This window comes from Chiloscyllium plagiosum, chromosome 20 (assembly GCF_004010195.1).
Source record: "Chiloscyllium plagiosum isolate BGI_BamShark_2017 chromosome 20, ASM401019v2, whole genome shotgun sequence".
NCBI classification, from domain to species: domain Eukaryota; kingdom Metazoa; phylum Chordata; class Chondrichthyes; order Orectolobiformes; family Hemiscylliidae; genus Chiloscyllium; species Chiloscyllium plagiosum.
In genome coordinates, this window is record NC_057729.1 from 27046341 (window position 1) to 27190519 (window position 144179).

A 144179-nucleotide genomic window follows, 5' to 3' on the forward strand; every position below is an offset into this window, starting at 1 on the left:
ATATTTCATCAGGTAAAGCAAGCAATTGCTCCCCAGTCGAGCTTCATTTATTTACAGCTCTCGCCTGCTAAAATGGAGAAATTAGAGATATTAGAAGACAGTGAGGTCTGCAAATGCTGGAGGTTAGAGTTGAGGGTGTGTTGCTGGAAAAACACAGCAGGTCAGGCAACATCCGAAGAGCAGGAAAATCGATGTTTCGGGCCGGAGCCCGCCATCAGGAATAATACAGATATTAGCTGCCAGGCTGATGACACCAAAATTAGAGATATAGTGGACAGTGAAGAAGGTTATCAAAGGTTACATAGGGATATTGTTCAATTGGGATAATAAGCCAAGGAGTGGCAGATGGAGCTTAATTTGGATAAGTCGAGGTGCTACATTTCAGTAAGACAAATAAGGGCAAAACTTACATAATTAATTGTAGGGCCCTGGAAAGTGTTATCAAACAGAGGGACTTAGGAATTCAGGTGAATACAGGGTGGTAAAGAAGGCATTGGTCACGCTTGCCCTCATTGCTCAAATCATTGTCATGTTCTGGTTGTGAGGCCATTTTTGGCGTACTGTGTCGATTTCTGGTCATCTTGCTATAGAAAAGATATTATTAAATTGGAGAAGTTGCAGAAAAGATTTACAAGGATATTACCAGAACTGGAGGGTTTGAGTTAAAAGGAGAAGCTGGATAGGCTTTATCCCTTTATCCCTCTATGGTCCCAGATTATCCTAGCTCCCATCCTACCTCGGACTCCCGCTCCATTCCAGATTCTAGATCCCATCCCTGCAATTTTTTTAGATTAGATTTTTTAATTTGATTAGATTAGCTACAGTGTGGGAACAAGCCCTTCGACCCAACAAGTCCGTACCAACACTCTGAAGAGAAACCCAGCCAGACCCAATTCTGACAAGTGCACCTAACACTCTGGGAAATTTAACATGGCCAATTCACCTGACCAGCACACCTTTGGACTGTGGGAGGAAACCGGAGCACCCGGAGGAAACCCACGCAGACACGGGGAGAATGTGCAAACTCCACACAGACAGTCACCCAAGGCTGGAATCAAACCTGGGTCCCTGGTGCTGTGAGGCAGCGGTGCTAATCACTCCCAGACCTCCCCCTCACTGTCGATGATCATTTAGTCCTCAGTAAAGGCCTCACCTTTATCCCTCTACGATCCTAGTTTACATCCGTTTTCCCACCAAGGACCCCTCTCCCAACTCCAATACACCCCATCCACCTGGACACTCCGTGCTGGCCTGTTACCTGCTGTTGACCCCTTCATTTGAAACTGCCTCAACCTGTCCAACTGCCTCACCCACTCCAACCTCTCGTTGTCACAATGTGCAGCCCTCCACTCCCTCCGCTCCAATCCCAACCTCTCCATTAAACCTGCGGATAAAGGGAGTGCAGTGGTAGTTTGGCGCACTGACCTCTACACCGCTGAAGCCAGGTGTCAACTCGAAGACACCTCTTCCTACTGCCTCATCCACCATGACCCCACCCCCATCACCAAACCATCATTTCCCAGACCATAAACAACCTCATCACCTCAGGGGATCTCCCACCCACAGCTTCCAACCTCATAGTTCGGGAACCCCGCACCACCTGATTTTACCACTTACCCAAGATCCACAAGCCTGACTACCCCAGCCGACCCATCTTCTCAGCCTGTGCCTGCCCCACTGAACTCATCTCACTTACCTCAACACTGTCCTATCCTCCCAGTTCAGGAACTCCTCACATAAATTCGAGACACCACCCACGTCCTCCACCTCCTCCAAGACTTCTGTTTCCTCAGCCACCAATGCCTCATCTTCACCATGGATATCCAATCTTTCTACACCTCCATCCACCATGGCCAGGGCCTCCAAGCCCTCTGTTTCTTCCTCTCCTGACGTTCCCATCAGTACCCTTCCACTGACACTCTTATTGGTTTGGCTGAACTGGTCCTCACCCTCAACAATTTCACCTTCCAATCCTCCCACTTCCTCCAAATGAAAGGGGTAGCCACGGGCACCTGTATGGGCCCCAGCTATGCCTGTCTCGTTGTTGGCTACATAGAACAGTCCACGTTCCGGAGTTACACCGGCACCACTCTCCACCTCTTCCTTCAGTACATTGATGACTGCTTTGGCACTACCTTGTGCTCCCAGGAGGAGGTTGAAAAGTTCATCAACTTCACCAACACATTCCACCCTGAACTTAAATACACCTGGACCATCTCTGACACCTCCCTCCCCTGTCCAGGAGAACTGAATCAACACTGACATTTTTTACAAAGCCACCAACTCCCACAGCTACCTGGATTACACCTCCGTCCACCCCACATACTACAAACATGCTGTCCCGTATTGCCAATTCCTCTGCCTCCACTGCATCTGTTCCCAGGAGGACCAGTTCCACCACAGAACACACCAGATGGCCTCCTTCTTTAAAGACCAAAATTTCCCCTTCCACGTGGTTGAAGATGTCCTCCAACGCATCTCATCCATGTCCTGCACCTCCGCCCTCGAATCTCACCCCTCCAACTGCAACAAGGATAGAACATCCCAGTCCTCACCTACCACCCCATCAACCTCCGCATAAATTGCATAATCCGCCGACATTTTTGCCAGCTACAAATGAACCTCACCATCAGGGATATATTTCCCTCCCCACGCCTATCGCTTTCCGCAAAGACCGTTCCCTCCACGACTACCTGGTCAGGTGCACGCCCCTAACAAACCTCCTTCCCCTCCTGCAACCTTCCCCTGCCACCGCAGGAATTGCAAAACCTGTGCCCACACCTCCTCCCTCACCTCCGTCCAAGGCCCCAAAGGAGCCTTCGACATCCATCAAAGTTTCACCCGCACTCCCACACGTCATTTATTTTATCTGTTGCTCCCGATGCGGTCTCCACTACATTGGGGAGACTGGACGCCTTCTTGCAGAGCACTTTAGAGAACATCTCTGGGACACTCACACCAATCAACTGCCCCGAGGCCGAACATTTTAACTTCCCCTCCCACTCTGCCGAGGACGTGCAGATCCTGGGCCTCCTTCATCGCCACTCTCTCACTACTCGATGCCTGGAGGAAGAACGCCTCATCTTCCACCTTGGGACCCTTCAACTCCAGGGCATCAATGTGGACTTCACCAGTTTCCTCATTTCCCCTCCTGCACCATACCCCGGTTCCAACCTTGTAGCTTAGCTCAGCACCGCCCTCATGATCTGTCCTACCTGACAATCTTCCTTCCCAACTATCTGCTCCGCCCTCCTCTCTGACCTATTACCTTTACCCCCACCTCCATCTCCTATTGCACTTTCAGCTACCTTCTCCCCAGCCCCATCACCTCCCAGTTATCTCTCAACCCCCAAGGCTCCCAGCCTAATTTCTGATGAAGGGCTCTGGCCCGAAACGTCGATTTTCCTGCTCCTCAGATACTGCCTGACCTGCTGTGCTTTTCCAGCAACACGGTCTCAACTCTGATCTCCAGCATCTGCGGACCTCATTGGCTTGTACTACATTTTTTACATTTGAGCTTAGGGGGTTGAGGGGTGACCTTATAGAGGTTTACAAAATCATGAGGGGCATATATAAGGTGAATAGCAAAGGTCTTTTCTCTTGAGTAGGAGAGTTCAAAAAAGGAGGGCATAATTTTAAGTTGAGAGGAGAAAGATTTAAAATGGACCTGAGGGGCAACGTTTTCATACAGAGGGTGGTTTGTGTGTGGAATGAACAACCAGAAGAAGTGGTAAATGCAGGTATAGTTACAACATTTGAAAGACATTTGGATAAGTACATGAATAAGAAATATTTAGAAGGATATGGACCAAATGCAGTCAAATGGAACCAGTCTAGTTTGCAAAACTAGGTCAGCATAGATGAGTTGGACTGAAGGGTCTGTGTCCGTGCTGCAAGACTCTATAACTCTATCTACCGCCACTGTGGAAAGACAGACATCTGTTCCGAAGGTGGGTCATTGAACCTAAAATGTTAGCCTTGCTATCACTCCACAGATGGGTTTTCCAGCAATTTCTGTTTTTGTTTATGATTTCTAGTATATGCAGTTCTTTTTTTTAAATTATACAACAGAACAAACCAAGCTACTCACATATAACACAATTTGAAAAATTTCAAAACATCCAGTAAGATAAAATCCAATCTATCTCAATAAATACCAAATATTTTGTTCTCCATTACACCTATAGGTTGACTTGACTGTTTGTTTTAATTCCTGGTCTTCAGTGTTTGAAAGTCTTTTCTTTAATTAATAATGCAACAGAGCTTAGCTTAGCTTTAAATCATCGTTTTAGGTTTGTTTTCATGCAATACAGCTCTATGACTCTATGGTTAGAAATTTCAAGCACATGGGAAAGGAGGTAATGTACTGGCATGGATTCATAATTGGCTAACAAACCAAAACATAGAGTAGGAATAAATGGGCCATTCTCATGTTGGCAGGCTATAATATTTCCAAATTTGCAGATGATACATAACTAGGTGGGATTGTGTGTTGTGAAGAAGATGTAAAGTGGCTTCTGGAGAACGAGCATGATCATAACAGATGGAATGTAATGTGGGATAATGTGTGGTTGATTTTAACATTTCCACCATGACAGCCATCAAGCTAACTTGTTTCTCACCAAGGTTGTTACTGTAAATATGGTTCTTCCAGTTTATATGTACAGTAAAACCACTAATGGTTATGTATTTATTGATAATTGAAGAGGCTAGTATAATGAACATGGACATATGGACTTCCAGAAGGTGTTTGATAAGTCATTGTTTAATAGATTTGTTCACAAAATTGAAGGCCATGGCATTAAAGTGTTTTTAGTACAAAATTTATTAAGGACCAAAATGCACAAAATAACAATTTGCAGTTGTTTTCAGAATGAAGGGAGTGTAAAGCCCAGAGGTCTGTGTTAGAACCACAACTGTTTCTGAGATAAATTTATGACCTCTACTTGGTTACATAGAAAATAAATTCAGAATTTATAGAAGTCACAAAAGTTGGAAAACACTTAAATGTTAGTAACAAGTTTCAGTAGAAGATAAACAGGTTGCTGAAATGACCAAAAAGATGTCAGATTAAATTTAAATTAGAGAAATGAGAAGTCAAACATTTTGGGAGAAACAATGAAAACAAGAAATAATGAAATATTAGGATGTATAATGTTAAAGGGATGCAGGAACAGAGAGAGCTACTAATGTATAGATACAAATCTTTAAGGTGGAGGACAAGTTGAGAAGGTCTACTGAAAAATCTGGGATCCTTGACTTTATTAGTAGAGACATAGAACGTAAAAGCAATGAAACTATGCTTTTAAACCTTTACAAAACACTGATTACACAGATCAGTCTCTAATTGGATTATTTTATTCATTTCTGGGATTAAATAAAATGTCAAAGCCTTAAAGAGAGTGGACAAAAGCTTTACAGTTTTACCATGCTGAGGCACTTCAGCTATGTGGAGAGACCAAAGAATACAATTCTTTTCCTTACACTAGAGAAGATTGAGAAGAAATTTGACCAAAGTGTTGACAATCTTAAATTGTTTTGATAAGAGAATGACAAATTGGTTCCAGAGGCTGAGGGTCTATATTCAAAGGACATAAACTGGCATAAGAATAAGAGGCAATATAAGGATTGAAGATTGATATAATGAATTGTTATGATGTGAAAGGCATTACCTGAAAGGGTGATGGAAGCCTCTGAATAGCAATCTTCAAAAGGCATTGGATAAATCCTTGAAGGGAAAAACATGTAGCACTTTGGGAAAAGAGTAGCAGTGTGGACCTAATTCTACAGCTCTTACAAAAGGTCAGCAGAAACACAATAGACAGAATGGCTCACATCATTGTATAATTTTAATAAATGATTCCAGGTATCTCTACTAGCTATCATATTAATGCACAAAACTATTTGCAGGAATGTATAAGGAGTTAGTGTAGTCTTAAAGAAATGCCAATCTTAACTCTACACTTAAACTCAGTTCCTTAAGCAGTATTGTTTGTTATTTGATATAAGTATCTACACGTTGGATTCAATGGCTTAATTTCAAGCAGTAAATATTTAAAGTACAGCCAGTACATTATCATCTATTCTGTTTATCAATAGTGATGAAGTCATGTTTATACAGACACCAGTGTTATTTCATATTAATTTTCAATGGCAGATTTTTAAATAAAGTTGCTATAAAACTCTGTTAGTGACCATGTGGAAGTAAGTTTATAGCCATGGAAACAAATTTTCAGCCTAGCTAAGAAGCAAATGTTTTTAGCCTAGCTAAGTTTAAAGTCTAAAAAATGGCTTCCAGGGCTACAAAATTATTTCCACAGACCACTTCCATAATGTCAGCTTAATCATAAACTTCACAAGGTCCCAAGGTTCCTTTTAACCTCTTCTTGGATACTCCATAGGAATCAGGTGGCATCATTCTTGCAAGCTAAATAGGTTTGAACAATAATTGACTTTGTGCAGGATGTGATTGCAACCCAAAGTCTTCGTCTTTGTCCTATGACATTCATGCCTATTTTATCATATTTCTGATTGACTGACGATTTTTGCATTCATACATCAATAGTTGTGGAATTACAATAATTAGAAAATATTTTAATCTGAACATTTGGTGAAGTCAGATGTGTAGTATATTCACAGATGATCACACCATATACATTATGGTATTTGCCATCTTTACCAATTTATGGTTAACGGTTGTTGAAGGACAGAAGTTGATATTTTACCTCATCCTAATTTATGAAAACAAAATATAACTGCACTCTATCTCTAAACTTAGTTTAATAGTTTGTATGAAGCCAACATATTTTTGTCAGTTCAGGAACTGTACTCTGTTATTTTTAGCACATGTATATTCTTGTAACAGTATGTGGGTTTTAATATAATTATGTAGGAATTTAGTATGCACTTTATATTAAATTGTGCTGTGTCATTTTTTTTTTCTCCCAGATACAGCAGAGTAACCTCCAAATCTCCAGCCAGTTTTCCTTGTGCACAGTCAGATTGACAAGGTTTGCAGTATATAGGACAGCAGAGTGGGAGGTAATGGCTTGTTCTTTACAGCAACATCTCTTTATATTGATAAGGTCACATTATATGTGCCGATGTTACTACTATCAATATATTTCAGTTAAAATAATCTGAATTTTATTCGTGAAATTACACGTTAATACACTGACTCATTTTTCTAGATGTTAACTTAATATAATCCATAAATGATTTACTAAATTTGAGTAGAATTATTTACTAATTAGTAAATCTCAAAGAAAGTAAACTAATTGCTTGTAACTGCTTCATTTACATCACGACATTGCAATGTTTGTTGCTTTTTTGAGCTTGATTGTATTTGCTGCGTTACGTGGGATAATTTGTTCCCACTGGAACCTTTGTGCGTGGGATTGTGGGTGGGCGGACAGTCCGGCGGTGACACGGGAAGATGGAGGTGCCGGAGGAAGAAGCTATTCGTGAGTTCGTAACAGTCACAGGAGTCGAGGAAGAGCGGGCTCGCTTTTACCTGGAGTCTGCGGACTGGGACCTTCAGGTAAAGCCGCGATTTGGGGAGAAGGGAGCGTGGCTTCTCCGCTCTGTCAGAGTCGGCCTCAAGTTTGGGCCTGTGGCAGTGTCCGGGTAAATGGCGCCGGGTTAACGCGGTTGCCCCCTTTTTAAATGTGATCCTGCTCCGGGGCCCGCAAAATGCCGGCTTGGTGCCGCTCCCTCCCTCCCTCTCTCTGTGTGTGTGTCGGGCCGGGGTTGTTGAGTGGTGATTCAGCAAGTTGTAGCCGCAGTGCGGGAGCCTGAGGGAGGGGTAGATCCGGCCTCAGTGGCTCAGGGTTAGTTCACATGAGATGGTCTCAGATGTTTTTTTTAAAAAAAGTCTATGATTTGTGCCCCATGAGCTGTTTGCCCAGTATCATCTAATAAGTGTTTTTTTTACAGCTGAGGAACTCGGACCACGTACGAGGTTCCTGACCGGGCTGATAGTTTCGATTTAAACTGGGATACCGTTTGGGGGGAAAAGGGTACCTCTTGCAGGGAGTATAGTTTTCAGTCTGCTGTGAGCCCAGATATTATTTTGAATCAGCCCTATCTATGAATGTGCCAGACAGCATTATCGTTATTAGGGAGTAGGTCACCTGAAAGTCTGGTATGTGGTATTACATTTAAAAGTTTAGAACAGCAATGTGATCGGCATACCGCCAACCTGCTTTCAAAGACAGGCATTTTTTAATGTTAATTCATGAGAAACTGAGGCTTGGGATGCCAATTATCACCAAGACATCTCACCAATCTTCAGGTATGGGAATATTGTATGTTGGTGCTAAATTTAACTGATCACAGTTTATGAATGTGGTGACTATTTATTCATTACATAGTGTTGCTCACCATCCTATTTAGGGAAGAAGATAAGTTCATGGAAATCAATGAAAAGCAAGGGCTGAAACTGTTATTGTCTCGCCGTGGACCTCTTTCATGGAGATATCAACCTACCTAGTGATGACCAGCCTCAAGATGAGATGTAGTGTGAAGATTAGCACAAATTTATCCTTAATGGCTACTTTCCCAGATGTAATTTTCGTTTTATAGAATCCCTGCAGTGTGGAAGCAGGCCATTCAGCCCATCAAGTCCACACCAACCCTGTAACCAGCATGCCACCCAGATCCATCCCCTCCCACTATCTGTGTAATCCTACATTTTCCACATCTATTCCACATAGCCTGCATATCCCTGTAAAAATAACCGTACTGAAGATGTTGTAAATCTGAAATAAAAACCAAGTGTTAGAGAAATGAAACTTGTCTTGGAGCATCTGTGGAGAAACATTCTTCACGGGGTCATACTGGACTCAATGTTGGGTCTTTCTTTCTCCACAGTTGCTGCTAGATCTGCTGAGTTTCTCCACCACTTCCTGTTTTTGTGTGTGATATTTAAACCAGAACAGATTGCCAAATTACAAACCACAATACATTAATCACCTAATTGATTCATTCATTTGAAGAGAATAATCTAACATTTGTTTTAGGTTTTGTCTCTCCTCAAAACCTCAAAGTAAATGTCTTGATAAATAGGTTAGGTCTAAGAGTCAAACAGTTCAAAGTATGTTCATTATGTTTTAAGTGTAGTTAAACTCTAATACCTTTTCCCTGTGCTAATTTTGTATGCTTGATTATTACTAACTTTTGCCAATATTCTGAGTTTAAGTAAGATATGGCTTTTGGGAAGGTTAAATTCAATAATTAAAAGGACATGGATTTCTCAGTCATTTACTTTGGAGATTTTTCTTATGTTTAAAAAATCTGCTAGGGGAAAGTGAGGACTGCAGGTGCTGGTGATCAAAGTCGAGTGTGTGAGATGAAGTGCTTTTGCCCAAAATGTTGATTCTCCTGGTCCTCTGATCCCCTCTGACCGTTGTGCTTTTCCAGTACCACACTATTGACTTTAAAAAATCTGCTGGAATTGTCCTTAAATAAAAAGAATTGAAGGTGAAACAAAGTTAACTTTTCGAGAAAAGCACTATAAACCAGATGATAAAGTTTAAACAGTAAAATTGTAAGAAAGATTATTTGGTCTAAAGAAAATATATAGAGTAATGGATTTAGTTCATTAACCATGACACTTTTCTAGGACTGTAAAGAGATTGTAAAAATTTTTAGATTATTCTCCAGATTTTTAGACTTGTATATAGTTTCCTGATAATGTAATTATTGAAGACACCTTAATGACTGGGGTGGAGATCCAGAGAAATAGCTTTTTGGTGTTTTCATTGTTCATATTTAGTAAATGTACGATTGAAAGTTTGTCATTCATTTTTACATAGTTTGTGAACTAAATACATTTAAAAGCAAAACAGTACTTTAGATATCCAAGAGGCAGTTTTGCTACTGTTTCATTGAGTGAATGGCACTTGATGTCAGTTTTATTGGGCTTTAATCCTGACCCACAAAGAGTGTTGACTGAAAGTTCATGGGCATCTTCAACAAAAATGACTGTTAACCTAAAATGTTAATAACAGTTGGGTATTTGACAATGAGATATCACTAATGAACTGTCTCTTGTAACCCAATGTAACATTTTCTAGCAAGAAAATTATTGGATGATGGTAAGGCCAGTTGTAGCATTTCTCTTATTCACCATTGACTGCGATCAGCTAATTGCACAGTGTAAATGATTCAGTGACCTTCTGGTCTGTGTGCCCACTGACTTACTAGTTGAAGCTTTGCAGATGAGTCATCAAACCTTTATAACCATGTTAGATTTTAATCCTTTTTTGACAGGAGTGTAATTTGGGTTGGACAATTCAAATGTTGAATTCACAAGTTTAATACATGCTGTTTTGGGCCAGATAAAATTTAGTAGTAGATTGCTAACAATTGGAAATAGTTATGCTATACTTAACATCAGTTGCTTCAAGTTCCTGTTCCATGCTTTTAAACATTGAACAAGGTGTTCAGCTATGGAAATCAAGCAAGCGCACTAAATAATCTAATTATTTTGTCTTCATTTAAGACATCTCAAATATTTTATGCGGGGCAATATGGTCTAAAGGAATTCTGTTTTGACTGCTGTAATTTTTACATTAAAAATTAAACTGAAAGCTTGTGTGCAACCATGATTAAATTTAATTTGACACTTGAGAAAGGTCTTCAGTATTGTATGTTTGGTTGCAGCTCGCCCTGGGCAGCTTTTATGAAGAAGGTGGTGACGATGATGTGATAACTCTTCCACAACCTGAACCCAGTACAGGTTCGAGAACAGTAGCACAAAGGTGAGGGTCTTTTGCTTCTGTTCCATCCTCTCCGATTGTTACAGAAATAGAAGTTGCTGGAAAACCTCAGCAGGCCTGGTAGCATCTGTGAAGAGTAATCCATGTTAATGTTTTGGGTCAGGTGACCCTGCCTCCGAACAGATGGTAGCTAAGAAAATGTCAGCTAATTTGCAGAAGATAGTTTGGGGGGAGGAGATAAGGAGTAAACAATAAGTGGGGATAGAGTTTGATATTCACCTTCACTGCGAGAGGTTTCAAGTACAAGAGTGGGGATGTGTTGTTGCAGTTGTGAGGCCACACCTAGAATATTGTGTGCAGTTTTAGTCTCCTTTTCTGAGAAAGGATGCTCTTGCTCTCAAGGGAGTGCAGCAAAGGTTTACCAGGCTGATTCTGGGGGTGGCAGGACTGATGTATGAGGAGAGATTGTCTAGGTTAGGATTGTTTTTGCTGGAGTTCAGGCGAGTGAGGGGGAATCTCAGAGACGTATAAAATTCTAACAGGAATAAAGCTAAAAATCTCACAACACCATGTTATAGTCCAACAGGCTTATTTGGAAACACTAGCTTTCGGAGCGCTGCTCCTTCATCAGGTGGTTGTGGAGCAGTGCTCCGAAAGGTAGTGCTTCCACGTAAACCTGTTGGACTATAACCTGGTGTTGTGTAATTTTTAACTTTGTACACCCCAGTCCAACACCGGAATCTCCAAATCATAACAGGAATAGACAGGGTAGATGCAAGGAGGATGTTCCCAATGGTGGGTGTGCCCAGAACCAAGGGTCACACTCTGAGGATTCGGGTGGACCATTTAGGACAGAGATGAAGAGACATTCCTTCACCCAAAGAGTGGTGGGCCTGTGAAATTCATTACCGCAGGAAGTAGTTGATGCCAAAACATTTAACATATATAGGAGGCAGCTAGTTATAGCTCTTAGGGCAAATGGGATCAAAGGTTATTGGGAGGTTGCAGGATTAGGCTATTGAGTTGGATAGTCATGCCATGATTGTGATGAATGGTGGAGCAGGCTCGAACGGCCAAATGGCTTCCTCCTGTTCCTTTCTTCTATGTTTCTAATTATTTTTGGCCCTGAACTCTCCCATATCCTAGCCCCCTACCCCAGACACCAGGCCTTGTTATCACATAGTCTGCCATTACACACTACATATTGTTAACCACTAACAGTCTCCATTAACAGCTATTCACCCTCGTAGCCAGGTCATTATCCATTCCTTTGTCTATTCAACTGCTCTTCTCTCTTTTTGGGCTGTGTCCCCACCTATCATTTATTCCTTACCTCTCTCCTCTCCCCTAGATTCTGCAGATCACCCAACACTTTCCTAGCTACCATGAGTTCCAAGGAAAGGTCACCAGATTAAAAATGTTAACTCTGATTTCTCTTCACAGATACTGCCAGACCTGCTGAGATTTTCCAACAATTTGTGTTTTTGTTTCTGATTTACAGCATCTGCACTTCTTTCAATTCTTATTCTCTGTTGTTTGTGTTTTCCAACTTCACTATTTCTCTTGAGCTTTTGATACTCTACTAGATTTTATTTCACTGTTATATCTGGTTTTTGACCCAAGTGCCTAATTCATGTATGAACCCCCAGTGAGAGTTAGCAGTTTAACTTTAATGTCCTTATGTATTAATATCTAATACTGGTGGACTGATGACTGAATGTTTTATCCCTGCACTATGACTTAAAATTGCTTTTAATTAAGAATGTCCTACTGGTGTAGCAAGGAAAGCTGGAAATTAAAATCTGCGATTTGAGGTAGGAAGTGGATCAGTCCTTTAACTATTGCTGACAAAGGTGTACTCTTTACTAACAGCAGACATCAAATATTGACAAAAATTAAACCTTTTTTGTTTCACCACATATCTTATAATGAAAACAATAAAATAAAACATAAATTCAGATTTTGTGCTCTATCCCTTGAAGTTACATTTCACAGCTGTATGTACACACTGCTGCTTAAATTTAAAATCTTTTCCAGTGTTACATGGCTTTTGAATTTATTTTCACGTTAAGTTGTGGTCAGCCTTGTGTTTATTAACATTCTTGAGGCTGGAAGTAATGATGGAGCTACCAGGTTTAACCGTTTGCAGTGCAAAATTTGATTTTCGTGGCCAAGAGCACAAATGCTAATTGTAATATAATCGGTTGTGTGTTTCCAAACAATAGCTGGTTACTGCAGGTGTGCAGATCCTGTGCAAAACAAAGTGATGTTTTAAAAAAAAAACCCTGATTTGAGCAGTTTGTATGTAAGCATATGGGATAGCTTAGAATGTGGTTGATTATTTGTCTTTGTATCTGTTTTCTTTATATATAAATATTTGTTGCTTCAGTCTTTTTCTTGCTGGATTTTACTTTCGGCTACTGTTGTAATTGTCCTTTTTGCTGTCATCTGCCTTAGTTAACTGCTATATCCAGAAATGGCTTTTGTTTGTGTATGGTGTGTAGGCCATGACACTGCACTTTCTTTAAAAATCTTATCACAGGGGAATTGTCAGTTGCTGTGTTGAGTAAGTGCCTCTGGGAAACTGGAACAGTTGTTTAACCAATTTTTTTTTTAACAAGGAAAACAAGTAATCCATATCTGACCAAGGCAGTTAGGTTATGTATGAGACTAAATGCTTTAATAGTTTATCTTGTGAGGGATCTAAAGGGATTTTTAAAAAAGGCATAATCTTGGGGTAGATTGTGTTTACAACTGGGTGGTATTGGGTGGGGGTTGGACTTGAGCAAGGAATCTCCAATGTAACTACAGATGTTATGAAACAGCAACAAGACAAACTGCGCCTTTAAGGCACCACTGCAATCATCAAATGTATTTTATTAAGTAGCATATAATTTAACAGCCCTCCACTGTTATATTTTGTTGCTTCTCTATGTCAAAAACTGTTTAATGACTCGTTCTTTAATTTTTGTCTGGCCCCTGCTCTGCTTCAAATACACAGTTGGATTGATTTTTGTTGTGGTGTACAACCATGTTTAATGTCCTAGCTATCTTTACTTCCTCCTTGGAGGAAAGTAAGAATAAATCAGCTTTTCTTTGGTTAATTAAGGATACTTATGGTATTATACCATATTTGTTTGACAATAGAAAGCAAATAATCAGTTAAAGTGTTCTTCAATGATAATAATCTATCTCCTATATTTAAATTATAGTGATGCCAGAGTAACCTCATTCAGAGATTTGTGGCATGAAGAGAAAGATGACGAAGATGACGAGGGCCAGAGGTTTGCAGACCAATGCATTTCTCAACAAGAATCTTGCCTTTCTGTTAATACATTTTTCCATATTGAACCACACCAACCTATATTTTCTTATGATTTATACAACTTGCATAGTATTGTGTGTAAATGGATAGCTCCATCAAAGAACAAACTTGGACACAATGGCCCAAATGGCTTTCTGCCATTCTATGATTTGAAGTGTTTATGGTACAAATATATTGTTGACACAGTTGTTCTAAGTTCCAACTGAGTTTGATACATAATGAGCACTAATGTATCCAGTAATGGTACAACAGAATGTCTTGGTAAGCTGTTCTAATTTACTACTGACTGATTTTAATTGTATTAAAGTATTTTTGTAACATTCTGCTACTTGAATCCCTTCATCTTTGGGATGGTTGTCACAGGTGGAAAGGTACCCCTTACTAACTGAGCCTCTTGCCTTTTGGTAGAACATACAGTCGGACAGCAAAAACAAATTATGTGCTACACCTTGTGCATTTAACTGCCCCACTTTGAAAAGATGTAACAAAATGCAGGCCTTTATTTCTATTGGATTAGAGTACCAGGTGGGGAGACAGCCACTGTTCCAATGCCCCTGCCACCTCCTCAAAAGAAGAAATCAGGAAGACCTTCTGTATTCTCAGACACTGGAGGTGCTGTGCTGGCAGCAATCACTATCTCCTCCATGGTGGTGTTGAACCTATTTTACCAGCCTTTGGTTGACAGGCTAAGGGAGAAGTCTGACTCAGCCCCTTCCTTTTAGGAGGAGGCACTGCTTAGTATGTGATTCATTGTGCCTTCCCTAGAGGAGGCAGCACCAGTCTCTTTGGCCATATAGCATGCTGCTGAGCCCTTCTCTCCCTCTTTCTCTCTCTCTCTCTCACACACACACTCACACTCCAACAAGATGTTGTCCTTACTGAACCTTCCACTCTAAACTGTGCAGTTCTGAATATTATTTAATCCTGAAATTTGATGCTTACTTGATACTCACACAAATGTAATTTGAGGTATTTAATTCATTGGTTAATCTTGTTTAGTAAAAGTAACAATTACATAATGCCCCATTGTTAGAAATGAGGTGAGTATCACATCTGAAATCTAAAGAATGCAACTGAACAATTTGTACTGAAAGGAAAAAGAATGTTGGATATTTTTATACAGTTGAAAGGCTGTATTCGTCAATACAGTACTGAGAAAATGAAGCTGATTGAATGTTCCCTCCAGTCTATACAGGGCAGCACGGTGGCTCAGTGGTTAGCATTGCTGCCTCACAGCACCAGGGACCCGGGTTCAAACCCAGCCGTGGCCAACTGTCTGTGTGGAGTTTGCGTGTTATCCCCGTGTCTGCGTGGGTTTCCTCCGGGTGCTCCACTTTCCTTCCACAGTCAAAAGATGTGCAGGTCGGGTGAATTGGCCATGCTGAATTGCCCATAGTGTTAGTTGCATTAGTCAGGAGTAAATGTAGGGGAGTGGGTCTGAGTGAGTTACTCTTCGAAGGGTCGGTATGGACTTGTTGGGCCGAAGGGCCTGTTTCCACACTGTAGGGAATCTAATCTATGCATGCATGGTGATTATGTGTGTCTTATTAATTTCAAAGGTTTTATGCTGGTGGTTCTGAAAGAAGTGGACAGCAAATTGTTGGTCCTCCAAAAAAGAAGAATTCCAATGAATTAGTAGAAGACCTGTTTAAAGGAGCAAAGGAGCATGGTGCAGTTGCTGTTGAACGAGCTGGCAAGAGTCCTGGAGAATCCAGCAAGTCTAAAGTATGTATGGTATTAAAAGCTACCAGGCAGAGTTTTGGACTGGTTTGGAGGCCTGCTACTCCCTAGCCCCTCATCACAGTAACTGGGCTGGTAGTAAAACTATGTTAATTACATATTCATAATCAGTTGTAACACAATGCTAAGTTATTTATAATCCAAAATAAAGTGCTCGTCACTTTACCCTCACCCTGTTTTTTTCCCTTCCCTCCAGCTCATTCCTAAGTTTTTCCCATTCTAATTATAGGAGCAAATAGTCTAGTGAACATTTTAAAAAAAAAAAATTGAGGGCATATTTTAAAATTGTTCACGTAGATCCACAGTGTACAAATATGCCGCAGACATTGTACTGTAGGTGTCAGGGGCGAAAGTGAGGACTGCAGATGCTGGAGATTAGAGTCAAGACTTAGAGTGGTGCTGGAAAAGCACAGCAGGTCAGGGAGCATCCGAGGAGCAGGGAAATCAGCGTTTTGGACAGGAGCCCTTCATCATAATTCCTGATGAAGGGCCCTTGCCCGAAACATCGATTTTCCTGCTCCTCAGATGCTGCCTGACCTGCTGTGCTTTTCCAGCACCACTCTAATCTTGACTTTAGGTGTCAGAGACCCTAGACGTAAATGCTTACTAGGATGTTTGAGTTAAACTGGTATTCATTTTTGAAGCATGTTTGGATATACAGCCTTTTCTGAATGTTTTCCTCACTACCTTTTTTAAAAAAAAGACTTTCAATGGTGCTATGCTCCTAAGATCTCAAATTCATCCAAAACTCTGCTGCCTGCATCATGTTCCACATTAACTCGTTCCCAATCACCATTGTCCTTACATATTTTCATTAGATATAGTAGTAGTCATAGCACTGCACAATATATTTATAACAGCTCTTCAACCCAGCAGGTCCATGCATGTGTTCTTGCTCCTCACAAGCCTCCTACCACTATCTCTCAACCCTCCCAACATTGGCCCAATATTACTGAAGATAATGGTATCCACTGCTACCTGCAACACTGCTAGACTGGAGTTAAACAATGCTGTTCTAGGTGGTAACACTGTAAATTCTCTATGTACATCACCTTAAATCACAAGGAAACAAATATATTAATAATATGCCGTGTGTTCTACTAATGTCATGTGATCACTAAAGATGACCTCTGGCTGCTTGCACGTGTATAGATGGCATTGTTGATATCATGTTATGGTGACAGATTCTTCCAATTGATCCTTGGTTGCTGCAAATTGTCCCCTGCCTCACCTCATTGATGGCAGATTTCTTTGCTGCATAGCTTTCTACTTGTACAGTCATTAGGTAATGGGTGCGGTGATGGGTGAGGCACCAAGAGCTCTTTCTGTCCATGTTTCTGGATCAACAGATTTCGAATGTGTTTTGGAGGCACCTCTTGCAAGGCTGCTTTAGTGCAGCAGATTTCATAAAACACTCACTGATCAGTCAGTTCTGCCATTCCGTAATGTTTGTTGATTTCAGTGAGCAGATGCTCAGGAGTTTAAACTGCTAAGCTGCAATTCTGTGTGCTGTAGGCAGTCACTGCACACTTAATTGGAGTTGGCAATAAACACAGCCTTGTTACTATGTTAACTTTCAGTGAAGTATTGTGGATGATGAGAATCTTAACATTATTTTTAGTGTGGATGTTGTACATTAGTGATTTTAAGTTTTTGACTTTAACACTATGTGACAGACCACATAGTAAGTTAAAATAAAGTTTTTATTTGATCAAGCTGTGAAGCTTTTTTTTCTCTTAAAGCCATTTGGCGGTGGTGGATATCGTTTAGGAGCAACTGAAGGAGAACAATCTGCATATGTTACAGGAGAAAGGAGACCAGAGACCGCACAAGATGTGAGTTTTCAAAGATGCAGCATTCTGGCTTTAGTATAACTTAAGTTTATATATAATCGGGTTGGAAAAGTTTCTCATGAGTTCGTGGAAGTTATGTAATTGTTTTCAGCTTAAAGAAGTCAGGAATATAATGTGGTTTTAGTAATTGTGATATATGTGGAAATAGTAGAAACAAATCATTAAATTGCTAACATGGCGTGTTTTTTTAATAATGACCGAATTAGGCTGTGGATTACCCTGTGAATTTCCTTTGAAACTCTTTGAACAGTTCAAATATTTGCAAAATTATTCTCCATTTCTTCTCCTAATGTCATAATAATAGATTAATTCTGCAGCAGTGTAAAACATATTCCAATTATGTAAAAATGCCTCTGAGCAGATTCCTAGCCAGCTTTAAGCCAAGGGTTCTTTTTTTTTTGCAATTTTAGAATTGGCAGGTAACATACTCATTCTCTCAAGCTGTGACAAGGCAGAATTTGTTACACATTCCTTATTGTCCTGAAGGCATTTATATCAATCACATAGTTTGTCTTTGTGTTAGATATAGACCAGATTAGATAAGTATGGAGGGCCTTCCCTAAAGGAGTAGTTCAATGTGTTTTTGGCTAACCCAAATATTCTCAGTTAAAAACATAGTTTCAATCTGGTCTAATAAGCACACAATTACTGTACCTCTGTAAAAAGAAAAAAAAACAACAAATTGAATTCAGTTCTTCAGAGTGATGATTGTTTGATATTGAAGTGAGCACTACGTTAAACTTGGAGTCTTGCTTTGTTTTATTTCCAGTTATTGCTTTCATTGTTCAATTTAAGTCCAATATTATCAGAATTATTACTGAGATTCAAGCCATGACATTATGGGTATAGGATGATGATGTAACCCTTATAGAACCTTGAAACTATTATGTGAAATTTTTACACTTGTAAATGCTGGCAGTTAATCAAGGAATCAATTTACCCCTCAGTCATAACTGAATGATTTAGATTGTACTGCACTCGATTCCAGCTAATTCTGAATGTTGTTCAACAGGTTCATGTTATACTGAAACTCTGGAAAAGTGGTTTTAGTGTTGATGATGGAGAGCTGAGAAATTACACTGACCCTGCCAATGCCCAGTTCCTGGAAGCTATTAGGCGAGGGTAAGTGAAATATTTCACAAGTTTGGTTATGAATGGCTCCATTGTTCTCCAGTTGTGTATACTTTACTCTTGGTGCATCTATATTTGCAAGCAGACAAACTTCGTTATTGATAAATTCTGGTGATGAGACCAAATGTATTTATCTGACCAATGTATTCATTAAACATGTGGAAAAGGTTGCGATGAATACCATGGTAATTTGTTACAAAAGGTACAACTTTCTGTAAATGAGGCAGTTGGTGAAATCCACATTGATGCCCTGGGGTTGAATGTTCCGAGGCAGAAGGTGAGGCGTTCTTCCTCCAGGCGTCGGGTGGTGAGGGAGCGGCGGTGAAGGAGGCCCAGGACCTGCATGTCCTCAGCAGAATGGGAAGGGGAGTTGAAATGTTGGGCCACAGGGTGGTGGGGTTGATTGGTGCAGGTGTCCCGGAGATGTTCCCTAAAGCGTTCTGCTAGGAGACGTCCAGTCTCCCCAATGGAGCGGAGACCATAATTGGGAGCAGCGGATACAATAAATGATATTGGTGGATATGCAGGTGAAACTTTGGATGTGGAAGGCTTCTTTGGGGCCTTGGATGGAGGTGAGGGAGGAGGTGTGGGCGCAGGTTTTGTAATTTCTGCGGTGGCAGGGGAGGGTGCCAGGCCGGGAGGGTGGGTTGTTGGGGCGCGTGGACCTGACCAGGTGTCACGGAGGGAACGGTCTTTGCGGAAAGCGGAAATGGGTGAGAAGGGAAATATATCCCTGGTGGTGGGGTCCGTTTGGAGGTGGCGGAAATGTCATCGGATAATGTGGTTTACGCGAAGGTTGGTAGGGTGGAAGGTGAGCGCCGGGGTGGGGGTTCTGTCCTTGTTACGGTTGGAGGGGTGGGGTTTGAGGGCGGGGGAGGCATGTGGATGAATGCGTTGGAGGGCATCTTCAACCACATGGGAAGGGAAATTGCGTTGGAGGGCATCTTCAACCACATGGGAAGGGAAATTGTGGTCTCTAAAGAAGGAGGCCATCTGATTTTGTAAGGTTGTGTCCCCTTCTCCGAGACTCTTTCACCAGTAGAAATATTTCTCTCTACACTTGAAATTCTCATCAAAATCCTAAAAAGCTCAATCACATAACTCTTAATCTTCTATAGTCAAGTACAGTCTAATTTAGATAATCTCTCAAATCAAAACTTTTGAATTTTTTTTCAATTAAGTGTATGAAAAATGCTGTTTGTGTTCCTTTTCAGAATAGTGCAGTAGTCTGTTTTGTCTGGTACTTAATGATTCTCCTGCAGAGAGAAAATATTTTAAAAGTAAAAAAATCTGGCAAGATTTTTCTATTCACTTTTTAGTAATCGCGTTTATTTTGATTTGTGATATGCACAACTTTCTTGCTCGGGTATTGATATTTTAAAGCAGCTTGTGAATAAAGTCTTCAGCATCTCCTGGTATAGATAGAGAATTGTTGAAGCAGTGTTATCTATCAGGTCAGTTAGCTTAGTTGGTTGGGTGGCCAATTTGTGATGCAGAGCGATGCCAACACAATGAGAGTGCAGCCCTATGGCGTGTTAAGACAATGGCGAATTTACCTTGTCATATTCAGTACTTTTGATACGAGTTATTACTAGTCTGTCAGTCTAGAAAAACTATAATTCTTTTCATAGAATCATGTAATTCCTACAGATTGGACACAAGTCATTTGGCACAGAGTCCACACTGCCCCTCCAAAGAACATCCCACCCAGACTCACCCTTACACTAACCCTGTAGCACCGCATTTCCCATGGCTAACCCACCTAGCCTATGTACCCCTGAACACTAGACAATTTAGCATGACCAATCCACCTAACCTGCACATCTTTAGACTGTGGGAGGAAATTGGAGCACCCAGAGGAAACTCATGCAGACACATGCAAACTCCACACAGACAGTCATCTGAGGGTGGAATCAAACCTAGGGCCCTGGTGCTGTGAGGCAACAGTGCTAACCACTCTGTCATCTGTAATTAAAAAAAATAAATGAATCCTACTTCTAAAAACTGTAACATTGTTCTGTCCTGTTGCACGTCGTTTCACAAATGACTCAGACCTCTCACAGTTAATTTCAGGATTTAAGATTCTCATTACCATTAGTTGGATTGTGGGACTTTTAATTTAAATGTTGATTTAATGTATTCTGTAATGTTTGAGAGACTGTTGTGAATAAACTGACTACAAAAACTAAAACTTGGTCCGCCAAAACTAACACTCATTCTAACAAAACTACTCATGAACAAAGTATACACAATGGCCTCTTGGGGTATTAGCTGTACTAGTTATCATATACTTTTTGGACATATTATTTTATCCAAAGTGAATGCATGTTAGTTGTACTTTAAACCAACCTCACATTTAACATTGAGAATTCTAACCTGATTTTTTAGTAATGTTGTAGTGCAGCTGATTTGAATTCTTGAGGAACAGAAGATGGCTTATTCAGGCCAATTCTAAATTTCTTTGCAGAAATTAATTTGCTGTATTTCATATAAAATATTAAGTAAAATAGTACTTTTCTGTTCCTAGTGTTGCTTTTAATTGTATATTGAGTGTCCATCATTCTACTATTTGCAGTGAGATTCCACTGGAACTGCGACGATTGGCCCGAGGCGGGCAGGTAAACCTGGACATGGAAGACCACAGAGATCAAGAGTTTGTAAAATCAAAGGCTGCATTTAAGGCATTTGGTGGAGAAGGACAGAAGTTAGGGAGGTAAATGCAGAAACTTGCACAAGTTCTTTTTGGCAATAACTTGAACTGTTTGTATACTCTGTAGGACCTCATTTCAATTCCGTTCACCATACATTGCTGTAGTTAGCATATGCAAAGCAGCAGTATTTGGGAAAGGAAAATGTTATTGGATTCCAGATATATTAATTCAGTGTTCTTTTTGGGAATTTGTCAAATTGAGGTGAAAGTTATTCTGATTTAGCTCAGTAGTTGAGTTGAAACCACTGAGAATTCATTGCAGTGAATTACTCAAAATTTAAAATAAGCTGCATTGATTGATGTTATAGAGAAGGTGAGAATTGATACATCACTGTTTGATTGAATTCAGTTAATTGTGTAATCAATTTGCTTTCAACTTTCAAATGTATGACCCCTTTGTCATGGATCAGCCTAATAATGTCACCCGGATGCTGCTGTTTGCAATAAGACCACATCATCTTTTAATGAAGGAAAATGTTGAAGGATAACAAGAGTAATTGAAAATTATGCATTAATTGTACAAACTTTTGAAGGTGAGAAATGCCAAATGAATCTCTCAAAAATTAAACCTGCAAAGACCAGACCTTTAAGAGCAGGGAGCGAAAGCCCGTACTTCCAGAACTTACTGATAAGTCTAGGGGTGGTGGGATGAAGTTAGAGTTATTCACTACTTTCTCTGTTGGCAAGCTGTGCAATTGATGCTTTCTGAGGAGAGGCAGATGTATTGAATTTTTGTAGGCTGTCTATGGTTTGTAGGCTTCTGACAAAAATTCATCAATGCATTGAGTGTCATAGAAAAGATGCAAGCGATTTTCTTTATTTTATTCTTGTGGTGGTGATCCGCTTCAGTCCACCTGGTAAACCTACACTGCTGTTTGGAACGAAGTTCTAGTGACAGTAGAAGCAGCTATTATAGTTCCAGTTTCAGTATGCAGTGGCTTGGAGGTGGTGCTCCCATGTGTTTGCTGCCCTTGTTCTTCTAGGGTGTAGAGGCTGTCTGCTTGGCAGACACTGTGAGAGAGGTCTTGCTGAGTTGCTGCAGTGCATTTTGTAGATCTACACATTGCTACCATTGTCTGTCAGTGGTGGAGAGTGTGGATGTTGGAAGTGGTGGATGGGATGCTAAATAAGTGGGCTGCTTTGTCCTGGATGATATTAATCTTCCTGAGTATTATTGGAACCAGGAAAGTGGAAGATGTTTTGTCACACTCCAGATATATGCCATTTAATGGAGTTACTGTCGTTAGCGAACCAGGAATAACTAGTTCAGAAATAAGAGAACAAGTAAAGGAACAATGTAAAACTATTCATTCCTTGGTGTATAAAAAGGATAGATTAATTAAAATGAAAGACTGGTGAAAAGAGCTCCAGGTTACAAACTTTATGTGTAATGCCTTGCACTATTTTGGAAATGTAACCACAATGATTCAGTGAGTAATGAAAATCTACAGTATAATATTTAACATGACTGTAGTGCCATTGTGCCATCTTTTGAGAATTGTAAAGTCTGCTGCAACGTCAGCACATCCTGTTTCCATCAATTGCTCGAAGTGCAATGAGAACGTAACTATATTTGACCAGAAGAAGAAAAATATCTTTGTGTAGGAAACATTGTTGCCTAAAACCTGTTTACTCTGCACAACCAACTTGTTGCATTGTACAAAGCTTTACGACTGATCTGAGGCTCTGTATGTGCAGATCTTGAAGTGTTTCTTGTGTGTGGCTCTTTTCATCCTGAGTGCAAAGTTCCTGATTGTTATGTCTTTTCACAACTGCACAGCTTAAAGGGAACGTTACAAACCCATTTGATTGGTACTTGCAGCATGTTGCAGTAGCAATTTTCATATTGTAATATAATCCAAAACTGTTCTCCAAAACCAATTTCTCAGCTGCATTCAGGGAGTGTGCGGCTTTGCGTGTTTGCATCATTATTTCATTTAAAAAAAAATACAAATTAGTCGGAGGTGAAAAATCTATTTAATCTAAGGTGTCCCCATTTGGACCCCATTTGGCACCACGGGGTCATTAGAGCACATCTTGACACCACACTACAGGATGGATATATTTGACTTTGAGAGGTAATTTACATTGTAAGTTTACAAGAATAATCCCTGGACTTCAGGGTTAAAGTTGTGAGGAAAAGTTTTCCCCAGAATTTTGACGGTAAAGGGGTGATCTAATCAAAGCTTTCAAGATGTTAACAATAAAAAGCAGAGTACATAACTATTTCCATTGGTTGGGGATTCTGGAACCGGGGGGGCAGAACCTGAGAGTAAAGGGCAGATTGCTCAGGAGTGATGTTAGGAAGAACCTAAGATGGTGGATGTTTGGAACTCTTCCACAAATAGCAGTGGGCACAGGATCAGTTGCTAATTTTAAATGAGTTGTTTTTGATAAGCAAAGGTATTAAAGGATATGAGCCAAAGGCGTGTATGTGAAGGTAGGCCATATCAGCCATGATCTCATTGAACAGGCTCAAGGAGCTTAATTCAACTAGGAGAAAGTGACGACTGCAGATGCTGGAGCTCAGAGTTGAGCACAGCAGGTCAGGCAGCATCCGAGGAGCAGGAGAGTCGATGTTTCGGGCACAAGCCCTTCATCAGTTTCCTTCGGGCACGAGTCCTTCATCGTTGATTCTTCTGCTCCTCTGATGCTGCCTGACCTGCTGTGCTTTTCCAGCACCACCCTCTTGACTCAAGGGGCTGACTGGCCTATTCCTGTTCCTAACTTCCCAGTGTCAGGCTATTACATTTTAAGATTTTCTCCAGTTTAACTTTTATTAGTGGAATAGCTTGTGTACAAAAGGCACTGACAATCTGCAGTACTTTATTACTTGTAAAACTGTTTTTGCAATTTTTTTGGTGTTCTGTGCAGCCAATTTTGTATAAGTGTAGGTAAATTAGAACTAATTATGATTTGAGAAATATTCACAAAAATACTTTCAGAAGTTAGTACAGGTATCCGTCTTATTTTTTCATCCTCACCCTTGAAAGCAAGTTTCTGATTACAAGAATTTAATCAGTTTTTAGGCTGGACTAGTTGCAACTTTGATCAACTTGTTATTGGAAAAACCAAAGTCAACATTTTTGACTCCTCACAAACCATATTCCCTGTCTTGGTTCTCACAGTTTCCAAACTCCTTATCCTGACTATGTTTTCAACCTGAACCTCTACTACTGCTTATGAGTTACAGTCTTGATCAAACATGAGCTAAACTCTGAAATCCATATTTTTTTCCTCACCAATACCAGTTGCTTTTCTGTATCATCACCCACTTCTGCCTTTACCTCCAGCTCGACATTATTACAAACTTGTCTCCTCAAGACATAACTATTTGAGTGCTCTGATTTCCTGTCCTCTCGTCTTTAAATACAAAACCCCAGCCCCTGCTTTGCTGCTTCATTTTATCTACGCACTCAGACCTACATTGGTTTGTTATCCCTCAATTATTTTAACCATTGTTTTCATAATATTTACTTAATTTATTCACACCCTCTACTCTCTTTTTGCAATTTCCTCTGGGATTGTATCCTTTTTGGAACATCCCATTGTTATTCTGGACTACTGCTTTTATCCCAATGTCAGTTGTAAAGCCTTGAACTGTTTCTTAATCTAGAGCTTCTTCCCTGAATCTCTCTACTTTTCATCTATCCTCTTTAAATCTTCTCCAAGATCTCTGCTAAGCTTCTTATCATCCCTTCTAAAGCTCCCATGCTGGTCTGCCAGCTATTTGTTTTCATCTATTTTTGACACACCAAATTGATGCCTTTGCTTTCCTCTCTTTGTCACTTCCTGCCCAAACACGTTGTTTCCACACAGATCTGGAGGAAGTGCAGTCAATCTGTGTCTGCATTGTTAACTCAGTAAAACGGCTCCAGCAATAACAGCTGATCTTCCTTTGGAGAGTCTTTGGATTCCAGTTGCAGCATTTGTGTTAATAGTATCCCTTCCATTATGCTCAGTTCATGTATTTTGAAACATATTCCTGTTCTATGTCATTTCTTCACACTCTTACTTCTTGCCCGCTTTTCCTCGTTGGACATTTTCCTGCATTAGTGTCTGGTTGAAGAAATTATCTATTCTGTCATAGTTACAACACTGTCATCTTATGCAAAACTAAAGCCAATTAGCAGGGAGGATCGAATGTAAAACATTAATGGTATACTATCTAATGAGTTGTCTCAGCCTCAGGATCCAGCTGCGGGAGTAGTAGTGAGAACCACAGTAGGAGAGAATAGACTTTTTTTTTGTTATATCCACTTATCTGTGTTCTAGAAGTCTCTGGTCTCCAACTGCAGATAAGGAAGCCATTTGAGTTGTCTCTGTTGGAATTTAATCTTTTTCAGTTCTGTTCTGTCTGCACTTGCATTCCAACCCAAAGAGGAGGGGTTTTGGAATCTAGCTTGCTGTTAAATGATTGGAGTGTTTGCCTCCAGTACACTACCTACAGATCATTCCAGTAATTACTTAAACTATATGTAAGGAATGCTTCCTCATAAATTGTACATTGCTTTTAACAAGCTTGTATTTGTTTCTTTTTGACCTGCAGTTGTTAAATGACTTGAATTATTGCCTTTGATTTAACCTTTTTTATGCTACCTAGTTTCAAATGTATATAATTTCTTTACATTTATCCAATTTCAAGATGGTGGAGAAATCAGTTGTTCTAAACTTCTTTTGTAATTAATCTTTCGAATTTGCCCCCGGCCCTTTTCTGTGACTGTATATAGAGATTGTCCATAGATTGGTTACTTCACTTGTGCTTCAGTCATTTCAGAATAGAATAGTCCATCTCGATGGGATGTGGAGGTCTGTACAGCTTGAGCATTTTGGCCTCAGATTTGCACTCTGCCGACCTTGCAATAAACTCATTGTTTGCTTACTTAGTCATTTGATGTTCTCCAAGACTATAACTGCGTCTGCCACTCCAGTTTGTTTGATGTCAGTTGTTGAGTGTATTTCCTCTTTTTTTATTTTTTATATATATATGCTGTGCCAATATTTTGCATACTTTCCCCACCCCTGTAAAATTACCCAGGTCAGAATTGTCTAAGAGAAATTACTGACTACTGAAATTACATGGACTCAGAAATGTTTTATGTGTAACAGATAAATTTCAAACACTATATTATTAGATAAAAGTACCAATCCTGGACTCCCAGAGAAAGGTTGTGTGGGACATTCCATTTACTGAATGAGATTCTAATTTCTGGGAACTCTCAGTTTATATTAAGTTGGTAAAAATCCCCTGTTAGCGTGGACTTTCTGTTTGAACATACTTATCTCTTTTATTTTGTTTTAATAATTTTGTAGCAAATCTAGAACTTTTTTGTCTTACCATATTTCATAACTTTCCCTCCATATATGCCTACACCTCTCATTTGGAGCTTTCTTAATATTGCAGTTGGATTTTTTTTGAGCATAGATTATTCATAGAATTTGAGACTGTTATCATGACTTAGCTCCACTGGCACAGAGCCTTGAGATCAACCATGTTATTAAAAATGTACCTGACATCTATGTATTTGCTTGAAGAGATTATGCCTACATTTAAACATGCTTTTCTTTGCTTTATTTTTCAGTAACTTTCCATTTGTTTTTAATAGTAGAGGACCATGATCAGACTTCAAGATTAAACAATTTTAAAGCAGTATAAATTTATTTTGCACTAACTATACCACATTAATTTACAGCTGATTATTGTCAATTCCATTGACTTCTGCCTTTTCTATTTACTAACTATGTTATAACTGTTAAAAGACTTTGAGTACAATTTAGGCAAACCAACCTATTTTTTTTTGTCCACAGTGCCACACCTCAGTTAGTCACTACAACTTCTCCAGCACAACAAGCAGAAAATGAAGCAAAGGCAAGTTCATCTGTTCATGTAAATGAATTACAACCGACCACTAGTATCCAGATACGGCTTGCAGATGGAGGGCGTCTTGTTCAGAAGTTCAATCACACGCATAGGTAAGATAATAGCAACAAGAATCATTTTACAACTTATTTCTATTTTCAAAAAGAAGTTAACATTACTAATTGTCATAACGCAGCCGGTGTATGAAATGGATTCTGACAGTCCCATGTCCCTGCAATTGCTATTGCATTATACTGTGTATGTGTCAAAAATATTTACACTGACCTGACTTCCCAATTTCACAGAAATTCTTTTAATGATATCAGCATAGGAGAGAAAATGTCATTCCTGTCTTGCCTTTCTCTCAAAAAAACTGACTCTTACTTAAGTTCAATATACCATTTTCCCAAAAGCACTTTATTCTAGGCACATTATTTAAGTGTGCACCTCAGCATGAGTATTGCATTATTTGATCATGGATATGATTTGATCATTCTGTGAACTGATGCCCATTCCGAACACATTACAACATGTGTTATGCTCTGTTGTTTGAGTGCTAAGATCACTTATAGTACTCCTAATGTCATCTGAGTTGCTGAGCTAAATAGTACAGCCTGGGAAGAAAATTGTATCTGGGACCACTTTGACGTGTGTGACTCAGTCCAAGCATTTTTCAAACTTCAGAAAAGCATCATAATTCATTGATACAGATACAGAAATCGCTGGAGAAAGAGCAGAGTTAACATTTTGTGTAGTGACCCTTCTTCAGAACAGAATTACATAATTATTTGCCCTGTTATTGGAACTGGACACTCAGTAACTGCCCATTCCCTTTTTTGTAAATATCATTTGGGAATTGGAAGGGTATTTGTCTGAAGCTAATTGTAAAATGTTATACAAAGTATTCTCCAGAGAGTTTGTTTTCATGTTTCATTTCTAATGGAAGAACTAGGAATAACTGGGTTTCTAAACTTGACAGCTTGTACTATTATGGAACTTTGTCAAAGCATTGGTTTTACTTTTAAAATCCTAACTTAAATATCACTTTAGTTTTTAAATCCTTCCATGTATTGGCCCACTAATCTCCAGTCCTACAATCCTCTCCTAACTGTGCACCTCATATTCAGAATCTCACTCCTTCATGATTGGCAACCAAAGGTGTGGTCACCTGTGTTCAATCCTCTGAAATTCCAGCCCTTAACCTTATTTGTTTCTCTACTCCACTTACCTCCTTTGAAACATTCCTTAAAACCAGCTTCTTTAACCAACTGTTTGGTCATCTGCTCTGATATCTCATCTCATTGAGGCTTGGTGCCATATTTTATTATGCTTTTGTGCAGCCCTCTAAATATTTTATTGCATTATTGGAGCTATGTAAAGCTAACTTGTTTTGAAATGTAGTGACCCTTTCATGACAGTCCATTTAGTCCACCAACATCTCTCAATTTCAATGAGGTAATTGGTGAGCAACAATTGTATTAAGAATGTTATCTGAGAAAAGCCAAATGGCTAGGGCACTGAAAGTAGTACCTTCAAGTAATACAATGTAAGTTTCAGCATTTAAACTTTTTGAGTAGCCTAACAATTTTACCTCAACCAAAAATATTATCTTGATCAACTTCGCACACTTGCAGTGTGCTAAGCAGTGTGTTGGAGAGTTAGCTTGGATTGTCTGATTACAACTGATTTGATTTCCAATATCTCCCCAGTTGACATTTCTGTCTTGTGCCTTAGATATTGAGCATATGTATGATAATCAGCCATGCTACAATGTTATTTGGACTCAACTCTATCAGCATCCTGATCCAAAAACCATACATCTTCACTTTTCAAGCAATAGTCACTGGAAAACCACCTGGACAGATCTCTGATCTGAATTTCTTTTAATTTCTTTCACTCTCTGTTTAGCTGGGTTGTGAAGTAAACTTTTTATCACTCTCGTTAAGGTCAACAAGCTTAGAATAAACCCTGATTTTTGTCTAAATACTTCAATCACTCATATTGGATTAACTTCATTCAGCCATCAAATCAGCAAATCAAGTGCTTGATTTAGATCAAAACTTGAATTTATACACAATATAACATTATTATCAAGAACAGATTGATTGTGTTGGTGTCCTTTCTTTAGAAATTCACAGTAGCTCAGTCTGTACAGAAAACTTGTTTTTTTTTTGTAATTAGGGAAAAATAACCTTGTTTTTCTTTATCCACAGTGTTCAGGATATTCGACATTTCATAATTGATGCCCGTCCGGCTTTGGCATATACCCCTTTTGTGCTGATGACCACCTTCCCTAGCAAAGAGCTGACAAATGAGAATGAGACCCTGAAAGATGCCAATTTGCTGAATGCTGTAATAGTACAGAGGCTGAAATGAATGCACTTCTCCATCAAACCTCATGTTTGTGGAGTATTTGAACTGTTCGGACTTTGTTAGTTTAACTCACTGGTTGTGATAAATTGGAAAAAATGCTTTTAAATGAAACTGTTTACCCTTAGGGTTATTGAAGTAATAACATGTGAGCATTCAGTTACACAGCTTTAAGCGTGACTTTGTGATATAAACCTTAATTGTGTATTTTGATTTGTAACATTTTTTTCAATTTTTAAGTGAAAACATTATACATTAAAAGTTCAAATCCACAAATATAAGTTGATGCGATCCTACTAACATCTACTTTCCTGTGACTGCTGTTGTATTGGAGATAGGGTTGCAACTTGACTAAAAATTGCATTCTAACATTTTTTCAAATTTAAAACATTATATGTTGTGAAATGGGTCATGTATCCAGCATTGTTCATTTTGTACATTATTGCATCAAATGAATAATCTGAGCAGAACGTTATTGTGAGTTTTATTTTTAGCCTGGATAATGACTTTGCTTACGGTAGGATGGAACGGTTCGCTAAAAGAGGTTTTTCTAAGCATATTGTGGGTTAAAATTTGAGATGAAGCAAATCCTGTCATTTACCAAAATTCCTAAAAGTTTACCAACAGTAATAGTGAGCTTGCCCCTTTTCTCTTCTACCTGTAATTACTTCATTCTACAGAAACAGGCTATTTGTTTCATTGGGCCTTGAAATGATATTTTTTTCTTCATGTGTAATCCCACTTTATTTTTGATCCTCAGTACCATTGTCTTTTTTGAAGATTACTTTAAAAATTACTTTTGAGGTGATTTGTACAAATAATTTTATTCTAATTGCACTGTAAAGAATTTTCTTTCCAACTGTTTGCCCTTTCTCTAGCCAGTGACATCCATGTAATAACCACGTAACTCTTCATAATCTTAAACTTTGTAAATTGGGCACAGAATTGGAGACAAAGCATCTATTTCTACTTCCTAAACCTCTTTAACAGAACCGTGATTATGGAGGTTGAGTGTTACATGTCTGCATGTTCTACAGTTTGGTGTTATTGCTTTGTTGTTGAAAAGTGCCTTGATCTCTTAAGCATGTATGGCAATCTTTGCTGCATCTGTTCATTTCTGTCACGAGAGAACAAAAACAATGTACTATGGTCTGTTGTGTTGAGCAGTGTGTGCTGGCTAAAGGAGTTTTCCTTTATTTTGATGCAAATCACAATCTTAATTTACATCAGTTTTTTTTAAACAGCAGAGCAAAATCCAAGATACTTACAGACTATCACAAAGCAGAATTGCATAGAATGGAGTTATACCTTTTCGAACTTTAAATTAATTCTCAAAGAATTAGTGATGCTGAGGTATTAGAAGTTTTAACAGTACTGTTTCATTTTGGCAAATTTAATGGGATAAAGATACGAATGTTACCAATGCAAAATAGGTCAAGTTATAACATTCTGGTGAATTTTAATCTTCAGCATTGAGTTTCTGTGGTGTTCAGTGCTAATTTATGTCTTTGTGTAAATGGGCCCTTCCAATCAAATTAGTTAAAGCCCCAGGTTAAATTTTCCACTGAACATCCATTTATTAGCTCTCTAAGGATGATCTTCAAAACTGGTCTCAAAGGCAAAGGGCACGAGTATTCGTGTTTTAAAGATTGTTTAGATCTTTTCTGTAAAAATACTAAAATTGAGGAGTGAAGCTATTGAAAAGGAATTCAGTATTTTTAAAAGGTAATTTGGAGTGGTTCAAAATCAAGTTACAGTTGGAGGTCAGTGTAAAAATAATTCTTTTTCTGCGTTAAAACTTCATTTTTTAGCTGTGTTTTTAGAAGAAAAAAACAGCTGGTTACATTTTGAGTATATCAATGGATGGCTGTAAATACCAAGAAAATAATATGAAACATTTTGTTTTTACTGCACATAATCATGGAAGGGTTTGTTTGTGAATATGTAAATGTGTTTGGGCAAAACTTGAACTATTTTGCTTGAGGAAAGAGTTTAATTGCAAATATGCCCTAGTTTCCCAGTTGCATCCAAAGCTGAAACTCCAGTTCTTATTGCATTCTGGAATTAGGAAAGCTTATAGCTGTGTCCAATTTTTGTTACAAAACCCTGAATGTTATCCTTAAAATCAGGCACTATATATAGTTTTTTAATCAAGAAATCCCAAACCACTTTACATTTTTAGAAGTATTTGATTAGATTTAATCATTCCTTTGTGGATAAACTTGACAGACAATTTGAGAACTTTAAGCTCTCTTGGTAGCAAAGCTGAAGTTTGGTGAAATGTTTGGTAATGCTTGTCAGGTTTCTAAATGTTAACATTATTAAACCCTGTTGAACCTGCTGCTACTCTACCTCAACTACACTTGTATTTTATGGATTTTGTTCAATTTACTTAATCTGAGGGATAGTGTTGCATAAAGTAGTATTTAATTCCCCAAAGCTAATGAAGCAGAGATCAAATTTACAATATTTACCATTATTCGCCCTTGACCCTGGTTTGGGCCCACCATGGATACCCTGTATTCGCAATTATCGAAAAAGCAACAAAAGTATGTTCAGAGTTCTTCCAGTTCTACACTTGATATTATACTCAGTTTATTGTCACCAATTGATCTGAATAGCTGATCTCACGTCATTTATTTGCCAAGACCGACAGGGATTTAGCGAGAGTCAAGAATGGGGTGCTGGAAAAGCAGAGGAGGTCAGGCAGCATCCAAGGAGCAGGAGAATCAACGTTTCGAGCAAGAGCCCTTCATCAGGAATCAGGCTAGGAGTGTGATTGATAGACTGAGGTGGGGATAATGGTGATAGGTCAGAGAGGAGGGTGGGAAGGAAGATGGATAGGTCATGAGGGTGGTGTCGAGTTGGAAGGTTGGAGCTGGGATAAGGTGGGTCGAGGAGGAATGAGGAAACTGGTGAAGTCCATGTTGAGGCTGTGGGGTTGGAAGGTCCCAAGGTGGAAGGTGTGTTCTTCCTCCAGGTGGTTAGGCTGTGGCGATGAATGAGGCCCAGGACCTGCATGTCCTTGGGAGAGAGGGAGGGGAGAGTTAAAGTGTTCGGCCACAGGGAGGTGGGTCAGTTGGTGTGGGTGTCCTGGAGACGTTCTCTGAAGTGCTCTGGGGAGACAGGATGCCCAATAACAATATAGAGGAGACCGCATCGGGCCTCCTGCATCGCCACTCCCTAACCACCTGATGTCTGGAGGAAGAATGCCTCATCTTCTGCCTTGGGACCCTCCAACCACATGGCATTGATGTAGATTTCACCAGTTTCCTCATTTTCCCCACTACCACCTTATACCATCTTACTTCCCACCTATCTGCTCCACCCTCCTCTCTGATCTATCACCATTAACCCCATCTCTATCTACCCATCATACACTCAGCTACCTTCATTCCCCCCATCCCCTCCACTCTAACCCCTCTGCTCACAAGACTCATTCATGATGAAGGACTCTTGCCTGAAATGTTGATTTTCCTGCTCCTGGGATGTTACCTGACCGGCTGTGCTTTCCCAGCACCCCACTCTTGATTCTGATTTTTGGCATCTTTCTCCTAGGAATTTGGCCAGCACATAGTACACCCATTCATTGGAGTGTGCACTTGGCTTTGACTGAATGTTCATGCTATTAGGACAAGATTCATATCTAGAAATTAAATCATTCTTAAATCTTTCATCGGATAACATGTTGGGATTCATGTGAGATATAAGTAGCAGCATTGGAGAAAAGAGCTATGGTTCCAACAGCTTTCCACTACAGCCTACCGAGGCCAGCATTTATCATTCGTGCTGCAAATGAGAAGGTGGTGGTGAGCTGCGCCCTTCCATTGCTTTGTTGTATACATATGGACCTTGTTAGTAAGGGGTATCTAGCATTTTGGATAAGTTCTGCCATATTATTGGTGTAGTTGAAACTTACCTCACTCTACGATCAAGGGGGAAAGCTAATAGAGGGGGCTGAGCAAATACAATGAGGAGCCTTGGCCCATTCCACATGAAGTTAAAACGCCTGAGTTCACTCCGCGTTTTGGGGGAAAAAATACAGCAGCCGTGGAGAGGGGGAAAAAAGGTTGTTTCGAGCCCAGTGACCCTGAGATGCTGTCAGACCTGCTGAATTTCTCCACGTTTTCATTTTTGATTGAGTTTTTCCAGCATCTGCGGTTTGGTTTTATTGCACGTGTGAAGTTGATGCCTTCCAATTTATTTCCTTATAAATTCCTTTGCAAGATGTGGCTATCACCAACTAAGCTAATATGTATTACCCATTTCTAATTGCTCACGGGAAAATAGTGGTGAGCTGTTGCCGTGGACTACTGCTACTATCTTGTATACTCCAAATAAAATCTTGTGTAGTTTGTTGGGGAAATTGCATGTAGTACTGGTCCTGTCCATTTAAATGGTGGAGATCGAGGCTTTGGAAGTTGAATTTGGTGACTTAGTGCTGTGCATCTCGCCGCTTCCTAGCTGAGATCTTAGCATCTCGCTAATTTAGGAAGGAGTGCTGGTGAAAGGAAAGGGGCAATTCGAGATTGCTGGGGTTGTAATAATTGAAGTAGTCGAGCGGAGGCGCAACATTACTGTGCAATGGTAAAATTGCAAAATGTTGTAATCTCACTTCAATCGTTAATGGCAAAATTCAAACGAAAAGAGCGGAACGCAAGTTCCACAGTATATTTCACTATACGTGTGTGTGTGTTTTCCCCCTTATGTTTGCGTATTCAATTAACAGAATAAAGCAATTTAAAACAAGGACGTCCCAGAGGCTGGCAGGAACCCGGAAAGTTGAACCTGAAATTGCAGCCCGTACAGAATCTGGAGTAACCGGCTGCTCAGCTTCATCTCTGAGGAAGGCAATAGGAAGTCCCGGACTGGAATCCAGGAGCTGAGCCGATCCAAACCACGAACTGGATCTGGCTCGCCAGCAGCAGGAGCCTGTTGCTGTCGGCGGCTCGGTGACGCTGCACTGTCCGCCGCTCGATCACAATCCCCAGGGGTGTGACGAGGAGCGGCTCTGCTGCTGTGAGAGGGAGCCGAGTGAGTCCTGCTCGCTGCCCGCCCGATGGGGTCTGAAGAGCAGAGCCTGGGTGAGAAGTTACTGGAAGAGGAGGAAACCTACCCCCATCCCGGGGGCTCCGTGCGGGTCCTGCAGGTGAGAAGCAGAGAATTAAAACACAGCAGATTCTGGATTTTCTTTTTTGGGTGAAAAAAGGGACCATAAAAGTTGAAATTAGAACAGAAGACATACACATTAGTGGTCAACATCACAGAGGTGTGTGGCCTGAGTTAACGCAGCAAAAGGATAAAAACAAAATGCTGGAGAAACTGAGCAGGTCCGAGTGATACAATAACTTTCCAATTCTTTGCTTTAATCACAACCTGTGGATTCTATTCGTGGGGTTAGCCGTAACAATTTAACTCCCAACAGTAGTAATAATTGGAAACAGTCAAATTAATTTCAGGGAATTATTAAAGTAGCAGCTGAAACATTTGAAACAAATTACGTCTGTTTAAAATTTAACTGGAGAAGCCCTTAAACACTCAATTACAGGAGTAGCAATAGCTGGAACAGCAGGTGTTTCAGTTACTGCAGTATTTCCTCTGGGATGGTGTGCATTGAATCTAACCTGGCTGTGAAACATTACATAATGGGGGAAAAATGCCCTGTGATTTTCATACTATTACTTGTAGGACCCCTTTTCAAAATAATTAATAGTCATCAACTCCCACATCCCATCAAAGTTACATTCTTAATAATGTGTGGAACACGTGAAAATATTGCTTAGTTTCAGAAACATACTCTTGGAGTCAAAGTATTTTAAAAAAAACTTAACTCTTTTAAACAAAGCTGAACTCAGCTGGTCCCTTGGTACTCTCGGATGCTGCCTGAACTGCTGTGCTTTTCCAGCACCACTAATCGAGAATTTGGTTTCCAGCATCTGCATTCATTGTTTTTACCCTTTGTAACTGTAAGTGTACATGGAAATATTATTCTCGTCGCTTGCAGTTTAGCTCCACCCCAAAAAATCTGATAAGGTAGTCTGCCCACTCTATGCTCGTGACACGAACCCAAGTTTCAGGATGCCATTTGTCCATTTAACCTTTACTGCAGTGACTCTCTAACCGTACTGTGCTAGCTTATCACCTGCAGCACGCAGTTGTAGGGTCAGCCCTGCTTAATCAGCATTTCACATGATTTTGAGTACATCTGGATAGTTACCAGACCTTGAAGAATCTGTGGACCACAGTTTGAGAACTACTAAGCTAACTAACTAAATTGTTTTTTTTCCTAAGATGTACAAACCAAGTAAAACTTTTTGGGTGAGATGCAACCATGTTAATCATTGTGGACTGTTAGACCTTCATAAGATTTGGTAAACTTGGTAGAACAGAAAGTAAAGCATTATGCCTGAAGTAAGCTGATCTTTATGCTGACCCTACTGTCGTTCTTCACAGTCCTTTGACTGTTTTGTCCTTTGTCTACAGAAGGGCAATGGACGAGCACTGCCATTCTGCCGGAAGATCTGCTTTGCTGTTGGAGGTGCACCATATCAAATGACAGGAAATGCTATTGGTTTCTTCCTCCAAATATTTCTGCTGGATGTTGTTCAGGTATACAAAACTTTCCTGTCTATTTTCAAGACTGTAATTATCATTCCAGTGAAGCAGTTTTGCCATAGTATGGTACAAAACTAGTATGCTAGACATCATGAATTCAGATTCTTCTGTGACAACTTGGGAAATAAAATTCAATAAATTTGTTTAAATCTGCCAGATTATAGTTCTAATCCTAACTAATCCACTGTTAATGTCATTCGAAAAAGGGAACCCCAGCATCCTTAACTAGTCTAGGAGAAAGTGAGAACTGCAGATGCTGGAGATCAGAGTCGAGTGTGTGGTGCTGGAAAAGGTCAGGCAGCATCCGAGAAGCAGGGGAATTGATGCTTTGGACGTGAGCCCTTCATCAGGAGTGGTCTGAATAAATACAGACCTTCCTGATGAAGGGCTGATGCCCAAAACGTGGATTCTCCTGCTCCTCGGATGATTCTTTACCTGCTGTACTTTTCAAGCTCCACACTCTTGATCCCTAACTGGACTGGTCTATTTGTGACTGCAATGGAACAATATATGGTGTGATTTAAGTTTTGCCATTATTTATGTATTTTGTTTTTAATTTATTTTAGTTTGGAGTCTGTAGTTGGATCTTGTGGCAAGTAGATTTTGGACTGTGTGCATGAATGGGTTTAACTATTAACTTCTCAGTATTTATGGAACAATGCTTTTCTTTAAAGTAAGCGTGCGAGTGAGTGATTGAGTTTCTGGGGTGCAAATGGGAACATGATTTCATTGGAAGAGTTTTGTGAGCAGACAGGATAAACATTGAGGAGTATTAGGCTGATTTCAGCTATAAGAATCAGAATTTGTTTTTGCAAAGGGGGAATGCCCAAAGCTTGGAAACCGTTTGGCTTCAGTTTACAGGCATCCTAGTTGGATTTGGAAAGATGAAACAGTTCTCCTCGATCAAGGAATTCATTTAGAAAAGATAGAGATTAGTTACTTCCATGTAAAACATCTTTAGTTTGAAAGTCTCAGATCTGAAATGTTTGTTTAGAACCTTGAAAGGGTTATTTAAAGCTACGAAAGTCTAAGCTCAGTTGTGCATATTCAAGGAAGAGGCCATCAAATTCTTTAAGACTGGGAATTGAAAACACAGTTAAGTCAAATCTGATTCTCTTGCCGTTTGAATATTGTAAAGGGGTACTACTGGAATAGATAACAGATTGTGTTTTACCGTGTTTCAAAATCTTTCATTGTGTTATGTAAATAGCTTGGTTTATTCTATTTTATCATCTTTTTGTTTGCTTAATAAGCATCTGTTTTGCTGTTTTAAATCAGATTTGCAGTATTGTGTGTTTCTGTTTGAGTGAAAGATCTCTGTTTAAATAAAACAAAACAAAATATGTTCTGTTGAGCTAGATTTCAGGCTGGGATCTGATTTGTTTAGTGATAACATCAGCTGGAATCATAACATTAATTAACTTTTATTACCTTCAGAAATCACTTAAACCAGAGAGTTATGATTTCCCGTACTACATCCCTATGTGTGCACCCTTCATTCTCAAACCCATCAGTAGGAGATGGTGAAGGGAAAGTAGGATGATCCCATGGCTCACATCTTAACATCTGCACCTGTGACTATGAGAAATAAGAGCAGGAGGAGGCCACAAGCTCCTTGAGCTTACTCCACCAGTCAATGGGATCTTGACTTCATCTCCACTTCTTTCTGCCTGATATCCATCAATTTGCTTCATGTTCAAAATTCTATTGTTCTTGCTGTTAAGTATCCTGAACAGCTGAGTGTCCACAACCCTCTAGGATCGAGAATTCAGAGATTCATAACTGAGTAAACAAATTTCTCATTGTTTCAATCCAATAGGGGCCTATGCCCCCTATTTCTAGATTTTCCCAGGCAAGAAAAACAGACTCTTTGTATTTGCCTTTTTAAGCCCCCTTAAAATCTTATGTTTCAATGAAATCGACTCCCAATTATCTAACCTGCAGAAAGTAAACCTGCATTCTGTTACTGTTTACTATTCCCACTCTGTATCTGTTGTATGTACAAGTTTAAATCAATAGTACTTTTCTAAACGAAATATTGCAAATAGTCAATGTTATAGTTTAACATTTGTAAATTTACATAACATGCACAGTAGGAGAGAATTTTTTTCAGTTAAATATTTTCGTCTGCATCTACCCTGTCCTATGGTTGATTCTTGATTCCCATTTCCTCTGTTTATTAATTAAATACCATGCTTTCAGCCCCTTAAACTGTTTCCCTTTAGAAATGAACTCGTGTAACTTCCACCGTAATGTTTCCTGTTTCTCAGAATTTTCATCGCAGTCCTTCGAATTATATTTAATTTAAGTCACTGGCCGTATTTCTTGTACTTTCCCTTTTACCCTTCTGGATGAATGTTCACTGATTTTCCTCTTCTTCGCATATCCCGTTTGATTGGTATTTTTGTGTGGGGAGGTCTGTAGTAATAACCTTGGCAGTAGGAATTGCTTACATTACTGTTCCAGTATTGTCCTACCTTTGTACTTTCTCTGATTGGCTTGACCTTCCCTATTTCTCAAGCTCTTCTGTTCCTATAGCCTTCTGAGATCTCTACACTCCTCAAATTCTGGTGTGCCATAAAGTTTGATTTTCTGTATTGCATGATTTAACACTGCCTTCCGCAACCTGGGACCTGCTGTGGAATCCCATTTCTAAACCTATCCATCTCTCTGTCTTCCTTCAAGATTCTCATTCAAAGCTATCTTTATTATATTGAAACAGCACGTCTTTAAATACAGGATTTATAAAGAAAACAGAATCATAATTTCTTGCATTGGAAAATGTTGCGTTAATCTGTCAATGTACAAAAACAGGCCGAGGAATGTAAATATCAGTTTTGTGAAAATCTGGCTTTTGATCTGTTTATAGTCAGAAGATGCAAGTCTAATTGGACTGAAAACTATTCGAGAAATAAGTACTTTATTTCCTTGAAATCTGCTATTTTTAATTTCAGCATCTATCAGTAAAGAAGATTGCTTCCTAACTACATGTCTTACTCCATGAAAATGTCCTTGTTTAGGATTCAAATTTCATAGTAGCATTTTAATTTCTATCTTGAGGCTAGGTTTGTGTGGAGGCTGTCCAGTAAAAATTCTGTATAGAAACAATAGCTGATATATTTTCATTCATCTGACAACTCTTTTTTTTAATCTTCAAATCTTGTATATCTTTTTTAACATTAAGCATTGGTTTAGAATAGTTTACATGAAATAATTGTCCCCACTGTTTGCCACACTTAACCAATTTTATCAATTCATGTATACTTTTTTGTATCATCCCCAACCCAATGCCAATTCATCTTTTCCTTGCCATCCATCTCATCTCATCCACATTCTGTTCCCTCCATTTCATCACCATTCTCTTTTTTGCCATTTAGCATCCTTCCCATCAGCCCCATGCCTCAGAAATAAACTCTTCAACCAGGGTCAATTTGTTGTTGGGTCCCCTTTAACTTTCACTTTTATTTCTCTCCTGCAGCTTCACTACCCAACTGCTGCAGCTAACAACTGTTGGCAGCTGTGAGTGCACCGCACACTTCAGTCTTCTGCATGCCTCCAAGATACCTCTGCATTGGTCAGATATCTCCCATTTCAATGAACCCACCATCAGCTATGCTGCTTAAAATAATCAATCCAAACAGTCTGGACAGACTAAATATTGATTTCAGTTTGTATCAAATTGAATCATTTTAGGGTTTTAGATTACTTTTGTTTCCTTTAGTACATTTGCAGTTCAGAATTTGTCATTGACTTTCTATTTCAGTGATTCAAATGTGCAGGATCTGCATGTGCACAATAGCGCTTACTTTGTCAATAATCCTTTCTTTCAGATGGAGGCTTTCTATGCATCTCTGATCTTGTTCATTGGTCGAGTTTGGGATGCTTTCACTGATCCTATTGTTGGATTCCTCGTCAGTAAAAGCAGAAGGACAAGATTTGGCAAGTTGCTTCCTTGGTGAGGATATCTTGGATCATATTTTCTTACTACATTTAGGGGATTAATTGAAAAAAGTCCTCAAATTCTCTCTTGTGGCATGTTTTAAGCTCTGCAAGTTTAGATAGCAGGGTGTCTGCTGTCTGAGATATTAGGGTAAGGATAATCATCTGATGATGTGGCTACATGATTGAACACTTTAAAATGACTGGATCTGTAATCTTCATTAACACAAAATAATGTGAAGAACTGACCAATGCAGGATGCCACAGGTACTTATTTTATCTTTCTAAGGAATTTTAAATGAATATTGTCAATTTTAGAGGGAATCTGAGTAATGTGGGCAATGGTGAGGTGTGGCAGAATCAGATGATAAGTGTAGCAAGGCCTACTTTGGCATCAAGATCACCTTGTTCTCTCTTGTAGCTTTTTGCAAGAAACATGGCAAGATTCTCACTGGACAATCATGAGGTGCCAATTAATGGTCATTATTGATTGTTAAATGCTGTGTTAATGCCATAACTCACCTCATTAATACTAACACTCCCATCTTCGCAAACTTGCCAAATAAGCTATGTATATCAGGAAAACTTGACCAGGAAACCAGAGCTTATACCCAGAGGAGTCAGCTTGTGACTTGCTCCCAACAATCCCTATCTTACACACTGGGAGTCCCAGCTCAGGGCACGATCTGTAGGCACCGGTGGTATACCTTTCAGTAATGGACTTTGGCATCCAAAATCTGCAAATCTATTGCAACTATCACTGCACCTCCCTGATATGCTGACAGGTCACTCATAAGGTACAGATGTAGATTGCAGGGTGCAGCAACAACTACAATTGAGAAGGTTGTAGCAGGGCCACTTTGTGCACATACACAGGGACATAGATCACAGAATGGATAATGCTACATCTCAAGGCTGCTAGCATGCTCTTTTAGCACTTGTTCATTTTGCACCTACCAACCTGCATACGTGCACTACCAGTGCCTTACTTTGTCTTGCTTTGCATTGTTTTGCTGAGCCATTGTGGTCACTACCTTTGTAAAGGACTGTTTAGTGAGAGACGCAGGCAGACTGCTTGTCAGAATTGGAACATCCTGTAATGCAGGGGAGGGGACATCTTGCTGTATGGAGTACTGAGACAGCAATTTATCATTCGCAGCATGTGCCAACTGTCTGTGAGGCAAACATACTACATTCACACATGTCAAAAATATGTGGAGGCTGTCCCTCAATTAAAGCAAGGAGAGAGGTGCCGAGAATGGTTGGGGTATGTCAGTACCATTAGTCACAAATGCAATGTGCATAAAATCCAAGGGCTGTGATATGGCCAGTCATCTGTTTGGAATGAACAAGATCCAGGGTTCTGACCCAATACAGTTCAGAGTATTCAGGGGTCAGTCTTGTAGGACCAGCACAAGCAGTCAGGGGAACTGCAGATGATCAGTGAGGAAGTGGGGAGCACAACAGTCATGAACCTGGGGGTGATCTTCGAAGTTGTTTAGCAGTGTGTGGCATCTGCGAAGTTACAGGAGGGTTCAGGACAGTGGGAGGTTGCTGTCAGAGCATCAGGGAGATCAGTGATAGAGGGTTAGAAGAGTCGAGGCTGAGGAGGAAAGCAGAGTCATGTCTATTAATGGGGATAAGGACGTTGATAGGACCACTCTCATTGAACAGGGGCTACTTGAAATTGATTTGGAGAGCCTGGCGGGGATGGTTGCTGACTGTGACTACTACTGGGGCCTCCACAGGGAGAGTATAAAGGGGCAAGATGGGTATCAGCAGGATGTAATGGAAGGGAGGACAGTTAACTATGAAGTTTAGTATGGTAAGTTTCCACCTTCAGGTGATGGGTTGTCAGAGTAAAACAAGGTAATAGGATGTTGTGATGGGAGGGTTATCTGCTGATGAGTTGGGGCGCAGTGTTGATGGTGTCCAATGTGATCTGCATTGCCAGCCATCATGTTCCCTTCTCTTGCTGTGAAGTGCTGCTAGAAAATGGCTGGAATGCTGCCCAGCGTGAATGGAGTAAGTTAATGATGAAAGCACAGCATCCACATTTACTAGATGCCAGTATATTGTAGCAGCTAAAACATGAAGCAACCTTTGGAGGTGTAACCACATTGGATTGCAGCACCCATGTCAGATGTTTGTCAAAGGTGATTTGTTGCATGCCATTGTTGCTTGCAAATTGAACCAGGGCATCCCAGTAATATTGAAGTGATCAGCAGTGACACTGTGAATAACCTGTGCAGGCTGCCGGCAAGTCACTGTTAGTGCAACTTCCAAGGGCCTTGTGTGAGCTCCACAATTTTGAGTCTTCCTTTGTAATGCAGCTTCCATTGTTATGTGTGCTGAATGCAATGTCAGGTTCAGCAGTTTGTGGGTGTACATTTGGGAGGCTGGTGTTGCACTGTAGGCAGCCCCTTTTCAGCTCTTCCAACACCACTAATCCAGAATCTGGTTTCCAGCATCTGCAGTCATTGTTTTTACCTTTTTGCCCCTTTTCATGGCCATGTGGGTCACTCTGTCTCTCAGACTCACTGTGGCACCTTCAGCAAGTGATAGCATCAGCTGAGGTGGAATGTGAATGTGCATTGCAGACATGGTGCCCCGTTATCCACCTGCAGTGTGTCTCACTTTGTGGAGAAGCATACTCGGCTCTCTCTCTGACTCTCTCCTGCAGGTTTCACCACTGAGATCTGTTGTGAGCTTGAAGAAACTCTTTCTTTCCCTCTGTTCTCAATTTAGGCCCTTTGTACCAAGAGTCATGGGCCTCGCTGCTGGTAGGATGTTGGTCACTATAGCTGCCTTCTTAAGAAGGTGAAGGGTTGCAGAAGGAGCAGATCGGATGGTCAGTGCAGGAGCCCGTGGAGGGTAAGGAGAGGTCATAGTTGCACAGCCCCTCAGGATGCATGGGGTGCTTAAGAGGCCAGTAATTTCTACCCTGACTCCATTTCCAAGGGATGAGAGAGGCACCGTGTCTACGCAGGACACTGTCCTAGGATATGGTGATGAGACTGTGCTGGAGTGGGACCTGAGGGCTCAGGAGTGGGAGGCCGTCATGTACCATTAACTGTGAAGGTCACTGTGGCACTGAGCTTCTATGTGACTTGCTGCTCCCAGGAAATGATGGGAGACCCTGTGTGGGAGTTCTGTCATTCATCAGGACAGTGACAGTTACCAACTTTGCAAGAATGCACCGATTCATTTTGCTGCTCCAAGGTCAGTGCTGCAGTTACACAGCTGTACACATGGCACTGAAGAGGCAGTATCACCACTGTGCAGCTTGCATCAGCTGGAAGGGGCTCCATTTCATTAATGTTCAGATAATCTGTAATCACTATTACAACATCTTGGAGTTGTGCCCTCTACCCTGGCAGCTGCCACACCTGGAGCACCCTTGTATATTCGGTGCATTTGAGGATCCAGTGCCTTACAAGCGATATCATGGTGCATTGATCTCGCTCGTTCTCGCTCGCTCTCGCTCGCTCTCGCTCTCTCTCTCAATATGAGAAGAAAGGAGAAGGGTGTGCCCTTATCTACATCGACAGAGCTGAGATGATAACCAGCAATTTGTCCTGGTTCTGAGATGTAGATGCGACAGTCAAGAAAACACAACAATGAAGGTCACATTTTTTCCCAGAATGATCAAGAAATTGGACCATAAGGACTGTCAACAAATTTTACAGATGCACAATAGAAAACATTCTATCTAGGTGTATAATGGTCTGGTACAGCAACTGCTCTGCTTAGGGCTGTAAGAAATTACAGAAAGTTGTGTGCACAGCTCAGGTTATCATGGAAGCCAACCTTCCATTCATGGATTCCATCAACATTTCCCATTGCTGCAGAAAGGCTGCCAACATCATCAAAGACCCCTCCCATCCTGATACTACCCTGTTCCAGCCTCTTCCATCAAGCTGAAGATACAGAAGTTTGAAGGCATGCATCAACATGTTCAAGAACAGCTTCTATTAATATTAAACTGTTGAATGGACCCCTCTAATTTCAATTCGAATATTGACCTTGTTTTTGTGCACTTCCTGTGCAGTCGTAACTTTTTATGCCTTGCTCTGTCTTAGTGCCTTATGATTTGTATGTTTTTGTTTGTTCTGATCTGCCTGTACTGCTTGCAAAACAAAACTTTTCATTGTACATAGGTACATGTGATGGCAATAAAATCAATCACCATGATTCTTAAATTTGATTGTCGTTGTGCATGCAGCATTCATCATCTATTTGTTTTTATTCCATATGCATTCTATAAAAAGCTCACATTTGCTTGATTTTTTTCCCCCATTGTCCACTAAGGGTGGATCTCATACAGGCAAGCAATGACGAGGTGTGAGCCTGGGTTTGTGCACTGGAGGCTGGGTGACACTGACTTAGAGGGTGTTTAGACAAACTGTAGCTTTAGACAGAATGTAGTTAGGCACAGTTATAGAGTGTGGCATGGTGGTTCGACAGAGTCAATGGAACATAAATGGGGTTGTATTTTCAAGGGAGCATCAGCCATGTGCTGTGTGGCTGCTGTGTCATGGTGTTGTTGGTGGGGGACAGTGCTGGATTGTCAACACTTGTCCAGGGGCAGAGCAAACTCTTAAAGAATCTGTGGACACAAGGGCGGATAACGCTGAGTGGCAAGTTTTGCTAGGAAGGACGCATGGTGAGATGGGGCAGAGATTGGATATGTAAGATGACACAGGGGAAGAGGCAATTAATGAGGCAAGTTTGATAAGATCTGGTGAGAAATCTCACTTGGCCTCATGGTGAGAATCCCTCAAAGAAACAGCCTAAACAATGGTAAGATAAAGGTCACTGTCTTTTAGCTCCTTATTGATTATTATCTATTCCTTTCTTATCTTTATTAATACTAACTCCTTTTTGAATGATTTCCCTATCTTATGGCTTTGTAATTTTGGAAATATTTTAAAAACAGGTATTCTTTATACTTCAAACTTTGTGGTTAATTATTCCTTCCATACAACTTAAAAGCCTGTCATAGGTTAGTGAGTATGCATTTTTATTGCTCTTGGTGTATTTCTAATTTTGTATGCAAAATTGACTCTCCTAGTATAAATTATCTAGTTGCATACACGCCCAAGAAATGTGTTCAACCAGCCAGACATAAACTGTAATGGGAACTTTTTTATTGAAGCACAAATAACCGATCTGATGAATACGGCTGAAAACTGATGAAATTTCACTAAGATTTCCAAGCCATATTAAGACATCAACTAAACATCAGCTATTTGTTAATGAGACTTACTGATAATTGCAAATGATGTCAGAGTCTGGGTGGGATGCTCTTTGGAGGGTCACTGTGTTGAATGGCCTGTTCCCTTATTACAGGGATTCTATGATTCTAATTAACTGTGATATCTCTCAAACTACATAATAATGGTGTATTAGATCTGAGTACGACCTGCAGGTAGTGATTTGACTCTTGTCAAAATGATACTGCAACTAAAAAATTTTGAATGTTTTTAAAAATCCTTTCATTATTTATAAATAATTCTGGCTGCATTTGTTTTTCTCTAGGATATTATTTTCCATGCCATTTGGAGTTGCTTCTTATTTCCTGTTGTGGTTCAGTCCTTCCTACACAATGTCGTGGAAATACAGTTTCTTCTGGTATCTTATGACCTACTGTGCATTTCATACCTGCATGAGTGTAAGTTTTTGGTTTAACCTGAAACAAATTGATCCTTTAAACCCCGCAGTTGTGAGACTGATGTAGAAATTTCTACATCAATGTATCAAATATACAAGCCTTTCTTGGTATCTGAACATTGGGATTGTTGTTATTGATAACATTGTGCAAGTGGACAGGTAGTTGACATAATTTAAAGTATTAGATAAAGGCACAATAATCTATTTTGAGACCAAAAACTACCTCAAGCTGATTTCATAACAATACAAACAAGTTCTGGAATTAAAGAAAGTAAAGCAGAAATATGATTAAACTATTTCATACAATTGTTTCCCTCAGATACAAAGATTCCTGGAATGGTGACAGTGCAGAAGGAGGCCATTTGGTCCATTGTATTTGCACCTTCTCTCTGTAGGAGAATTTTTAATAAGTGCTTCTCCTCCTTTTGCCTTTTCTTTTCAGCAGTGCACCTTCTTCCTCTTCAGCCAATAATCCGTTTACCTCTTGCATCTCCCTCCACCACACTTTCAGCAAGTGCATTCTAATCTCAACCACTTGCTGTGTTTTTTAAAAAAAGTGTTCCTTCATCTCACCAGTGCTGCTTTCGCTAGTTACCTTACATTTGTGCCCTTTTCTTCTCAATGGGAACAGTTTTCCCAATCTATTCTGTCCAGACCCCTCAGGATTTTGAAAACGTGTACCAAATCTTCTCTAGAATGTAACTGAAGCCAAAATATTGACTGTTTTCAAGAAGGAGTTAGATATAATTCTCAGGGTTAAAGAGATCAAAGGGTATGGGAAGAAAGCAGGAGCAAAGGTTGGATATTCAACCATGATCATATTGAATGGTGCAACATGCTTGAGGGGCTGAATGGCCCATTGCAGCTCTGTTTTCTATTATTCTGTGTTTTAGCCTTCCCTTTACTGGGGGGAAAAAAAGGCTTGATATTTCCAATCCATCTAGTCAACTGAAATTCCTCGTCTTTGGAGCCTGTCTCATGAAACATTTCTTGACTCTCTCCTAAGACATTCACTTTTTTCCTAAAATATGGCACTGAGAATTGGATACAGCATCCTAGTTAAGGCTGAATGCTTATTTTCAACATAAGTTTAACATAGCATCCTTGCTTTTATACCCTGTCCCTTCAGATCAAGCTTAGGGTGCTATATGCTTTAATAAGTGCTCTCTCAACCAATCCTGCCAGCGTCAAAATTCACACAGAGTCCTCTCCTTTTGTACCTCCTGTAGAATTGTAATCTTTATATCATGTCTCTGTTTAGTAGGAGGAATCATTTCACATTTTGTGTTGAACATTATCTACCACATGTCTGTCTATTCCACCAACATGCCTATGTTCTTTTGAGGTTCTACACTAACATCCTTACAGTTCACAGTGCTTCAAAGTATTGTATCATCTGCAGATTTTGAAATTGTGCCCTCTCCATGAAGGTCTAGGTCATCAGCATGTATCAGGAAGAACATGGATCCCAAAGTTGACCCCTGGAGCACTCCATTACAAACATTTCTCCAGTTTGAAAAACATGAATAAACTGCTACAGTTCCCTTCCCTACTACACAACCAACTTCATAGCCATGTTGATACTGTCCTTTTCACTCTGAGCCGTAACTGTCTTTGCATGTTAATGTATAATACTGGAAGCTTCTGGAAGTCCATGTACATTACATCAACAGCATCACTCTCAATAACCTTCTGTGTTGCTTCAAAAAAAATCCAGCAAGTTAATTAAACATGATTTGCCCATAACAAATAATCTGATGGCTTTCTTCAATTCTTATTTGTTTGCTCAAGTGACTATTAATTTTGTCCCAAATTAACATTTCTGCAAGTTTCACCATTACCAGTTTGAAGGTGCTGGGCTTATCCTAAACTCTCCTTTGAATAAGGTTGCAATTTTCCAGTCTTTGGATGCTTGTCTTGAGTTGAAGGAATTATGGCCAATGCCTCTGCAATTTCTACTCTCACTTGCCTCCATATTCCATTTGGTCCTGGTATCTTATCAACTCTGGGTATAGCTATCCTATTTAATACACATCCTGATTGGGTTTAAACCAAGGTCTGAATTAGCTTCTCTTTCACCATGACTTGTGTTGCATCTTGTTCTTTAGTAATACCTCAGCCACGCTCCCTGGCTTCTCACAAATCCCTTTTTATAGTCCTGAATTAGACCCACCCCATCCTTTTACTATATGGCTATTGAGGCCTTTTGAATTTCATTTCTATTAACTGCCTTGCACTTTTTTTCTATTATCTGCTTCACTTACTCTCTCAACTTTCTGTCTGGTTCGTAGTTGTATTGTCCACTTGACAACAGTCTTAAGCTTCTTTTTGTTCATCCTAATCCTTATCTCTTCTGTCTGTTGGGAAGCTTTGGATTTGTTTGCCTTGCCTTATCTCTTTATGGAAATATACTTTGTGTGTGCCAAAATAATCTCTTCTCTAAGGAGAAAGTGAGGACTGCAGATGCGATCTCTTCTCTAATCACAGCATGTTCCTTACATAATGTTTTGCCTTTAAATGTTTTTGATTCCGGTTGATCTGCTCCAGATCCATTCTCATCCAAAGAAGGTAGTTACTTTGTTCGGTATAATTTGCCAGCCACCTAGTTGGAAAGACTTAGAGGAATAAATTTGCGATGAGCTTACGAAGAGTTGCAAGAGCTGTTGAGTAGCTAAAGTGGGAGACTTGTCCAGGTTCAGAATTTGGGTAGTAATGGGACAAAGGGCATCGAGGATCAAGTGTTCCTAGAGTGTATTCAGGAAAAGATTCAACAACAGTGTATATTTGAGTCTGATGGCAAATGAGGCCCAGCTAGGTGTGGTTCCAGGAGTGAGGTAGATGTAGTGGATCCTGTGTCTGTCAGGAGCATTTAGGGGGCAATGATCATTGTGTTTACAAGATTTGGGTTGGTTATGATAAAGGGTCAACGTATAATTGAGTATGTTACAGCATGGTTCTTATGCAAATAATATCTCTTTCTATGTTGTCCCATCAAGATTAAATTGGGTACAGATACACAACCAAGCTGTATTTGCGCTGTACCTTCATGTATTTCTAGCTTGCCAAAAGCTCCCTTTCCACATTTCCACTGATACTGCTTATCCAGAAGGTGAGATGAAAATTCCTATTGTACCTCTCTTTTAATTCCTCCTTGGAATATGGCATCACTTACAAAACTAGGGTTTTTACCCAGCATTAATTTTCCTTGAGAAGGTGGCAGTGAATTGCCTTCTAGAACTGCTGCGGTCCATACGGTATCAGTATTAACACAGTACAGTTTGGAAGTTGGGAATTGAGTACAAGTTGTGTCCATACCATCCATCAGATTGCCAGAGTAGTGCTGAATTGTGGGCAGCTTTATGCTTTGGACTGATAGTACAGTTATCAATTCATCCACCTTTAAACTCCATTGGCAGCTGTCTTCATTTGCAACTGAAAATCAGTGGATTCAAACTGCCAATGCAGTTTTCTGCGAAACCATCATCTAGGTCACCATTAACAGCTCAGATAAGCTTTCAAGAAGTGTTTCGCGGTGAGACTTGATAGTCAGGCTCGGCAGTAAAGGAGAGGGCATGGCATCTCACACAGGAACGACCCTTTTTCCAATTCACTGAAGGTGGCACAGAAGTAATTCATACAGAAACAAATGTCAAAATGACTGAAGCATATTTAGGAAATTATTAAGATTATGTTACTTATTTTGCTTTTGTAACAACATAAGCAGACTAAATTCATATCATGACTTAGACTACTTAATTTACCTCCACAACTGGTTGTATTTTTACTTACTTCAAATAAACTGAGAAAAACAATGCTCAAGCATTTGTCACCTCACCATAGCATCCCAATAGTGTCTTTTTGTGCAAGACCATTTGCAATATTTTAGAGCCACGGCAAGAATTCAGTTGTGAAAGTATGATAGCTGCTTTATTTTTATACTTCCTGTGCCTGCTTATGTACCAGATTATGAAAATAGGGTAAGACTACAATCTGGCCTCAATTTGAGGGGAAATTATACTTTTAACTTTTTAAATAGTAAAGCTAGTCATTTGTATATGGTGAAAACAATATTTGAGTACTAGATTTTTTTTAAAGGTGAGATTAAAATTATACAAGAGGTCACATGGAATCTTGAAGTGGGAAAGATTGATTAACCTTTAGATGCAATACTTCATCAGTACTGCATCTTTTAAAGTTTGGAGATTCATGTTTAAGATGGTTAAAAAATAAACCTGCTGATCTTAAGATTAAATGTAACTGAGAGTGTGGTATGATGTGGGCAACTTCACTTCCTGTCTGTCTCAACGAGTAGTATCAATGTTCACTCCAGTTAACTAAATAAGCAACTGACATTTTTAATATAGACAAACCTCCTAAGTTGCTTCACAGAGGGGGAGGTCTGAAATAAATTGATGCTGAGCGGGGTGAGTAGTGACTAGGAGTTATTTTTTTAGGAGATTATTCAAAGAGAGGGAAGTGAAGAGACAGTGATTTTGTAGTGCATGGGCCTGTGTACTGATGGGCAGTTGTTAATGGTGCAGTGAACAGACAAAATGCTACATCCAAGAGCAGATTTTCTTTTTCTTTTTCTTTTGATGTGGAAAGGGAGAAATTAACAGTGAGATCCTGGAAAATATATCTTACATCAACACAGGTTTGAAAATCCATGACTGCAAGCTTCATATTGTGCACTTTAAATATGTTTTTCTTACAATGCATGACTTGAAATTAATTTTAAAAGAAGAACTTGCATTTATATAGTGCTTTTCATAAATACTGGCACAAAAATTACCTTGTAGTCAATTAAATATTTTTGAAGTGTTCTATAGGGGATGCAGCAACAAATTTGTGCACAGGAAACTGCCACAAACTGCAAACAGCAATGTGACAATCACTTGATAATCCTTTTTGTGATGGTGAGTGAGAGGTAAGTATTGGATTTTTGAGAAAAAACAGGATATTTTCTCTGCGGTCTGAATTAGTTTTATGGGATAATCACATGTACATCTTAGAGAACAGGCAAAGTCTTAGTTTACCATCTCAGCTGAAAGACAGCGACTCTCAGAGTAGCATTCCTTCAGAATTGCAATGTCAGACCAGACTGCCTTGCTCCAATCCTGGATTGAGGCTAGAATGTAAAATCTTCTGATTCGAACAAGAAAGCTACCAATGAACCATGGTTGAATATGATGATTAATTATCAACATCTAACTGCAGTTTGAGGAAATATTCTTTTTATATGTTGTATCTTCAAGACTGCAGTGGACTTTATTTTTCTTGCCTGTTAAGTTCTTGCTCAGCTACTGTAAAATTTCCAGTTGGTGTGCCTTCCATGTAAAAGTAAAGCCATTTGAGACAGCCCTGAAATTTACACCTGTATCAACAATTAGACTTTTATCCCTTAACCTGGGAGAGATTCATGATACAGATTCCAGAAGTGAAAACTGAATGTCTAAGCTGGTTAGCTTCAATAACATTGCATTCTTCATCATTTACTCTGGGTTGCTGAAAAACACAGAACATGTTTAAAGATGGGAGCCAGTCTTTCATCTTTTGATGGGAGTAATAAAGCAGAAAGATAGCTAGTTTCTAATAGTTCTTCAAACACGTTTTAAATCTTTGTTTCTGTAGTGTTTCCACGTGCCCTATTCTGCTCTAACCATGTTTCTTGGTGGTGGCCAGCGTGACAGAGATTCAGCGACTGCATATAGTAAGTTCTGATTTGTCTTTCAAGCTGAACTTAAATAAAAAATTATTCTGCTGTCTCTCCCTTCAAGAATTTTACATGGCTCCTGTATCCATGTATTGCGTGTTTTTCCTGTCTGATATTTATTCCTGTGCCATCATTACTTGCAGCAGGGTTGTTTCCCAATGCTTTTAGTGCTGTGTTGCTGTGATACAGTTCCTTGGTCACAGGCAATCATGTGGAACAGGAATGTATTTTCCATCTCAAGGGTGTGTTTAACAGATATCAGTAAGAAGAGCAGTTGAGATAATAAACCAGGCTTCCATCTTTGTGGGCCAGAAAGGCCACAATTTGGCAGGATTTCTCCTGGTCACTATCCAGTAACTCAGGTTGGATAGGGTATAATTGGGTTCAGTTATGTGCATATTATTCTATAGATTAACTCTAAGTGCACTATAAAGTATTGGGCACCCCTAAATGGTTATATTTTAGGACAGATTATACCTAAAAGTCTGCATCCTGACCAGAGAAGATGAAGGAAAGAACAATGTTTGTATAGATGTTTTCATCCCCACAATAATATTATGATATAGACCAGTGAAATTATGTAATCCCCTGAAGAAGTGTGAAGAACAAGAGTTGAAATACATTGTAAAGCTGAGGTATTATTGTGGTCAGTTATGTGGCAGCTGATTAATCCATTGATAAGCATTTCTGTCTCATTTCAGGAATGGGAGTGGAGGTTGTAGCAACACTGGCTGGAGCTGCTATTCAAGGTCAGATTGTGGGAGCATATCACATACAAACTGCTGAAACATGCCGCATGATGCAGAATGGAACAGAACTCAACAACACCTCCCCGTTGGTAAACAGCCTTAATAACACGGTCAGTACCAATCATTCAGTGACCTTAGTCTTGTCTTTGCATAGTAAATTATCTTGTCTTGACTGTATTCAGAGATGAGTGAATGTCACTATTGGTCAGGCTCAGTACTAGAATATGTTTTGAAAATAATCCTGAAGCCAGAGGCACTCTTCTTCTTAGACATAAGACTTGCATTTATAAAGTGTCTTTAATGGCCAAGACATGTAACTGAAGCACAATTACACGAAAATGAGACTTGCAGGAGACTGCATGTTTGGAAACAGAGTTAAAATTGGATTTGCATAACAAATATTGTGTTTCTTCCTGTGTGGCCACTGGGTTATCCTCTAATCCAGTGAAACTCAAAGAAAGGGTGCTGTTTCATGCTGCAACATGCTGTGTTTTCATTAAAATGCTACATCTAACAGCCTGTTTGGTGCTGGTCATCTTGAAAGTCCTCAAACTATTTTTATTTGACTTGAATTGCAAATTTGGTTCAACAGGAATGGGACTTCAGCCATTGAAGCCTGGAGCCTGACTGCAGGACCACGTTTTGTGAAATTATACAATTGCCTAACTAAAATCTATCGATCTTGGATATAAAGTTCCTAATGAGCTAGCATTTACTGCTTTCTGTAGAAAAGAGTTCTCTACTGCTACCATGCTTTGCATTTCCTAAGCTATCTTCTGACTGACCTGGCTCTGCTAAGAAGGTTCTGTTTCCTTGCTGTATAATATTGTACTCGCAGAAAAAGATTCTCCATTTTGAAAGAAATTTGTGAATGGGATGTGGCGGGTCACTGAAATTGCTAGTCTTCATTGTGCATGTCTAATTTCCCTTGAAGTTAGTGGTCCTCAACTTCTTGAACTGCTGCAGTTTATATGGTGTTAATGCATCCATACTTTCTATTCTGAGTAATTCCCTACATTCTGATTTCAAGACTACATCCCACTTTGTATGTACATTGTTAGAAGCAATGTGGATCACCACAATATCTTGCTGTTTGCCACCTCCCCCACCCCTTCAGAAGCTTTTCTTGCAGTCATTCTGCAACATCTTTGACTCAAACACTAGGGAGGCAACAAACCATCTGGAAGTCATATTGACGGCCAGAAATGACCATCTTTTCCCCTAACTAATGAATCCCCTATTAGCCTTGTCAATGTACTCCTACTCCTCCTCCTCTCATTCTGTACAGCTGGGGCACCCAGGGTTTTGAGCATTTATCTCCTGCTGCCCTCATCCAAGGATCCAAAGCCTGCACCAATATCTGGAATGGAACAAAGCAGAACTTGCAATCCTTGTCCCAAGGATGTGCCTCGAAACGAGCTCCGGATCAGAAGTACTTGTTTAATGTTAGGCTGAACAATTTATCACACACAAAACAATTTGGATTTTGCGTGAAGGGAAATTGGTGAGAAGAACAAGCTGCAGTATAATTGTGTTCGCTGATATATCAAAAAAAATCTAAACTTCTGCAACTAGTCTTCCAAAGCAGTTGATAACCTTTCCTTTCCTCTTTAAATTACCTTTGGAACCCTTCAGTTTATTAGATTGGCAACATTTACTGTCAGTTTTGTTCAGGTTACAATAGAAGAAATTTTCAATATGGTTCATTTTCTTACATTCTTATGACGTGAAGGTACATTATCAATCCACCTTAAAAAGAAAGGGAAATGTTAATGCAGAGTAAAATAAAATCTTGGACCAGGTTAATATAATTCATTCTTGAATTTTTATGCTTCCAGTCCAGATTTCTGTACACTGTTTTCACTCATACCTCAGAGTAAATTCTTGCCACAAGAGAGGAGTGATGAAAATGGCAAGCAAAACTGAACGTCTGGTGGATGTGTAAAATTTATATTTCTGTACATTTTATTGCACCTCCACATTTCTAGTCCTCCTGCCTTGCTTTATACTATGCTTATTTCTCCTGCATCTTGTATTTATCATCCCTCAATTTTCTGATGCTTTGATTGTTGCAGTAATGTTGTTTAGGGAGGGTTTACAGAATAATATTTGGAATTAGGTGATTTGAGGAAAGATGGAAGAAATTGTGTGTTTTTAAGCTTTAATAGAAAAGTGGTGTGCTAGAAGAAGATAAAATAATTTTGAAAGCAACTACACATTAAACGGTCACAATCATAGATTAGTGGACATCATTTAAATTTTGGACTTAAATTCTTTACACTGAAAGCAATCACTAATTGGAATGGGTGACTTATTAGGGCAGTGGAAGCAAAAATCCTCACTTTGTTTGAAAACGCTTTTGAGTGGCCTGAATTATTTTGTTGGGGGTAGTTCTAGCAATGTTGTGGATAGTTAAACTGGCATGAATTTTCTGAAATTTGAACCTCAGGCCATCCCTGTAAGAAACATGTGCTTCTCTGTTTTCTCAGAAATGGGCTTACATGCTGGCCGCCATGGTGATTGGGAGCCTTTACTTTCTCTGTTCATTGATTCTGTTACTTGGAGTAAAAGAGCACACAGGTAAGTGAGATTGATAGACTAAGATGTGACAGTAACAGGAACCCACTTAGGTACAGAAAACAAGTTATTCCTCATAGTGTTAAAATTTGTTAACCGTGAGGTGAAGTCTGGAGCTATTTTTCATGATGTTATTTATTCCTTTTCATCACCAAATATTTCCCTTCTACTTTAATTTCTTTCTAGCAGGCATTGGATTTTTACTGGGCTCCACAACTTTCTAATGCTATATCTAAGTGACCATTCTTCATGTTTGAACTCATTCAGTGAGTGCAAGCAGGGGTTTTGGTTGTGAAAAACAGCAAAGCCCAGCATGTGTTCACTCTTAAGCCGTCAACATGGATAAATTTTCTCATCATGGTCAGTAGATAGTGGGAGAAAGTGAGGACTGCAGATGCTGGAGAGCAGAGTCGAGAGTGGGGTACTGGAAAAGCACAGCAGGTCAGGCAACAGCCAAGGAGCAGGAGAATCGATGTTTCAGGCATAAACATTTAATCAGGAGCAATGCTTGTGGGCCGGGGGCTGAGAGATAAATGGGAGGGGGGTGGGCTGGGATGGGGCTGGGAATGCAATAGATGGATGAAGGTGGGGGAGAAGGTGATAGGTTGGAGATGAGGGTGGAGCGGATAGATGGGAAAGGTAATGGTCTGGTCAAGAGGGCAATGCCAAGTTGGAGGCTTGAGACTGGGATAATACGAGGGGAGGGGAAATGAGGAAACTGGTGAAATCCTCATTGATTCGGTGTGGTCACAGTGTTCCAAGGCGGAGTTAGACGTGTTCCTCCTCCAGGCATCAGGTGGTAAGGATTTGGCGATAGAGGAGATCCAGGACCTGCATGTCCTTGGTGGAGTGGGAGGAAGAGTTGAAGTGTTCAGCCACGGGGTGGTGGGGTTGGTTAGTGCGGTCATCCCAGAGATGTTCTCTGACATAATCCACAAGGAGGCGTCCTGTCTCCCCAATGTAGTGGCAACCACATTTGGTGCAACGGATACAGTAGATGACATTGTTGGAGGTACAGGGAAATTTCTGTCTTCTATTGTTGACTGCCTCAGTTTAATTATTTGCATACTATCACCCTTGGCAAAATTATTTATTTCAGTGTCCTTTTGTCAAGTTAGCTAAAGATGATTGGTTTCACCCCTGCTGATCTTACTTTCTCCAACTGCATACCTGCCTGGAGAAGTCCACACTTAACATAGATCATCAGTACTTGTTAAACTGAAATCATCAACTTTGATACTCAAAACATAGTTTCAATTTGGACCTCAAGCAGGTGTGAATATCTGTCCTCTTCACACTTGGCAAACCCAATCGGTTCTCTGCCTCTTGAGGTTTTGGTTTCCAGATACCACTTGTCCTCTGCAAATTCCTCCAAGGTTATGTTCCACACCTGTTCCAAAAACTCCTCCAGCTATCTCTTCATGCATCCTTTGCTTGTTCAACACTGGATTAATACTCATTTGTCACTCCCTTCTGATTGATATGTGATGGTCCTTTCTTCACTCATTACACTGACTTCAACATCTTTGCTTTAATGATTTACCTTTTGATTTTCAAAAGCCCTAAATGAGTCTTGCATTTTACCACCCCCGTTCTTTCCATTATTATTCTTAATGTGCATGCTGTTTAACTGCTATTTTGTCAGTATACATACTGACACAACTGGTCACTGATCATGGGATATCACTGAAATCAGCACCGCCTTCCTAACCTGCAATCTTCTTCCTGACCTCTCCGCCCCCCCCCCCGTCTGACCTATCACCCTCACCTTGACCTCTTTCCACCTATCACATTTCTGACGCCCCTCCCCCAAGTCCCTCCTCCCTACCTTTTATCTTAGCCTGCTGGACAAACCTTCCTCATTCCTGAAGAAGGGCTTATGCCCGAAACGTCGATTCTCCTGTTCCCTGGATGCTGCCTGACCTGCGCTTTTCCAGCAACACATTTTCATCTCCAGTATCTGCAGACCTCACTTTCTCCTCCTATATTCCAGGAAAATCTATTAATGGAAACAGATTTTAAAATATGCTTTTTGTCTGCATGGGAAAGCCTCAAAAGCTATCCTGAAATGTCACACTCAATATGGTGATGGTGTCAAGCAAATTGCCACTTTCTTTGTACAGCATTCTAATAAGATGACTAGACAACTCACTAATACTAACACAGGCAAATATCATCATTTTCTTTGTAAATCTGGATGTCAACTGAATGGTTTCTGTGAGTAACTGCCAGTTAATATCGAACTTGTAACTATTTGTTCTGGAGATTTTGGCAGATGTTACTAGCAGGAGTGGGTGATCTGTCATTGATCAATTGCAATGTGAATATATTTTTCAAAATTTAAGTAAAGGTTGAACATTTGATTATTGACTCACTGCAAATGTCTAACAGATTAAACTGGACTAGTTTGACTTGTACATAGTATATGATTCAAATATGTTTGGCTGTTTTTGTGATTTTTGCAGGAGGTTTTGCTCCAAAAGATCATCTCCATGTGTCATATGTAACAGGCCTGAAGTTGGTAATGAGTCACAAGCCATACCTAAGCCTAACATTTGGCTTTTTATTTATCTCATTGGCTTTTCAGGTAACCCAAAAAAAATGAAACATATTTATCGGTCATTAAGACTTTTGTATCATTTAAAAAAACATAGTTGAAAATCTATTATCCAATGTACCTTAATCTTGACAAATAGAAATAACTGAGATGAGACTAAAGCACTGCCCAATAAGTGTTATGACCTTTTTGATTTCTCTGATTCTGTTCAAATCCACTTCAGAGGCTGGGATTAATCATACCTTACTTGGGAGGCTCCAGGTACGACTTGTGCTGACTTAGCTGATCTCTAAACATGGTGGTTGGAGCATTAATACCTCATCCTATAGTTAGGAAGGTGAAAATTATCCAGTGTTCCTTTTTCCTGTTTGCTATCTAGTGACTTTTGCAGAAAGTATGTTTGTCAGCTGGGTATGGACAGAATTGAATTTCACTGTGAAACAAATCTACTTTGTTTCACCTCCCCAAAACCTATGAAAATGTAGCTCATTGACATTTTGGATAGAAACTGCCCAGGCACTGACCAGCATGGGCAAAAATACTACATGAGATCAACATGCGAGGAGCTTCCCAATGGCAAGAGCAAACATTCTTATATTCCAATTGAATGTTGAACGGCGAGACAAAATTCTCACCAATGACTGCCATGCATGTATTCAGATCTCTTAATATCTCACTACTAACTAATCCTACCTCTTCTTCTATTTGTAGTTTCCCATTCTCCCACCCATTGGATTAAAAGTGACACGGTGACAAATCTAGACATGAAAGTCAGATACCTGGCAACTCAAGCACATCACCTCTGTCTCCATATCTCCATCTTTATACCAGTCACTAGCATCTCCGGGAATGTTTCATGGGTCAGATGACTCTATAGACCTCTCATCCACGGATGTTGCCATCTATCATGTACTAACTGCACCCTGGTAGCACATCCCTGACCCACATGCAAGATGATTCTATATTTCTTTGCCTTGTCTTGCCTTTTTGCAATTATGTCAAAGTTTAAACGCTCACAGTTCTTCTGTCTTGCTTTGCCTTGCCTTTTACAGCAGACACAAGACCAGGCAGCTTGTCCTGGTTGTCAGCAGTTATCAGTCAAGTGAATGCAAATGCTGCCATACAGCCCTGTGCTACATTAATGTCATACTTTAATAGCAGGCCTCAGCAGCATAAATGGTAAACACAGCAAATGTGGAGCAACCAATGGCCATGTCTCAAAGTCAAAGGGAATTAATCCTCAGTCAAATCAAGGGATACTCTTTGTCTATGGATTCCTGGCACAGTTTGTCAAGGGCAGTCTCCAGCCTCAGTCCAGGACTTGGCCATGGCCGTTCAGCTATTTGGGATAGCCAGGGTCAGGGAGTCTAAATCACGACAGTTCAGGGAGTGAGCCGTGGTCAGCCCTGTCAATCCAACATAGTCCATCTAGGGATTAGCAGTCAGTCAGTTAAGGAGTTGCACAGGGGTTAGTCCAGGGTCTGGTCAGTCATCAGTCAGAGATGTCCATTCAAGTCACTTGTAGGATGGGCCACAGTCAGTCTTAGGGGCATATCCAGTAAAAGTATTGGCTTCTCCTCTGTCTGGATGCCTACTAGCACTCATGTTTCCTTGTGAGGAAGGGGCACCTGGAGTGACGTCAAGGTCCCTCAACTCCCTGCTGTATTACCATTGGTGCTGAGCACTAACATAAGTATTTGAGTGGAATTTAAGTATTTGAGGTTTGGACTTTGTGTTAAGTGAGGAAAAGTACTTGCATGAGTCTATTAAATAAAGTCTGGTTTATGTCAAAATCACATGACTATAACATTTTTCCATATTGTTTTACCACACAGCTCGTCCAAAATAATTTTGCTCTGTTTTGCACCCACGCTGCTGGTTTGGGAAATCACTTTCAGCACATCATCTTTGTGATTCTGGTAGGTAAGGATTTTAATTTCCCTGCATCTTATTTTCTTAAGAAAACATCAGTGACCAAGTTAGTACTCTGCACAATTGGAGGAGGCAAAGTGTGGATCCAGATTCAATTTCTGTCTCGGGCGACTGTCTGTGTGGAGTTTGCATATTCTCCCCATGCCTGCATGGGTTTCCTCCCAACATCCAAAGATGTGCAGGTCAGGTGAATTGGCCATGCTAAATTGCCCATAGTGTTAGGTACGTTAGTCAGGGGTAAATGCACTACTCTATTCTGTAGGGAATCTAATCTAATCTAAGGAAAACAGGAGAGGCAAGGAAATAGGTTATGAATGTCTAATTTTGGTAAATTTTGAGGTTTTTTAAAAATATAAAAGCAGTTCACAGAGGTTCCAAGTTCCCAGAGGTCATTGTGTGACAATAGTGTCTTCTGTGAACTGCATCCAGTGGATCACCTTCTCTCAGACAACGTAGAATAGAATCATAGAATCCGTGTAATGTGGAAACAGCTCTTCGGCCTGAAAAGTCCACACCAACCCTCTGAAGGCTCACCCACCCTGACCCATTCCCGTACTACTCGGTAAGGATTTATCAATGTATTATTCTTGAAAAGTCTTGCTATTTCTTGTGTAGACATTACAGATGCCCCATTGAGGAGGCAGCATTGGATTTATTGCTTGATTAAAATAAATTGCCTTTCTTGAGCTTGCAAAATGCAAACATTTTGGTGTTGGGAGATAAATGTCTTTCCTTTGCTACTGACCACAAAGTATGAGTCAATACTGTTTAGGTTTAATGCTCTAAAGTGGTAATGTATGTATACTTCCTTGATTCCCAAGCTGCACTTGTACTATGTTTGTTCTTTTTTTTTGGTGCAGCTCTATTTTTCCACATCAACAGTAAATGCTTTGAGTTCTAATTAATTTTGTCCTTTCACTGCCTGGTTATATTTTAGTCATTTAGAGTTTAACAACTTTTTGAAGGCAATCTTTGGGGATAGTCCTCCCTAACTTTTGGTTTCCAAAAATGTATCTACTTATCTCTTAAAAAATCTAGTTGACCAAATGTGATCATGTCTTCCTGAGAGTCCCAGTATGTTTTGTAAGCTAATAGTTTCATTGTGTTCTATTTCTGTTGCTCCATTGCAGTAGTAATTACTTTTAGCTTCCTTTTTAATGTTGTCATTTCCTGGTTTAGCCATGTTTGAGTAATTTAAACCATGGTTCATTTTCGAAATAAGTCCTGCCATCTCTTCAAGTCCTTCAGCCTCACCAAAAACCAAATACTATTTGTTCAAATGCATGCAAACAGCAGTACTTGGCAATTATAAAATTTATTTTTGGAGGTTTTGCATCAGTGTAGCTGACAAGAAAAGGCTTTTATTTCTCCAGTTAGCACAGAAGAATTTGTTGCTTTAAGACCAATCAACATTTTTAATGTTTTATAGTTATTCTATTATTCAATCCTACCTATACCAGCTTGTCATTTTCCATTCACATGGTCTATTTCAATGACCTTCGTGGGAACCTACAACACAATTTTATTCAGATTATGAGTATGTTGTAATCATAATCTTACAAACTTTAATTAGAAAATGTAAGTTTCTGTTCAAGTAAAATGCTGAACTCCCTTCAGTTTTGTTCTGTTTTTTAAAGAAGAATTTGGTGGTTGCACAAAAACAGTACAACTCTAGGCTTAAATGCATTTTTGTATTTTACGTGAGTAAGTAAATTCAGGTAGCCTTTGGATCATGGTTTGATTGTGTTGACTTACTATATTCACGAAACTAAAAAGAGCAGCTGACCATGGAGTGCTGTTAAACACAGTGTGAGTTTGTGAATTTAGTGAGTAGGCAAATTTGTGCAGTGAGGGAGGAGGTGCTGGTTTGTCATTTGACATGAAAGTAATAGGCTCATAAAAAGAACCAGACAGCAGCAGCATTATGTGATAACTGAAGCTTAGAAGCATTAATTATGAGTGGTTCATGAGTTTCATTTTATTTTCTGTCTCGAAAGAGCTGAACACCAGGGTGAGGTGAGAGTGTTTGCACTTGACATCAAGGCTGCATTTGGTTGAGTTTTGTATCAAGGAGGCCTTGCAAAATTAGATCAAAGGCAAAACTCTCCACTGATTGAAGTCATACCAAACACAAAGGCGGATTGTTGTTGTATTTGGAGATCAATTATTTCGGCTGCAGGAGTTCCTCAGGGGAAGGACCTCTGTCCAACCATCTTCAGCTGCTTCATCAATGACTTTCCCTCCATCATAAGGTCAGAAGTAGGGGTGTTCACCGATGATTGCATAATGTTCAAAACTAGGAGGAACTGCTTAGATTCTGAAGTGATCCCTTTCCAAATGAGCAAGACCTGAATGGTATCCAGGTTTGGGCTAACAAGTGACAATGAACATTCATGCATCCAGGATTTGACTGAGACAGGGTGGGGGGAGGGGAAATGAGGAAACTGGTGAAATCCGAGTTCATCCCTTGTGGTTGGAGCGTTCCTAGCCGGAAGATGAGGCGTTCTTCCTCCAACCGTCGTTTTGTTGTGGTCTGACGATGGAGGAGTCCAAAGACCTGCATATCCTTGGTGGAGTGGGAATTTCCGACGCCCCTCCCCCAAGTCCCTCCTCCCTACCTTTTATCTTAGCCTGCTGGACAAACTTTCCTCATTCCTGAAGAAGGGCTTATGCCCGAAACGTCGATTCTCCTGTTCCCTGGATGCTGCCTGCTGCGCTTTTCCAGCAACACATTTCCAGCTCTGATCTCCAGCATCTGCAGACCTCACTTTCTCCACAATGAACATTCATGCCAGACAAGTGCCAAGTAATGACTATCTCCAGCAAAAGAGAGTCTAACTATTTCCCCTTGATATTTGAAGTTACAGTCGCTGTGTATCAACCTCCTGGATGTTAGCATTGATCAGAAACTGAACTGGACTAGCCATATCAATACAGTGGCTGCAAAAGCAAGTTAGAAGCTATGCACCCCTGCAATGAGTATCTCACTGCCTGACCCCCAAACCCCTCTCTACCATTTATAAGGCACAAGTCAGGAGTATGATGGCATACTCTCCATTTGCCTGAAGAAGTGCAGCTTCAACCAGACTCTAGAAGCTTGACACCATCTGGGACAAAGCAACCCACTTGATTGGCTCCAGATCCTCAAACATTTGCTCCCTCCAACACTAATGCTCAGTAGCAGCAGCATGTATGATCCACAGGATGCACTGCAGAAGTTCACCAAGGTCTCTTAGAAACACCTGCAAGATAGAGTCATAGAGATGTATCTATGATCATTGTCATCTAGACGGCCAAGGGGAGCAGATATATGGGAGCATCATCAACTGCAAGTTCCCCTCTGAACCACCTGCCATTCAGACTACTCTTTCAGTGTTGCTAGGCAAAATTATAGAAATCCCTCCCTAACAAAACCTTGTGTCTACCTGCAGCAAATGGACAGCAGTGGTTCAAGAAAGCAGCTCACCACCACCTTCTTCAGGATAACTAGGGATGGGCAACATATGCTGGCCCATCTACTGGTGTCTACATCCCTTAAATTTGTTTTTCAGAATGAATACAGCAGTTAAAACTGGTACCAGAAAAAAATAAGTATTGCATTAACTTTACAGCTTAATTAGTTAAAGCACTTAATGTATCTATGGGTAATCATTGGAGTTCTTTACTAAGGTTAAATAGTCAGATAAAACCCAACAAAGATGACAGAGAGAGGCATGGACAGGGCAAATAGAGCAAGTCTTTGCCCTGGGGTGGGGGAGTCCAGAACTAAGGTGCATAGGTTTAGGGTGAGAGGGGAAAGATTTAAAAGGGACCTAAGGGGCAACTTTTTCACAGAGGATGGTGCATGTATGGAATGAGCAATCAGAGGAAGTGGTGGAGGCTGGTACAATTACAACATTTAAAAGGCACATGGATGGGTACATGAATAGGAAGGGTTTAGAGGGATATGGGCCAAGTGGTGGCAAATGGGACTAGATTAATTTAGGGTATCTAGTCGGCATGGATGAGTTGGATCGAAGGGTCTTTTTCCATGCTGTATATCTCTATAACTCTGTGACAGGGCTGATTATGTCTTGCAGCTGCAGCACTTACATCTGCGGCACAAGGAACTTCAGCTCAGAGGCTAAGCTGTGGATACTAGTGTGCAACAGGGAGCAGAAAGTTACTTGGACACTTTGTTCCAGAAGTTATACACTTGGGTAGGATCTTCTGATTTGGCCAATACGTAGGAGCAATGTGAGTGAGCAAGGCAGCTAAGTGGACCGCGAAGGTTGAAGTGTAGGACTCTTAGCCCTTGCAATTATCCACAGGTTTGTGATTCATCCATTTTACATGGATGAGAGATGTAAGAGTATGAGTGAACTAACCCTGTTGCCCTCGTTCAGGAAGCCATTGAAGTGGGAAGAGTGAAAATGAATGGGTGGTAGTAGAATATGGGTGGTGGGATGTGGAATTGGAAAGGAGTAAAGGATTCAGTTGTCCTGGTCTGTATGGGCACCAGCAACATAGTAGGACTAGGAAAGAAGTTCATTTTGGAGTTCATGAACAATCAGGAGTTAAATTGAAAAGATGATAAAGGTATTACTCTCTGGAATCTACCTGTGCCACAAGCAAATTGGGATAAGGTGAACAAGATTAGAGAGATGAATATATGTTTCAAAGATTGGCACGGGATAATTGAGGTGCACACACCAGCACTATGGAAATTAGGAGCTGTAACTTTGAGATCAGTTTCATCTAATCTCTGCTTTAGCAAATCATATACCTTAGTTGGTAGAGAGAATTTGAATTAAATAATGGCAGGAGAGATCATATGAGAGGAGGTTTGGTATATCAGAGGGAAACAAGAAGGTAATAGAGCAGTGTAACAGTTTCGGTGATGATTGCCAGAGTGTCCCTGCAGATAAGGGCAGCATTGTAAAAGATGGTAAGAAGACCAGCATTAAAGACTCTGACCTTAAACTGTACAGATGTATACATATATATGACTTGATTTGGAGGTGCCAGTGTTGGACTGAATTCTCCACAACCACCTGATAAGGAGTGATGCTCTGAAAGCTACTGCTTCCAAATAAACCTGTTGGACGATAATCTGGTGTTGAGAGATTTTTTCTTTTTAACTATATATGACTTAATACCCATAATAGAAATATGGTTGCAGGGTCAAGGTAAGGACCTGAATGTGAAAGGTATTCAGCATTTCAAAAATGATGGTGGACCAGCAAAACACGAGAATGATGCTTTCTGAATCGAGGATGCCATTAGAACAATGGTGAGAGATGACCATACCTCAAAAGAGCAAGATGTAAAATTGGATACGGTAGAAATAAGAAATGTTAAGGTGTGGGTATTGAACAGTTATTTCATCTGTCTTTATTGTTTGATGAGTTAGAAAGCTTTCCAAAGAAATTTGAAAATCAAGAAGTGAACAGGAGGAAGGAACTGAACTGAAAACAATCCTTGTCAACAGGGAAATACTGCTGAGAAAACTAAGAGATCGAAAGGCTGATGTCCTCTGGAGCAGAATGGCATAGATCCTAGGGACTTAAAGAAATGGCCTTAGAGATGGTAAATGTATTGACTGGAATCCTCCATAATTCCTTTTATTCTAGGAAGGGTCCATGTGTATTGGAAAATAGCAAATGTAAATCCTTATTCAAGAAAGGAAGGGAGCCAGAAAGGAGGAAACCAAAAGCCAGTTAACTCAAATCTGACATAGGGACATTGTTAGAATCCATTACCAAGGAAGTTCTTTGCAGGATGCTTTGAAAATTTTGTTCAGGTATATACAACTTGGCCTTATGAAAGGGAAGTAGAATTTAAGTAAATTATCATTTTTTGAGGCATTTAATGAGATGCTACAACAAAAATTACAGCACAATGTAGAAGCACATGATGATGGAGTTAACATATTAGCATAGATAAAGGGTTGGTTGACTAACAGTTGTGATTTTTTTTTTGATTATAGTAACAGGTTGCAATCCCCAATCTAGAAGCCTCAACACTTTGCAGTCTACATCAATACCTTGGATGAAAAGGCCAAATATATGGCAGTTAAGTTTGCTGATGAACCAAGATAGGGAGGGAGATAAGCTGGTTAGAGAGCACGTGAAAGTCTATAGACAAGTTAAAGTGAATGGGGAAAAAATTGGCAGCTAGAGTGTGATGTGGGAAAATGCGAACATTTTTGGCAGGTGGTATAGAGGAGCATTTTACTAAAGTGGAAAGCAAGATTACACAACTTTGTGGGAAATGGATGTGGGTGCTCTGTTACATGAATCACAAAACATGCAGCTGCAGCAATGTGGAAGCAATTGGAATATTATCCTCTATTGCAAGGGAGATAGAATATAACAGTTGGGAAATGTTGTGGCCTTGTTGGGATCACATTTGGAGTAACGGATACAGTTTTAGTCTCCTTTTATTTGGGGAAAAAAAACATAATTTCAGTAAAAGCAGCTCAGACTAGGTTCACTCAATTAATTTTAGGGATGCATGGCTTATCTTTCAATGCGAGGTTGAACAGGTTGGGCTTTAATCCACACGGGTTTAGATAAAAAATTATAAATGGTCTTCGAGATCCTGAGAGACTCAATAGAATGGATACCAAAAAGATGTATCTTCTTCTGGAGGGAGACTCTAACTGAGATGGTGTGAGAGTTTAAGAATAAGAAGTCTCCCTTTTAGGACTAAGGTTAAGAGAAATGTTTTTTCTGAGGGTTATTAGTTTGTGGATTCTTTACTCCCCAGAAAACAGTGGTGTCTGCATCACTTTATTTAATTACAAGTTAGATTTCTGCAGAGTTAAAGGGAGTCAAGGATTCTGGAGGATAGAACAGGAAGTGAAGTTGAAACCACGACCAGATCAGCTAAGGTCTTACTAAATTGGCAGAGTAGGGTGGAATGATAGAATGGCCTACTCTTCCTAAGTCTACATATCAATGCAAGCGTATAGTTAAAATTTAAACTGTTTATGCTTTTGGAAAATGGAAACATGATTCTGAATATAATGTTTATACTGCAAAAACTTTAAAATGTTATAGAGGAACATGATCTTCAATAGTAGCAGAAGAGCATAATTTGCAGAAGGAAAAAGTGGAGGACAACATTTGGAGGAACTGTGCATTGTTTTAAAATGATTGCATCTGACTCTTGCTTTGCAGCTTTACTTCCTTTATTCAATATCTAGGTATCTATTTAGATTGCAAAGTTAGATGCATGACTGTCAGTGGTGAACCAACTCTTTAATCCTCAGAATTACCAACTAAAGGGTTAAATGTAATTTTACTGTGAAGATAGCTTCTGAGCATTGCAAATGAAATAGCTATGAAATAGAGACATCCAATCACTTGGAGCGAGATCCTAAGTCTTTTGGGTTTCATAAGATATTCTCTTGAATCATTCCTCATATGATTATGTCGATTAAAACCTGCTAATGTTCATTCATTAGAGCTTAGTTTGCATCATGCTACGACTATCTGGATCACTTTAAAAGAGTCCGGTAACCTTCAGAATGGTTTGTTGAAAATTATAGTACAGTGTGCAGTTTACAAAAAAGCATTTTAAATGAAGCAGTTAACGCAAAATATGCCAAATGTGCTTTGGTGAGAGTTGTTGTGATAATAAGAATGGACTATCGTGTGACTGTTAATACTCTGAAACTTTCATGAACTAAAGTTGTCTTTTTTAAAAAAAAAAAGACTAACTTCAGATGGCCACCGTGACTTGACCACTGGTTCTGCCATCTCATGAAACCATCAATAAGTATCAATCAGTATACCATTATGAAAAAGTAATGGCACTTAGGTAAGTACCTCTTTCTGGATAAGTTTCACTTGCTGGAGGTGGAAGTGAGCTGCAAGTTTTCCAGCTTGAAGTAATGAAGTCTGACCGGAAATCTACAAATTAGTTGTATATCAGACAACTGCTTGTTTTAGTGGAGAAGAGGGCGGATAAAATAGATTTGTAACAATAGAACTGGAAGGATCTCTCTCTCTTTTTTTTTTTTTTATTCATGGGACATTGGTATTCATGTCAGGGTCAACATTTATTGTCCATCCCCATTTTACCATGAGAAGGTGCTTAAACTATGACAGTCCAATTGCTGTAGATCCACGCAGAATGCCATTAGGGAGACAATTCCAAGATTTGATCCAGTGATGCTGAAGGAACGGCAATGTATTTCCAAGTCAGGATGGCAAGTGGCTTGGAGGGGAATTTGCAGGTTGCAGTGTTCCATGCATCTACTGCTGTTGTCCTTCTAGATGGTAGAAATAGGTTTGCCCACCGTGAAGATTACACCAGATCACAAGCATATTAGTCACACATTAATTCACTGAGAACTCAAGCCTGCTTATAAATTTTGTTACTGCTGAGGCAGCTGTCATCTTGGAGTCCTTGGAAGATCAGTTTCAATCTAAGGACTTGTTAAACTGATCTTCCTTTTTTTGTACTAAACATTTTCCCCTGTATAAAGTTTGTACCTGAAATTGTGTGTGTGTTTGATGTGATTTGTTATTTCTCTTAAGGTTGGTATGTTATAAAAGTCCTCTTTCACTCAAGGAAATCAATTGACTCTTTTGAAAGCGTGAACTATATTGTTCTTGAAGTATGATTTGCTGTGTGCTAAACATAATTAAAAATCTTTTTACAGTCAACTAAGGGATTTAAAACCGAGATCCTGACTCAACTCCTCCTCATCTGGTGGTTAACACAGTGCCCATTTCAATCATTTCCTGTAAGAGCAATGCTGCTTTTACATTCTTCCTACTCAACATCATACTCTTTAGACAGGAGTGCCTTATGTTACAAGTTATTGTGTTGAGCTTAAAGCCATTTGGTTATTTTTATTTCCTCTATCAAAAGACATTTCGGAGATGTGACTCACCAGAGAGGTACAGTGTTATTACTGTTTTTAGAGGTTTTGATTCTGTACACAAACCAGAAAAATCCATTGACAGGGTCAGTTGTTAGGTCACAAAACACCAGGTATCACTAAGCAATGCACAACTACGTGATGGTAGAATGTGTCCCGAGGATAGCTGTCAGTCATAGCTGCCTCCTTCATAATACATGTTTACATTTACTTCTAATGTATGGATTGCTTATCCTAGATTTATAATGCATTATTGATTCACTGTTGAGTCTTTAGCACTGTCACTTGTGCACTTTTTTATAATTACAGCATATTCTTAATTCTTTGAGAATTATTGTATTCTGTATTATTGTTTTCCTTTATCCATTGATGACTATCAATTCCAATGTACAAAATTGGAATTGCACAAGAATGCTGACCACATTAAAGACCAATAATTTAATGTAGGCAACATCGCACTGTACTCTATTTTTAGTTCTATTGAGCAACAGTCATTCACTAACTAGTTGGTGCTGAAATTACTGCTTGTACATTGCAAAATTCCCTTTGCTCTATTTCTTATTTCAGAGTTAGCTTGTTAATTTTCCTTCTATTTCTCTATAGGTCTCTGCAACTGTCATGGTACCATTCTGGCAGTGGGTCTTGGTAAAATTTGGCAAGAAAATAGCACTGTTTGTGGGACTTATTGTGAGTGAATTTGTTCATCAACAAAATTGAATTCTTTATCTTTCTGACTGCGTTATTTACCTGTACGTTCATTTTCTTCTTGTGTTTGTGCTTTTATATAAAAGTGTGCTTTTTTATTTTAAAAAACATGTGCTGATGACCTCAGGTGACCCAACAGAGTAGAAAAGTTGTTTTTAATTGAAAGTTGAATTGTCTTTAACTCAGTATGCCTCTAGGTGATAAATTCAGTTGAGATATTTAGTTGCCAATTTAGTACATCCGTAATTCAATATATTTTGAAAAGACCATTAGCACTTGCTGTTAAAATATAGTAGTCATTTTTTTTCTATAAAGGGACAATATCCTTGAGTTCCCTTTCAAAGAAAAATATGGATGAATTGACCATATTAAATGTTCGGGAATGTGTAAGTTAGATGCATTAGTCAGAGGTAAATGTAGAGTAATAGGGTAGGGAGGGGAATGGGTTTGGGTGGGATACTCTTTGGAGGGTCGGTGTGGACTTTTTGGGTCGAAGTGCCTGTTTCCACACTGTAGGGATTCCATGATTCTATCCCTGCAGAATAAATATGTACAATTTGCCAGTTTTCAATTTGAATGTTTCTTTATCATTCATGGCATCGATCTATTGTGCATGGTTTCAGTAGTACTACTGGTGACCTGGAGAACCCTCACGTGGACCTCCGATCATAACAAACAAATTCACGCATTGCATTCTCATGTTCAGAAATGCGCTTATTGTCTTTCCAACTTGTAGCAAACAGAATGTCTCCATGCAGTATAATTAATTGCTGATGAGACATGGTGTTTCTTTTCTGTCAATTTATTTTTATTAGAAGTTCATTGCATATAATCTAAATGCAGTGTTCCTTGGCACCTGAAAAGATAGCTGCAGCTTTTATTAAGGTATAACCATAGCATTGTCTGCTTTACCTGGGGGCAGTTAATTATTGTAGTGAAGGAGACACTGTAACTACCAATTATAGGTGTGACACTGCTTAGTTTCAGAATGGCATTGTGTAATGATGGGTTAGTCAGAGTTCAGTCCCTGCCCCTATTCCCTAATCTGAGACATTTGCACTTGGAAGCAGAAGGATTAAAAGTAGTAAATAAATTGTATAGCTGTACAAAGAAATAAAATGTGATGATATAGCCTACAGAAGATTGATTGGAATCTAATTCTGATTTATGAAAAGGCCCCAAAACAAAACAGAATTTATGATGAACCCCATATTTGACCAAAATATTTTTGATATTTAAAATTTTACAAAGTCAGATACCAGCCATAAGGACAGCAGTTGTGCTGAACAAAAATCTAATGGGCTGAGGGGGAAGATAAAAAATGTAAAATAATATGTTTGTGTGCAGTGAGGGTTTAGGATAATACATCTCTCGAATAAGTGATCCAGAATGTATAGTTTGCCCTTAAATTCTTATTGCACAAGAAAAAGGTATTTCGATTTATTTCTTTTTATTTATATTTTGGGTTTGGTTTATATTAATTTATATCTGAACCGTACTTCATGCTATTTGATAATTTTAATATACTGACTGTTAATATTGCATTTTGATCAGTAATTCTCAGTTGAACTCTTTTTCTGATTAGAAATATAATTTATAGCTTTACCATTGAAAAGTGGGAAGCTGAATGCACACGGACACTTATCATTTTTTTTTTCTCATTCACTTTCTCACAGTGGTACATTCCACCTTTGATTATCATCGCCACAGTTAATGGTAATCTGCCAGTTATTATTGTCATGGCCATTGCTGCTGGTGTTAGCCTTGCTGTTGCTTTCTTGTTGCCATGGTAAGTTTGTGCAATTATTGACATCGAGCTTTAGTTTGATCTTTGCTCAAATTCCTTTGGATCAATGAGGTAAACAAAGGATAACTGTTGCAGAGATTCCTGCTCCTCCTCTTGAACTTTAAAGGATACATAGAATCTGAGGAAATTGCGGGATTTGTGCCTCCCATCGTGCCTTACAAATATTCCATTCACCAACCCTATTACCAGATTCTTGATAATGCATTAATAGCTGGCTTCTAGGTCAAGCCTTTAAAATAAATACTATAAAGAAATGAGGCTAAAATGACTATCAGTAAAAAGTGAGTGAGGTAATGGGGACTTGAAGCTAGGTGGTTGAACAGGAATACCTGAAAGGAAAGAAGCAACGTGGAAAGGTGTAAGTTTAGAGGAGAATTTCTTAATGGGGGCCCAATATAACTCAGTGCAAAGTGCCAGCTGTGAAATGAAGGGGCGATACTTAAAAGTAACATCATTTTTTTGAAGGTTCAAGAGTGTTACAGCATTAAAGACAGATGAAGTCATCAAGGAGTTTTGATGAAAACGTAAGGATTTTAAACTTCAGGCATTTGAGTTGTGTGCTCCATGGTGAGGATAGGAATGGAAGGGTGCAAGATGGAATATGCACAGCAGAAATTTGAATGAGGAAATGAAGAAAGTGAAGTCAGCCATGAAAGCATTGAAGTAGTTAATTCTGAAGACAAGACATGGCAGGAAGGATAGTGGCAGGTGGAAGTAAAGAATTTGGAGTTGGTAGTGTTAGATTGGAAAGAACCTTCACGTGAGGTGGAACTCGATACTTAAATTACTGTTTGCCTGACCCAGTCTCATGGCGGCCAGATAGAGGGAGGAGTCAATTGCACAGCACATGGTAGTGGGACATAACAACAAGTTTAGGTTTCCTGATGTTTAATTGAAGGAAATTGAGGTTCATTTAGAACTGGAAATCAAATGAGCAGTCTGATCTCGGATAGTTAAGGAGAGGGTCTTGCTAGAGAGACAAGGTTGGGTATCATTGATTTGGGTACTGACTCAATATCTGAAGATGTCATTAAGGGACAGTGCCTCAATAAGGGAAAAAGGGAGAGGGCAAGTATAAATCCTTGAAGAACTCCCAAGGTAACAAAGCACAGATGACAAGTAAAGTCATTCCTAGAGATCCTCTGTCTACGATAGCTTAGATAATAGTGTTATGACACTGGGCAAATTCCTCTGCTAATTTAAACCCGACACAGAGAAGCTCACCTCGCATGTAATCTGTTAAATTTCGAGAGGCAAAGAACTATCCCCAATCTCACTATTTAAGGTAAAAATTAACAATTTTATTCTTTAAGTGCAAAAGAGAGCATTAAAACAAGAACTATTTACAACTCCTTTCTCTTAAAGCTATCTTTTACCTCCCACTCCACAATACTCGTCCCAATTTTAAAAAAAAACAAGATTTTAAAAAAAAAAATTGAAAACCAGTCAGCTTTGTTGATTCTCCTTGGTCGTTTTTTTTCAGCTTTCTGCACAACTTTTCTTTTGGATAGGTACCTTTCAGAGAGCTATTCGGCTAGCTGTCTGTACTTGTTGGTGCTCTTTGTTGTTCTCCCCCCACTGTTCAAAATGTCCGATTTTATACCCAAGAACATCGGATCATTTCATTGGTTTGATGTCATCCAAATCGGTAAAATTCAAATTTGATTGGGTTTTGGTATCTGGGGCATAATATAAACTGACTGAATTTGAATTTATTGTGTAACATGGTAATGCAGCTCCAGCTATTTGTTTTAACCAAATTTTGCATTTTTAAATTTTTCAGCACACTCTGTGCCTCTCTAGGTCTGTGCCAGTTTCCATTCTCTTTAACAGTACAGTACACACCTACACCTTCATAACAATAGAACCAAACAATACCAGTCTCGTGGACTGGCAAAATGAGAACATAACAAAGTATAAATCTGTCCTGCTTTAAAGTGAGTTTTTTTTTTCATGATATGTTTTGCTTAACTGTGTTAACGTTGAATTTTTGATGGGGTTTTCCTTATTTTCAGGATGTTCCACTGTTTTACAGTCAGTTTCTATTGTAAGTAGGCAAACACTGGAACCAATTTGTATGGAGCCAGATTCTTATAACAACTGTGTACGAGACTACATCATCGAGAGTTAACCGCAACTGAATTTACTTGTCATTGTAGGGGGAAAAATATGGGTACATTTAATGTGACTTTAGTGGAAATTTGGGAGAAACAGATAGCCTTAAATAGCCATGTACTTTATTTATCTGGTATTTCTGCCACTCTTTCACTGACATTATATTGAACCTTTCAGGCAAACGTGCATAAAATACCTATAAACAAGTAAATGAAATTATTAATAAGGTTATTACTATAAAACTTTAAGTGCATGCAAACTGACGGACTCCTTTGTAATGATAAAGTATCCAAGCTGTCTCTGACAGGATATACGTTTGAAAACGAGCAAAATCCAATATGATGCTAAGTCAATTCTACTCTACACAATATTTCTTCTTGGATGATAGACTTTTGGAATATTATTCAAGTCAGTATATTGAGTCTGTTTTTAAAATCTGGTGCAGTGAAGTCTATTTTTAGAATTTGCAGGTTTGGTGAGCTTCCCTTTTATGTCTGGTTTCTTGTATAACTACTGTTGTACATGCAGATAAGCTCGATCTGCACCTCACCATCTTGTAGGTTTGCTGACTTTAAGAGATCTACAGGACCTGTTTGCTGTAGCGTGGTCGGGGAAAACCACTTAATGGTTGAATAGAAAAGGCATCTGTTTTGAACACAAAGTAATTTATTTATTAATTTTAGTGACTAGTTACATGTTACCAGTTACATCGATGTGTTAGGCATTGTTATAGACACTGAGGAGAACTTGGGTGTTAAGCCTTGCTCCTAGGATGTTCTGGCCTCAGGTTTACATGACATCATAGAGGATGCTGTTTATGGTATGCCTGTGTGTTAACCCTTTCAGATCCTTACAACCTTATTCAAATCCTTCCGCCCTTATTCAACAATTACGGCTATTTTGATGCTGTCCAGAAAATCTTGTTCTTGTGACAAATCATCCAAAACCCATTTACTGGAATGAACTTCCAAAGCTGCAACTCATTTGTTTTAATTAATATCAAATGTTCTGTTCCTGGTGCTATTTCTTGTGCAGTCATTTTCTTGAAAACATAGTCACCTATTGGATTTAATGTGTGGGAAACAATCCAACAACAGGGCTTTCCCCACATATCAGAGTAGAGTCATAGATGTACAGCATGAAAACAAATCCTTCGGTCCAACCTGTCCATGCCAACCAGATATCCCAATCCAATCTAGTCCCACCTACCAGCACCCGGCCCATATCCCCCAAAACTCTTCCTAATCATATACCCATCCAAATGCCTCTTAAATGTTGCACTTGCACCAGCCTCCACCACTTCCTCTGGCAGCTCATTCCACCACCCTCTGTGTAATAAACTTGCCCTGTAGGTCTCTCTTATCTTTTCCCTCTCACCCTAAACCTATGCCCTCAAGTTCTGGACTCCCCAACCCCAGGGAAAAGACTTTGTATATTTACCCTATCCATACTCCTCATAATTTTGTAAACCTCTAAGGTCACCCCTCAGGCTCTGACGCTCCAGGGAAAACAGCCTCACCCTTTTCAGCCTCTCCCTATAGTTCAAATCCTCCAACCCTAGCAACATCCTTGTAAACCTTTTCTGAACCCTTTCAAGTTTCACAACATCTTTCCAATAGGAAGGAGACCAGAATTGTATGCAATATTCCAACAGTGGCCTCACCAATGTCCCGTATAGCCGCAACATGACGTCCCAACTCCTGTACTCCATACTCTTACCAATAAAGAAAAGCATACCAAACGCCTTCTTCCCTATCCTATCTACCTGCAACTCCACTTTCAAGGAGCTATGAACCTGCACTCCAAGGTCTTTTTGTTCAGCAACACTCCCTAGGACCTTATCATTGAGTGTATAAGTCCTGCTAAGATTTGCTTTCCCAAAATGCATCACCTCTCATTTATCTGAATTAAACTCAGTCTGCAACTTCTCAGCCCGTTGGCCCATCTGGTCCAGATCCTGTTGTAATCTAAGGTAGCCCTCTTCGCTGTCCGCTACACCTCCAATTTTGGTGTCATCTGCAAACTTACTAACTGTACCTCTTATGCTCGCATCCAAATCATTTATGTAAATGACAAAATGTAGAGGACCCAGCACCAATCCTTGTGGCACTCCACTGGTCACAGGCCTCCAGTCTGAAAAACAACCCTCCATCACCACTCTCTGTCTTCTACCTATGAACCAGTTCTGTATCCAAATGGCTAGTTCTCCCTGTATTCTGAGAGATCTAACCTTGCTAACCAGTCTCCCGTGGGGAACCTTGTTGAACGCCTTACTGAAGTCCATATAGATCACATCTACCACTCTGCCCTCATCAATCCTCTTTGTTTCTTCCTCAAAAAACTCAATCAAGTTTGAGAGACATGATTTCCCAAGCACAAAGCCATGTTGACGATCCCTAATCAGTCCTTGCCTTTCCAAATACATGTACATCCGGTCCCTCCGGATTCCCTCCAACAACTTGCCCACCACTGACGTCAGGCTCACTGGTCTGTAGTTCCCTAACTTGTCCTTACCACCCTTCTTAAACAGTGGCACCACATTAGCCAACCTCCAGTTTTCCGGGCACCTCACCTGTGACTATCGATGATACAAATATCTCAGCAAGAGGCCCAGCAATCACTTCTCTAGTTTCCCACAGAGTTCTAGGGGACACCTGATCAGGTCCTGGGGATTTATCCACCTTTTACTCGTTTTAAGACATCCAGCACTTCCTCCTTTGTAATAGGGACATTTTGCAAGATGTCACCATCTATTTCCCTACAGTCTATCTTCCATATAGTTTTTCACAGTAAATACATACAAAATACTCATTTAGTATCTCCCCCATTTTCTGCAGCTCCACAAAAAGGCAGCCTTGCTAATTATTGAGGGGCTGTATTCTCTCCCTAGTTACCCTTTTGTCCTTAATGTATTTGTAAAAACTCTTTGGATTCCCCTTAATTATATTTGCCAAAACTTTTTTGCCCTCCTGATTTCCCTTTTAAGTATACTCCTACTTCCTTTATACTCTTCTCAGGATTCACTCGATCTATCCTGTCTATACCTGACATATGCTTCCTTCTTTTTCTTAGCCAAGCCCTCAATTTCTTTAGTCGTCCAGCGTTCCCTATACCTACCAGCCTTTCCTTTCACCCTAACAGGAATATACTTTCTCTGGATTCTCATTATCTCATTTCTGAAGGCTTTCCATTTTCTAGCCTTCCCTTTACCTGCGAACATCTGCTCCCAATCAGCTTTCAAAAGTTCTTGCCTAATACTGTCAAAATTGGCCTTTCTCCAATTTAGAACTTCAACTTTTAGATCTGGTCTATCCTTTAACACTATGGCAATCCCAGTCGATGTTTGGAAAGTTAAAATCCCCTACCATAACTACCCTGTTATTCTTACAGATAGCTGAGATCTCCTTACAAGTTTGTTTCTCAATTTCCCTCTGACTATTAGGGGGTCTATAATACAATCCCAATAAGGTGATCATCCCTTTCTTATTTCTCAGTTCCACCCAAATAACTTCCCTGAATGTATTTCCAGGAGTATCCTCCCTCAGCACAGCTGTAATGCTATCCTTTATCAAAAATGCCACTCCCCCTCCTCTTGCCTCCCTTTCTATCCTTCCTGCAGCATTTGTATCCTGGAACATTAAGCAGCCAGTCCTGCCTATCTCTGAGCCATGTTTCTGTAATTGCTATGATATCCCAGTCCCACGTTCCTAGCCACGCCCTGAGTTCATCTGCCTTCCCTGTTAGGCCCCTTGCATTGAAATAAATGCAGTTTAATTATTTAGTCCTACCTTGTCCCTGTCTGTCTGTCTGTCTCAATTGTGCCAGTCTCAAATTGATCTCTTTCCTCACTATCTCCCTGGGTGTCCCCACCCCTCCCCCCTTAGTTTAAATCCTCCCAAGCAGTTCTAGCGAATTGCCCTGCCAGTATATAAGCCCCCTTCCAATTTAGGTGCAATCCATCTTTTTTGTACAGTTTACTTCTACCCCAGAAGAAATTCCAATGATCCAAAAATGTGAATCCTTCTCCCATACATCAGCTCCTCAGCCATGCATTCATCTGCTCTGTCCTCCTATTCCTGCCCTCACTAGCTCGTAGCACTGGGAGTAATCCAGATATTACTACTCTCGAGGATCTCCTTTTTAAATTTCTGCTTAACTCCCTGTGGGAAGGGAACTGTTGGGGAAAGCTCGGCATTTCCAGTGTAGAATACCAAGGTAAGAGGATCGCTGCTATTGATTCAATTTGTATACAGCACAATAGTAAGAACATTAACAGAAGACATGGTTCTCTTTATGGAAGATGGTTCTTTGGTATTGAGGAAAACTTTCAGCTGCAATAACATTAATCCCTGTTCATATCTGACCAACGAAGGTGGCGTGTTCATTTGTGCTGTGTCTTATCTTTTTGTCTGACCAACATGTGTCCCAGACAAGGATATCTGATTATTCTGAATTCTTTCTCCAGGTCAATGCTCCCAGATGTAGTGGATGATTTCAGAGCAAAGAACCCTCACTGTGTAGACCTTGAACCGTTGTTCTACTCATTCTATGTGTTTTTCACTAAATTTGCTGCTGGAGCTTCTCTTGGATTTTCAACTTTATGTTTGCAGTATGTGAGCAATTTATATTATTACACTAATTTGATGCAGTATCTCTGACTTTTTTTCGCATTTTTTTTTAATCCTAGGTGGTATTCATGACTTGGGTTCCTATATTTTTTAATCATTCATATATCTGTGTTTAAAACATTTCTGAAATAGTATACCCATTTCATGGTTTTCACCTCTAACCCATTCTCTGTATTTTGACTGCATTTTCCACGCACCAAATTAAGCTCTTTTGGGTTGTATTCTTGGGAAGGAAGATGGCATGGAAAATAATAGTGCTTGATTATCACAGTAGATCCTTCCATATCTGAGAATCAGAAATGCCACACATGTGGCAAAGTAGGTTATCTAGTTATAAAAACAAGTTTATAATCTGTCAGCCATTTAGAATTATTCAGTTTTAAAATGGATGACTAGAACCTAGTTTTAAAATGGATGACTAGAACCTAGATTTAAAAATAATTGGCAAGTCAGGCGGTATGCCGTAAGAATTGGTTCTTGGTCCATAGCTTTTCATGTTATATAAATGATTTAAGTGTAAATATAGGAGGCATGGCTAGTAAGTTTTCAGTTGACACCAAAATAAGTGGTGTAGTGGACAGTAAAGATGATTATCTCAGAGTACCACAGGACCTTGATAGGCTGAGGAGTGGCAGATGGAATTTAATTTGGATAAATTTGAGATGTTGCATTTTGTTAAGGCAAACCAGGCCAGACCTTTATATGCTTAATGGTAGGGTCCTGGGAAGTGTTGCCTAACAACGAGACCTAGGGATGTAGATGATTAATTTCTTGAAAGTGGAGTTGCTGGTATTCAGGGTGGTGATGAAGGCATCTGGCATGATTGTCTTCATTGGTCAGAACATTGTGTCCCAACTCCTATACTCAATGTTGCAGCTGTACAGGTCTCCCTGGGTGCCCCCACCCCTCCCCCCTTAGTTTAAATCCTCCTAAGCAATTCTAGCGAATTGCCCTGCCAGTATATAAGCCCCCTTCCAATTTAGGTGCAATCCATCTTTTTTGTACAGTTTACTTCTACCCCAGAAGAAATTCCAATGATCCAAAAATGTGAATCCTTCTCCCATACATCAGCTCCTCAGCCATGCATTCATCTGCTCTATCTTCCTATTCCTGCCCTCACTATTGGTGAGGCCACTTTTAGAATACTGTCTACAAGTCTGGTCACCCTTCTATAGGAAGGATGATGTTAAACTTGAGAGCGTTTAGAAAAGATGGAATGAACTGCCAGAAGAAGTTGTGAAGGCAGGTACAGTTATAACATAAAAGATATCTGGATGGGTATATGAAGAGGAAGGGCTTAGAGGGATATGGATCAATGAAGGGCTTTTGCCCAAAATGTTGATTTTCCTGCTCCTCTGATACTGCCTGACCTGCTGTGCTTTTCCAGCACCACTCTAATCTAAATTCTGGTTTCCTGCATCTGCAGTCCTCACTTTTGCCCTGGCCAATAGGACTGTCAGACTGGGATGTCTGGTTGATGCGGATGATTTGGACCAAAGTGTCTGTTTCCATGTTGTATGATTGTGATTCTAAAGTGAAAATTGGGAGATCAATTAATAAAATGTGATTGTACTACAAAGGTGTAAACATGATAGTTTGTTTTCAGAGGCAAGGTAAGAAGAAATGTTAAGATCTTAAGCTAAATAAAAGTGTCAGCTCTGAGCAATAGGTGGTTAATAATTGGTATGCAGAATGGGACTGGAAGAATATTTGAGAACCTGACAGAGCACAGAGCACCCACGTGAGGGCCTCAATTAAACATGTCCACACTTGTGACCTGGCCAACCTATCACTAAGAGTGGCTCAGTAGAACCACTACTGATGAACATTGATGGCCCTCAGCCTGAGTACAGTCTGTGCTCCAGCCACCTTCAGTGCTCTCTGCAATTGGTGTTCATCATGGAGGAGGATTGATTCATCAGTTGGGGGATTGGCTTCATGTGGTAATCAACCAGGAGCTTTCTTTACTGGTGTTTGACCTGATGCCATGAAATTTCATGGCATCCACAGTCAATGTTGAGGATACCTAGGATTCCTAATTGTATTCCACAGTGCTATAACCTCTGTTGGGTTTGTCCAGCTGATGGGACAGCTGTGTCTGAGGAATTATCTGCAAGGTTCAAACAGGTTGTCAGGGTTATGGAAAGAGTATGAGAGGGATGGTATGACTAGGTGAAGACTGATATGAAGATTCTAATGCAGAATTCCAATCTGGCATTAGTTCTAAATGAAACAAATTTTATTAGTCCAAGTGAAATGTGCAGAGATGATTAACTGTAAAATGCTGTATTCCAAAATAACAAGTACTTGAAACTGCATGACCAGATGCTACTTTGCTTTTCAATGCCTGTAAGTCAAAGCAGTCAGCAGGACATATTTTTGACTCCCTCTGATTGCTACTGCCCATTTTATAAGTTTAAAGAACAGCACAGGTAATAAAAAAACTTAAGATCATGACACCTGTATAGACTTTATTCAACCAGCAAAAGTGGGAACATCTACTCCATCATTTCAGGACTCCCATACTGCTGGCTAAGGCCACATGAAATACAATCTATTTAAACTTGGCTTGAAGTTTAATTCACTCTGAGTCCAGATTTCCTTAATCTCGGTGATCCACTTTCCCCTGCACCAAAGATTGGATCTGTTGGAAGTGGCGGTATGCTCTCTGCATCTGAGACTCGCCTGATATTTTGAAGGTTCAGATCCTGACTCTCAAATCCAGCTTGTCTGACCATAAGGATGTATTGTTTCACCATCTAGTCCCTTGATGCATTTATGTGTTCTTTGTCATACTTGTAACTGTATGCACTATTGTAGTTTATCCATCAAATTTTCATTGAATGTGATATGTTGCAAACACCTAGAGCTCAAAGGAATTATATTGTTTGTCTCCTCAGTTTTTCAGGTTACAGACCAGGTTCCTGTGAATACATTTCAGCTGTGGCAATGACGCTGAAGGTGTTGATAGCACCAGTTCCGATAACCCTGCTGTTGATTGGTTTAATAATATTTTACTTTTATCCAATAAATGAGGCACGAAGAAAAGAATTAAAGATGGAGCTTGAAGGAGTTGTGTAAGTGCCTGGACTAATAGTTTCTCTGTTTAATTTGTCTACGTGCTGGAGTAGAAGTGAATGAAATAATACTTTGGTTGAGGTCCAGTTCAGCAACATGTTACTTATAGTTAGATTTTACTGACTTCCTACCTTGTTGTTGCATCCTTTGTACTAGTATCACAAAGAACCAGTGATTATGTTCATAACCAACACCATTGTCATTTTAAAAGTAGCAACAAATTAAATTACAGAATAAAAACAGTCCTCTCCACCTCCAGCATCTTCATTTCAAAATGTATACCTGATTGGGGAGTCTTCCCTCACCTATCTAATCCAGTTGAGGAAATCTTTTCATTGTTTTCCTCAATTCCCAAAGGTACAAGTGTAAAACTACACCCATGCTTGATTTTACAAATCCAGTAGCATTGGATAATATTTGAATATTTAAGGCTGAATTCTTTTGCAGTGGCTTGATCAGAATCTTTCCATTTTTTCATTAAGTTAAATTGTTGGAAGTTGTGGCTGCAGAATAAGATGACATGCTTGCACTCATTTCTGAGCAGCAAGTGGAGGAATTGCAAAATATATAATACAGGACGGTGACAAATTTGTATATTCTGGGTGAAATATGGACTCGACCAAAGTGTAATGTGAGTGTACACTTTGGATATATGGAAATGAAGTATGAGTCTTAACACCTTTGTAAAATAATAAGTTGCAAAATGAATTCGCACTCATTGATATGTGATACTTTGGACCGTGTTTTTGCAAGTGCCCCGTAAGCAACTTTATTTGTGGTGAGAGAAAAGTAGTGAAATAACAAATTGGGTTTATTTTACAGAATTCGTAACCACTGGAAAGAAAATGAAACTTACTTTTTCATTGACAAATTTAAAATTTAGAAAGGGTCTTAACATGATATTGCAGTCAGCATTGCTGCCTCACAGCGCCAGAGACCTGGATTCGATTCCAGCCTTGGGTGACTGTGTGTGGAGTTTGCATGTTCTCCCCCTATGTGAATGGGTGTTCTGATTACCTCCCACAGTCCAAATTGCTAAATTGCCTTGTCACATCCTGGAAATATGCAGGCAAGGTAGATTAACCATGGGATGTGTTAGGGGAGTCAGACAAGGCATTCGGTTTGGGTGGAATGCTGTTTAGAGGGCAGATGCGCTGAACTGAATGGTCTTTTTCAGGGATTCTAGCCAGCTGCCTATCACAAATGAGTTATTGTTTCAGCCACATACCCATAATTAAGGCACTTTCTTAATCTTTGAATACAATTCTTTAACCATATGCTTACATTCCCTCCCTCTAATGCTCTCAACTGGAGTGCTTGGGTTTCTGTTATCTTTGCCAAATTTTCTTACTGTCCTGTGAAGGTGTACTTTAAAAATGGCTTTATATATAGTTGATGTTGAGAACAGACAATTTCTTTTTTGTTTCACCATAAAGATCAAAGTGAACAATGAATCTCTTATAGAACGAAGCTGAGGAAATAAACACTATCATTAGAAATTAAAATTCTCTCCGCCTTTAGCCCATTAAAGGAAGATATAATGGGTGCAGTGGTAGTATGCTTCAAAGAATCCCTCTTCTGGAATGGCCCAAAAAATGGAAAAACTACTGCTGTAATACCTTTATTCAGAAAGGGAGGGGGAAAAAATATGGTATCTATAGGCCAGTTAGCTTAACATCCGTCATTGGAAAATATAGGAGTCTGTTGTTGAGAATACAGGGATTCTTGATTTTTGACTAGCGGACATAGGAACTCGTTTATGGAAGTAATCCCATATTGGGGTGTAATTTTAAAGATCTGACATATAAATGCTTCCTATGATTGCAAATGGCTATTCATATTGTTATGCATCACATTTTGATTTGCATACAAATCAATTTGTGAACAGACTCAAGAACTGCACTTGTTCATAACTGAGGGACTGCCTGTAATAGCAGTAGTTAGAAATACATACTAAATTTTAAACAGAGCTAACATAGCCTCAAAGGAGTAATCATGTTTGACTAATTTATGATTCTTTTTGAGAAGGTAACATGTAGGATAGATAAAGGGAAACCAGTAGATAGAAAATATTTGGATTTGTAAAAGATGTTTAAGGTGCCACACATAAGGCAACTTGATAAAATGAGAGCTCATGGTGTTTGGGATGATATATTAGCATGGAGACAGGATTGGGTAACTAATAGAAGACAGAGTTGAGATAAAGTTGACAATTTCATGTGACAGTCTGTAACTCGTGGTATGCCATAGAAATTACTGCTGAAGCCACACCTACAACATGTATTCATGACGTGAATGACAGAAGTGAATGAATTATTGTCACATTTGCTGGTCTAAAAGGAGAAGCCTAGTAGTGAGCATCACGCAATGAATCAGGGCCACATGCAATCCCACATGCAATCAGGGCCAAAAACTGACCAATAGAGTACAATGTGGGAAAATGTGAGGTTGTGTACTTTGGTAAGAAAATTAAAAAAAAATTATTTAAAAATGGAAAGACTGCAGCACAGAGATTTAGGGGATCGTCACGCATCACAAAAAGCAAGCATCCAAATTCAGTAGAAAGTAGGAAAGGCAGATAATATTTTGGATTTAAAAGTAAAGGGAATAGAATATAAAGTAGGGAAATCTCTCAAACAGTACAAAGTACTGGTCGGACCATGTCTGAAATACTGTGAACGGGTCCCCTTGTGTAAGGAAAGCAATATTTGCATTTAAGGCAATTCAGAGAAGATTCACTAGATTGATTTTGGGTATGGTGAATTTTCTTATGAGGAGAGGTTGTGTAGGTTGGGTTTATACTCATTGGAGTTTAGAAGAATGAGAGAAGACTACATTGAAACATATAAGATTAGTGGTAAGCTTGATAGACTGGATGTAGAGAGATTTGTTTGTGTATGGGAGGTGGGGGAAAGAGAATGGAGGAAGAGTCAAGAGAAGATTAATAATTTATCATTCAATTGCAAGAATCTAACTATTTTTACACATTGAGCAACTATTCTGAGCAATTTGCTACAATATTTATTTTTGAATGTGACACTATTACATTGGAAATGAAGTACTAATTACAGTCATAAACAAAAACGATTGAAGAACCTGAAAGTATCGGAAATAGAGCAGCTTTGTGCTAGTCTCCTGAATCATACTGATGGTTATTGTGTAATTTTATAAATGATGACTTTGTCTCTTTTTGCCTAACAGGAAAAGCTGGGAAATGGAACTGGAAGAGAATACCCTTTAAAAACAACCATCCCCATTGTAAGAACTGAGATCTTTGCAGATTCTGGCTTCAGTTGGATTGAGATGCAGAATTCTTGGAATGCAGGTGTATGGGCTAGTCGTCACCAAAGTGTGCCTCCTTGTGTATATTACAAAATATGGCTCATGACTGAGTTGAGCTGTCATGTAGACACAGCTCTAAAATGCAGACTGAAGCAGATGTCAACAAATCAAATGTCTCTTTACCCAAACTACAACATGAAACTAAAATAAAGGGAGTTTATAGTTTTTTTTTTACTTTAAAGAATGTTTTCCAGTTTGTATCAAATGACACACTAACTTAAGTTGTCTGCAGGATGGTTTCCTGAGAAGAGCTGAGCAACCTCTAGTGCTTTGAGCAGAGGTATGCAGCCTGAGAGAATGACTACAAACTTCTCTCTTGATTTCTGCTTTTCTTTCCCTCCCAGTTAAGGCCACAGTGAAAGTAAACAGAAGATAGGATGGAATCCTATACTTCAGTAGTCATGTGCAATAAAAATAACATTTATTTAATCACGGTTGCCCACATAATAAATTTATAGGATGCTGTTTGACAGAATGATATATAAAAATTGAATAATATGTTTTCAGCTATTATAAACCAATTGTGAAAGACCTTGATTATTTTCAGGTTAGTTCCTCTTCTGTGCTGACCAACATAGGAAAGGATTTTTGTGTGTTTTGGAGCAAACTTGAAAGCAGTTCATCGAATAAATGCTGCCCCAAACAAGCAACATAGGAACCAAGCATTGTGGGAGAGGTACACTCGATTTAATGCTGTAACTATAGCCTAATCCTAAACCCTCCTTTGTCATTTAGTTTTTGTACTGAGCCATTATCTGAAATAATGGTAGCACATGAACAATATAGCTAAATCATTACAGAACCAAGATGCTTGAGATCAGCAGCAATTTGTTTTTGAAAATAAAATGAAAGCAATGCCCTTGAGACAAGCGTTGATGTGTTCTCCTCGTTTCCAGAGGAACAGTGTGAGCCTGAGCTTCAGCCTATGAACAAAACAATTACATAAAATACATCAGTTATAGGAGCTAAGCGGTATGTCCAAGAATTGTATTAGTACTTAAAGGATTTTTAAAGAAACTTGGAGATAATTTGAACTCTTGATTTCACAGATGACTCATTGTACTTTTTAAATCCTTACTGCCCAGTCAGTTAGTGGTGATTCTGAAAATATGTTGCTGTTGGAATTGTTTTGAATGCAATGATGTAATTAATGTTACAAACAGCTTAGAGGGCAGGAAGCTAAACACAACCACTTCCTCCTCACATGTATGACTAACATTTAATGATGAAGAAAGAAGAATTGAGCTGAGTGTCTGTACTTGGACACTCAAAGGATACATTTTGGCTAAGATCCTTAAGTGCTGCCCAAGGATCAGTAGGATTGTAATATTTTTCAGAGTTGGTGTGAAATATAATTCAAAACAAAAATTTAATGTGATGTAACTTGTGAAATGTTTATTACTGGACTACAGCAAATAATTCTGTGTTATTTGATCTACATTCATGTGTAGTAAACGTTTACATCCCTGATGAAACTTGCTAACATTGTCATGAAGTCCAATGAGCAAAATTATTTCATTCAGTACAGGTAATCTATACCAGTGTTTGTATCTATACAATAAGTAATGTAGCTACTCAGGAGGGAGAAATTAAAGATCACATTGATGATTCAAAAACCTCAATAGAGGAGAAGGGTGAAGCAACCATTGGAGGCTTATATAGGACTAACAAACTGGAGCATTATCTGAGTCATAATCAGTAGAAGTGTACAATACAAATTATATGTATATGTTTAGGAAATGTGAATTTATTGTATATTAACTATTGCTGAAAAGTTGGTTCCTTTTTTGAATGTTATCTTAAGTTTATATTTTATATATTCTGAACTTGCAGGCTGGGATTTGATGTACTTTTTGTTGCTGTGCACAACATCTCTATTAAAGAAAAGAGATGTGTTTTGAGACTTCTTGGTCAGTAGTGATTCCATAAGCATCTCTTCTAGAAAATCTTACAAATCTAGATTAACTTTTGATCTGTACTTCATTGCCTTAGTTGTTAGTGTTATGAGGGAGGATGAAGGGTCTTGTGGAATAATAGTAGTACCCCTACCTCTGAGCCAGACGATCCAGTTGGAATTCCACATGGACATGTTATGTCACACCTCCAGACAAAGAAGGTTGACAATAACAGCTCTCTTAGTTATTTTTTTATGAAATGGATAGCATCCTTATCTCAGAGTCAAAATCTCTCGGTTCAAGTTCTTAGTTGAGAGCTTGAGGCCAAGGAATTTGCATAGAAGTTAGACAGCTTTGTCAAATGTTAGGAAAAACAATCCAGGCCACACTGGTCTCTCTTCATAGCTAAATCACTCCAGCCTAGAGAACATCACAATGAATCTCTAGTACAATCACATCATTCCTGTAGTGCAGTGACCAGAACTAAACACAGTATTCCAACTGTGACCTAATTAACATCTTATACAGTTCCATCTGAGCCTGTCTGTTCTGGTATTCAGTCCTTGGCTGATAGAGACAAGTATCCCAAAATACCTTCATGACTACCTACCTTGCTATCTTCAAGGATTATGGATATCATGCATGATATTACATACATCTGATCCTCTGCAAATCCCAGGCTTCTCCTATTGATACACCTTTGCTTTGTTAGTCCTCCCAAAACGCATCACCTCTCACTTCCCCAGATTAAGTTCTATTTGCTACTGTTCTGCCCATCAGACTTAACCTGTCTATATTTTCCTGTAGTCTAAGGAATTCTTCCTCACTATTTACCACAGCATAAATTTTTGTGTCATGTGTGACTAATAACCTAGACAGGAATGTAGTAAGTATAACATGCAGTCTCAACAGCCATGAGCCCTATCTCCAAACCCCCCCGTGCTACAGCCACGAGACAGGTTTCCAGTCTCAAAAGGAACTTTCAAACATCTGCCTCTTGTCACAAAGCCAATTTCAGATCCAATCTGCCAGATTGCACTAGATCCCATGGGCTGTTACTTTCTCGATCAGGTTCTCAAGCAAGGTCTTGTCAAAACCTTTACTGAGATCTGTATATCCGCTTTATCTACTACATTTACACATTTAATCAGCTCCTAGAAAAAAAGAGTCAACTATGCCCCCGACAAACCTTTGCTAATTATCCTTCATCAGGTCTTGATTAAGTGGAGATTAATCCTGTCCCTCAATTTTTCGCTCATTTCCCTATCATGGATGTTTGACTCACTGGCCTGCAGTTCCCTGGATTACCCTTACCACCCTTGTATAATGGCACAAGCGATCCTCCAGTCCTTTGGGACCTTTTCTGTAAACAGAGATTATTTGAAAATTGTCAGGCTTCCTGCAATCTCTTGCATTTCCTCCCACAAAGATGTATTCCTGGGATACATCTTTTCTGGGTCTGAAGATGACCAAATCTTAGGCCTGCTAAAACTGCTAATACTTCCTCCCCCTCAATTGTAATTTATTCCAGCAATTCGGTCCTCTTCATTATTCTTCCTTATTGTGTTAAAAATCACAACACCAAGTTAGAGACCAACAGGTTTATTTGGAAGTACTAGCTTTTGGAGTGCTGCTCCTTCATCAGGTAGCTGTGAAGCAGGATCATAAGACATAGAACAGATAAGTGTCATGCAACTTAAATGGTATATTGAACAAACCTAGATTGCTGTTAAATCTTTCATGTTTGAGAATGGATTGCAGGTTTCAGTTCATTAATATGTAAAACCCAGAACTTTTAAGTCACATTCTCGAGATAATTTTAGGTTTTATAAGAAAAGATGACATCTCAGCTCAGACAAAGTATTAAAGGTGTGAGGTTAGCATCTGTCTGCATCCCAATCTTGAATTAGACTGGTTCTACTTCCAAAGTAGAAATTTATAACATGTTACATGGATTGACTGTTTGCATTGTGTGCTTTTTGAGCAAATGAAAATTCACCCCATAGACTTGTGTGTGTGCATGAAATGGAGGTGAGAGAGAGAATGAATGTGCATGTGTATGAGAGTTACATTGTGTTCGCGCAAACACAATCACATGCATTCTCTCTCCCTCACACGCATGCACACACACACATTTTGCTCAAAAAGCACACAATCAATACAGGCAGTCAAAGCATGTAACATTTTATAAATTTCTACTTTGGAAATAGAATCAGTCTGACTCAAGATTGGGATACAGATAGACACTAACCTCACACCTTTAATACATTGTCTGAGCTGAGATGTCACCTTTTCTAAAACCTTTAATTATCTTGAGAATGTGACTTAGAAGTAGTTATAGGATTTACAAATTAATGAACCAAAACCTGCAACCCATTCCAAAACATGAAAGACTTAAACAGCAATCTAGGTTTGTTCAATAGATCATTTCATTTGCATGACACTGTGATCTTTTGCTATAAATTGTGTCTTATGATCCTACTCCACACCTACCTGATGAAGGAGCAGTACTCCGAAAGCTAGTACTTTCAAATAACACCAGGTTATAGACCAACAAGTTTGTGATTTCTAACTTTGTCCACCCCAGTCCAACACTGGCTCCTCCACACCTTCCTTGGTGTGATTACACCTGAAAAGTGTCATTCAAAACTTCACCTGGTTCCACCCACAGCTTTCAAATTAGATCCCTAATGAGCCCCGCTCTTTTCTTGATTATCATTTTATGCTTAATATACACACAAAATGTGTTCATGTTTTCCTATATTTTGCCTGCTAGTGTTTATTGCACCCCATTTTCAATCTTCCTGTTTTAAATAACCACATTTTATATTTCCCTAGAGTTCTGAACCCTCAACATCTACTATAGGCTCCCACTCCCCCAAATCCTGTGTGTATTTCACAATATTGAGGGCTCCCTGGAAATTTATGATCTTAATTTCACCCTTACAGGCATATTTTGGCACTGGACTTCCACCACCTTTTTGAAAGGCTCCCTCTGATGTTGATTTTCTTTAAAGTAGCTGTAGTTTTACCTAAATAGCCTTAAGTGAGAAAGCTTTTAAAATATCATCCCTCCTTATTGCTATAATGGATTCCCTGATAAATATTGCAAGATCACTTCCTTTTCATCCATTCCTGTTTTTTTCCCCAGAATATTAAGTTGTCAGTTCTTCCTCTCCCTCAGCCATGCATCCATGATAGCAATCGTCACATCTCCATGTGTCAATCAGCACCTTCATCTCACGTACTTTACACAAAACTCTTTACTTTTAAATAAATGCCACCCAACTTGGCCAAGCATCCTTGTCTAAATTTGAATATTTCACCTCTGCCCACCAGACTGACTTGGCATTTCCTCCATTCTTGTCTGTGCATTACTCACTAGTGTACTTCCACTCCATTTTATTCCCCTGCCAAATGTCTTTAAACCCTCACTGTCACTAGCAAACTTTGTCGGAACAACGTTGGTCATTATAGTTCAGGTGCAATTGATTGGACTTGTACAGGTCCAACTTCTCAGAAATGAACCCAGTGATTCAAAAATCGAAAGCCCTCCCCTCCTGCACCAACTCTTTGACCACACTCATCTGCTCTATTCACCTATACCTACAAGCATATAATACTGGGAGTACATCTGGGCTAAGTTGCACACCCCATAGACCAGTGACCCCTTTGCGGAACTGGACCGGATACATTAACTCAGCTGTCTTTCCATGGATGCTGCCAGACCTGTTGAGCTTTTCCAGAAATTTCTCTTTCTGTTACAGAAAAATCTTTGTCGAGTAGGATGCTTACCTGTCTGCTTCCCTTCTTTTTGCTGATGGCCACCATTCCTGCACCGAATGTGCTTCTTTATATGGTGGGGTCACCGTGCTATGCTCCAAACACTCAGCCCCATGGAAACACTGTTGTGTCTCCAGTAGACATGCTCCAAAGCCCTTTTCTCAAGCCAATGAAAACGTTTCATTCGCTTTATGTCAAACAAGATTTGTTACACTTCAAACTTCAGCAGGATATACCAGTGTTCTTTTCCAAACATCTTCCAGTTAGGTTTTCTTGCCCGAGCCCAACTTAGACTAATTTCTGGAAGATGTTGAATTCAGTCTTGCACCAAACAACATGGATTCTGCCTGATTTCATGTGATATTTGGGCCCATGAAATACTATGGTATGAAATTCAGCTCACAAAATAACTGCTCCTGAACCTGTTTTTTTTACTATGGGTCAAAAAGTGTGGCACTGGAAAAGCACAGTCAGTCAGGCAGCATATGAGGAAATGGGCTACAACTCTCTTCATCGAGAGTATGCTCACAATGTCGACTCACCTGCTCCTTGGATGCTGCCTGACTGGCTGTGCTTTTCCAGTGCCACATTTTTTTACTCTGATCGCCAGCATCTGCAGTTCTCACTTTCTCCTTCTTCGATATGGGTAAGGCAGACTTGGTCACACATAATTAATCAACTTCAAAAAGTATTCCAAGCAAATGGACTACTGGTTTGTGGAGATTTCAAGTTGATGTCACATTTTCACTAACTACTATTGCAAGTTTTCATCCACCAAACTATAATTTTGAGGTGGAAAATGTATTGTTTACATATGCAAATTGATTTAGAAATGCTATTAATATCATATGCTTGCAAGACATGGGACAAGTCAAGACCAAACAATGCTCCCAATGGCTTCTAGCCTAAATAATGCCTTTAGCTTTTTGGCAGCAGTTCTGAAAATCTATCCCATCCTGTTCTACACCCCTATTTACGAGTGTAAATCCTCTGCAAAAAAAAACAATAAAAAGAAAAATAATGCTGTTCTATAGATTATTTCACCTCAAAGCAACACCAGATATTTATTTCCATCTATCGAGGCAAGTTCTGTAGATTCCTTTATTGTTGTGACCTTTGTCTTGCAGGGGAATCAGTTTTATGTACACATGAAAAAGGTTACACGTTCATCAGTACATGCTCAATCCTGTTACCTCTCTTTAATTCAAGTCTGCAAAATTTTACCCTTATGGATTATATCTACAATGTGGTCTGGGTGTTTGGTGGCTGCACTGCACTCTTGAGATTGCCCGAGTTAGATAAGGAGTAAGGATATCTAGTTAAGATAGATTGTTGTGTGACTTTAAACTTTATATTTATATAAGCTTGAACACACACACACACACCAGTAGGTTCAAGAACAGGTTCTTCCCTGCCATTATGACAGATGAATGAACGCTCTAACTTAAAATAATGCTGATTTGCTAATGTTGAACTTGCCTAGTGCATACCCTGTGTGATGTAACTTGTATGCCCCTATCTAGTTTTTTTTCCACCCTATGATCTGTATGTTCTAGCGTACTATGATCTGCTTTTACTACTGGTAAACAAAACTTTTCACTATACTTAATTACAAGTGACAATAAATAAATAAATCAAAATCAAATACATTCTAACAATGTCGCAATATGTGATTGTTAATATCAGTTTGGATCATCATGGGAGGTAGTAGAAAGAAGCAATGCTGAGGTAGAAATTGATGTCAGTGTACATGTAGAACCTAGCACTGCCTTTGGATGACATTGCAACATGTAGATGGGAAATAGCAAAACAAAGAACAATCCTTGGGGAATTGAGGACATTAGTGCAGCAACAGCAAGACTAATTATTATAGGTTATTGCTGGCTGATTTGAAGGAGAAAGAGAAATATTAGCTAACAGAAGAGCCGAGAGAGGAAATTGGGAATCAAAAGTTTAGTGGGAATAGGTCTGAGGAGCAGGGAAGAAGCCTCCTAAACACGTAGAGCTCAAAAACCAAAAGGAGATTTTCAAAAGAAATTAGAAAAAATGTGCAAAATAACCTGAGTTAGCGAGAGGAAGTTCAAACAAGTCAAAGGGAAGGAAACTGCGGAGGCAGAAGAGTGAATGATTGCAATTTCAGTTATGAAGTAGATTGCTCACATCGGTATGGTTTTAGGAAATCATTTATATTTCCAAATTACAAACATGTTAAATTTATTGTGATTTTAATATCAATCTACAAGCAATTAGTTAAACGGAAACTATGGGTGCTATCTATATATGTAAAATGACTATACATAATTGTAAGTTTGTACCTTTATGACTGTTATTGTTAGCATTCAATATATCGCGTCTATTTTCAACAGTGCAGGAACAGATAACTTAATTTGGAATATGAAGTTTAGGATTGAATTGCATTAGATTTATTTTCACTGTATGAATGGGAGTACATGTGGCAAGGTATAAACTTGTCACATATTGCGCAATCTTAAATACAAAGGTACCATGGTACAGAATCTTGGATCTATGCCAATCATATCAGTAAAATGATCAATTTAAGTCATATTGTTTGTAGAACATCACAATGTTTCTGTCACTAAGATTACAGACCAATAAGTAGTGCCTATTAAAACCATATAATTTTGCAATAGTGGGGACACCTGATGGCCAATGTAGAAAATGGAAATAAAAATTACAATATTTAGCTTGATTCCAATTTATTCAGCTTGTGTGCCACTTTGCATCATGCTTGTACCAACTTGCATAAAAACATTAGACTCAGCACTGGTTGTTTAATGTTGTAATGACTGAGCTGACACAAAGGATGCTTGTGGTAATGTTTTGGAAATGAAATTTTGTAATACATCTTGCTTGTGCAAGTACATGTTAGTACAATCTAAGTAGGAGAATTATATGTATTTACTGATAGCATAGTACCATCAATACAGATCAACTCCAACTAACACACAGAGGCTTGACTTCAACTTAATGGCATTCCATTGTTTGGCATTAAACTATTACAATAAATTATTTCCCTGATAATGGTGACTTTAATTTTTATCCTCCATTTCTGAAACAAGATATTTATTTCAAATTTATACTGACCTGATCAGGTAAAGGAAATACTGAACTGCGATTTTGCCACCCCTCCCCCCCTCCCAAGTCCCCATGTATCAGAAGCAGCTATTTCAATGTCTAGGCTTGTGTACAGAACTAAAATGTATTTGCAAATGCCATCATGTGGACAAATCAAGAATTACCCGAGCTGGAGTCCACTTAAAAATAAATTCTCGTCAGATAACTGGCTGGTAGAATGGGTCAGGCTTATCATTGATTTATAGTTTGTATGTAGCCAAGACTGGAAATCTCCTCTCAAGGCTGCAAGGTTCTAATGTGAAACAAACTGGAGTAACTAATGCTGAATGGATGAGAAAGACTCCTTGGCAATAAGCCGATTAACAACTATAGATGTCCTGAAATGAAATTCCATTCACTCAGTATGATCAATGTAGAGAGACAGCTGCACTACGGTTGTACAAGACTGCAGTGCTACTTCTGCCTTCAGAGCCAGTCAATGCTGGTCTTTTATAGGATGTAAGCATCACTGGCTAGGCCAGCGTCTTTCACCTCTCTCTGATTGCCTTTGAAAAACGCTCCGAGAATAAGTTCCAACTTATTCACAGAAACAAAGAAGAGAATTAGCCTTGGGCAATAGGTCCGGAAGACAAAGATCCTCTACCAGTCTGCACCCAATGCGCACACTACTACCCTCCGACTAGCAAGATCCATTCCACTTGGTGAGTCAACATAAAGTGTGGATCAATTCATATTCCTTCGGATCCTTTTCAGCAAAGAAAGACTTAGGTGATCAAACTCAACATCGCCTTCAATGTCTCAGCATAGCCTTTCATGATCAGAGGAACAGATGTTTGGTGACAAAGACCTTAAACCTGAAACCACACTCATGGTTTACAGGGGAGCAGTGTTACAGCTGTGCTATATGTGTCAGAGACATGGACATATACTTCAAATTGCCTGAAAAATATCACCAGTAATTTCATTGTAAAATCCTACAAATCTGCTAATAGGATAGGTGGCTCCAACATCAGCTCCTCTCTCAGGCCAACATTCCCAGTATTGTGGCACAGGTTAAAGTCAATTAGCTGAGTAGAGTGGGCCATTTTGTCTGCTTTAATGACAAGACCTTCAAACCAAGCTCTCTATCCAAGCCTTGTCATGGTAAACAGTTACCAGGAGGGCAGTATAAACACAAGGATACGCTGAAATCTTGCAAAAATTGCAATATCCCCATGGATTCTAAGGAATCTCCAACCCAATATCAACCAAACTGGGGAAGCAGCATCTGTGAACTGTTTCGAGCAACTCCAACAGGCCCAGATAGAGGCCAAGTATGAATGACAGGAATGCATGGCAACCCAAGTCTCCCATGCACTCCTATCAGTGAACAGCACCTGCCCCTTTGTCAGAGGTTGTGGATCCAGTTGTGAACTATGTAGTCACCTTAGGACTCATAACACTGGAATGGAAAAAGGTCATCCTTCAAACTGAGGGACTGCCTAAAAGAACGCCGTCTCCGGGAGAGAGGGAAAGAGTCACATCACTTGAATTTTCAAAGGTTGCTAAATGGAAATGCTTGCAACCTCATCATTTGAGTAAGAAATTGCAGAGTGAAAAGCAATACTTCACTCTGGTTGGGTGTTTAGAGAAAAAAATTGCTGGGATAAGGGGTCACATCTTTCTTTTTGCTGTTTATGGTAAGATCTCTCCAAATTGTGATATCGCTCTATTTTCTTCTTTGTATAATAAACTTATGTTATTTTGTTAAAAGTAAATTGAATGTATTTACACAAAGCTGCGAATGACTGATCACCATCATGGTCAAATTGTGAAAATAAGACTTATGATCCCCTACACCTCTCTGTGATCTGACCTCTCCAGTTTTACCATCAGCTGGGATCATAACATCCTTTTGTGAAGGAATCCAGCCATAACACAATGTTACAAGGGATTATAGTAGATTTACAGAATGCTTCTTCAATAAATTATGGATCACACACTAAATACATTATGAACCTATACCATCATCCTTTGTGCAAAGGAAATAATCAAAATCAAATGCAAATCAAATGAAAAAAATAGATCCAAAGATACATACATTACACATACATCCTCTAACACAACACTAAAACAATGTAATATTTGAAAAACAGAAACTTGCTTTGATTTTTTCTGAGAAACAGGAACTCATTAAAAGTGCTGATAACCCAGACATAGCAACAAGTCACAGTGAAATCGAAGAATGCAGCAAAATCAAACTGTCAAATTAGATCTGATAATTTAATTCTAACAAGGAAGTTACCAGTATTTGCATCTCTCAGCATCCTGAAGGATGTTTACTGAGATGGAGGATTTCTTTTTCACTAACATGTTTCCCCTATGATATAAAAAGAGAGAATTCAGTGAAATTTTAGATTCGCTGAAATATCTCTCTCAACAAATGTACTACTGCTGCCATACAACAATGACTGGTCTTCCTTTAATCAGCTTCTAGATATCTCACTAGTTTCTGTAGCTTTCTAGTGGGGGATTAAAGTTAAATGGTGTTCTAAATATTGATAGATACCTTAAATAATATCAATATTAAATAATAATTAATAAAACTCAGATTCTCCCATTCGAAATAGGGTTATACATTCTCTCCATAAAGGCAATAATGCTGTGATTTAATTTAGAATTAAAAGGAAGACAATGTTCAATTCTTTAATAAAATATACATGATATATTGTCTACACATTTTTCTGAATTTAAAACTCAAGATGCCGTTTCCAAACACACAACACTGGATAGGTAGATTGTTAAGATGATACATCCACACGGTTACAGATCTCCAGCTTGTAATAACCTGGTTAAAAGTTGTTTAAAAGGGGAGGTGAGGGGACAGTAATATTTTCAGCTGGTTCTTTACCTTCAGGGGGAGTTAGCTCACCTCTTCAGATCCATGCATGCATCTGTAAGATCAGTCTTTCTCAAATTAAGTGAGAGGGATCATTCAAGAAGTATACCTGTTTCAAAATAGTCCCAAAAAGGAGTTAAGATTATAATGCACTTCACCTAAAATCTCTTCATAATTTTATGTTTGTAAACTTCCTAACTTTATCCTCATTAGCATTTTATTTGACTTCTATTTATAATTCTCACACAAGTTGACTATAAACACAGATACAATGAATTAATTTAAGTCTGCAGTTCTGATTTAAAATCTACTGTGAAACTGATTGGACTATACATTTGGTCTTCAGGATCAGGATAGTCACAGATAGAAATGCTGGAAAAATATTCTTAAAATGTGTTTGCATCAGTAATTCTAAATCTTCAAACCCATTCCTGACAACACAAGTGCTGACAAAAAGCTTCCTGCAAGTAGAGTTAGATTACATCTACACATCTTGGTCTATCATATTTTTAAAAAAAGTCAACAACATGCTCTTCACTGTTAAATAATTTTAGTTGATTTGCAATCTCTAGGTTCCAAAGTTCTTAGCAGCAATCTCTTTTTGCCTGTTAAATAACATGTTTGCAGAACATAGATTTTAAAAGCATCTTGATCAAAGTTTCATCTCCTTCCTCACTATTCTCTCCTTATCAACTCTTTCAGGTAGTATCACTATTCTCACTTCTACTCATTATCATTGCCTATCCTGTTCTGTATCTTTATTTCATTCTTTCCCAGGAAAGAAAAACCACTGCACCCTTTAGTTCTCTATAGTCTTGTTGTCCTTAAAATGATTTGTTATTTACCAAAATAAACATATAAAGCTAAGATGCGCATCAATTGATGTTGTTACTTTGCAGAGACTTATAGGCTCTAGCACTTTCTGATTTGGATGCAATCTATACTCTGACAACTACTACCCCCCCTAAGTTTATAAACAATTTGTACTTGAAATTAATTGACCTTTTATATAGTTGATGAGTCTTGTGATAATTACACATGGAATACCTGTGAAACCTAGCAGAAACTCTGCACCATAGGATAGAATAGATCAAATGATGCTTTGGATCATGATAACACACTATTTAAATGCCTTATTCACAGGAACAGATTTCAAAACTTTAGATTCCTTAATAAAGTTTATGGCACAAATCAAGTAAATAATTGAGTCGGCAATAATTTATTTTATGTTATTGGTCATTGTTTATTCTTTAAATCTAATACCTTAAAATGTATTTTGTGGAAAATAATGTTAGTTTCCACAAAAAGAAACTTGGCCAATGATGTCCATTCTGCGCACAAATTTTGGTGTAACATGTTTGCATTTGATTTCTTTTGCAGGGCTGAAATTATTAATGTTACTGAAACCATCATTTTACTGGTTGAAGTGTTTATCTCATTCAGGTAGCATACAGAACCACTACAATTAAGTACAGCAGAGAGGTGTTGAGTGGGCATTACACATGAAGGAGATAGGTAGACCAAGTCACTGAGACAAATGAAAACATTAATAATACTTGAGTTGAAAGTGGAAACTTTAACCAAATATTGCATCCTTGAGATTCAAGGGCTTATGCCCAAAGATGCTGTGCTAAGATGACTTGTCACTGGTTCTGAATGCCTGTCTGCCTGCTGCACATTCCCCCACTTTGTAACTGAGCATTGGGGTTTGTCTCTTGGGCTCAATATTTCAACCTTCAATCTTATAAGTGTTGCAGTCCTCTGCATCAGGCAAGAAGCAGCACATGGCAATTTTTTAAAAAAGCTTAAGAGTATGAAGAACCAAGAAATATTTTGGGGTTATTCACATCTCTCTAATCTACTTTGGGACAGTTCGCACTGTAAATGTACAGAAAATCAGTTTATAAAAAGAGTACATGACATTCAAGATACACAGAACACAGTAACTGTTTAATCCTCAGGAATTAATATTAAGGAGGAATAACAAGGAATACAGAACAAGGAAGCAGAAAAATAATCGTTTAAAAAATCTATTCAAATTGATCTAGAATTTGTCCTTAATCTTAATTGTGTTGATCACCACACAAATACAGAGTCTTAACAAACAGAAGGTACTGGAATACTGTGAACAGAAATACATTTTAAGACTTGAATTCTTAAAGGCTATAGACAAATATTTCTTGAACACAGTAAAATTTTAATAACATCATTAACAAAGGTTTCAGTTTTATAGCTGCTATCTGTAATAGGTCTTGATTTTATCAGTGCTAAAGTGACAGTCAATTTTAACCCTATGGCAGGAAAATTACAGTTACAAATCAAATGTTCAATTGTTGGTTGAAATATTTATAAGAATTAATACATCATTAATACATAAGCTTAGCCAGACAAATACTTGTAATGACATCAATCAATTTGCAACAACCTTCCTCAAAAATCATTTTGCATCCATTAAAAAAGTCAAGAGATAAATGTTTGTAATATATCATAGAGTAAATTCAGCAATCCCTGTTCAACGGGGACCAACATATATAGGCACTGTGGGTTGGAGGGCTACAATATTTTAGCTCCACACTTCACCCTTGCTCTTTCAAAGGTCATGTTATAGATCAGAGCAGGGATTATTCAATTTACTCTTAAACCATTAATTTATAATGTATCCCAGTAGAAACAATTCAAATTACTTATTTTTAAAAATCTCAAACAACTCTACCATTAGTGCTCTAACTAGATACATGATAAAAAGAAAGTAACTCTTTACAGTCTGGACTGATCAGCCATTTGGAATAACATTTCCTCATACAATACATATCTGAAAATGTTCTTCGGAAAGAATCAAGTATTTCACTTTGAAGTAAACAAGTTGTAAAGCAGATCATAAACAGTTTTGTTTGTATTCCCATTTAGAAAGAATCATAAAACAACTTTTATTCTAGTTTTCTAGAATAGATTTTACATTCTTCATCATTAGAGCATTTTATTTTTGGCAGACAGACCATCATATTTAGCTTGACCAAATTTCATATCGACCTGATATTTACCTCAGATTAAGTTGCAAATCTCAAACATAAGTTGTTTTACTCAAAAGTAAAATACTGCAGAGATGGAATTCTGAAATAAAAGCAGAATATACAGAAAATACTCAGCCAGCCTGGCAGAGTCTGTGGAGAAATCAACAGAGTTAATTTTTCATGTCTGACTTTTCATCAGAACTGGTAACGGTTGGAAATATAAAAGATTTTGAGCAAGGAAAAGGAGAGATGCTGGAGAAGATAATAAATGGAAGGGTGTGTTGATTTCAACAGACTGAATTGCTAAATTGCTCGGTTGAAAAATGAATAGGTGACATTGTGTTTAGCTTCACTGGAACACTACAAGGAAGCCAAGAATAGGTTGGTCAGATTGGAAGCAAGATGGCGAATTTAAACAACAGGAGGCCAAGGTCCAGGCCAAGCTTATGGACTAAATGCATATGTCCCCATAAAGTGGTCACCCTCTCTATGCTTGGATTTCCAAATGGGTAAGTGCCCACACTATGAAAATTAATACAGTATTCTTGACTGAAAGTGCAAATAAAACTCTTTAATTTGGGAAGAGAACTTGAGGCCTAAGACATTAAGGAGGTTAGTGGTAAAAAAAACAATTGTTGCATCTCCTGTGCTTGTGTGAATAAGTGCTGCTGGAAGGAGAGTGGTGCTTGGCTCTGACTGAGGATTAAACTTGGACATCACAAAAGAAATTGCTCCTTTGGATTGTTGAAAGAGGAGGAGGAAAGGGGTTTTCTTGCGGCAGCAGGACTGAAGTGGCAGAAGAGGCAGAGAATGATCCAGTAAAAATGGCAGCTGCTTGGCTGGATGGTGGGAATAATGGCAGCCGTATTGAGATTCTTGGGAGGGAAGAGACTATTGAAAAACAAAATCGTTTAAAACAGAAATGGACATGGTGGAGGATTCTACCAATGCTGGTGGAGGAGAAATGGAGAAGGGCAACAAATCTTTAATTGAGGAAAAAGAAAACATATCAGAAATGTCAGTATAGAAGATTGTATCATTGCAACAGATGCAAATTATTTTATTACACAATTAAGGATTTATTTTTAAACTCATCTTGTTATTCTGAAATTTAGCCAATTTTAAAGATGTGGTTTCAGATGCTATTTCAGTAAGTTGAAAATCAGTTTCAATCGGTCGAATTCATGAATTTGAACAAATCAGTATGAAACAAGATTTTAAAATGCATCAATAGTTCGTCAATCAAATGGTGCAGTTTTAAAGATGAGGTTTTTTTTCTGATATTATTGTATGTAGCTAGGCATTCCAGTTTGCATTGACTTAGCTTCTAAATCACTAATAAACTTCATTGATGGGTGTAAAAGTTGTAAGTATTTACAAGATAGAATTCTAAGTAATATACAGAAGCTGGTCTTTCTAAATGTGCATCTCAAAGCTGTTTAGAAATAATGACGGCAGAGGCTGAACAAATATGCAAGTCCTCAAACGAAGCAGATTTCTCAAATTGGGACTGACAGTTGATAAAACTATTATTAACAATTTGAATATTCACTTCCTTTTCACTTCAAACAAATCTTTATTCTAGAAGGTCTTCACCAAACAATTCATCCCTTCCATTTTCATGCTCATACATTTATTTCCCTTGTATTGATTTTGACCACTGTCCCAGTCTTACAAAATTTCCTTCACCTCACTTTATTTTCCAAAATCATTGGCAGTGGTTGATTCTTGCACGATTCTTTATCGACAAACTTATAGCCATATTGATAATGGAAATGTCTTGTAATCAAGGTGCTTCACCAAAAAAAAAAATTGCACCTTGCTCCTTTGCTCCTGCAGAATCAGCCAGTTCCTGTAAGTCAAGTGAGCTGCATTCCAAAATGATGGCTTTGAACAAAATGAGGCATTACTTTGAGTTATAGCAGATAGTCTAGCAACCAGTGGAAGAAGCATTCCACCTTCATTTACATAAGTGATCCTCGATAGTTTACTTATCTATTCAAATTCCCCAACAGTGCAAACATTCTACCTACATCAGCCCCCTTAGTTTATTCAGTCTTCAAGGCTAAAATTGAAATTCAGTTGATAAAGGTATAGGCTTTCACCCTGTCTGTATAAAGTTTCAAGTTGTTGCCAGTTGATGCTGCTGAAGGAATCAGCTTTTTTTTTCCCAAGAGTCTATCCTTCCCAGCCTTCCCAAAGTTGTCCTCTGAAATTAAACACAAGAACAGGCTCAAAAAAAATGTACAGCTGGGTTTTAACACATGTTAATGTACAAAAGAATTGCCAAGTTGGTGCTGACAACATCTCGAGACAGAATATATCACAAAGTCCAGTAAAGTAAAGGGTTGTTGTAATGGATGAAGGAAAGATGGTTTACGTTAGGACACAATGGCCATGAAACTCCAATTGGGGAGGGGAACCCTATTTCCAACCCCGATCAGAGAAAAAGCACTTATTTATAGTTTGATGACTTCTACACTGGAAATTCCTGGAGAAGAGCCTTCTGTTAAGAAACAATGGAATCCTTTCTGGGAATCATCATAGCCAGCAGCGGAGAACATTAGCATGGAAACTTTGTCCCATTTTACAGCAGTCTGAGAGCAGTATTCCATGTCTAAATGTCCGGCAATACAGCTACTGTGAAAGGGTAGGATGGCAAAGAAAAGGTGGGTGTGGAGTAAAGTGCCAAATACATGAGAGGTGGGTTAGGGGTTATATACGTGAATGAGTGCTTAGGGTAGATCAAGAGATTAGGTCAGAGTGAGAAGGCTATTGGATTTGGAGGAGGGTGGTCTGATCAAGATATTGAATCAGCGTGGGGGGGGGGGCAGAGAGGGGGAAGATGCGGTGGCAGTTTTGTGTGTCAGATCAGAGTACATGGGTGTCATGTTGGATTTGTCAGATCTTTGGGCAGGTGGTATGTGTGCATCCATGTCTGGGTCAGGATTCAATTTAATAATCACCCAGGAATTACAGTAGATTTTTAACCCTCCAATATTTCTCGTGTAAGTACCAACTGAACCAAAGCGGACATAAAATATACAAACAACTTGGCATTAGTTGAGGCTAATAGTAATGTCATATGGAATAATTGTGTTATTGACTTCCATTAGTTGGCGAAGTATGGATAGAACATAAACATGTGGATTGGTTTGGCAGTTTCTTCCCATTCTAAAGAAAAATATATTGCTTACTTTTAAAATGCACTGCACTTTATTTTTGTCTATTCTAATTCATGAAGACAGCACATTGTACAAATCATTTACATTGAACATAGAACAGTGCAGCACAGGCCACTCAGCCCACATGTCTGTGCTGACAATGATGTCATTCTAAACTAATTCCATCTGCCAGCCAATGGTCCATATCCTTCTAATCCCTATCTGTTCATGTACCTGTCTGAATTCCTCTTAAACTCTGTTAATGTATCTACTTCTAGCACCTCCACTGCAGCATGTTCCAGGCACCTACCACCCTCGGTGTAAAAAAACTTTCCTTGCATATCTCCCTTGAAACTTTTCCCCTCTCACATTAAACTTATGATCCCTAGTATTTGACATTGCTAGTGTTAAGCTATAGGTTTCATGCTTACCTTACCCTGAGGAACATAATGCACAATTCTACTTAAAAGATTGACAATTACAAACAAGCATCAAAAGAACAAAGACAAGAATCCTAAACATGCCCCTCAATTGCTCCTATAATTTCCGGTAGCCCATTTTTTACATTCTAACATTTCACAATAGGAGTAGAGGTCCATCTTATGGCCAAGAAAAAAATACATATGAATATCCATAGGTACAGGGCATATGATCTATCAAGCCTGTTCCACTAAATAATAGAATTGTTCTTGACCTTTGGATCCAATTCTACTCTCCTGTCTGCTCTCTATATACCCTGATTCTCAGAGACCAAAAATGTATCTATTCCAATCATAAATGTGTTCAAAGATGAAGCATCGACAACCCTCATGGATATCACATAATAGCGGTAACCAAAGCAGCACTGATAATAGGATGATAAGTTAGCCACTATTTTCAGATTACCACAGACCTGCTTCTGCCATGTTGCAGGCTTCAGAATTTATCCCAATATGGGAGAACTCAGAATGAGAAAAACAGTGCAAGTAAATTAATCAAAGCTTAACTGTTTTTCAGCAGCCTCTAGTGATCCCTAAGAACCATGGATTAGGCTGCTGCAAACCCTGACAAACTGAGTATGTATACTCTTCAGTTTTTGTCTAATTTGATATCAGGCTCTTTCTACAGAGTATAATTGGTACTGCCCAGGGGCTTCTCATCTGTTCTAAGCAGGTATCTCAGGTATTTGGGGGCCATTGGAAATTTCTTTGCCAGAGATAATGTCATGCATTTCCCAAAAAATTAGCTTAATCACCTCCTCCAAGCTAAATTAGTTACATCCTAAAAATAAAAAAAATGCAAGACAACCAAAACAATGGAGGTGTATCAAGTGTAAATATGAAAGATGGTTAGTAAACGTTGCTACACCAACAGCACTTCAAATAAAAAAAAAACAAACTCACAAACTTTATAAATGCATGCAGTATTTTAGCAGGCTAATCCAGAAGAAGAGAAATAAAGAATGTTTTGAGTTCTGCTTCACTGAGAAATCAGTACTGGTGAAAAGAAAGGTAAAAGATAATTGTTAGGTTTATGGAATCAGAGTGAAACAGTTACTACACATTCTACAGTACAATGTAAATCAGTGTAGTTTTGCTTTGAAAACAATGTTTAATCTGATAAAAATTCTTGCATGCCGCTTTACACTTCCAGTTAGATTTCAATGCCAGCTAAGTTTAAAAAAAAAATTCTAGTCCGAGGGACTAAAAGGTTTTGGTGGCCCTCCATATATAGAACATAAAACAGTACAGAACAGGAACAGGCTCTTTGACCTACCATGTCAGGTCAACCAACATGCCATCCTAAATTAATCCCATCTGCCCGCATATGGCCCATATTGCTCGATCTTCTGTCTGTTCATGTATCTGTCAATATGCTCCCTTAAAACATTGCTACCATATCTGCTTCTACCACCTTCTCTGGCAGTGCATTCCAAGCACCCTACTCTGTGCAAAAAACCTTGCCTCGCATCTTAATCCCACGTCCCCTAACATTTGTCATTTCCACCTTTGGAAAAAAAAGTCTGATTATGCACTCCATCCATGCCAGTCATAATTTTATACCCTTCGATCAGGTTACCCCTCACTTTACATTTTATGCAAAATGCAATTGACTGTCTTGCAATGTCAGCCATCAAAACAAATGTATAGTGAAATGGATAAAGAGAAAGCATTTATAGACATAAACATTTATAACCAAAAAACAAATTGTATCACAGTATATCAGTGGGAACTGACCTAACAACTGGATGCAGTTTTTCTGTATAGTGGTAAGTTTACCAGGCTGGGCCTCATATGCCTGTGCAATAATCATAATTACTACAGTGTAAAACTTTCTCTGATATTCCATGGGTAACGTTTAACGATGGATGATATTATTTGGAAATGAAAAAAACAGATTTAATCAAATCTACCTAATCACACCTCATTGAATTACTCCTGGCTGAAACGGACTTCCATTGTTAACATACCTCTCAACATCTATTTGTGCCGTTAACTCTGATTAAACAGTTTCCAGCTGACTTTCCATCTTCCATCTGTAACCAGTTTGACTAGACCATCCACCTTTGTTTCCACATCCCAATATTTTAATAACTAATAAATGAATTTGCCCACAGACTGACAACAAAAAAGAAACATTTTGTGGGCTGTGTGTCATTTATTTCTGAGACAAATTTTGAATTCATGGATTTTAAAAAGTACAGATTTAATAGCTGGATGCAGTTTTTCCTATATTATGGAAATTACAGGATAAAGTTGGAAGCTGACTTACACTTCCCCAAAATACTAGCACACATTTCCTCAATAATGACAGATTCTACTTCCTTCTAATACAGCTCGATCCTATTGTCCTAAACTTCATAGTTTTTCTGATCTTCTGTTCTGATAATTCAGACTCTACAAGCTGACTTTGAAATTCCCTGACTTGTCACTGTGCTTGTCCTCATTTCTCATCATTCCTCCCAAAATGTTTCCCCCCTGCAGTAGAAAGCTGGACCCCATTGCATCTATATCTTCGCTGAAGTTCAGGTGTGCCTGGTGGACATTTCCTCACTCCGAATAGGGCGAGTGGCTTAACATTGTTTTGAATGGCTCTAATCACTTCCATTCTACTTCCTGCTAGCTTTTTTTTTTAAATTGGTAGCTGTTTATGGTCTATTATAATTGATCATCAGTAGGTTTTCTATCTAGTCAGTTATAAATATGTCACTGCTTGACAAAAGTAGGAATTGAACAAATCAAATGCAACTGTGATGCTTTCAATTTCAGCACTTCTAAGTTTGACAGATGCTAAGGACTATATTTAAATAGATAAATCAATTCATGTGTAAGTAACTGTTTCTTTGAATGGTCTGTACGAGAACATATTTTATATTTCAGTAAATCTCAAAGTTTTATTAATTTGATTAAAAGAGAGAGAAGGTGTTGCATTAGTCCATGCTGATATCAGGCTTTGCATGCAAAAGAAAAAATAGCAAGCAATTGTTGAAGCAGCAGGGCTGTAGACAAATCTGTTGGAATATTATTCACACAACTCACAAGGACTTGGTGTTTGGTCTCTTCGTTTTGGGCCATTTCCGGCGCTGATATTGCCTAGTATTTAAGCAGCAAAGACAAAGCAAAGCTTAGCATCTCAAAGCATAAACTGAAAAAGGTGAACCGTCAAAGTTGTTGTGATAATATAGCCTTCTTGGTGATACCCCAGACTTGAGATATTAACTTCCATTCAAGATCTTGATGCAAATTCAACTCTCAGATAAATAACGAATAGAGTAAAAGCACTTTAAAAATAGAATACTTTCCATACTTACCAATATTTGGCTTTACCTAATGTCTTATCATATCATGTAACCTCAGTTTGATAATTCCATGTTTTATGCATAAAGGACGCTTGCAAATCTGAGATGGAGGCATGTTGGAAAACAAGTTCTGTGGGGCAGAGGTGCTTCTTTCAAGAAATAAAATAACCCCAAACTTACACTTGTTGGTACAGACGCATTGTTAGTCAATAAGATAAATTAGTTAGTACATTTTCAAAATAGATACAGCAAAGCATACACATTGTAAATTTTTAAAATTATCTAAGCAAAATATTAATAAAGTACTCATATCATTTGTATTGCATCATCTAAAAATTTGTTTTAAGAGACCTGTATAATGTTGATTACAATGGAAGGCCAACAGTTAATTAGTTTGGACGTCATTCCATAATAAATCAACTTTGCATGCAATGTCCAATTTTGGGAATGAACTTGATTCTGTTCTGCAACAGATATCCTTACAAATTTAAAACTATGACCCTCAATATTTTCTTTTACATTTAACAAAAGTTAGGGGCTGGAGCAAGTCTGAAGTGTTTAATGTGCTTTTGTTTGCTTCTTATTCGGAAGATTTATATTTTGCTTACAGTTATCTGTTCCAGTATTAGTTTGCAAAGAATATGTTCAAAATTAACACGTGTAAAGTAGAATTTTTTTCCTAAAATTTAATCCTTTCAATTTTGAATTAAAAGAAACTGATCCACTTCATGGATCTTTAATCTGCACAGCAGATTAAAATAATTAGAACAAATATTGGCAAAAAAAACCTGAAAGGGTGAGATAAATTGAGAAGCAGGGTTAAAGAATAGAATGAACTGTCCCTGATTTTTAGGGCATTTGTTTCAGATAGAGAGGTAGGAGGAGATAATGTCTCAGAGAATATTATTTCTATCCCTGTGTTCTTCTTTTCTTGAAGATTGGAGGCACCTGTCACGTATATACAGATCTCTTTCTAATGTTGTGCAATAAGAATGTAATTATAGGTGGAGAGTATATGTTTAAAGGGGACAGATTAAATTAGGTATCGAGATAGAGTCAACAAAAAGGGATATGGTGTTCAAAGATTGGCAAACCGAGACTGAGGGTCAGCTTCCCACACCAATGTGCAAACGCCATAAGAGACTCGGGAGGAAGAGTAATGCAGATAACTCAGATCTTACTAGAACCAGGTGAACAGGCCTGGCGAGATGGGTCGCTGTTCTGGGGCAGCTTTGTGCCTGAACTAAGAATATGTAGTTTATGACTCCTTTGCTCCTTAGACAATCCTTGGGACTGAGGATGACCTCCTACTCAGCAGTTGTTAGTCAAGGTGGATAAGCAATTTGATCTGTAGGCTGCCAAAGATGGGACAGGTGAGTGGGATGCTTGGATTTTCATATGCTTTTTCCACTGCTTCTATTTGGCCTCCCATGGATTTGTTGGAGATGCTAAATTTGGTTAGCACCTTCATAGACGCTTCTTCATTAGTTTGAGTTGTCCTAGGCAGAGATTATCTCGCGTTGGTGAGGAGATTGCTTATTTTCTGGGAGTCTTTGAAATTATCAAAATGTTTCCTTTACCTTCCTAATAACTGCTTGTCGCGATGAAGCCCTGAGTATAGAACATGTTTTAGGAAGTTTGTGCCAGACATGGAAACAACATGGTTCACCCAATGTAGCTAACTAGTATCTCAATGCTGAGGATATTGGCTTGAGAGAGGATATTGATATTGGAGTGCTTAGCCAGTTATTAAATTTGAAGGAGTTGGAGAGACATCACTGATGATACTTCTCCAAGGATTTGAGGCATTTGCTGAGCACATCCATGTCTTTGATGCACACAGACGGACAGATAACACTGCGGTCCTGTAGACCATGAATGTGATGCCAGTTTAAGATTTTTATCACCAAAGACACTCTTTTTCAGACAGCTAAAGGCTACACTGGCAGTGCAGAATTACAGATGGAATTCTCATTGAAGGGCTCCAGAGATATGAGAAATTATCCACTATATCCAATGGCCCACTGTCATTTCTGAGTGTGAAGGAGCTGTGTTGGGAGATGGGAGAAGGCTGGTAGATGATCTTTGTCTTCTGAATGACTTCTGAATTTCTACAATAATCTTCCTTGAATACATTGCTGATGGTGTGGAGCATGGCCTCTTCAGTGTATACGATTTACATAACAGTGAAATTACAGATAACTAGGCGTGTGTACAATACGTAAATGACCAGTGGGTCAGATGGCATCATGCTTAATGCAACTAACTCATATCAGCTAGATTAGAAAGCATGATTAGAGATATTTGTGGACAAAAACTTGCCAAATCCATATGATATTCTTCTTTTATTTTAATGGAGGTACTAGGCCAGGTTTAAAATAGTGAACAGAAAAATAGTGCATTAAATGTTTCCCAGCTGAATTCAATAAACATTTTTCACCTTGTGGTAATGAAAATCTCAAGATTAACTGACAGGAAATTATTTTGAAGGGTGAAAAATGCGTTATCAGTTTCCAATTATCATGGTCAACATTTTAATCTCCAACACTAGCAGAAATTATTACAAATGACACAAAGTGGAGGGAACATTAAATTTTATTGACCTGCCAGTGCAGGGAGCAGTGGAGTTCAAAAAACCTGGAAATCCAGGGAGATCTGGATTATTTTGCACATTGTTGGATTTTTACCCAAGGCTTTATAAACACTGGATCAGAGGCCAATGACATGACACTGTGGACTTTTCAGAAGGGAATCAGAGGCGTGGGAGCAGAGCAAAGTGGAGACTGGGCTGCTTGATGGAAAGTGGAGGCTTTGGTAGATTAGAGGCTTACGTAGTTAAGGAGAATGGAGGTTAATTGGGAAGATTAGTGACCTGGGGACACAAGAGATTGACCACATTCCCCAGGCCTTCAAAAGGTCGTTAGGTGGATTCAGTAACCTCGAGTCAATGGCCTGGGAGAAGTGGAATCTGAGACCTCAGTGGGGATGTTTGAGGCAGATTGACGGGATTTGAAATGGTGTCTAATTTTGTGGGTTGATGAGATGGATATGCTGGGCCCAACAGATAAGTTGAAAGGTACCTAGCTTCTGATGCCACAGTCCCTTACTTGAATTTAACTGATAGATGTTCTCCAGACTAGGGAAACATGGCTATCAAGAATTACATTTTAAATAGCAAACTGAAATAAGACATAGATTAGATTAGATTAGATTAGATTAGATTACTTACAGTGTGGAAACAGGCCCTTCGGCCCAACAAGTCCACACCGACCCGCCGAAGCGCAACCCACCCATACCCCTACATTTACCCCTTATTACCTAACACTAAGGGCAATTTAGTATGGCCAATTCACCTGACCCTGCACATCTTTGGATGGTGGGAGGAAACCGGAGCACCCGGAGGAAACCCACGCAGACACGGGGAGAACGTGCAAACTCCACACAGTCAGTCGCCTGAGTCGGGAACTGAACCCGGGTCTCTGGCGCTGTGAGGCAGCAGTGCTAACCACTGTGCCACCGTGCCGCCCACTACATAGATCTCACTGCAACATTAAAAGTGCAAACCACATCGTAGGAGTAGGCTGGTTGCCCATTTTCCATTTTGAATTCAATTCAAATTAAAAGTAGAACTGGAGTAGGGATTCAGATTTTAATACTCTTGTCGCCCGATGGAGTGGTGGCTTAAAGTCTCCTCAAATACTATAATATTGATTGGAAACAGGTAGAAATGTTCCATAGTAAAACAAAAAATCAAAGCTCCATTAGGTGAGAGGAAATAAGATTTATTTTTTTAAAATTACCTGTATTGATTAAACTTTTCTTCATCTTTTCCTCCTAGACAGGGAAGAAACAAGTTTTGTAGAACAATTAGGAGATCAGTAGGCAGATTTAAATTAAAGTTAAGTAGTTACATTTTTGGTCATGTAGGATGGGTGCAAACAATCATGTTTGACAACAGTAGCACAGAGAGATTGAGGGTATGGCCTGCTCACTCCCTCAGAAAGGCCAGTTGCCATCAGGACTGGAACAAGCCCACCCTGTAACACATTGGCATAAACTGGCCGAGAATTTGACCTTTACCCCTCAGTATGAGAATGCCCCACCCTCAGGTACTGCTGTCCAATCAAATGGTGTTCACTAGTAGGTACTGCCAGGGTTGTAAGGGGCACACTGGAAAATCACTACTGCCTCAGAAAAGTAAATTCCAAGGTTTTAGGGAACGAAGAGATTGTACAATGCAGGGAAATGGCTTGGGGGGGCTTGGGGATTACACAGAACATGAAGTGCAGTGAGTGGGGTTGGGTGATATCTTGGGGTGAGGTCAGGGGGTTGAAAATTGCTGATGCATGCAGGGTATCCCTGAATGAGAAACCCCACTTTCTTACTGCTCTTTTCCAACTAGGCTGTAAAATAAAAAATTGACCTGCCCACTCCCATTTGACTGCCCATGTCAGCTACATTATGGAGTGTGTAGGATCGTATCCAGGTCAATAAGCCTGGTAGAATGCTTTTGTTTCCTTTATTTCCTTATTTAAATATGCAAAAAGGGCTGCCAATTCCAACACATCTAGTGTACTGTGGAGGCTAGTTCAGGAACAGATATGAAGGCATCAGACTTCATATGAAGCCAGCTGGCATAGGCTAATTACCTTCCATCCACCAAAAACATGCCCAACTAACGAGAGAGAAATCCAGCTCAAAGTAGATCATGCACATGTGCAAGAAACCAATGTTAGAAAAAACACGAATATGAGCTTGGAGTACAGATTCTTCATATACTTTCAAATTCTAGGTCCAAAGTCTTTTAGCTAGTTCATTGACATTTTACTGAGATTTATAACAAACTCTTTAGCCCTTTGACTAATTTAATCCCTGTGAAAGTTAATATTGATGGTGTATGGAAAATGAACTCCAACTGTAGTTAATTATTCTGACAGTGTCAGCCATAAATTTTAATATGGGCATTAACTTCTGAGTCACTTGTACACGTGATGCAAAAGTTAATGGCTCCCTAATGGAAATACCAAAGGTAATTTGAAATGCACCTTCAGAACAATAGTTTAACTGAATTACTAACAGCTTTTTACTTTTCCATAGTGAGATCTACAAAATACAAACTTAAAGAACATGAATAATCTTTACATGGATTTTGTTTTGCATATTGGTTACAAGATATAGCAGCAACAGTGCATGTGTTATATTCAGTCACAGGAATACTGGTAGGTATCTGTACCTGTGTTCATATTTCTGGTCCGTGGATTACACTGTTTAAAGCCGCGGCAGGTTCGTAATTCCATAAGTTGCACATGTAACTGGTTCAAAACATCTCGATCTAACGTATTCACTGCATTCACCAGCTATGAATGGAAAACAAACTTTGATTAAAAGAGAATGCTAATCATTTATGCATTAAAACAATTTAACTTGGATAACATTAACAAGAATAACACATTACGATTCCACTAACCATTACAGGACATGTACAATGCACACTGATAACTGTTTGCTTCTCTGCTTTCAAAAATTACTATTGTATTAGCTACAGTTCAGTGCCAGTGTAATTTCTCAAGATGCAGTTTGGGAGAGTTCACAGACGTGGCCTCATATTACTGAGTAAATAAAGTGTATCAGATCCCGTAACCAATTTGATTAGTTTGGTGGGAATCTATAGATAGCATCAGCTTTAATCAAAATTTGCTCTCGCAGTGTTACTCGGATTTTATTAAAAAATCTCGTGGGACCTGGGTGTTGCTGGCTGGCCAGTATTTATTGCAAACCCTGATATAATCTTGAACATCTATACCAGGTTACACTTCAGTTTTCTCTTTTCTGTTGAGAATAGCTCCAGCCTGGGATTTTTCTTAACAGGTTAAAATCACTAATTTTAACAACTGTGGTAAACGTAGTTTGCCTTTAGCCAGTAGATCCAAATCCTTTTCATAATTAGGAAATCAGAACTGTTCATTGTACAAGAAGTGTGGTTTAATCAAGGTTGTCAAACCAACTGTCCAAAGCAGACAATCAGTACCTTTAAGGACATGAGCTGATTTTCATAATTGTGCAGGAATAAGTGTTGAGGCAAGGGCCCTCTTGTGGCACAGTGGTACACTTGGACCAGGAGGCTGGATTCAAGTTCTACCTGTTCCAGAAGTGTATAATAACTTCTCTGAACAGGTCAATTGGAAAAATACATTAATTTAAAAAAAAAGGTAGAGGGGCATGATGCCACAAGTAATTTGCATTCAACCAGACTGCCATTAGTTGTGAACGGATGGAACAGCGTAATACATTAGATTCAACCTTTGTGTTATCCAGAATAGCCTGCAGAAGGCATTTGAAAATTTGCGACAGAACATCTCAAACATCACTGTGTGCTGTTGGAGGGTTTTGCTAAAAGCAGAGCACTATTAATCTTGTGTCACTTAATGGAATATCATCTTTTTCATTCAATTTTATTTCATTTCCAAGCAATTCACTGCTTGGCAACTCAGTTTCCATATCTGACTGAGCATATAACAATTACAAGTATGTAATGGAACTCATAAGTATAATCAATTTGCACAGATTTTGTTGTAACTTCTATCTTATGTAAAAATTCTAAAATTAAGCACAACGCTGGGAGGTAACTGGTATTATTTTCATTCAATGTATTGCAAAAATCCAGTGAGTTGATGATTCTTGCTTACCTGGTAAGGATCTGTGTTGAGGTCAAAGTATTCCAAGAAACCAGTGGCAAACTCACAGAACAGGAAGTTGTGGGTCTCATTGTAGGTCCTCAAACACCAGTAAGTGTTGTTATTCGCACTGGTACAAGCACAGAATGGCCCCACTAAAACAGGAGATGATTTTAATTAAAAAATAATATGTCAATGTCCAGGTGTGATGTTTGCACCCACCTTCATCGCTTTGTTGCTTCTGGTGTCTCTATGATCTCTGGATTTCAGATCACCCTGGTCAAGATCAGATTGTAGCTGCTATGAACCACTATTTTCTCATTTTCAAAAACCAAGACATTTTATTCAGCTCTTGCTAAAATCTTTGCACTTGTCATCTCATTCAAACAGAATTAAGCAGTGAGTAACCTCACCCTTCTTCAGCAAGAGCAGAATTTCAAATGCCTGTGATTTCTAATAATGAAATTGTATACTTCCAGTTCCACAATGCTATCAATCTGGCTCTACTACCATTGATGCACTTATCCACATCATTCTTAGCTTTACACTGGATATCAGGAATTCTTTTGTTGCTGGTCCCCAAGTTGTATCCCAGAGAAATTTGATTAAAACTCAATTTCCTGTATTCCACATGCCCTGATCATACTTGTCTATCAATCTCCTCTTTATTCATTTCCACTGACTCCATCTTCTTACGATCGTCACTTCACATTCACCACATATATAACCCTTCAGTACTTCATTCAATCCTACCTTCTTAATCTCCTTTAATATTATATCTTTTCTTTTAAATCTTCCAAAGTTTAGCATTCTGTAAATGAATCCATACTCTATTCCATATTCAATGGTAGAGGCATCATTTACCTTAGTATGATTATCTGACCTCATCTCTAAACCTCCTGCACCTTGCTTGTTCAGCTCCCACCTTTAGGCATTTTTATAAAGCTCACTATTTTTATTACACTATTGGTCCATTCTCCTAATGTTTTCGCTATTCTTTAGCGTCACTCTCATGCAAAACCCCTTTGAATATTTTCTCTGTTAAAAACTTCAATTAAAAAAATCAATTATTTTTCTTCTCTTATGGGATTCTCACTGCAGGTGTTCCACACAATTCTAGTTCTTGTAGGCCTGGTTATATCCAGACCAGTTTAGAATACAGTAGACTGCCCTGGGATCTTACATGTCCAGTATGGGGGTGTCTGCCAGTGCTGGTTGTCATGTGTGAAACAAGTGAGACCAGGCATACTGCATGTATCATTATTTCGCAATCTCTTCAGCATTTTTCGCAGTTTCTTCCTTTTTCTCTCATCCTTAAACATCCAAGCATTTTCATTTTTATCCTGGTTTCCTTTCCTACAGTTAGGAACAGAAAAGGGAACAACAGCTCAGCATACCTTCTGTCAAAGTGATGAGTGTATCTTTTTAAGCACCCATCAAATTCTTCCTTCAGAATTAATTTTGTTTGGTCTTTTACTTATTGAATTCAATAATCATTAAGTTAATATTTCTGGATATTCATTAGGTCTAAGAACTTAAAATAAGAGGCAGTTAACATAAAAAGGAAGCTCAAAAAGTCTTCTATTATTTTGTGAATAGTAAGCAGATGTTAGGAAGTGAGGTGGGGGATATTAGAAATTAACAGGGTCATACATATTTCAAGGAACAGGAAAAGGCCTGAATACCTAATTCATACTCTGCATTGATGCTTACAAAAAAAAATCCCACCAAAATATCAGTAGGAGTGGATGTTATGGGGATAAGTTGAAGGAGAGAAATTAGAAAGACATGGTGGGTGGTTGCTTTTCCAGATTAGACAATGGTAGACACTGGTTCAAATGATTGGTGTTATTTTCAAAACTTTCTGCCAAATCTAAAGGTGTGAAGAATATCAAGGATGATGCGATGATACCAATTGCCAGCAACAGGACAAATTCTAATAAAATGGGCAGACAAGGGAAGGTGGTGACATAGTGATAATTTCCCTGGCTGAGCAATCCAGAAAACCAGGATTCTGCGGCCATGGTTTCAAACCCCACCGTGGCAGATGGTGAACTTTGACTTCAATAAAAATCTGTAATTAAGAAGTTAGCCTAATGGCAACCATATCGATTGCCATAAAAACCCATTTGGTTCATTTTAGGAGGAGGAAATCTGCCAATGTTAACTGATCTAGCTTCCAGAAGCATAGCAATGTAACTGACTCTTAACTGCCCTCTAGGTAATTAGAGATGGGCAGTAAATGCTAGCCTCCCAATGACACCAGAACCCAAGAATGAATTTTTATTTAAGAATGGCAGTTGGTATTTAATGCAGAGTGATGAGAGTTGATACATTTTGCTATAAAGAGCAATACATATTAATGACACAGTCATTATTAAAAAATTGATGATCTAAGAAATGTATAAGTGAAAAGTAAAGTCACCATAGTCCTACTATACCATAGGGTCTGGAGACAGTAAGGACTCCTCCACTATCAGAGTTGAGGCCAAACATAAACTGGACGAACAACACATGGTATTTTGCCTGGAAGCTTACAGCTCAATGGCCTCAATATTGACTTCACCAGCTACAAAATCCCACTACCCCCAGCCATATCCCCTGTCCAGCCACCCTCCTCCTCGCTTCCCTGACCTGACTGAATCTGTAAAAGTACATATTACTATCACAGTTCTAAGATCTCTGCAATGACAGATGAACCGAGACAGGGTGTTTGTGGTTATGCTATCTGCATTGATCTTTGAAGGTAGCTGAAATTACGAGTGTGTAGTTAGCAAAGCATATGGGATCTGGAACTTCATAAATAGAGGGACAAAAGCAAAGAATTTATTCTCAATCTTTATAAAGCCCTTCTTAGTGCACAACTAAAATATTGCATCTAGTCCTGGACTTCACCTTTTAAAGGGTCACATAGTTCTTGACAGCATTGCCTGAATGGTTCTCTAGTTGAAACAATTTGAGGAAAGCTGGGTTGATCTCCTTGGAGTGATGAAGGTTGATTGGGCAGAGGCATAAAAGATTCTGACAGGTTTAGATAAGATAATCAAAGAAAATGAGTTTGATTCACTAATAGTACAATCATACGACCAAGAGTTGCAAAGGGGATGAGAAAAAGAACTTTTAGGTGCAATGAGTGATTACAACTTGGAACTCCTGGACTATAAAGGGTGACGGAAGTGGAGATAATGAAATGACTGCAAAAGGGAAATTGGTTGAAAATAAACTTCTAGGGCTACAGAGATACAGCGGGGGAATGGGATTTATTGCATTGCTCTGGAGTCAATGGAGCAGATGGCCTCCTTCAATGCTGTCATGACAATGTGATAATACAGAATTATTTGCGGGTCAGTTAGCCCAGTCAACTGGACAGCTGGTTTGCAATGTAAAATGATGCCTACAGTATGGGCTCAATTTCCACACCAGCTGAAGGAGTCTCCTTCTCTACCTCCACACCCCATGCACGAGGCATGACGACCCTTGGTTAAACCACCAACAGTCATCCCTCTCTAATGATAGTGCAGCTGTGTGGTATGAGGCAATTGATATGGAGCTGGAAAAGCACAGGTCAGACAGCATTCCAGGAGCAGGGAAATCAATGTTTCAGACCGAAACTCTTCATCAGGTCTGGGGAGAGGGAGGGGAGCAGAGATGTAAATAGAAGGTGGTGGGTGGGAAAGGTAGGTGGGATGGTGACAGGTGGATGCAGGTAGAGGGATATTGTGCTTGGTCAGTGAGAAGGGTGGAGCGGATAGGTGAGTAGAAAGGTAGATATGTTCGGTCAGGACAGGGAAGCGAGGAGGGGGTGGCGGCTGGACATGGGATGGGGCTGGGGGTAGAGGGATTTTGAAGTTGGTGAAGTCAATAGTGAGGCCATTGAGGCTGTAAGCTCCCAGGCGAAATATCAGGTGTTGTTCCTCCAGTTTATTTTTGGCCTCACTCTGACAGTGGACAAGTCCTTACTGCCTTGAGGCCCTATGGAATAGTAGGACTACGGTGATGTTACTTTTCACTTATACATTACTTAGGCCGTCAATTGTTTAATAAATTGTCGGAAACAAACAATGCTGTTATCATGCTAGATAGCACTACAACAGATGTAAAAGTGCCTGAATATGATTGACTATATTGTTTAATTTCTACCTTTTCCATAAACTTTTCTGAAAGCATTCCAATGTGATAAGCGGTTATTTTTCTGCATTATCTACAAACTGATAATTTCGCACACAACTTGTTGAAAATCTAAAAATACAAGCTAAATGTTTGGATTAGTTTAGTTCACTGTCATCAAGCAAATGTTTATGACTAATTTGTGACTCTATTCCTGGAAAACAGCTGGCAGAGTCAGCAGAGGTTTGGCAGGCTTGTGAAACTATTTTTTAATAGCATAATTGTATCATTTTTGAAAGAAATCACAATAATCATCATAATAGCATAATTGTATAATTATACATGTTTTTGCATTTAACTTTGTTGAATGGACTGTTTTACGGGATATTTCAGACATATTGAGACAGATCTTCAACTTGCCCGAGCTTAAATCTACATTTACAGAATGTTCAATTTTAAAATCTTCTCCCTTCTCCTTTGTGAAGATCAGTTCACCTTAAATGTAAGTGATTTCTCCAATCAGCAGTCATTCCTTAATCAGTTTTAGGCTTGGGAGGCATATGTAAATCACACCATTGTCAGATGGAGATTAGTCTCTTTATTTACTATCACAAATTTCATTCTCCATGATTGTGTTACTTTAAACATTCTTCATCTGAACAAAATATTGTACAAGCAGTTCTAGATCAATATTTCATAAACACATCTAAATGAAATGTTCTATTAAGTGTTAACATCCACTTTCCCTTTACAGTCAGCATACGAGAAAATGAAGTGAGGAATCAGATCCAAGGAGGTTTGGAACATTTCCACAAAATAAAGGTTGGCATTGCAAAGACCGCTGTAATTATATCGTAACACCAATTACCTTTTGTAAATGAGTTTAGTTAAAGGGTAAGTTGTCTAAAGTGAGAACAGCTTCCACCAAGCAGAGGAGATTGAAAATGTGGATGATGACTGGTTGGCCCTCCATTTCAGAAAAAGAAACAGTGAGCTCTCAGACTGTCCTGGCAGAAGGTGGAAGAGGTGAGAGATTAGATGTTCATGGTGAAGGAAAGAAAGTTAGCGTCAGGAAATTGGAAATGATAAAGTGAAAGGGAGTATATGTAGCTGGGAAGATAACTGGGGGAGGGGAGAAAAAATATCAAGACAAGACATAATCAGTTCAGTCAGGCTGGAGAGGCTGAAATAATGGGGCTATGGCTACCATAATAGCCCCGTTTGTGAAACTGGAGAAGGAGATGAAAACTGCTGTTTGGTGATGGGCAAAATACAACATTAGAGATGGTGGATGAGAGGTCTCCAGAGGAGATGAAGTTAGTGTCAGATCTGGAGAGGATGGGTTGATGATTTGGGGTAGTGTCAGGACCAGGCAGAAATGTTGGGGAGTTGCTGCTCTCACCCTGAAATTTGTCAACTACCAGCACCACACTTGTCACCAAATTCGGTAATAATGATACCCAAATGAACAGACAGCAGCAAATTCAGCAGAAGACAGATTAAAGTGAATAAAAGGAGCCAGGAAATTGAGATGTTTGATAGCATTACTGTAGAAAAAAATATATGAGATTGTAAGAGGATAAAAGATGGTGTCAAGGTGGAGGGAAAATACTTAAGGTGAATAAAAGAAAGTATAATGACTGCTCTCTCAGCAGATTAATTGGAAAACCAAAGGTAACAGATTGAAAAACTTAACAGCTCAGTTGACTTGACAGCTGCTTCATGATGCAGTGACACCAACAGTGTTGGTTCAATTCCTGCACTGACTGAGGACCATGAAGGACTCTACTTCCCCTCCCCTCACTTAAGGTGACCCTCAGGTCAAATCTCCACTACTGATCTCTCTCTAACAAAAACAACTCTATAGTCTGCTAGAACTATGGCAGTTTTAATTTTGACTTGCCATAGAAAGTTGAGTAACTAATAGTGCAAGTACCCCTTTGAAAATGTTATTCTTTTTATGATTACCAATAGCCTTCCTTGTTCAGTAAATGATCAATTAAATATTTAGAGGATCACTCCTTCAGAAGATCGATTGTCAAACATGTGAAAAAAAGATTGCCATGAAAAGTCTAAGTCTTAATCCCAGGGCAATAGCTTTGAGTTCCATATGAGGTAATGGTTTATTTTTGTCTTATGCATTTTTTAAAAATGATTTTGTTTCACAGTTAAGATTGTACAATTTTGGTTTCCAAGATTGCCTATTACCCTCATAACTGGATGTAGATGAAAAAATGTGTTTGTTTTTGTGATAGCAAAAACCTGAATGCTTACAAAAAGGTGTTGCAGCTTCTCTTCCATTCATCAATTTTAAAATGCAGGAGACAGTATTAAAAAATTGAAAATAAAACAGCATAATTCAGTAACAGAAAGCAAAAATTGCTGAAGAAACTCAGCAAGTCCAGCAGCACCTGTGGAGAGAAAGCACAGTTGACATTTTGAGTCGTGACCCTTCTTCAGAACTGGGAGCCACAGTTACAGGGCTATCTGACTTCAAACAGCCTAACGAGGCTGTTTGCATATTAGTGCATCTCTTAGCAGTAAAGCACAAATAAATGCAGCCAACATTTTTTGAGCTGAAGGAAAAGTCTAACTTTCCTGTCCCGGCACAAGATTCTCAGCTCCATCAGAATCTTGGTTAGTAACTGGACAACACAAAGTTACAGTATTTATTTCTGCTCTATGTCTTTCATGTTGGAAACACTGTTGGAAAGATGAAGTCAGGAAAACAAATTTCTATCCTCCCAATTTCTAAACTGTTTTGAATAACTGAAATGGTTGATAAAATAAAATTGTTGGATTGTTCAACAATAGGAAGAAGTGTCTTTAAAACTAAATTGTAAAGCAAAGTTTTTCAGCTAGATATAAAGAAACTAATTATTTACCCTTTACAAAGTCTAAAATGTCTGTTAGATGGCCCAAGGATTTGAAAATTCTATTTCAAAGTGCAGGGTATTTTCCAAAGTCTCTCAGAGCTTATTTGCATTCTGGTTCATGATGATGACGATACATGGCACTCTCCATCTAACAGTCATGATTTGGAGGTGCCGGTGTTGCACTGTGGTATACAAAGTTAAAAATCACACCACCAGGTTATAGTCCAACAGGTTTAATTAGAAGCACATTAGCTTTTGGAGCGTCGCTCCTTCGTCAGGTGGTAATGGACCCACCACCCACCACCTGATGAAGGAGCAGCGCTCTGAAAGCTCATGCTTCCAATTAAACCTGTTGGACTATAACCTGGTGTTGAGAGATTTTTAACTCCATCTAACAGAACAGCATACCATTTGGATATAATAAAGTTTTATTTGAAATTCAGTACCCAAAAGTGAGTATATCTCATTTTCTCGTAATTTTGCCTAGTTCTATTCCAGACTAAACTCAGTCATTAACAATAGCAAATGAAAACTTAATATGCTTGTATATTGCTTTTCTGTTTGTTATTATCCATAGTAACTATTAATTAGTGTGTTACAGAGAGCTGTTGATAGCTGTTTCTTCAATAAAGAAAATATTATTCCGCATAGTATGAAATTTAGTTTTACAACAGTTAACTTTTAGCATGTGGTGTAAGGTCACAGAAGCAATATGATACTTTGTTAGCTAAACTTTGGATGAGGATTTCAGGTTATTGTAATTAAAGTGTCAAAGCAACAAATACTCAAAGCATCAGTTTAATAATAAGGTTATATTTTCAACAAATTTGATTATGACATTTCCCCATTTAGTTGATATTTTCTAGTTGATCTGTTCAGAGATGCAGGTGGAACTCAAATTTGGGCCTCCTAGCTCAGAGGTAAAGACACTGCCACCCTGCCACAAGAGCATTCTTAAAGCCTTTGGTTGACTTATTTGAAGCACAAAACTAAAATACATGCGCTAAAACTTTCGACTCAATTGTCGATGGTAATTGGGAGAGTGATTCTCCTCAACTGAATACTGAGCAGGCACACAGTGCTTGTGAAAAGCCAGACAAGGTTAAAGTGGGGTGATGGAGTGCAACAGTTTTCTAATTACATAAACCCTAAAATAAATGAGAGCGGAGAACTACAAATTTGATTTGCAAAGAATCGGATGTTCTGGAAAATGTCACTGGACTCTTGGGACCTCTACATTAGCATACTTCTTACTTACTTGAAGGGATGATTAGCTCCTTTGTGCTTGAGCTTTCCTTTCATTCCCTTATGTTTAGAGGGAAAACTATGACAAAGAACATAAAGAACATAAAGAAAATGGCAAAAGGTATTTTAGAAGCAATGTAATTAAATATGTAAACAGTTAATCTTTACAAGTATCATCAATCTCTTTTCCCCAAAAACTATACTTAAAGAGTACTTAATTAAAGGTTATGGATGCCATTAGAAGCTGTATGTTACTGTGACCTACACCTCTCCAGCAATGTCTATTGTAAACACTTTGAAATGAGATTGAACAATGTAAGTCCCCTTACATCAACTTATCAAATCCCAGTCACCATCACCAAGTTTTCTTAAAATCATTTCCATCAGAAAGCATGGTTGAACACATGATTACCAGTAATGTACTAGTTGAGAGCTCACTAATGGTTTTAAGATCCTGCAAATGTCCATCATCACTATTCTTTTTAAAAAAAAATCTAAAGTTGTCTCCTTTTACCAGGTGAAAACAGAAATGCATAAGAAATATGTGTAGCAATAGATTAAGCAGTGCCTTGACCTTGCTCCACCATTTAAATATGAACATGGCTGATTATCTACCTCAAGTCTGTTTTCCTGCTGTATCCTTTGATCTCCTGAAAGATGAAGATGGACTGATAGATTCCAAAATATAATCACTGAAGAAATATCAACAAATCTCTGGAGCAGACTACTTTAAAGATTTGTAACTTCTTCTCAGTTCACTCCAAAACAATCAACACATTATCCCTGTAGCTGAGCCTCCAAGTCTAGATTCTGAAGTCACAGATAATGACCTCAATATCAACCTTGTCAAACTCTTACAGAATCTTTTAACATTCATGCAAATCAGCTCTCATTCTTCTAAACTCTCAGTTCAATCATTACAGGACAAATCACTTATCTCAAGAGTCAAAATATCAAACACTGACTGTACCATCCTCAAGTCAAACATACTCTTCCTTAAATAAGATGACTCAAAAATGCATAGAATATTCTCAGTTTGATCACACCAAGGCCCAATATTATTCTACCAAAACTTCTTTCTTCTTGTTATTCAATACCTTGTCATAAAAGTCAACATTCAGTCGTTTTAAATGCTTGCTGTACCTATGTCTGTGTTACTTGGGAAAATTCAGCCTCTGAGCATCAGCTTTTGAGCATTTCATGCCTTTTAAAATATTGCTCTGTTTATCTATTCATATGACCAAAATGAGTAACTTCACACTTCTTCACTTTATACTCCATGGGTCACTTTGTTGCCCACTTATTCAAGCTGGAGAAAGTGAGGACTGCAGATGCTGGAGATCAGAGCTGAAAATGTGCTGCTGGAAAAGCGGAGCAGGTCAGGCAGCATCCAAGGAACAGGAGAATCGACTGAAGAAGGGCTTATGCCCGAAACGTCGATTCTCCTGTTCCTTGGATGCTGCTTGACCTGCTGCGCTTTTCCAGCAACACATTTTCAGCACTTATTCAAGCTGTCTAGATCTCTTTACAGTATGTCTTCTCCAAAACTTACATTCTACTTGTTTTCATATAGTCAACAAACCTAAATACACTACTCTTTGTGACTTCAGAGCTATTAATATAGATCATGAATAGATGAGGTTCTAAGACAGACCTTGGTGACACTCCACTAGTTCAAGACTGGCTGCTTGAAAATGTTCCATTTATCCTTACCCTGTGCTAATCAATCCTCCACAGCATTACTCCCAAATCTAAGAGCCCTTATCTTGTGTATTAACCTGTGTGTGGGGCATCTTACAGAGTACCTTTTGAAAATCTAAATATATTGCAACTACCATGTCCCACTTATGTATCCGACTTACTATATCTGTGTGTAAAAAAATAAGCCTGTCAACCAATTTCTCATTCATACAATTAGGTTGCCTCTATCTAATAAATCACATTTTAAGAAAAAAAAATTGCTTATGTTCAAACGAGCTTTGCCTAAAGGCATGTCCATCATCCAATGTCTGTTGATGTTTTATCTTGAGGCGGTCTCCTTGGCAAATTCCTCAGTGGCAGTTTTGCATTGGCTTTCACTCTCAGGGACAAGGTAAGGAGGTATGTCCCAGCACCAGCTCAGAAAGAATGGGAGTCAAACTCGATTGTTGTCATTGTTCTGAACCACACTTAGCCATACAACCAAATGAGCTAACGGCCTCCAAGTGTGATATTAAACCTTCCTTAACAATAGATTCCAATGTTTGGCTTATGATTGATACAAGGCTAATTGGTCTGAAGTTCCCTTTTTATGTTTTCCCTTCTCCTCTGAACAGCAGTGTTAAATGTATTAACTTCCAAACCATCAGGACTATTTTAGAATCTAGTACATTTTGGAAAATCATAACCAGAGCATCCATACTCTCTGTGGGTTAGAATCCTAGGATGTAAGCTATAAGATCCTAGGAAGTTTGGCTCATAGCCCCTTACGTTTCTCCAATTTTTCCTCTGGTGATGTTGATTAGTTTGTCTTCACCACTCTTATTAGCTCCTTGTCTACCATTTGTTTTGGTATATAATTTCTGTTTTCGAGGAAATATTATTTTCTCAACATCCCTATCCTTTCCACATTCCCCTTAAATATTTCCTATCTCTGCGCTCTAAAGATCCAACATTTATTTATCCTCTTTTTTTCCTATACCTGTGAAATCTCCAACACTATTTTTATAATGACAAGTATTCTCTCAATTCTATATACTTTTTTTGTTAAGAACTTTTTTGGTAGCCCTTTGCCAGTTTCTGAATTATTCCCAATCTTCAGGCTTACTATAAACATTATTAACCTCTTCATTTGATACTTTCTAATCAACATGTTACTACACATCTCTAGAGTAGGTGAATCTTGAACATGAGCATCCCAGTCTAGAGATAGGGATACTACCACTGCACCACAAGAGCTCCCAAACCTCTTCTTTTCAGTTAATACTAATCTTAACTTTTCTGACAAGTTACGGATGGGTCTCTCTCTCTCTTTCTCACACACTGATAATTTGCTACTTAGCGCAATATATTCATATTGAACATTTTCAAAGAAACGTTTCCTACTTTTTTTAAAAATCAGAGTACATTTTAATTTATTCACCAGATCAAACATGGATAGTTCTTCACTTCGTACCTACAGTATCAGCTCTGATTAAAATTCTTGTTTTGGACTGAAGGACATTGCTTTCAAATCTAACTGGTAGCATCTTTCATCTGACAAGGCAAGCAGGAAAATGGCAAGGGCAGAAATTCACACCATTTGTCACCTTCCTGGGTGTGGAAATATTGGAGTCAGCAAGGTGAATTGCCTAAAAGTAGCAGGTAGCTAATATACCTAGCTACAGGCCTATATTGCAATTTGCTAGTTGGTCTCTGGATTCTTAGTGCACTGGGCAACAGGCTCCTCTGGCTGTACCGTCCAAACCCACAGACACAATGGTCGCAGTTGCGTTGAAACACAATTGCCCACAAGTTGCCCTCCAAACTTCACCCCATCCTGACGGAGAAGAAGATCACCTTCCTTACTTGTCACTGGGTTGATATCCTGGAACTCCCTTCCTCACAGCATTGTGCATACCCCTACGCCCAAGTACTGCAGTGTATACAGGCACCTCTTTCTCCAGGGTAATTAGGTAAGGAATCCTGGTCTAGCCTACGATACCTACATCCCAATAATGAATTTTTAAAAAGGGTGACCTGGCCATTAATTCTATTTTTAAATTTGGAGAGGGGGGTGCCTCCACCTTGAGACATCCTGTCTTCCTGTTAAATGAAAAATTAGCCTGTCACTTCTTCAGTGCTATTGGTCCTCTAGCCTTCAGCGCCCACCCGCCTTGCTTCATTCGATGGTTCAGCTCGCTGGCCAGTAATTGGCCACTCTGGGGAAAGTCACAGGAGGAGTTATTGATCCACATAGAATGTGGACTTCTGATTCCCATCTGACCTCAATGCCAAGGTCCCAAAGCCCAGAAGGAAAGTCCAGCCCATTACAGAATTCAAATACTTTTGTTTTATAAATTAAATCAGAGCTGAGTACTTATGTTTTAGCATTCCTGGTCCCATAAGTAAAATACATTTATCAATACCACCTGGGGTTCAAAATACACAGAACCAACCCACTGTGACCACCGCTTACCCCTGCTCCTGACACTGTCCAAGAATGACAAGTGGTGGGAGGTCACCTAATACATTGGCTAACCAGTAAAATACTAAGAAGTGCAAATTAGAAAACGGGAGGTTAGAGTGCAGAAACGATGGAACAGGCCAGCAGAAAGTGCAATCAGCTTGCAGCATGGTGGCTAAGTCATTAGCACAGCTGCCTCACAGCACCAAGGTCCCAGGTTTGATTCCAGCCTCTGGCGACTGTCTGTGTGGAGTTTGCACATTCTCCCTGTGTCTGTATGGGTTTCCTCCCATAATCCAAAGATGTGCAGATTAGGTGGATTGGCCACAATTAATTGCCCATAGTGCACAGGGATATGCAGGTTAGGTGACTTAGCCATGGTAAATGTGGGGTTACAGGGTCTTTGTGGGATGCTGTTTGGAAGATTTCTGCATACTCGAAGGGCCCCCTTCTGCACTGTAGGGATTCTATGATTCTAGATATTTCATGATCCTCCATTAGTTTAAAAGGTGGCTTTCTTCAGAGATTTTCTAGACCTATTCCACTGTTAAGTATGTGATGTACTAAATGTACAGACAGCTTTATAAAGAGACCAGACTAATTAAACTCCCAACTCTGGGAATTCTCTCCAAGTCACTCCTTCCCCCGCTACACCAGTCTGGCCAAGTTTGGGAATTCTGAGGATCTGCCTGAAACAAATCCTGGCTGAGACCAATAACAAAGGCCAGTATCCGGCACATTCAAGTCACAGCAAATTTCTACTTCCTTCACTGCACTCCTGGCAGACACTGGCTGTAGGCCTCTCTGCGCAGCAGAAACTGGGGTCTATTTAACTAAATGAGGCCTGCATTACAATTTTGTATCATCTAGTGGTCACACGCAATTTTATAAGGTGAACTTATCATATACTTATAAGTAATAAGTTATAAGTTAAGACAAACCCATCACAGTCGACTCTTAGTACTGTTTTTTTATAGCTATGGCTGTCATTTTAGTTCAACTCTCACTTTTCTATTCTCAGCATAGGACACGCTAGGTACAACCAAATGAAAGATATACTACTACAAAGAGGGTGGTAGTGGCAGCAGGAAGCGGTGAGAGAAACTTATTTATTGACAATCACATGCTATCATTTTTAATGGCAAATAATAATCCATCACCCAAAATGTCTTATGATGTTGAATATATTTGGGAAATCCATATAGAAGTTAATATATGGAAAGAAGACTATCCTAATGACACAATGAAGGAAGCTGCAATTCCGAAACGAACCTCATCCTGGAACAGTCACATTCTTCAGGTCTTTTTTTCTTCAAGTGACCCCTGACCTCTCGTAAATTCTTTATTTTAGTTTGAAGTGTTTCAATCTAAGGACAGAGGTAAAGGGAGGATTATCTGCTTATAGCGTTCAACCACTGAAAATAAGCTTTCATGGGGTGCAGATTGTACAAAGCAAACTTCTATTTATTACATTTAAAACAATGTGCCAGTCCTCGGATAAAATAAGAAAACCTGAAACAATGCAAAAGTCAGTCAACTCATCAAACCCACAATTTCCACCAGACCTTGCTGGGTTTATCCAGATGTGTAACCTATGCATGTAATTTAATTGAGAGCAGGAATAGCTAGAGGTTGCATTAATGAGGAAGTACTCATGAAAATTCTTCCCCAAAGCCCAGAGGTAATCGAACAAAAGCCTCAAGACCTCAGTTTAACAATGGCAAACTACATCACTCAACACTGACTGCAATCCACAAGCATCATTCCAGGTTCCCCAGTAAGATTAGGTTAATATGGTACCAGACAGCATTTTATCATCCTTATCAAAACTTATAACCTTTGATCCAGCTCTTCATCAAGTATTCATCTAGCTCCTTTTCAAATGTGTAAATGACATAGCATTAACTGTTCGGAGCTTATTCCATGTATCTACTGCTCTGTGGGGAAAAAAAAGACACCGCATAACTTAAATCTTGCTTGAGGCTTGCTCTCTTTGTACTTGCTCTCTGGTAAAACTGTCTGGTTCATATATTTTGAAGTGTGGAATTTTTTTTTCACTGAAGTTATTTGCTGTGTTAATTTCTAAAGTTGTTAACATAATTGACAATTTGATAGTAATACTTGAAAATGTAAATCTAATTGTTCAACATAAAAATTAATGTTAATTGTAAATCAACAATTTATCTTGGACAAAAACAGAAATTGCAGTATCATTTAGATAATTTACAAATGAATTATAATTTTTCTTAACAAAAACATTTTGAACTACAAATTAGGCAAGGAAAGAATGATTTAATATTAATACTCAGTTAATTTGAACCATTTAAATTATTTACATTTTTCATTGGTTTGGTAAATTTCCACGTGAAGTATACCACTAATGATTTCTCTAACTAACCTCGTGATCAATGTGTAACTTATGATCCTTCCACGCTTGAAGTGATTTGTACAGATCTCTGTTACATTGAACAGTTTCATTGGCCAATATATAGCACCTATGATAAGAACAAAACAGTTGTTTGTGCAGTTCCCTGCTATTAACACATATTTGTTTTGTGTTGCAACAATTAAAAATATTGTGGCAGTCAATTGAAAAGCATCATAACAACAATGTGTGTATATACATATCACTCAAAGGTGGTTCACTGGAACATTAGAGGGGCGGGGCTCAAGGGCGGAGGAGCGGGAAATGGAGGAGATGCGGTGGAGAGCATCGTCGATCCAATCGCCACCAGGACAGAACCTCACTGGTCCTCACCTACCACCCCACCAACCTCCATATACATCGTATCATCCGTAGTCATTTCCACCACCTCCAAACGGACCCCACCACCAGGGATATATTTTCCTCCCCTTCCCTATCAGCGTTCCGAAAAGACCACTCCCTCCGTGACTCCCTCATCAGGTCCACACTCCCCAACAACCCAACCTCCACTCTCGGCACCTTCCCCTGCAACCGTAAGAAATGCAAAACTTGCGCCCACACCTCACCCCTTACTTCTCGCCAAGGCCCCAAGGGATCCTTCCATATCGGCCACAAATTCACCTGCACCTCCACACACATCATTTACTGCATCCGCTGCACCCGATGTGACCTCCTCTATATTGGGGAGACAGGCCGCCTACTTGCGGAATGTTTCAGAGAACACCTCTGGGACACCCGGACCAACCAACCCAACCATCCGTGGTTCAACACTTCAACTCCCCCTCCCACTCCACCAAGGACATGCAGGCCCTTGGACACCTCCATCGCCAGACCATAGCAACACGACGGCTGGAGGACTACTCCCCTGCACCCTCCTCCCTACCTTTTATCTTAGCCTGCTTGGCACACTTTCCTCATTCCTGAAGAAGGGCTCATGCCCGAAACGTCGATTCTCCTGCTCCTTGGATGCTGCCTGACCTGCTGCGCTTTTCCAGCAACACATTTTCAATGGATGTCAAATAATCAATCTGATAATTCAGGGCTTGTGGAGGAGTTGAAAGAAGCAGTGGTAAGATGATGTTGCCAAGAAACATCTTCTAAAGGATAAGTGATAGATCCTCAGAGGACACCAGTATAATGGTGCCCCCCCCCCCCCGCCCCGAGATAGGAACAGAAGCTGTTGTAGGAGAGTCTTTTGTATTAGATAATTAAGAATGGAATAAGGCCATTGCAGCCAAGTGATGTCACTGAATGCATTACAATAAATGGTACACAGATCACCTTTTTTGGGGAATAGAGGTCAATTAAACAAATGGGGATAAATGCTGCAACTTACTTATGTGTGACTTTAATTGAACTTGGCACAATTAGTTCATTGCTGTTTTCAGTGCCACTGCTTTCACCCATATTCTCCTCTTCCTCATCAGCCACATCATGGAGTTTAGTGACGTTCTTTTGCACAACTGGATCAAATCCTTCATCGAGATCCAGATCATAGACTTCTCCTTCAAGTTCAACAGATACTGAACGGATTGACCTATTTCGTATGTAGCTTTGCTTAAATTCTGAAAATAAATACAAAAACACTTAAAATAGGATCGCGGAGATAAGTGATGTACTTTTGAATCTGTAATGAGCAGACATCAGAGCTTGAAAAACTGAAGTCCTAAACTGCAATTGCAGTCAAATGTGATTACAGATTGGAATGTAAGAGGACTTGATGCAGGGCAAGATTTCACAAGCCTTCACCAGACATATTCTCTGGAGGAGAGGGCGGGAAGATAGGGAGGGTCCACGTTAAATGTTAAGTCCACTAGCCCCCCATCTATCCAATGCACATACTCAGAGCAGGGGGCTGGGGAATGGAATTTCAATTGTGGATGTCTGGCCCACATTAGGGGCACCACACAAGATGAAAGCTACCTGCTTTTCAAAACTCGATTCCCCACCCCTACCCTTTACATCCCCACTACCTCTGCTTTTTACCTGCCTCCCCACAATGCCCCCTCGAGTTCTAGGACTCCTCACCACCTGAAGCCCCCAGGATTAACATTTCTTGAACAGCCAGCCATTTTCCCTGTACTTCTCCTTGCAGTCCAACGACTGAGCTCTGGCGCTGTCAGGACTGTTGGAACTCCTGGTCACTTCAATTAGCCAAGGACTTCCCAGGATGAGATTTCCACCAACTAAGAGATAGAATTCCCACCATCAACCACTTTGCCTGTCATCCCCACCCCAACTCCCTAAGGAGGGGCTTCTATAGTGCATGTCAGTTCCCTGTTGATTTTACTTCCTAGGAGCTGGGTACAAAATACAGAGTCACCCATCTGACAAAGAAATGGTCCTGCATTGAGAAATTACTAATTGTGGAGTGTATATAGAGGGACCCACTGCCTACATTCATTCTTTTAACATGCACTTCAAAATAACATTTGCCTAGTCATGGGCAGATATGACACCCACCTGTAATGTTACCAGCTGGCTCATTACCAACATTTCAAAACTCAAGACAGGATTTTCTGCTGCCATTCTGTCCAACATTGAGCTAATTTGGGGTTATCAATAGTGAAAAACCATACCACTGACCAGCACCATTTGCGATCCTTTTCTCCATAAATTATATTGAACTTATCTACTTGAATATGGGCATGTCTGTTAAACATGGTGGTAACGAGGGATGACTTTAGCCATGCTATCTCTGGACTATGGAACCATGGTGAGACACCCAGTTTTGCTTGGTCTAGAAAAGGGGACCTAAAACTGTAAAATAAGTAATACGTAAAGCATTATGGGGCATCTCATAACATCTTCATGAATTCTAAACTATGAAGAACTTCACAATTCAACACCCACTCCTCCCTTCTATCCCCCTTCCATCTTTGCTTCTGCCAACTTTCCTTAAAAGAAAATTGATATTCTGGACAGTAACAAGCTACAGGGAGAGAAACAGGGAATCAGATACTGGATGTTCAGACAGGCATTGCGCCTAATATGCTGCTTTTTACAAGCGTCCCTACAGCATAGTTCATCAAATAAACTAAAGCCATTTATTTTAGCGTCAAAGGATTCCTACTTGTGCTGTATGCAGATTTGTCTTCAAAATCTTGTGCTTTGCAAAATAGAGAACTGACCCATTAGGAAAAAAAAAATTGAGATCAACTGAAGGAAATAAAAGGGCATGGTAAAGTTAAAAGGATAAAAGTAGATTAGATTTTTTTTTAAAATGGAAAGACGAACAGAGGAGTTTGAAAAAAAAAGCAACATCTATACATGAGGTAGCGTGGGCTGACCATTTACTGAAAATAGAAAATAAATAAAACAAAATGGTGAATGCAAGAAGAGAATTGAAGGGAGGGGAGGCAGATGAATCTGCTTGTTACTTAGTTAACGGTGTGATACATCTCTAGGTTCTTTTTCCTACTGTTATTGCTGCCAAAGATAACCACTAGACGTCACTAGAATACAGCAATACACAGCTACAGAAAAGCAATTATATTTATTCTGTTGAGCATCTCATGTTTCCTGAGCTGCTAATTATGCAGAAGAAGGGCTTTACATTTTTCAATATGAAATAACTAGAATATTCTTTTTCATTTTAAAAAGCACAATTATACATTGGAAATTGAAAGCTAGTTTCAATGTTTGAGGTGGGTGATGAAAATCGGAGCTTCAGAAGCTAACATACATAGCAATCTGACTGCTCTGTTTTCTTCTCCCACCTCCACTCCCAGAGCACTAGGCCTTATAGATTTAAACTCCTGGGACACAGTTAAATGCTCAACCCTGACTCAGGTCAAATATCAGCTGGCAGGAGTCAAAACTTATTGGGATCACAGGGGTTAATTGGCATGGGGTGGCTTTAGGAATAAGCTATTCTGTTCATACTACCATTGGAGTCATAGTGAGTCACAAATGCATCGAGTCATAGAGCACAGAAGAGGCCTTACAGTCCATCAAGTCTACCTTCATTATCTACATTAATCCTACTTTCCAGCACTTGGCCCAAAGCTTTGAATGTTAAGACATTTCAAATGCAGGTACTTTTCAAAGGCTGAGAGTTTTGCCCTCCCAGGCAATACGTTTCAAATTCCTATCACCCTCTGGGTGAAAAACATTTCCTGCAATCTCCACTAAAACACCCATTCTTCACCTTAAAGTTATGCCCCTCATAATAAAGGGGAAGAGCTGTTTCCTATCCACCCAGTCCATGTCTCTCATAATCTTATACACCCTCAGTCTTCTGTGCTCTAAAGAAAACACCTCACACTTATCAAACCTTTATTGTGAAAATGCTCCAATCCAAGAAAAATCCTGGTAAATCTCCTTTGCACATTGTCCAGCGCAATCACTTCCATTCCTTAGATTAATCTTACATGAATTCAGGACATATATTTCCACTTTTTAAATAAGGTATACACCTCAGTGAGATTATTTTGCTGTAAGGTAAGCTTTCCCAAGTCCCAAGCAGTTGTCAAATTTTTAAAATGACAAGACCTACTAGGAAATGCTGCCGTTTTGCCTTAATTTTATGCAGTATATGCCAATGACTTACTTTGCTTGGACAAAATGGTCTGTTTCTGTCGAGCTGCTGTATTAATTTTGGATCCATTTTCTTCACAATCACAATCTCCTCCATCACCGTTGTAATACTTGGACTGGAAGCGATTAGACCTCCTCTTCTCAGATGCTGCTGTGACAGCCATTCCTTTGCACTTATGAAGCCGAAGCTTTCCAGTGGAATCTTCCACACACTGCCATTTCTAGAAAAATTACCACTTTGTTAGATTGTAGCAAATTTCCAGAAAAGAATGAAAATCATCAAACTTGTGAATGACACACACTGCTCCAACTCTGATACTTAAAAATTGAGATCCACATGTTCATTTCCAAGCATTAGTGTTTTTTGTAAAAAACTCTGGGATACCTGTGGCAGTAAACTACATAGATTTTTGTTACTGGAGAAAAAAAAGCATTGAAACATTGGGCTGCATAAATCAATGGTTTAGTTTTCACAGGAATGGAGAGGAAATGAAATAATACATCAAGTCAGGTTTCTTTTCTGCTTTAGATTCTATCGAGCAAACATTCCTAAGTGTTTGTGGTTTGCGGTCTAATAGCTTCTGTAGTTAAATTTTTTGATGATAATTATTATCTGGGTTTTTGTAGGAAAAAGAGTGACTGGTATAATGACTGCTGGGCTGATGAAGCAGCATTTTTTTTTACTACTTGAGGGAAGGAAAGATAAATCTGAGAGGTGTATGTATCAATTTAAAGGTGACATGGTTACCCAGCGCACTGTTCCATTAAAGAGCTAAGTGGATTTATGTACAAACTGTTTATACAAATTCATTGAGTGATTTTCCAGTCAGCTGTCCAACTGGAGAAAAATATTTGTCTGAAAGATGGGACAAAAGTCAAAATTATGAAAATAAGACTCTCCTCAAAACAAATTTCAAAATTTCAAATTTGAAAATAAGTGTTTGACATCCTTTTCAGGAAGTGACTGATGTAACATGATCCAGAGAAATACAGTTCACTAGACTGTGAGGAAAAGAAAACAATTGCAGGAGACTAAAATTTTACTTGATTTTGATTAAGTACATTGTGATCCAACTTTTAACACACATGTACACAGCATTCCACTTATCTTATGCTTTACATTGAGAGACTAATTAGATCATCCTAACTTTTATCCTAGCTCATTTTCTAAGTGCAAGTATTGACTAAGTTCCTGAGGCATTCCCATGTCTAGTGGCACAAGCCAGACAGAGCATATGCTTTTGTTTGTTTCGATAGCTAGTTTCTCCTGGAACAAATTACTAGCCTGTTGTCAGGAGTTATAGTTTGAGATACATCGAGCATGGCTAACCAGGAGACTGTCCTATTCTTACCATCTGACTAAGCATATTGGAAGACTTTACAGGTTGATAATCTGATGGAAATGTTATGAGCAGAAATTTCAAGGGTTTTAAGTGGGAATCAAACCCAGGCCTTCTGGTTCAGAAGCAAGGGCACACACCCACTGTGCCAATGATCTCCTTCCTACCCCACATATAACTAAATAGAATACTCAGCCCAAAACCACTGATTGCAATAAGGTTACTTTGTGCAGCCTGCTCATTTGAATGATTTTGGCATTCACCAAGAGCAATCTGTGGTATTCATTGTCTGGATATATCAGCAGGAAGTCTACATCATGCATGGCTACCACCATGGAACTTAAAGTTAGCCCGTGTCATTTAAAAGAGGTGGAGAGTTGTGGTTGGAGCAATCGCTTACACTCACGACTTGGGAAAGGGTGACGGATGACACAACAGGGCAGAAGGCAGGCCCCAAGTTGTTTGAATGCTACACTGGAGGCCTTGGTGCAGGAGGTGGAGTGTATCAGATGGGAAAGGCAGCCCTCGAGTCACAAGAACTAAAGGCAGGGAGATCAGACAGTTGCAGAGATCAATGTCAAAAGAGTCAAGCCATGACGATCTAGATGCAATGACAGCAGATGCTCAAAGATTTCAAGAGTGGCTAAGGTTAGTGAATGCATCTTCAAATTCCATATCCCAATGGGTTGGGTCAGTCATTGCTTAGATCACCACGCTCCCAACATTCAGCAAACAACAATCTCCATTTACAACTCTTAACCAATATTCATTGGTCTCACCTCTCATTCAGACACTCAGCATTGCAGTGACTCTAAACCACATTTCTTTATTCAATAGCTGCATCTGCTGACACCCCAAGGCACAGTAGCACCAAAATCTCAGAATTTCTTTTCAGTAAGGAGTGTTAAAACCCAATGAAAAGCAAAAATAATGATAAAGAACATTACTTGATGAAAACAACTTTTAAGCAAGGTCTTTTTTTTGTAATTAGCTTTATATTGCACAAGTGCAAGTCTGAAAATAAAGAGTCTGTGTCGCTGAAATTTATTGAGCATTGGTATCAGGAGATACTACAATGCTGGCATGGGACATGGGCATCACTGGCCAGTTTTTTGGGTGGTTTCTAATTGCTTGGGTTGTGATGGTCAGCTTGCTTCTAGAAGCCACAGGACAAGGACTGCAACAACTCAAAAAGTTAGCAGATATCAGCTCAAGGTAACTAGGGACAAACAATTGCCAATTTTTCTAACAATGCCCATATCTCATGGCCAATTTTTTTTTTAAAAAGGATTGTGAATGGGGACTTCAGGTTCATCCTCATCTTCAAGCTGTGCCTTATGCTACTAATTCACAGTTACCCCTCCCCACGTAGCTAGCAGGAAAGACTGCTTCTTCATGATCAAAAACGTGTGCTGTAGACCACAATGAAATAAAAGCCCTACTACTGGGATTCACTTGAGCTGTGCTGGGAGCAGCTGTGTTTCAGCATGCCAATTGCTGCTCTATTACATCTAGTGGCAACAAGGCTTTCAATGTATGCATGCTGGGCATGAGAGAATTTCATGCTGGACACATCAGTCATGTCATCAGTGGACAGTGCTTCAAGGTCACCCTTTTGGTTTATCCTGACAGCTCAAATGCAGCAGGCACAGAAGCCTGCTATAGAATAAAGGTATCACCAGTGTTGGCTTTGGTCACACACCTGATGAAGTGAGATCCCTTTCTGTTCCAGTTGAGAGCACACTTGACATATGGTAGTTACACAATGACGTACTGTGGTCAATATCACCTGTGCTTTGGGAGATTGGAATACTAATAAAGCCATACACTTTTGCTGCTTACCTGGTTTCGCAAGTGTGAATGAACTATGGTTATCCCCCTTTGATTAGACAGGTTAGTGACCTCCCTTGCACAACAAGTGATGGAAAATTACAAGATGTTGCAAACACTTCCACCACCAAGCTGGAAGGAGTTCAGTATATATAAGTTCATTAAAAGCCACAATTACTTCACAATGCTATTACCAGCCTTATACTGCAGTGAAATTGTATTTGTGACCACAGCAGGTAACAGGTTCCAGGGAGAATATTCTTACTGAAGGATGAAATCCCACACATCACTTCGCTTATATTCAGGTAGAATAACTATTTCAAAAAGCTTGGTAGACAATTCCCACTGTTGAGAGTCACTCCTTCTTCCAGCAGTTTACCCTACTCTATGTGACCTCTGTTCATTATTTATGTCATGCCATGCTTCAAGGAGAATCCCTACTAGTACAGCCATAACTGGGATCAGCCGTTTTGTACAGGAGTCTTAGGCTCAGCAAGCTTCTGTCTGCACCTCCCACAATGTAAATTTTCACATCTAATTCCAGAAAGGATCAAACATTTGTAGAATTGTAGCAACAATCAGAAGAAATTATTGAGTAGTTAATCAGTAAATTGCTGGCAAACTATTTAATTAATGCCGGTGGGGTAGGGTTTGTTATTGCTGCTAAATGTAGCTCAGCTGTACCAGATAGAGGGGGGATATTGTGGAACATTGAACTGCAATACGGCTTTATTAGAGTCAAATCATTACAGTATTCTGATTGATGTTGCAATGTATCTGTTTTGCATATTTCTGATGGATGCCCACTACATGTGATTGTCCCTGCAGCTGTGCCTGACATCATATCATTCACAAGAGTGTACATGCACTACAGTGCCATTTTGGAGCTCTAAGGGCACTTACAGCATGCAAAATATGGATACTAATGAGCGAAATTTCTAATCCAGTATTTACAAATAATGCAAGGGTTTAACAAGACTCAACAGTGTAAGCAGATTTCATCTCAAGTTAAGAATTGATATTCTGCTGTGTTCACTGGAAAATGGTTCTAAAGTGAGAGAGTTAACCTGAGATTTCCATAAGCAGTAAATAAGGACCAAGAATTAATCACCGTATTACCCCTGCATATACAGTGATTGCTAGCTTTTCAAATTAATTGACAGTATTTTGGAGATTACCTGACATATCAATATTTGCTATCTAAAATCAGCGTAGCCACTAACTGGTTCATCTGTCGTCTCATTCCGTTCCATGGTCAGCTGCTATTGAATTGAAACATATTCCTCCATCTAGTCAACCCCATCCCTTGCACTAACATGAAGGTCCACAGTTTTTGCAAATGATAGGTAAGAATTTGAGGGAGCAGTGAACACCCTGGTGCTAAATGTAACAGTGACACCAGTAATTGGCATTAATGGAGGACAGGTGCCTGTTACTGAGCGAGTGGTAAGGACATACATTCCAAGAAGAGAGTCATTTTTAAGAAGAACCAGTAAAGCAAATAGATCAAAAACAATAGGAAATTGATGTCAAGGAAATAGATTGTGAGAGAGTGATAACCTCAAATACAAAATTCATGCGGCTGTTTGTTCTCAACAAGACTCTTGAGATGCAAGAATGAACAAGCTCGGGTTTATAGTGCACATGATGTCAGGATATCGTAGTGTTTTACAGTTAAAATGTTTCTGAAATATAGTCATTTTTCAAAGTATCAACTTTCTGGTGTTGTGCCAGTTTTTCTTTAATTTTAAAAGCTGTTGGTCAGCTTGAATCAGTTTTCCAAGTTGGTACGAGATAAACCCAGACGCCAAACTATGGTCATATCCACCCTCTCAGGTAAACATCCCAGGGCACTATTCAAACAGGAGAAATTCTGGTGTCCTGTTCAAAATACATTAAGGACAAAAGGGTAACTAAGGAGAGAATAGGGCCCTTCAAAGATCAGCAAAGCAGCCTGCGTGTGGAACCACAGAAGATCGGGAAGATACTAAACGAGTATTTTGCATCAGTGTTTACTGTGGAGAAGGACATGGAAGATGTAGAATGTGGGGAAATAGATGGTGACATCTTGAAAAACATCCATATTGCAGAGGAGGAAGTGCTGGATGTCTTGAAATGCATAAAAGTGGATAAATCCTCAGGACCTGATCAGGTGTACACTAGAATTCTGTGGGAAGCGAGAGAAGTGGTTGCTGGGCCCCTTGCTGAGATATTTATATCATCGACAGTCACAGGTGAGGTGCCGGAAGACTGATGTGGTGCCACTATTTAAGAAAGGTACAAAGGACAAGCCAGAGAACTATAGACTGGTGAACCTGCCATCGGTAGTGGGCAAGTTGTTAGAGGGAATCCTGAGAGACAGGATGTACATGTATTTGGACAGGCAAGGACTGATTAGGGATAGTCAGCATGGCTTTGTGCATAGGAAATCATGTCTCACAAACTTGATTGAGTGTTTTTTTAAGTAGTAACAAAGAGGATTGATGAGGGTAGAGCAGTATACGTAATCTATGTGGACATCAGTAATGCATTCAACAAGATTCCTCATGGGAGACTGGTTAACAAGGTTAGATCTCATGGAATACAGGGAGAACTAGCCATTTGGATACAGCACTGGCTGAAAGGTAGGTGGAGGATTGATTTTCAGACTGGAGGCCTGTGACCAGTGGAGTGCACAAAGATGGGTGCTAGGTCCATTGCTTTTCATCATTTATATAAATGATTTGGATGTGAACATTGGTAGTATAATTAGTAAGTTTGCAGATGACATTAAAATTGGAGGTGTAGTTAACAGCAAAGAAGGTTACCTCAGGAGTACAATGGGATCTTGATCAGATGGGCCAATGGGCTGAGGAATGGCAAATGGAGTTTAATTTTGATAAATGCGAGGAGCTGCATTTTGGAAAGGCAAATCAGAGCAGGACTTATACACTTAATGGTAAGGTCTTCAGGAGTGTTGCTGAACAAAGAGGCCTTGGAGTGCAGGTTCATAGCACGTTGAAAGTGGAGTCATAGGTAGATAGGATAGTGAAGATGATGTTTGGTATGCTTTCCTTTATTGGTCAGAGCATTGAGTATAGGAGTTGAGAGATATGTTGAGTCTATACAGGACAATGGTTAGGCCACTTTCAGAATGTTACATGCAATTCTGGTCTCCTCCTTATTGGAAGGATGTTGTGAAACTTGAAATGGTTCAGAAAAGATTTACAAGGATGTTGCCAGGATTGGAGGATTTGAGCTATAGGGAGAGGCTGAACTGGCTGGGGTTGCTTTCCCTAGACCTTCGGAGGCTGAGGGGTGACCTTATAGAGGTTTATAAAATCATGATTCAGAGATGCCGGTGTTGGACTGGGGTGTACAAAGTTAAAAATCACAACACCAGGTTATAGTCCAACAGGTTTAATTGGGAGCACACTAGCTTTCGGAGCGACGCTCCTTCATCAGGTGACAATCACCTGATGAAGAAGCGTCGCTCCGAAAGCTAGTGTGCTTCCAATTAAACCTGTTGGACTATAACCTGGTGTTGTGTGATTTTTAACTTTATAAAATCATGAGGAGCATGGATAACATAAATAGACAAGGTCTTTTCCCTGGGGTGGGAAAGTCCAGAACTAGCGGGCATAGGTTTAGGTTGAGAGGGCAAAGGATAAAAAAGACCTAAGGGGCAACGTTTTCACACAGAGGGTGGTGCATGTATGGAATGAGCTGCCAGAGGTGGTGGAGGATAGTACAATTACAGCATTTAAAAGGCAGCTGGAAGGGTTTACAAATAGGAAGGGTTTAGAGGGATTTGGCTAAGTGCTGGCAAATGGGACTAGATTAGGTTAAAATATATGGTTGGTACGGACAAGTTGGACCGAAGGGTCTGTTTCTGTGTTTTACATCTCTATGACACAATGAGTGTATTTACTTCTCAATGGACATCACAAAAACAGGATACTTTATCAATGTCACATTCCTGCTTGTGGAGCCTGGGGGTCAGGTTAACTCAGTTGGATAGTTGGTTGGTTTGTGAAACAGTCTGATGCCAACAGTGTGGGTTCAATCCCGACACCAGCTGAGGTTACCAGGAAAGGCTGTCCTTCTCAACCTCTTCCCCTCACCTGAGATATGGCGGCTCTCAGGTTAAATCACCAGTCATCTCTCTCTAATGAGAGAGCAGGCCTACGGTTTGGCAAGACTATGGTAAATTGAATTGCTGTAAACAGACTAACACACAGGTTTTTTTAGATTAAACAATGACTTAAACTTCAAAAGTATGTCATTGGTCAAGGTCATTATTGTGACATGGTAATAGAACTCGAGAGTATGCTTACTGTGACGTCATGAAGGTGACATCACTGGGTAGAAATACCAATACGCAAGAGGACATGAAGGTAAACACTCAAAAATAAATTATCTAATGTAACCATAATCTAGATCCCAGATTACCATATCTGATAGTACCGCTTTGTAGAACACCACCAGTCTATGCGCACGCATGACCCTGATTTTCCTGTAGACGGTCATTTTGACAGAGCTCACTGCCCACATGCCACCTGTCTCTCCTCAGCATGCTGCAATGCTCCAGTAAATCACAGCACAAACCGGAGAAGCAACATCTCAGAGTCATACAGATGTACAGTATGGAAACAGACCCTTCTGTCCAACTCGTCCATGCTGACCAGATATCCTAAAATAATCTAGCCCCATTTGCCAGCACTTTCTCTCTAAACCCTTTCTATTCATTCACCCAATCCTTTCTATTCATATATGCCTTTTAAATGTTATAACTGTACCGGCTTCCATTCCCTTTCTCTGGCAGCTCATTTCATACACTCATCAGCCTCTGCATGAAAATGTTGCTCCTTAGGTCCCTTTTAAATTTTTTCCCCTCTCACCCTAAACCTGTGCCCTCTTATTCTGGACTCCCTCACCCCAGTGAAAAGACCTTGTCTAATTTACCCTTTCCATGGCCATCATGACCTTATAAAACTCCATAAGGTCACCCCTCAGCCTCCAATGGTCATCTTCAGTCGAGGTTCTTTACAACTCTCTGGGCTCAATAGCGAGCTCAACACCTTCAAATTGCAAACCAACTCTTATTCCTTCCCTTTCTTTTAGTTATTCTTGTTTTCTGTCACGAGGTCCTCTCTCCCCTCCTCCTAGTTTGGTGGGACTGTCTGTTCTTTCCAGTCTGGCAGTCAGACACACCATTGTTCTGCTGTCCTCACATTCCAATCACTTAATCTGAACTATCCATACCCTTTCTTCCCTAGCACTCTAACCCCTACTCCTCCTCCCCCATGCTGCCCCCTCCACGCTTCACTTCAGCTCTGATGAAGAGTCATCTAGACTCAAAACATTCACTTGCTTTCTCTCCACGGACGCTGCCTTACCCACTGTGATCTCCAGCATTGTTTATTTTCAGTACTGTGTCTGATAGTATTTGGAATTCAAATACAATAAATAGTGTTAGTTTGAAGAATAAGCAGAGACTTTTTTTTAAATTTTGCCTTTTCCTTACACTTTTCTCAAATCTAAAATTCAAATTGCAAACATTGCTTTGGACTTCTGCATTTATATGCCACACAATGTTGTATAAATGCAAATTCTCTCTTTCCTTTAGATTTCCAGAAAACTTCGCATGGAAGGTTACACACAAGCTGAATACTATAGGTATATAAATAAGACTTTACGGTGCATAATGAAGTTGCTGCATGCAAGAAAGGATCTGGCGCTGGATTTGGAGATGCTGGCAGATCGGAAAATACATTGAGTAAAGCGAACCAGATAGTAATTTTGGGATCCCTATCATTTCCAATTTTACAAATTCAACACACAAAATTAAAAGAATAATCAAAGTTGGTTACAGGTTCGCAGATGATACCAAATAACATAGTTGAGTTTGCTAAGTTGCACACAGTGATATTATAACTCAGGGTAAGGAAATTGAAGTGCTTCTTTGCAATTATTCAAGAACCAACTGTACAGGTGCAATAATAGCGGAACACGGACATCTATGGGAAGATGTACTAGATTCATAGAGATGTACAGCATGGAAACAGACCCTTCTGTCCAACCCGTCCACGCCGACCAGATATCCCAACCCAATCTAGTCTCAACTACCAGCACTCGGCCCATATCTCTCCAAATCCTTCCTATTCATATACCCATTTAAATGCCTTTTAAATGTTGCAATTGTACTAGCCTCCACCACTTCCTCTGGCAGCTCATTCCATACACATACCACCCTCTGCAGGAAAAAGTTGCCCCTTAGATCTCTTTCATATCTTTCCCCTCTCACACTAAACCTATGCCCTCGAATTCTGGACCCCCCGACCCCAGGGAAAAGACTTTGTCTATTTACCCTATCCATGCCCCTCATAATTTTATAAACGTCTATAAGCTCACCCCTCAGCCTCCAACACTGCAGGGAAAACAGCCCCAACCTGTTCAGCCTCTCCGATATCTTCTATATCTTCCACGTCCTTTTCCACAGTAAATACTGACGCAAAGTACTTGTTTAGTATCTGCTCCATTTTCTTCGGCTCCACACAAAGGCCGCCTTGTTGATCTTTGTGGGACCCTATTCTCTCTCTAGTTACCCTTTTGCCTTAATATATTTATAAAAACCCTTTGGATTCTCCTTAACCCTATTTGCCAAAGCTATCTCATGTCCCCTTTTTGCCCTCCTAATTTCCCGCTTAAGTATACTCCTACTGCCTTTATACTCTTGATGCATCCTGTCTATACCTGACATATGCTTCCTTCTTTTTCTTAACCAAACCCTCAATTTCTTTAGTTATTCAACATTCCCTATACCTAACAGCCATTTCTTTCACCTTAACAGGAATGTACTTTCTCTGGATTCTCGTTATCTATTCCTGAAGGCTTCCCATTTCCAGCCGTCCCTTTACCTGCGATCATCTGCCCCCATTCAGCTTTTGAAAGTTCTGGCCTGATACAGTTAAAATTGGCCTTTCTCCAATTTAGAACTTCAACTTTTAGATCTGGTCTATCCTTTTCCATCACTATTTTCAAACAAATAGATTTATGGTCACTGCCCCAAAGTGCTCCCCCCCACTGACACCTCAGTCACCTGCTGAGTTATTTCCCAAGAGTAGGTCAAGTTTTGCACCTTCTCTCGTAGGTACATCCACATACGGAATCAGAAAATTGTCTTGTACACACTTAACAAATTCCTCTCCATCCAAACCCTTAACACTATGGCAATCCCAGTCTATGTTTGTAAAGTTAAAATCCCCTACCATAACTACCCTATTATTCTTACAGATAACTGAGATCTCATTACAAAGTTGTTTCTCAATTTCCCTCGGACTATTAGGGGGTCTATAGTAAAATCCCAATAAGATGATCATCCCTTTCTTATTTCTCAGTTCCACCCAAATAACTTTCCTGGATGTATCTCATGGGAATATCCTCCCTAAGTACTGCAATGCTATCCCTTATCAAAAATGCCACTCCCCCTCCTCTCTTGTCTCCCATTCTGCCCTTCCTGTAGCATTTGTATCCTGGAACATTAAGCTCCCAGTCCTGTCCATTCCTGAGCCATGTTTCTGTAACTGCTATGATATCCCGGTCCCATGTTCCTAATCATGCTCGGAGTTCATCTGCCTTCCCTGTTAGGCCCCTTACATTGAAATAAATGCAGTTTAATTTATCAGTCCTACCTTGTTCTCTGCTTTGTCCCTGCCTGCTTGACTCACTTCTGTTCTCAACTGTACCAGTCTCAGACTGATCTCTTTCCTCACGATCTCATTGGGTCCCACCCTCTCACCTTACTTGTTTAAATCCTCCCAAACAGCTCTAGCAAATCTCCCTGCCAGTATATTAGTCCTCTTCCAATTTAGATGCAATCCATCCTTCTTGTACAGGCCAGTTCTACCCCAAAAGAGATTCCAATGATCCAAAAACATGAATCCTTCTCCCACACACTATCTCCTCAGCCATGCATTAATCTGCCTATTCTCCAATTCCTACCTTCACTAGCTTGCAGCACCAGGGGTAATCCAGATATTACTACTCTCTAAGACCTCCTTTTTAAATTCCTGTCTAACTCTCGGTAATCACCCTTCAGAATCTCAATATTTTCCCTTCCCATGTCATTGGTTTCAATGTGTACAATGATCTTCTGCTGGCCCCTCTCCCTCTTGAGAACATTCTGCACCTTCTGAGACATCCTTGATCCTGGCACCAGGGAAGCAACACACCATTCTGATTTTTCGCTGCTGGCCACTCTAACCGATCCATTCGATCTGATAGGGTTCACAATCAACAGCATTTATTGCAGATATAATCCCCAGTAACCCATAAACTCTCCTTAAACTCCCACATCCAACAAGATCATCATATCATTCTACTAAGGGCCATTTTTGTTCCTTCACAATCTACAGACCCAGAAAATAGCATCGTCTTATTCTTCTACAAAACACTGGTCCAGGTTAAATTAATACTTATGGCTTACATTTTAAGTTTAATCAAGAGAGATATCTCAATAAAACATATAATCAAGAAAGAACCCACTCTACTTACTACTGCAGACTTAATGTAAGGCCACCCTTAAAATATCCACTTATCTGTCTCTGTGCTGTGACCTCTCCCAAACAGGTTCCTCCAAAATTAGTTGTGAATTTCACTTTTTGTTCATTTTCCCAGATGTACTCCGATGTCCAGCGATACATGAATTCAAATGGCAAAGGCAGTAACTGTGCAGGTTCACAGCTCTGTCAGTTTCTTTCTCTCTCTCCTGCACTGACCTCATAATGTGCTTCCTTTGTCTATTCCTCTCCCTTTTAAGACTGCTGTTGTTTTGACTATTTTTTTCTTCAAAGTTCCAAAACATGCAACAGCATATAAAACAGTAATTGCTGCTCCTGGAAATAGAGGAAATCACCTCCAAACCTAAAATATCTAAAAATAAAAGGAGTAGCTGTTACAGCCAGAAATTTTTCCCATCCTCCATCTTGGATTATCCAAACTAGATGGGTCAAATTGCCCCCTTCATTGTTACTTATCTGCATGAGTTGAGAATTACGCTACTGTCCTTTAGCAAAGTTGGAATTAACAGACTTTTGCAACAAGGACTGAATTGATGATGTGTTTTACATGTTTGATGGTAAAATGCTGTTTTCAGTATTAGGTTGGGGTTAGGAGTTCTGATCTGTAGGACAGATTCTGAAAATGACTGGACTTCTGAAACAATATCCTTGAAGCTATCTTTGTGTCTGACTGTGACAGTGAAGATTGCCAATATCATGAATTTCTAGTGAACATTAAAAGATATTATTGTTTTTTTTTGACATATGACACTCTCATTCTAGGCAAAGGAAAAAAAACTGCACCTGAAATTTTTCAGTACTTGCAAAATTTTTATTGA

The 144179-nt window shown here is 39.3% G+C and overlaps 3 protein-coding genes across 13 annotated transcripts in view; 2 read left to right on the plus strand and 1 right to left on the minus strand.

Annotated features, from left to right (window-relative positions):
• Positions 1-7394: 7394 nt before the first annotated feature.
• Positions 7395-32061, plus strand: nsfl1c (NSFL1 (p97) cofactor (p47)). The gene is made up of 9 exons (XM_043710343.1): positions 7395-7540; positions 10666-10763; positions 13934-14005; positions 15606-15771; positions 17529-17621; positions 18652-18761; positions 21346-21483; positions 27289-27453; positions 29554-32061. The coding sequence occupies exons 1-9, from the start codon at positions 7436-7438 to the stop codon at positions 29714-29716; spliced, it is 1110 nt and encodes a 369-aa protein (XP_043566278.1). The 5' UTR covers positions 7395-7435; the 3' UTR covers positions 29717-32061.
• Positions 32062-33574: 1513 nt separating this feature from the next.
• On the plus strand, positions 33575-86391 carry LOC122560107 (sodium-dependent lysophosphatidylcholine symporter 1-like). Of its 3 annotated transcripts, none has more exons than XM_043710346.1 (15): positions 33575-34002; positions 34440-34859; positions 36194-36319; positions 40156-40280; positions 45806-45938; positions 51569-51647; positions 52352-52509; positions 54889-54979; positions 57442-57563; positions 59369-59452; positions 68944-69027; positions 70722-70834; positions 77433-77576; positions 80496-80672; positions 83875-86391. In XM_043710346.1, exons 2-15 carry the CDS (start codon positions 34770-34772, stop codon positions 83912-83914), a joined length of 1566 nt encoding a protein of 521 aa, XP_043566281.1. In that variant the 5' UTR covers positions 33575-34002; positions 34440-34769; the 3' UTR covers positions 83915-86391. The 3 variants fall into 3 exon arrangements, with proteins under 3 accessions (XP_043566281.1, XP_043566280.1, XP_043566279.1); XM_043710345.1 differs by lacking the exon at positions 33575-34002 and adding an exon at positions 34031-34312; XM_043710344.1 differs by lacking the exon at positions 33575-34002 and adding an exon at positions 34031-34297.
• Positions 86392-97589: 11198 nt separating this feature from the next.
• LOC122560108 (extracellular sulfatase Sulf-2-like) overlaps positions 97590-144179 on the minus strand; it is a 303645-nt gene continuing 257055 nt past the window's right edge. For 7 of the 9 annotated variants that reach the window (XM_043710351.1, XM_043710353.1, XM_043710348.1 and 4 more), the window contains 11 exons: positions 131644-131851; positions 128428-128656; positions 127065-127161; positions 125939-126033; positions 120536-120601; positions 113478-113650; positions 112307-112449; positions 110854-110977; positions 109421-109454; positions 105361-105414; positions 97590-100887 (listed from right to left, as the gene is read on the minus strand). In XM_043710351.1, coding sequence (XP_043566286.1) covers positions 100857-100887; positions 105361-105414; positions 109421-109454; positions 110854-110977; positions 112307-112449; positions 113478-113650; positions 120536-120601; positions 125939-126033; positions 127065-127161; positions 128428-128656; positions 131644-131851 — 1254 coding nt within the window. In that variant the 3' untranslated portion in view covers positions 97590-100856. The remainder of the gene's footprint in view (positions 100888-105360; positions 105415-109420; positions 109455-110853; positions 110978-112306; positions 112450-113477; positions 113651-120535; positions 120602-125938; positions 126034-127064; positions 127162-128427; positions 128657-131643; positions 131852-144179) is intronic. The other 2 variants (XM_043710355.1, XM_043710356.1) reach the window with 2 other exon arrangements.

Excerpts from the sequence above, each read along its gene's own strand:
- nsfl1c (XM_043710343.1), top strand. The coding sequence starts at position 7,436 with ATGGAGGTGCCGGAGGAAGAAGCTATTCGTGAGTTCGTAACAGTCACA. Across the intron at positions 7,541-10,665 it reads CTGCGGACTGGGACCTTCAG|CTCGCCCTGGGCAGCTTTTA; the intron begins GTAAAGCCGCGA and ends GTTTGGTTGCAG. Across the intron at positions 21,484-27,288 it reads GAAGGACAGAAGTTAGGGAG|TGCCACACCTCAGTTAGTCA; the intron begins GTAAATGCAGAA and ends TTTTGTCCACAG.
- LOC122560107 (XM_043710346.1), top strand. The coding sequence starts at position 34,770 with ATGGGGTCTGAAGAGCAGAGCCTGGGTGAGAAGTTACTGGAAGAGGAG. Across the intron at positions 34,860-36,193 it reads GCTCCGTGCGGGTCCTGCAG|AAGGGCAATGGACGAGCACT; the intron begins GTGAGAAGCAGA and ends CTTTGTCTACAG. Across the intron at positions 59,453-68,943 it reads ACATCATCTTTGTGATTCTG|GTCTCTGCAACTGTCATGGT; the intron begins GTAGGTAAGGAT and ends ATTTCTCTATAG.